Source organism: Rhipicephalus sanguineus, chromosome 10, assembly GCF_013339695.2.
Source record: "Rhipicephalus sanguineus isolate Rsan-2018 chromosome 10, BIME_Rsan_1.4, whole genome shotgun sequence".
Taxonomy (NCBI): Eukaryota; Metazoa; Arthropoda; class Arachnida; order Ixodida; family Ixodidae; genus Rhipicephalus; species Rhipicephalus sanguineus.
In genome coordinates, this window is record NC_051185.1 from 23,417,834 (window position 1) to 23,562,012 (window position 144,179).

At 46.9% G+C, this 144,179-nt stretch overlaps 3 protein-coding genes across 4 annotated transcripts; 1 reads left to right on the plus strand and 2 right to left on the minus strand.

Annotated features, from left to right (window-relative positions):
- Positions 1-1,368: 1,368 nt before the first annotated feature.
- On the minus strand, positions 1,369-68,753 carry LOC119407257 (complement C3-like). Its single transcript, XM_049420022.1, has 41 exons — positions 68,558-68,753; positions 67,399-67,562; positions 65,787-65,987; positions 63,969-64,039; positions 61,702-61,839; positions 60,707-60,749; positions 58,832-58,910; positions 57,757-57,859; positions 55,019-55,255; positions 53,576-53,752; positions 50,909-51,034; positions 49,596-49,661; positions 48,958-49,182; positions 47,995-48,144; positions 45,738-45,867; positions 42,982-43,035; positions 41,444-41,626; positions 37,068-37,212; positions 36,651-36,879; positions 33,869-34,078; positions 32,538-32,637; positions 32,206-32,307; positions 31,349-31,537; positions 29,579-29,654; positions 29,337-29,493; positions 27,682-27,768; positions 26,861-27,029; positions 26,318-26,484; positions 25,857-26,006; positions 21,710-21,820; positions 18,601-18,703; positions 17,702-17,746; positions 16,659-16,716; positions 16,353-16,440; positions 14,776-14,847; positions 13,194-13,326; positions 13,021-13,110; positions 10,204-10,332; positions 9,037-9,120; positions 7,107-7,248; positions 1,369-1,498 (listed from the first exon to the last, which is right to left on the minus strand). Exons 1-41 carry the CDS (start codon positions 68,632-68,634, stop codon positions 1,375-1,377), a joined length of 5,184 nt encoding a protein of 1,727 aa, XP_049275979.1. The 5' UTR covers positions 68,635-68,753; the 3' UTR covers positions 1,369-1,374.
- A 6,067-nt stretch (positions 68,754-74,820) lies between these two features.
- Positions 74,821-98,687, minus strand: LOC119407259 (uncharacterized). The gene is made up of 3 exons (XM_037674145.2): positions 98,359-98,687; positions 88,331-88,505; positions 74,821-75,067 (listed from the first exon to the last, which is right to left on the minus strand). Exons 1-3 carry the CDS (start codon positions 98,503-98,505, stop codon positions 74,940-74,942), a joined length of 450 nt encoding a protein of 149 aa, XP_037530073.1. The 5' UTR covers positions 98,506-98,687; the 3' UTR covers positions 74,821-74,939.
- Positions 98,688-117,122: 18,435 nt separating this feature from the next.
- On the plus strand, positions 117,123-131,571 carry LOC119407258 (uncharacterized). Of its 2 annotated transcripts, none has more exons than XM_037674142.2 (6): positions 117,123-117,208; positions 119,509-119,659; positions 120,938-121,184; positions 122,231-122,414; positions 125,584-125,701; positions 130,370-131,571. In XM_037674142.2, the coding sequence occupies exons 1-6, from the start codon at positions 117,161-117,163 to the stop codon at positions 130,756-130,758; spliced, it is 1,137 nt and encodes a 378-aa protein (XP_037530070.1). In that variant the 5' UTR covers positions 117,123-117,160; the 3' UTR covers positions 130,759-131,571. The 2 variants fall into 2 exon arrangements, with proteins under 2 accessions (XP_037530070.1, XP_037530071.1); XM_037674143.2 differs by having other exon boundaries at positions 117,133-117,369.
- Positions 131,572-144,179: the final 12,608 nt, after the last annotated feature.

Here is a 144,179-nt window from a genome sequence, read left to right on the forward strand (position 1 = left end):
ACTGAGACCGGCCTTCTTGGGAGGCATTTGCTGCTTCAGAGTACGTGCCACCACACATTGGTTCCGGGCTTAGTTGGCTCACTTCCATTTCGCCGATCCTACTCGCACAAGGTCACGACGACAAAATGAAGCGTCATCCACCTCAGTGGTGCAGCGGTTACGGTGCTCGGCTGCTGACCCGAAAGTCGCGGGTTCGATTCCGGCCGCGGCGGTCGCCTTTCGACGGAGGCGAAATTCTAGAGGCCCGTGTGCTGTGCGACGTCACTGCACGTTAAAGAACGCTATGTGGTCGAAATTTCCGGAGCCCTTCGCTGCGACGTGCCTCGTAAATATACCGTGGTTTTGGCCCGTAAGATACCGAAATCAATCCTTGTATATTATTCGGGCCAGCCAAAGATTGTAAAAATAGGGATAGAAGAAAAAACTGCTTGCGAGCTGCACTTGCTAAGTCGCGCGAGCACCTGGTGAGAGACAGTTTGCAACGCCAAGTTGAACTCCTGAAGTCTGCTGGTTTTCCTGAACTGACAAGTAAGTCCGTAATAGAAAGCCTGGTAAATGAGCTGAAGGCTGGCGGTCAAGCTGTCAGGCGAGACGAAAGTGAGCAACAGGCACCTCCTGTGCCTATCCCTTACGTGCACCAGCTCTCGCACCGCCTGGAAAAGGTCGCAGAAAAGTGTGGCGTACATGTTCTTTTCACGGCACGGACCAAGCCTCTACGAATGTGTGGCGCGATGAACGGGCTAAGGCATGTGAAGTCAGCCATGGCACGCGTTTTGTTTAGGCCAAAACCGCAATGGTGTACGTGATGCCATTGTCCTGTGGCTCTTGTCCGGACTCTTGAGAAAATTCCCGACTCTCATCGGAGGTAATCGGCCGCTTTTGCAACCGCTGTAAGAAAAGAAACTTTTCAAAACATTGCGGCACGCGCCATAGTATACAATTTTTAGAAGAATCAGGAATATGAGAAAGATACTGATTCTCATAAACGAATAGTGTTCGCACTGTTCATTATTAACAGATACTTCTGGTCCCATGTTTGATGTGTTTCATGACAGCTGTGTTTAAAGTGCGGTTAAGTTCCCAGTGACTGTTGTGTGACCACTTTCTGCAAAGAAAGCGCGAACGTTTTTTGAGTGTGAACATTGATGTTGACGCGTGACCGTCGCTTATGACGTGTGAACACTGCTTTTGTGAATGGACATTCTCGTGTGTGAATTTCGCATTACTTTATCTTCATTCATAACTTCATGATGCAAATTATAATGAAACAGAAGAGGAGTAGCCGGAGCCATACCTAGGCACCAACCTCTCCTTAAACACATTTAACAAAGAAAAAAATAACAGCGCCAAGAGCAAGGCAACGTTATGAAACGTTTATTCGTTGCAGCCATTCTCCCTGGGAAATCTGTCAGAGAGCCAGGTCAGCATTCTTTTAATGTGTCCACGCGCACTTGCCACGTCGTGGATGCGAACTCTGTGGTCCAACGGATACCGGATACTGAAAAGCAAGAAAGGAAAAACAAGTAAGGAGTCAAGGAAAGGAGATGAATCTTAAGGGCTCGTTTTCTTTGTTAGACACAATATTAATGAGAACTAACAGACAATAACGCCAAGGAAAGTATAGGGGGTGTTAGCTGTAGTATTTAGAATATAAATGTGAAGAAAGTAAAGTGGACGAAAAGATAACTTGCCGCCGGCAGGAACCGAACCTGCGACCTTCGAATAACGCGTCCGATGCTCTACCACTGAGCTACGGCGGCGGTCATGCTCCCGTCCACTTTATGGGGTATATATATGTGCATTTAAACCTTGGAGTGTTGGTCAGCGCCAATCGCAGCCATGGCGGCGAGTGTGGAACACTCTTTTTCTGCCTTTCTGGCGTCACGTAGCACGTGATCTTTTTTACGAGCTGGCAGCTGACCAATAATCCCTCGCATACTACCTGAAGGCATCATGTCTGCCAGAACGAGACCCTTGCTATGAATGAAGGAAAGGAGATGAATCTTAAGGGCTCGTTTTCTTTGTTAGACACAATATTAATGAGAACTAACAGACAATAACGCCAAGGAAAGTATAGGGGGTGTTAGCTGTAGTATTTAGAATATAAATGTGAAGAAAGTAAAGTGGACGAAAAGATAACTTGCCGCCGGCAGGGACCGAACCTGCGACCTTCGAATAACGCGTCCGATGCTCTACCACTGAGCTACGGCGGCGGTCATGCTCCCGTTCACTTTATGGGGTATATATATGTGCATTTAAACCTTGGAGTGTTGGTCAGCGCCAATCGCAGCCATGGCGGCGAGTGTGGAACACTCTTTTTCTGCCTTTCTGGCGTCACGTAGCACGCGATCTTTTTTACGAGCTGGCAGCTGACCAATAATCCCTCGCATACTACCTGAAGGCATCATGTCTGCCAGAACGAGACCCTTGCTATGAATGAAGGAAAGGAGATGAATCTTAAGGGCTCGTTTTCTTTGTTAGACACAATATTAATGAGAACTAACAGACAATAACGCCAAGGAAAGTATAGGGGGTGTTAGCTGTAGTATTTAGAATATAAATGTGAAGAAAGTAAAGTGGACGAAAAGATAACTTGCCGCCGGCAGGAACCGAACCTGCGACCTTCGAATAACGCTCCGATGCTTACCACTGAGCTACGGCGGCGGTCATGCTCCCGTCCACTTTATGGGGTATATATATGTGCATTTAAACCTTGGAGTGTTGGTCAGCGCCAATCGCAGCCATGGCGGCGAGTGTGGAACTCTTTTTCTGCCTTTCTGGCGTCACGTAGCACGTGATCTTTTTTACGAGCTGGCAGCTGACCAATAATCCCTCGCATACTACCTGAAGGCATCATGTCTGCCAGAACGAGACCCTTGCTATGAATGAAGGAAAGGAGATGAATCTTAAGGGCTCGTTTTCTTTGTTAGACACAATATTAATGAGAACTAACAGACAATAACGCCAAGGAAAGTATAGGGGGTGTTAGCTGTAGTATTTAGAATATAAATGTGAAGAAAGTAAAGTGGACGAAAAGATAACTTGCCGCCGGCAGGAACCGAACCTGCGACCTTCGAATAACGCTCCGATGCTTACCACTGAGCTACGGCGGCGGTCATGCTCCCGTCCACTTTATGGGGTATATATATGTGCATTTAAACCTTGGAGTGTTGGTCAGCGCCAATCGCAGCCATGGCGGCGAGTGTGGAACACTCTTTTTCTGCCTTTCTGGCGTCACGTAGCACGTGATCTTTTTTACGAGCTGGCAGCTGACCAATAATCCCTCGCATACTACCTGAAGGCATCATGTCTGCCAGAACGAGACCCTTGCTATGAATGAAGGAAAGGAGATTAATCTTAAGGGCTCGTTTTCTTTGTTAGATACAATATTAATCAGAACTAACAGACAATAACGCCAAGGAAAGTATAGGGGGTGTTAGCTGTAGTATTTAGATTATAAATGTGAAGAAAGTAAAGTGGACGAAAAGATAACTTGCTGCCGGCAGGGACCGAACCTGCGACCTTCGAATAACGCGTCCGATGCTCTACCACTGAGCTACGGCGGCGGTCATCCTCCCGTTCACTTTATGGGGTATATATATGTGCATTTAAACCTTGGAGTGTTGGTCAGCGCCAATCGCAGCCATGGCGGCGAGTGTGGAACACTCTTTTTCTGCCTTTCTGGCGTCACGTAGCACGTGATCTTTTTTACGAGCTGGCAGCTGACCAATAATCCCTCGCATACTACCTGAAGGCATCATGTCTGCCAGAACGAGACCCTTGCTATGAATGAAGGAAAGGAGATGAATCTTAAGGGCTCGTTTTCTTTGTTAGACACAATATTAATGAGAACTAACAGACAATAACGCCAAGGAAAGTATAGGGGGTGTTAGCTGTAGTATTTAGAATGTAAATGTGAAGAAAGTAATGTGGACGAAAAGATAACTTGCTGCCGGCAGGGACCGAACCTGCGACCTTCGAATAACGCGTCCGATGCTCTACCACTGAGCTACGGCGGCGGTCATCCTCCCGTCCACTTTATAGGGTACTTCCTTGGCGTTATTGTCTGTTAGTTGTCATTAAGTAAGGATTCAGTGACAACAACGTAACAATTCGCTTGTTTTTCATCGTGAGAGTGCAGAAAGATGAAGCTTGCAAACGAAAACAAAATATGGTACATCACTCAATTCTCTCAATGAGATCGAATGAACGTAATAGCGTTGTCATAACGTGGGATAACCAACGTTAACCATTATAGTGTAATCAAAGTTAGGCAACACTGATCGGTGCTGGAGAGTAAATAAACGGTAGCTTTCAAACAAACAAATTTTTTTTAACTGCGAAACTGTTTAAGGAACCACCCTGTCGTCGTCTGGTGTCTCACAACGTTGTCACGCTGCGTCTCGTGTAGATGTCACGCAGATCCCACGTTTGATACACATAAGCCGAGCACGCTGTACGTTTGGAACACCAGCGCTTGCTGGCACGTGAATGCCAGCGTCACCGAAGGCCTATAATTCATCTGTCCGAGCAAGCGAAGCGACAACCATGGCGACAACGAAACGCCGGCGTCGGGAGTTCGACGCAGATCTACGGAAGTGAGAAGCGGAGGCGAAACGCCAGCGCCGGGATTTAGACGCCCCGCGCTCGGAGCAGCACACAGTAGGAAACAGTAGCAAGGAGACCATAGAACAGATAATAGATAATCGCAAAACAAATGAAGTGTTCACAAGAAATGAACAGAAAGGTATAGAAAATATGATTTAATCACACGAAAAGAAGGGAAAAGAGAACGAAAGAGTAGAACAGAAGAAAAGAACGGAAGAGAACCAAGGAGAGAAGATGAACACAGCATAAACAGAAGAGAAACACAAGTGAATCAGTTCACTTGGGGTGGAAATTAAGATTTTTTTAGGTTGCGCTGCAACCACGCTCCCGTACCATATCGCACGGTGTTGCGGAGCAGAATGTGCAGTGGCTAAGAGCGTCTGTATATTTTCCTGGGAGGCTTTTGCGCGTGTCGCTTTCGGTAGCTTGCGGGATCACGGCACGCTACAGGGTACCGTCAGGGAATGGTCCTAAGTTCCCGGAAGAGCAATGTCTCTTCTATTGTGAGCTTGAGGTGCCGGGGCGGGTAAGTTCTTCTACCTTGTTTGTAGTGGCTAAGAGCGTCTGTATATTTTCCTGGGATGCTTTCGCGCGCGTCGCCCAGGGCTCGCGAACCTGGCGGCATAGCCCGTAGAATGTGACCTCGGGCAGTGGCTTGAGCCGCTAAAATACCCGCCAGACATTCGTGTCCAGGCGCCCAGACAGTGTACAAACCTTGAAGTTTTTCCTGCTTTTTTTAGAATATCCGGTGCTTGTTTAGCAATTCGACCCAATCGGTAATTTCTACATGCTATAGTTTCGAATCCGCGATTATGGTAACATATTACTCATTTCTCTTGCCCGTCGTGCCTCACAGGGCTAAGGAAAGGAAATATTCAGTGCCGTGGGTCTCGTCGGCCGCCGCGTACTGCCTACCAGTTCATTATCCATTCCTGGTCTGTATTCCTATTAGTTCGTCCTCTGTTTCTGTCAGCGTCCTGATGGGTACATGTTGCGTACTGTTGAATACATCCTACCGATGTCCCCAACAGGCATAAAGCATAAAGACTACGACATAAAGCATAAGATGCGAAATACATACAAAACGTAAAATGCGGAAAGGAGATCGTTTAAATTTTTCCTAATTATCTTGCTTGGTCTCTGCTCAGTCTGGGGTGTGGTTTATGCTAGCGTCTTCCAGTGGCGCAAATCACAGGGGGAGGGGTCTGGGGGTTCCTGAACCCCCTTGCACTCGGGCTGTGGGGAAGTGGGGGGTACGCCCCTTGCAAGTCTCCCCAGTTGATATTTGCCTTTGAAACAGCATATTTGAAATGCTTGAGAGTTAAGCATAGCGCACACTCCTTACAATCAACTCTGAAATATGAAGCCATTTTTAATAAGCGGAAACTATATACGAGAGCGAAAGCTGTTTTGGTTTCAAGAGGCATTGTAGAGTTCGTGCTTTATGAAATGCTACACGGGTGCCTTTGAATCGCAAAGTAAAGAATCCCCGATCATCTACCGTTATTTATTCACGTCGGCGATTTGGTGGAAGGCATTGATAATGAAGTATGGATGCGATTGCTCGAGTATAGTTGTTTCATTAAAAATGACTGGTGACACGATTTACAAGAAAGATTCCAGTGGTAGATCTTGGGGGGTTAGCAGCATACACGATGGAAGCTGAAGTTAAAGAAAAGTTGTTTCTTTACGTGGTTATAACAATAACAAAAATAAATAGCGCTCGCATTTTCATTTGACAGTTTAACCTGAATGTCATATTAGCTAAAAACATTCTAGAGCCTATACCTACGAGTTATATTTAGAAACTGACTTTGCCAACCATTGGCTGCACAGACACACTGTCGTTTTCGTTTCAATTTATTCGAAAGCACGACTTTAATTTTTAGATAATTAAAAGTAAAACATTTATGAAAATCAAAATGGCCGCCACGGCATGAAGATGTGTGTCCCCCATGAGATTTTTCTGGATTTATGCCACTGGCGTCTTCTGTTTGCTCGGTAGCGGTGTAAAACTATGTTGGAATATATTTAAGGACGGAAAGCTAAAGAAGGAAGAAGTCATGTGTGACTGCAGAAAAACAGCAATAGCGTACATTTCCGACACGAAACTCGCGAAAAAGAGACGATGACTATTTCAACATTAGGTATGTACGTAATACGCACAGACTTCAAAATAAACACTACGAAGTAGCAGGTTGAGGAAGCGTCTAGAGGTCTCCTGTATATGTGTTGTTAAGTATTTGAAGAAATGTTTAATGGTTAGTGGGTATGTATACATTTCATGACGGTCTCCGAGCTCCTGAAGGCCAAGTCCGGCGGAATGGCTCGAAAAGCGCCGACGCTGCGGTTCGCGTGGATATTTACTAAGGTCTAGGAGAACAGGTGATGCATTTGCGTCACGAGGTTTTGACAGCAGGTTGGACAGTATACAGGTTCTGTATGAGCAGTTGTTCGAATAACAACCACCTGCATGGAACAAAACAAGGAATGCCCACCTCGCGTCTCCATCGGTGATTTGTTGGTCGCTGTCCTTGCCGAATATTATGTACTGGCGTCCTACGCCGAGGTCTGTCGTGTTGCACAGCTGGCGACCGACGAGCACTCGCGTCTGGCCCTCTATAGTCTCGTTTTCTTCACCTACGATTTGAAATTCAAATACCGGTTATATACGAGGTAGCAACGCGACATAAGCCCAGAGGAAAAACTAAAGGTGATAGAGCACATAAAAAAAAGAATAAGTATCCTGAGGCTTTACGAGGCATACTGTAGCAAGGAACTAATATGAATTGATTTGGACGATCTAGAGCTGTGTAACGTGTACCTCTAAATTTTATGGCAAACGCCTTACATGCCTCGCTAAGGCCGAAAACTTACCGTCGTCGTCGTCGTCAACACGAGTGACGCGAACAGTCACTATCATGTGATTACCTCCCCCTATAACATCGCAGGTCGCCAGAATTTGTGGCGTGATCATAGCGTAACTGTGACGTTACATGATGACGTCATCAAATGACATCACCGCTTGGTCGAAGGTAGCCAAGTCCCCGACGCAGTGCAAAACCAAGTGAGGCGCAGAAATTTTCCAATGTCTCCGATCCCATAAGCAGGGCTTAAAGTCAGGAGGGAGGGGGGGGGGGGGGGCTTTGGGGGTCCGGCTCTCCCTTCCATTTCTTAAGGAGGGGCTGTATGTATGTGTGTATGCATGTATATAAGTCGCCGCCCTCTGAGGCCCCCCCCCCCTCCCCACCAATAAAGGGAGACTTTAAGCCCTGCCCATAAGCATTGCAAAACCTCGTTGAGTGCAGAAAGCTTTTGGAGGCGGGGGGGGGGGGGTATTATTACATTCGACTGATAAGCAAAAGAAGATGGGTTTCGCCTTCGAGTCGCCTTAGGCAAATGCGTAAGGGACCATGTGAGCTCTTTAGTTACACGGGTGTGTTTTTTTTGCACATCGGCACGATGCTCTAGTAGGCCACAGGCGCATGCCTCATCTGGCAGTAAAGCACACTGTTCAGGATTTCCAGCCTTGACCTCCGCGATCGTCTCCGAAAGTTTGTTGCAGCCGGAACTGATCGCGGAGGCCACGTTCTATCGTAAACTCAAATACTTGTACATGCGAGAGAGGCGGTAGTGCAAGCTGATGTGGTAAGTAAAGAGCGCGTCACTCGTAACCATTGTCAAAGGGCGCGGGCTTGCTCGGCCAGTGGAATCGCGAGTGAGTGATGGAATTGACCGCTTCATTGCCAGAATGGCCCGCGTGAGCAGGCACACGGATTATTTGTGTGGGGCGAGCGGGACCGGTGTCAGAACGCAAAATAGCGGTGGCCGGGGGTGCCACCCGTCGACGGCTTGTGGTCTGTCTCATCTCGCGCACCTAACGTCAAGGTGCGACGCCTGCACCACCACAGACGGCGCTGTTGGTTACTCCTTTAGGAGTTTCGCTCTTATAGTCTAGAGTTTTTGAACCCCGCCGCCCTCTCTCACCGTTCCCTACCCTCCGCCCACCCCCCTCTGGCCGTAATGCTAATTCGTTTCTCTCACACTTGTCACTAAATTCACACTAACAATTTTTATCTCAATCTAATTGGGCCAAACCATACCTAGAAATGTTGGGCATAGCACTACTATCGCCATTTGGTGAACATTGCCTCAGTACACCAGCGTTACCAGTTCACCGCAGTACACCAACGAACGTAACTCAACGGGAAACATTTTAGAAGAAAGAAGAAATAATTGATAAGTTGAGTTTATAAATGTTTCAGTCCCCAACGTCGAGAGAGTACTTTCCTCACGTGCTCATTTAGGGCGCTTAGTTGTAACTTCCCTTCGGGATAAAGCACTCGGCTGGATCTCACAAATACAAGGGTTGGAGCAAAGTGCTATAATATCCGAAATTTCCGACGTGATACAACGAAGTGTGCTTACCTTCTTTGATAACTCTTTTGATGTAGAAAGCAAGGTGCCTGTAACCTGCGATGACGTAGTTTGCAGAAACGTTTCCTTTCCACACTGCGGAAGGCGAAAGCAAAGTAAACGCTGAACAAACAGTCATGTCCAAAGCAGTGATCGTTAACACCCATCATGACCAACCACTTCTATAGACTACTGTCCTGTTCTGTTTTAAGTGGCTCGCTGTGGAGAAGTTGAGGTTTACACCCCTTCGGCTACTGCATTTCTATAAGTTCTGCAGAGCACAAAAAAAAAAAGGTTACCCAAATACAAAAACTAAGAGGTAAAATGGCGAAATGAAACAAATTGAGAGAATAACGTGGGAATGGACAGCTCACTTGCAGGAGTTCACTTTGCAATCGAACATTCACATGCGCACGCGCACATTTTTGTCCAAGTTCTAGCCACAGTATACGGTCTTAAACAACACTTCGTATATAGCTATATATAGCTGCTACTCGCAAGCGCTTAAATGTTGTCTTAAAAGTGAACTGAAGCTATAATACACGAGGAGTATTGTATAATCCGTACGGCATAATGCCTAAAATAGATGCAAGGCACATTGCATAGAAACAAGGGTGAGAAATATTGTACAGATATAGTGCTATGTTGCGTGAGAGATATAAGTATGAAAGCTTCTAAAGCGTGGTTCAAGGGTGCTTTATCATCTGGCTCTGACACTTTTGTGCTTATCATTATTGAAACGAATTCTGTGGTGAGTCTTGCTGGGGCGGCGCCAGGATTTTTTCCCTTGTGGAGGGGGGGGGGGGGGAGGCTGCCCACGACAAGTGAGCTCCTTCAGGGGGCCAGGAAGGCTGGTACCTTATGCGTTGTGTTTTGAATGTTTGCTCTTGAGGGGCAGAGGTGGGGAGGGAGGCAGGTAGAAATTGGGGAGGAGGGAAGCTGCCACCCCCGCGCCCCCGTTGGCGTCTTGCACGCGTATATCCAACGGAGATGGGAACATTCAACTTGTAATCGTCGAATGTTTTCTGTGGTTGTCACTTGTTTCTTGTCTTTCCTGTGCGCTAGACACTGAAATGGAATACCAACATGCCGAAACTTACGTGACGTCTTTGTCCTTATCTTTTTACTTCGCGGACCGTATTATTTGTTTCCGCGCGTACGCGGGGTAAATATACTGACCATAGTCGTGTTCGTCACATGCGATCTTTCGGAGGGCTTGCTGGTCCGACTTCGTGTCAGCACGCCTGTTGGAGGAACCTTTTGCAGTCTTGATGACGTCACTGAATGTTTCGTTGACGGGACACTCCGCTGTGAGGCAATCAAAGCATAAAGCTAAACGTCATGTCGATATCGAAGAAATTCGGAATTATACGAAAATGGATAGTTCTGTTAACCACGCCACAAAAGAGCACGCTTCCTCACCAAGGAAAGTGAGAGCATATGTCCATTAATTTCGCACAGTCAACTTTAGCCAAAATTAATAATTGTTCAGCCATTTTGAGCCAACATTGCCAGGAACCTACCAGCCAATTGGACATAATTTATCCAGCATCCGACAACCCTAGCCAGTAGTAGTCAGTGTTAGTGAGCGCTGGTGGTATGCGCACGAGTAAGTACGGAAGGTGAGGCCACGTGCCTTAATGAAACGCTCTGTCAGAATGCACCGTCTTCGAGATTAGCCAACATTCTACGTCAGAAATCTGACGGCATTGTACTTCATTACAAGTCGCGAGTGCAAGATATTAAGGCGAAAGCCTTAGACGGCTCATCAAATGTGAAAATTGACCGGCGCCGTCAACACGAGTGATAAAAAAGATCATCACGTGACGACGTCACTATATGACATCATAATGACGTCACAGATCGTAAACATCTGTGACGATCTGTGCCCGTTAAAGGTGGGCCGATCGCGGAGGCAGTGAAAAACAAAGTGAGTTGCAGAAGCATCAAAATGCCTCCGATCCTGGAGGCATTGCAAAACCATGCTAATTGCAGAAAGCTTGCGGAGGGCAGCACGGGAGGTTGAATACATCGACTTAGAAGAAAAAGAAGATGGCTTTCACCTTCGAGTCGGCTGAGGCGAATTCATGAGGGACCCTGATTTCTCTTTAAAAAATTCACCATCTCCCACTAAAGGGAACCATGTGGGGATACGAAGGAGCGCATGGGTCGACTTAAAGTTCCGTTCATCACGGGCACCTTGCCCGATGTTAACGCGTCCTTGCATGTGGAGCACATCATGAATTCACTGTAGTTAATGTCGCTGTTACTCGTCCCGAACTCTTGCTGGAGCACGCCACGCGGGTTCATCGCGCGTCTGCAGAATCTCGTTCCCCGACGCCATCACGTGATTGCTGAGAGAGTGTAAGGGGGAGAGGCCACAGCGTCTTAGCCAGCCCCTTACACAGGCCCGAACGCGCTAGCGCATGCCAGCACACGTGGTTTTGTCTGCGTTACGCTAAGCTAGGACAGCATACGGCAGCCCGGGCCCCTAAAGTGCTCTGCACGTATCATCATCAAGGCGGTCGAAGAACAAAAGGAAGAAGACTTCTCATTGGCGCGAGCGCGCGCTCAGATATGTTACGGATGGCTATGGTAGGTTTTATAAAGCGGACGGTCGCCAATGGAACTACGGACAAAGCCCAGCGCAAAAGCTGCTTCGCATTTAAAAACTCCCACACTAAGATGCTTCTCGTCTATCCATTTTAATAACACTAAGACGAGGCACATACGACTCATATTCAATACTATTGTATGAGCATACGAGAACTATCAAATTGGCTCACTATTCTTCTGAGCCGTGCGCAGCACGTCAGAATAATTTTTTCTATTCCGCCAAGCTGCGTAATTAATAAAGATTGCTTCATTAATTCTTTAAATAATAAATATAGCGAAAAATCTTCAATAAAGAAGTTGTCGCGCTTGTTCTGAAACGTCGGAATGTTTCATCTATGATAATATAACTGCCAATCCGCCAAGCTGGCTAATTAACAAATAGTGCTGAATTGAACTTCAATATAGCAACTCTAACAAAAAATATTCAATAGAAAAGTTGTAACGCTTCTTCAGCAGCGTTGGATCATTTCATCGCTGCTAAGATAACTACCCTGCTTAATTTTTTAGGTGTGTACGAATAGGGGAATCTAAAACTGAATCAAACACGAATCGAATACTATTTGGATAGTTGCCGAATAGTAAGGCAGCCATTTTCAAGACGGGCCTGGAATTCTACTTTATATTTCAAACAAACATTCACAAACGTTACCACAGTAAATTACCGTAACTGACAAAACACGCCGCCATTATGTAAACCGAGGCAAGCTCGTATACACTAGCGACTAGAGCCTTCGAGGGATTTTTAACTGTGGAATAAATACAGCTATTACTTCAGTATTCGGGGTGGCACTTTGTCAACAGGTTTTAAATAACACTAAGACTTAGAAGCTAAATAATGTTTAATGACTGAACATTATGGATCTCATGATAATGATAGTGGGTTGAGGACACATCCGCTTCGGCGGCACCGGAGTTTAAGGAAGAAACTCTTTCATACGGTGATGAGCAAAGCTCCGATAGTCCCGTAAAAGCTTGAAATGCGTGCATCTTGGCAATGCACTGATTAAAACAAGAAAAATTCATTCTTCGCTTTTCGAACATGTTGTTCCTTTGGGGTTTTCCCGTCGGTGCTGATTATTCGAAAAGTATTCGAAAAATATTCGAATAATGAGATATGTCCTATTCGATTCAAGTACCGAATCGAATAGAACGATATTCGATGCGTTATTCAATATCTTGGAATATTCGCACACCCATAAATGTTTTTCCAGCGTTTCTTTAGAGTGCGCGAAATTTAACATATATATATATATATATATATATATATATATATATATATATAGTTGGCGCAAGTTCGCTGAAACACCCTGTGTGTGTTCATACAAGATTGGATGAGTGGCATATGTGCCCTGTATGGCTCAATGTGTCATATTTTCTTACCTGTGGCGCACTTGCACATATTTCCATCGCAAAAAAGTTTCACGGAGGAGCTCTCTGCCTCCGGTCCATAGGACTTGCTGCAAGACGCGCCTGTGAAACAACATAGATTCAAATTTGTCAGCACGCGATATGCCAATGAAGCTTCACTGTTATACACGTATATGTAAACGTACCAACGTTGGGCTGTGAAGGAGACACACTGCCTTCGTAGTAATCGTACACGCTCACAGTGGAAGTCTGAAGATTTGTCACGTTAAATTCTCTGTCAATCCGAAACTTCAGGCAGGTCTCCGTCGCGGCTTTCACCTGAAAACAAAACAAAAAGAACATCATTTTATCAATTAGATGTTCGCGTTATAGTAGTTCCCTTAGGCAATATTCATAAATGTGATATCCGTGAGTGCCAGATAAAGTTTCTAAATATTAAAGAATATGTCAGTGCTAGAATTTTCCCACTGAGCAAGCACTATGTGAAATGCAATGACATTTATTTAACATTGAACAATGTAGCTTTTTAAAGGATACTTTTTCCAATAGCGCGTCATTGCACTCTAGCAAGTGCTCTTTGAGAGTAGCCATTTATTTTTTCGAGTCACATATTCTACCTGGTCATTTTATGAGTATTTTCACGTATTTGTCCTTGCAGAGCTCGTGAAGTCAATATTGTTCTGCAAGGTAAAATTGTCACATACTTTGCGCTCCATCATAGTATCTGCATTAACGCGACAGCGTTGAGGAGCTCGTTTCGCAGAAATTCCGCTGTCGGTGTCGGCGGTGGTGAACGAAAAATCAGCGTTGTTATTGAGCGAAAATTTGAGATTGATTGATTGATTGATTAATTGACTGATTAATTGATTGATTGATTGATTGATTGATTGATTGATTGATTGATTGATTGAAATAACTTTAATGAAATCAGATGCATATAAAGAAATAATGAAAAAGACTTTGGTTCGAGTGGCAATCGAGCCCATGGCTTCCCCTGGGTGGCAAGCAGATGTTCTACCACAGAACCACGCCCGTGCTCGAAATTAGTTCGGTGACAACACCATATGAATATTGTATAGTAGTGCGAGGAGCGTCATTAACATATGTAATATTGCGTCTCAGAAGCCTAGAATCACACCAGGCGTCAGAACATGTGATTCGCACAACGAGTGATTGGTTTAGAGGCCCACCAATTGCGAAGTACCCAGGCATAATTAATTATCATTATCAACAACAGTATCAGCAACGTGTGCAGGTGCGCGTTGGACCTTACGGACGCGTAGTGGGTACCTCGACAACTCGCAAAAGGAGGAGTTACGTCGTAGTGGGCACTTCGCAACTGTACATGCAATAGGCATTCTAGGATAGCTTTAAACGTCCATTGTAACTCGCACAGACGCCCCTTTTTTTGCGGCACGGCTGAGGTGTCCAATGAGAAGAGAAACGAGGCCAGCGATTGACAAGGCGAAGCTCAAACCTCCTCCAAGTTTTTCGCGCCTTCGCTTACTTCTACCCTTCCGTAGTAATTGTAACGCATCGCACGTATTTGATTGCTGCACATTTTTGAAATTTAATGCACGACGTCTGGATGTATATACCTGAATGTTTTATGTGTACTGAATTGATAATAGAAAACCGTTCATGAAGAGTGACTTTGAGACCTTCTTCTGCAATAACATACGTGCGAGCTGCATGCGCATATGAATCATTTAATAAACCTCAAGCTTAAAAATTAATACACCTGGGCAAACACTGCAGAGAACTTACCGTTTGTAGATAAAAGATGACGCGGTTCTCTCCTTCTTCGTATTTTCCAACTTCTGCATTATCGCTGACAACCTGCGGCAGAAGAGGAGAAGTTGTTCAGTCGAATAGAAAAATGCTTTGGAGGTAATGCTGGAAGACACTTATTTAGACTTCTCAATATTTCTTCAATTCTTTCACGACGTGGGTTCTACGAATTCATTTAAATGTCTATGAAAGCTGCAAGACAAGACGTTAAATTCTTTTTCTTTGAAGTGTTTGCCTTTGAACACAGTTTGCAGCCTCAAAACACGTGCGTCCATGAGCAATACGGGATATAGCGAGCCTTAGGAACAAGTATAAGTGTTTCGTTTCACATTGTCCGCATCATATGTATACGCTGGCACCGACATACGTGTGTGCGTACGTCTAAGCATGTGGACATCCATCTATGCATATTGTAAGCAGTGAACTCGACGGCAAGGTAACAATGTTTCGATTTCGGCGTTGTCTTGCCCGTCACGCATACGCTGCGGCAACTTTCAAACCAGCGTGATAGCGCCTTCGAAAATATCTAAAATCAGCTTTTTGATCCAAAATCCTTCAGGACTGAGTAGTGTGTAGAAAGGCGTACAATATGCTTGCGAAGTATTTACGAATTCTTGTGTCTCGCTCATATAAACATATGATATGCATGTTTCATTCGTGAGTGTTAGCCGGTAAAGAAAAAAAAATGCGCCACACTTCATTCAAATGCACTCAACGTGCCAATCGGCGCGTTGTGTGTGCAAATATTTGCAAATAAACATACAAATAAATCCTTTGAAACTTACGAATTTTTGTACTGCAGTAATAATATAGTTGAATTATGCTGACAATGAAATCAATACATTTCATGGAAATAAAAAAAAACTAAATATGTGAATGTTTTAATCCAATTCATCGGTTCAAAGATTTTTTGTTCTATCGAGCCTGCTCGATGAAATTTCAAGGCCAATTAGACACCGTTGCCCCAATTCAAGGAGCCCGCTTCCATGAGAAAAGTGTGGTGCACATTATTCGCCGCCATGTTCAAGCCACAAGCCATGGTGAAATTTCCCTAACCTCCCTGTCTTTCCGTTTTTCTTCTCCTCCTCCCATGCCGCTATTTTCAACCTGCGAGCTTGTACATTTCCTAGTAGTATTGGTTGGTTGGTTGTTACATAGGTCAAGCCCTCACTCAAGCAAGTAATTACGTTATATTATCTAAGATATATTTAAAACCTATGTATTTTTCGAATATTCATGTTTGGCAACATACCATTGTTTCCCTCCTCGAGCACATCTACTTCTGTGTGCCATGAAATTACACGCCCTTAAAAAAAAGTTCAAAAGACACAAATGTTCAGAAAGTCAATGCGTCAACTTAAAAGTTTATGATCCGCAGTGCAAAACGCCTGTATAAATCTCGCCAACAACGACACAAAATAGAAACACCTTAGCCGATGCTTCGTATATAGCGAGACCACCGAATATTTATAGGTTTCTTCTGAAATAAGCCATTTGGCTTCTAGGTACTTGGAAAATAGTCATCTCGCACAAAATAAGGAATTTTTCCTTACTTTCTTCAGATCATCTGTATTGGGCTTGAATCCGGTGAAAATACCAACATCCACGATAGCCATGTTCGATTCGTTCCCGCCCAAGTATCTGCAATCAAGAAATAAGGAAACATTTTTTTTCTCTCGCGGATAGCTTATGCGCGCAGCAGGGGCGGCGCCAGGAAGGAGGAAGGGGAGCGCGAGGGTTGGCGGCCTCACCCCCAAACTTTCTCCCCCCTCCCCTACCCCTTACCCCATGAGCAAACATAGTGAAAACACAACGCATAAGTTCTGCGCCTCCCTGACAAAAAAAAATGGAAAGATTACCTTGTGCACACTTTTATCTCATAGGTGTCCTTCTTTCCAGGATTGTTTGGTGGCCGTCCTGACAAAAAAAGAAGTAAAGAAGTACTAGCTGCTGTTAATTTTTAAATTATTACGCAAATAAAGAGAAACGGGAATTAGCTAGAATATTTCAAGCATAGCGCTCAAGAATTTTAGCTTAACCGAAGTGTTTCATGACGTCACTTTGGAGTACATACTGAACTACTGCTTACAAATGCAAAAGCACGACTTATACCGTGTTTCTTGGCAGATTTTGCGCCTATAAAACTAAAAAAACAAACTCATATTTTATAATGACAACAGTTTGTACAAATGCAAATACTGAGGATCATGAAAGAAAAATATCTGGGGTTTTACGTGCCAAAACCACGATATGATTATGAGGGACGCTGTAAGGGAGGGCTCCGGAAATTTCAACCACCTTGTGTTGTTTAACGTGCACTGACATCGCACTGTACACGCGCCTTTACCACTACGCCTCCACCGAAATGCAACCGCCGCGGCCGGGATCGAACCCGCGACCTTCGGGTCAGCAGCCGAGCACCGTAACCACTGATCCACCGTGGCGGACAATCGGAAAAGAATGGCTGAGACTTGAGGCGAAAGTATTTCATGCCTCATCAAACATAAAAGTGACCGTCGGCATCGGTATCGGCGGCGTCAACACGAGTGGCGCAAAAAAATCATCATCATGCGATGACGTCCTCACACGACAACGTCGCTTGGCAAAGGTGGACCGATCACGGAGGCGCTGCAATACTACGTGAGGTGCGGAAAGCATCCAATTCCATCGATCCCGGATGCAGTGCAAAACCACGTTGGGTGCGGGAAGCTTTGACGCGGGATCAATAAAATCGACGGTGAAGAAAATAAAAATGGCTCTCGCCTTCCAGTCGTCCTAGGCGATTGCATAAGGTTCGGTGTGACTTTTTGTTGATCGCTTAGTCTATAACTCCACTGGACATTTGTGAAGAACAGATGGTCATAGGAAGCGAACGTGATGGCAATGCGCGTATTTATCTCACCTGAGGCCGCTGCTCTTCCAACGCGGTGTCTGGACGCTCGTTGCGCTGCAACAATTTTAAAATGCGCATTAACGTGATAATCCAACGTCCAATGGCACCACAGCAGGATATGCAATTAAAACATTCTCGTAACGTGTTACAGGGTTCAGCACATATTTTTTACTGCGATAGCAATTATGTGGACACTCTCGGCGGGTTTCTGCCGTCGGCGTCGCCGTGTCTTTCTGTATTACAGGGAAAGCTGTTATCAGATCACAACAACAGCCGATTTTGGTGGCGTAGTTGTCCACTGCTGTCGCCGCGGGTGTTCGTAACCGCCATCGCGCGAAATCAGAAAAAATATATCCAGGATCAGATGGGATTTCAATCCGGGCCCTCTGCGTGGCAGTCGAGTATTCTACCGCGCCGGTGGTTCAAAATCCTTCGCAAAGTGACGCTATACAGGCGTCTTGTCGGGCAAGGAATCGCGTTAACGTATGTTATATAGCGTAGTACAATAGTAAAATAACAATGAGGCGCCACACAATGCGAATTGCGCAACGAGTGGGTCGTTTAAAGCATGCAACCCATTACAGAGGGCTCAGCCATAATTATTGATCATGGTCAGCTACAGCATCAACAAAGAGCACATAACCTTTAACAGAAGTGTTGCGGGTATCTTGCTTCTCCGCAGAATGGCGAATAATGGCATAGTAGGTGCTTCCCTACTTCATGAAAGTTACGATGATCTGTGGCGCAGTGGGTACCTTGCAAGTGTACTTGTATTAGTAGCCCCAAGAGATTTTACAACGGACACTAGAAAGGCCGCTCTTCCAGCTTTCGCTGTGACTGTGCTGCGTGTTCCGCGCATGCAGGCCTGGCGTTCTTTTATGTACATGCATGTATATATTCTTTCTTACGACAGTGCAGCAATCCCAGCCTTTTCATGGCGAGATCGCATATTCCTCCAAGACCCTGGTCGAGGAATTCGTTGTAGACTACAGCTGCCACAGAAATAGAAAACTGAAAAAAAGGGGAAAAAAAGAGAGAAGGAAGTTTGTCCACATTTATATGGTTTCTCAAGGTAACGATCAAGTTTTAAAAAATCATACAGAACTCAGGTTCCTGTAGCTTAATTGATACTGAATCGAGAAGCATCATTAGATTGATATTGAATGGAGACATGCAATATTTTTTATAACAGCAGCCTGAAGCATGAGGCATGCCAGATGGTGACGCATGCGTCTCTTCTCTAGCCAACCCCACCTGGAGGTGTACAGACCGTTGTTCCTCGCTGCAATGAACATAAAAGGCGATGCCCTATCATCTATGGCGCTTCCAAAGATTGAGCGAGCCAATTTCCTTACAAAAATGTCATGTATGGACCTATCTAAAAATTCCTATATATGGCAATATCAGGAATTGGGCATATCAGGCCATATATGAATGCTCCCCATATATGTGCCATATATGGCCTGATATACCCAATTCCTGATATACCCATATATGGATGAGGCCTATATGATCATTCGCTTCGTGTCACTGTCTACGCCGGCATCTCCGGATCTCCGCGAGCCTAAAGTTGTAACTCGAGTTATCTAAAGGAAGCCACAAGCGACTAAGTTCGTTTGCTCACTTCAGTTTGCGCTGTTTCTCACGACAGCAATGAAAATGTTGGCGTTTACGGTTATTGAGCGAGATGTGTTCGTGTTTGTCTGTCCACGTAAAGCTCGTTCATGTAATTAGTTTTACCGCGATATATACGGCCGACAAGATTACAAGCATTCTTATAGCTGTTATAGCCTCTTACATCTGTTGGGTTAAAGTTATCAACAATAATAGAGTAATACAAAAATCACAGTATAAATAGTTAGCTGTGACGTTTTCAGCCGACTGCTCGTGGAATGTTCATGTCGATTCAGTGGTTGCTAAGGCCGCCAACTCATTAAACTTTATACAGCGAAACCTGAGACATGAGCCGGCTTGCTTAAAATCAACGGCGTATTTAACATACGTTCGCCCTGTGCTCGAATACGCTTGTGCCATATGGGACCTGACAAATAACTCTAAGGGACAAACTTGAAAAAAAATACAGAACTGAGCAGCAAGGCTTCTTCAAAGTCGGTACTCGAGAGATGACAGTTGTGCCAAAATGAAAAATAAACTAGGATGGGAATTACTTTCATCCCGTCGAAGGAAACTGCGGTTACAGCTCTTATATCAAATATTTCATGGCAAAACAGGCATTCGAAATGAAATGAACCTACACTGTCCTCATTTTGTCTCTTCGCGCAATGTCGTTGTTTTAAGATTTTAGAATACCGCACCAGGTGTAATTTGTATGCTAATTCATTCTTTGTTCCTTACAGCAGCGAATCGAATCGCTTATCAAGTCAGCAAGTGTGCTGTACCAATGAAGATGTGTTTTTTCTCGAGATTGTAACCCCCCTGCCGCAGCGGCTTCGTGCTAAGCGGGGTAATGATTGAATAAAGAATAAACAATAAAGCATTGCTATCGCTATCAGTGCTTACTATTCAGGCGAAACTGTGGATTTTTTGTAGCGTTAGCTACAACGGGCCGAGTCGGAGCGGTTTCGCGTGCGCGTACAAGAGCCGTGCTTCGCATGCGCGAGGCGTAGTGATGTCACGCAGCTGGCGCATAGGAGCCGGCACCTCCCGCGCACTCCGCCGCCGCCGCGCGCGACTCGCCGGTCTGCGCATTCCAGAGGAGTGACGTCATAGCCGCGGCAGACGGCGCGCGCTCAGCTGTGCGCCTTCGCTGTGTAGTCGCCGTCTGACACTGCGCTGGAGCCGCTTGATAGCGCCTCTGGCTGGCGTTTGCCAGTGTGGTAAAGCCATGGAGAAGGAGAGCGCAAATGCTGCTCACCTCCGCAGAAGAGCGGAGAAGCTTAACTCATCGGATCCCGAAATAGTTGCCTGGCAATTAGCGGTTGAGCGTAGGAACAACGAACGGCACAAGGCTAAAAAACTAAGAATAATCAGCTGAACCTTAGCTAACGCTACGTATATCATGACATAGCCGAGCTAAGTCACTGCAAAAATTTTTTGTTTCCGAACTTATATGAACTTATTTCTGACACACAAAATCAATAAGTTTCTGCGCAGATGTGCACGACAGATTGTCACGTTTAAGAGTACTATAATTGTAGAGTTTCAAACTATAATATCTAGAGGGTTAGGGACACTGGTGCTGCAGTGGTTGAGACAGCGTGGGAATGATATGTAGTACAGTAGGATCTCGTTGATACGATTCTTCATAATGCGTTTTTTGGGTTAATACGTTTTTTTTTCTTTTTATGCCCTGTCAACGTTCCTTGGAAATAATGCATTTTCACGCGCTTAATACGATCATACTATTGCCCAAAATCGGATAATACGACCGCGAAAGTGGATCTTGACCGCTACATCTAGAAATCGTACGTTCATTGTTTGGTATACTAGCTCACTACTAGCTATTACTAGCTGGTACCTACTCGCTGCTAGTTGCGGACGATGATGACGACGACGACGATACATTAGAAGCCAGAGAGGCGTGGCGACCGGTGTTCAACAGCAAGCGACGCACTCGAACAGTTCGACGCACTTCGTAGTTTCGTCGCGAATGCAGAGCTGAGTGAGCGAACTGCAGCTTCTTTCTTTACTTTTCAGAAGGATTTACTCCTAGAAGTTGGAAAAGGAGAAAGTGCAGTGCCAATTTACCAGCTACTTCAATGTTGCTCAATAAAAGTTAGTTGCTTACGTTGTATGCATGTTTTCCTCCTTTTTCTAACCTCTTTGGTTAATACTATTTTCGCGTAATACGTTTTATTTTCCGGTCCCCGTGAAAAAAAAAAAACTATCGACTAGATTGCACTGTACATAGATTTGTTCCATCTGCGTGCTTAGGGCTTAAAACGTCGTTTTGGCTCTTCACAATACGATTAATTTGTTTTTATTGCCTAGGATTCCGAAGCCAATCATACTTTTGCTGTCGCGCCGTTCACTAAGAAATGAGAAAAGAAAGCCCACCTTGCATTCTTGTTGGGGTGTGGCCAGGACGTTGTACCTCAGCTTGACATTCAGCGCTGCTGTTCCCGTTCCCGAGGCGTTAACGACAATTTTTCCTCGGGCGTCGACAATCTGAGGAAACGGAAACGGGTGTCGATTTTTTGGTACAGTTCTTATTCGGTTTAAGCGAGGCAAGCACATCGGGAACTTGAATCAGTGTTCTCGATCAGTCCAGAGTCGGGAAACTTTCGATGTTTTTGTGACGTCACCTATCAACAGCGAGATCTTATATCAAGTGCTCATATGACACTCATGCATCGTACGGCTACGATATCATATGTATACTATGCAACCCTTAACTTGAAGCATTATCTCCTTTTTATATGAGTTACATTTCAGGCGACAGCCTGAGATGCCTCATCAAAAGCTAAAAGTGACCGGCGGCGTCAACATGTGTGATGCAAGAAAGATGGTTGATCCCTCTGTCATAGGAATCGGTATAACACGAAAGTGAAACGTGTCGTCACCGAAGTAGTTGATTTTACAGCGAAAGCTGTTATGAGATCATTTCACCGGCCGTTTTTGGCGCCGTAGTTGTCCGCCGCCGCCGCCGCCGCCGCCGGTGTCCGTAACCAGTATCGCTCGAAATAAGAAAAAAAAACGAAATAAGAAAAAAACTCCAGGATGGAACGAGGTTCGAACCTGGGCCGTCTGCGTGGGGGCCCAGTATTCAACCTCTGAGCCATGCCGGTTTTTTTTTTTTTTTGCTTTATTGCCTGCTTCCAGACATAAACCACATCACAAACACATAGAATAAATAACATCAAATGTTGTCCGTCCTACTGGACAGACATCAATTTTAAAATTCCTTGAGCACTGTCAAGGGTTCCACTCTCGATAACCACTCAGGTACAATCTCCTGCGTTTTCTGCAATTCAACAAATTTCGACATACACTCACGAAAGTACATTCTTGCGGGCCTTGCATCTGGATCGCGGTGAAATCCTGCCATACGCGCCCGCCATAGACAGTGGAGGCCGGTTAACATTATTAAGTCTAACGGCAATCCATTCTCATTATCTATTGGGAGAAACCTGATACCGTATTGATCTAACGGGAATTCCTTCTTGATTGTCCTCTGTAGTACATCCCAAAAGTACACGCCCTCCCAGCAATGTAAGAAAACATGGTCAATAGTTTCTGGCTTATTACAGATAAGGCAGTCTGAGCCCCAAGGTAAGAAAAAACCTCGCTCCTCAAGGAATACCTTGACATGCAATGTGCCTGTGTGAAGCTTAAAGAAGAAGGACTTCGTGGAAGGCGCCACTTGCATTCTTTTAACCCTTTTTAGCACGTCCTGCCCTTGGCCTCGACTGTGCATGGCTCTGTACAGAGGGACGGGTAAAATTGCATCACACACATCTTTGTACAGCTTTTTACGTGACACTGAGAACAGATACTCATTAGAAAATCTAACAGACAAAAAGCGAATACTTAGAATCACCTCCTTGAGATACCCGCAGACTGCGCCATTCATGTGATCTGTACCGACTACATATTCAGGTAGAGCCCTGATGAGCCTCAATTGGCACACCGTGCGCAGGAAAGGGTCACTCACATTACGGAAAAAGAAGAACCTGTTTATGATTTGCCGAATGAAAAGATGTGGCAGTCCCAGACCTCCTTTCTTTACTCGTCTAAACAGATTGGTTCGACTGCATCGTTCCCAACTAGAGGCCCACACGAAAATTGCGAAGACACGATGAAATTTCTGTATATTTGCCCGTGAACAATGCAATACCTGCATCACGTACCACAGTTTCGACGCGAAGAATAAATTGCAAACCGTAGCTCTTGAGAACATTGATAGGTGATTACCCTTCGACCTATTCGCTTTCAACTGAATCACTCTTGCCTGTTCTTGCCAATAGTTATCATTGTCTTTGTAGTATTCGAGCGGTACACCTAGATATTTGGCAGGTGTCGTCCCCCACTTAACATTGGCGAAAAATTCTGGTCTAGATGACCACACTCCGTGCCAAAAACCCAAGCACTTTCCCCAATTTACCAGACTACCAGTTGCATTGCCGAAATTCTTTACTACAGTGATAACCTGTGCAACACTTTCTTTGTCGGTGCAACAAACTGCGACATCGTCCGCGTATGCCAGAATTTTGACTTCTGATGCCTGCAACCTAAAGCCGTGAATGCTGCTGTTTTCACTTATTGCCAAGCACAGGGATTCTATGTAGATGCTGAACAGTAGAGGGCTAAGCGGACAGCCCTGACGGACGGATCGCTTTATATTAATGGGGGGACCCAATGACTTGTTAACCACTAAACGTGTCGTGCAGTTGCGGTATGCCAAAGCTACCCCATCTCTGAGTATGGAACCGACATTTACGTGGTCTAGTATGGCAAGTAACAGAACATGAGAAACGCAGTCAAACGCCTTTTCGAGATCGAGTTGCAGAATCGCTACACCGCCTTGACTGGCGTCGCAACACTCAAGCACACATCGCAATTTGTGTATATTAGTCACAATGGAACGTCCCTTGATGCCACATGTTTGGTGAGGCCCAACTAATTGTTTGATGACACCCTGGAGTCGCCGCGCTAGTACTTTCATGCCGGTGCTTGAAACTGCTTTGCAAAAAGGTCCTATACAGGCTTCATGTCGGAAAGGAACCACATTAGCATATGCAATATAGCGTGGTAGAAGAGTAAAATAAGCACCAAGCGTCGCACAACGCGAATTCTGTAACCAGGCGTTACACAATGCGAATTGCGCAACGAGTAGGTTGTTGAATGCTTCCAACCCATTACAAAGGACTCTGCCATAATTCTTCATCGCCATCAGGCACAGCATCAACAAAGTGCGCATAATGCCTTACATGCGTTTAGCAGGTACCAACGCTCTCCGTAGAATGACGAAAAATGGCACAATGCCTGCTGCCCTACTTCTCAAATATTACAATGATTTATAGCGTAGTGGGTTCCTCACAAGTGCACTTGTATTGGTTGCAAGGAAGCCCATAAGCGCATGATCCACTTCCTCGGGGTCTCAGTAAAATTACACTGATTTATAGCGTAGTGGGTTCCTCGCAAGTGCACTTGTATTGGTTGTCAAGGAAGCCCATAAGCGCATGATCCATTTCCTCGGGGTCTCAGTAAAGTTCTTCGCCCCCCCCCCCCCCCCGGTCTCTCTCCCACGTCAACGTATGTTATACAGCATGACGGGAGAGGGAAATAGTGACCGGGCGTCACCCAATGCAAATTACATAACTGGTGGGCCGTTTAAAGATTCCAACCCATTACAAAGGGCTGAGCCATAATTCTTCATCGTCATCAGTCGTCGCGTCAACAAAGTGCACATGATGCCTTACTGACGTGTAGCTGGTGCCTCGCTTCTCCGCAGAATTACGAATAATGGCTTAGTAGGTGCTTCCCAACTTCACAAAAATTGTGATTTATGGCGTAGTGGGTACCTTTCTAGTGTACTTGTTTTGTAGCCCCAAGAGAGCTTAACGGGCTCTAGAAACGCTGCTCTTCCAGCTTTCGCTGTGGCTGTGCTGCGGTTTCAGCGCAGGCCTGGCATTTTTTTATGGCTTTCATTTTGCTGACGTATTTCCGTGACGGAAATACGTCATGAAAATCTTGGTGGAAAACACTTTCGTGTTAAAAAATAATCATCGCGTGATCGCGTCACCATATGACGTCACAATGTCGTCCCTACGAGTCGCCAGAAAATTTCACGTCATCACGACGTCACGTGACGCCACACGATGACGTTATGACACGCATCTTCGCTCGTTCAAAGGTGGGCCGATCACGGGGGCACCGCAAAACCACGTAAGGTGAACAAAGCTTCCATTGCCTCCAATCCTGGGCGCAATGCAATATCACGTTGGGTGCAGAAAACATTCGGGGTGAGGGGGGGGGGGCAAAACAGTCGACTGAGCAGAAAAAGATGATGACTTTCGCATTCGAGTGGCAAATCCACTAGGGCCCGTGTGACATTTTATTGGGGTTTCATAGTATTCGAGCCAACGCTCAACATCCGGCTGGTTGGGGGAGAATTCCGGTGCGCTCATTGAAAAACTTCATGACTCACTTGCTTTCTCTAAGTGCTAGCGCCATAAAGAATTGCGGACCTTGTTGCACTTACCTGAAACTCCTGCAACAAAGCAGCGTTGTCCCGTTTAACGCGGAGCAGCTGCTTCGTATTATCGGCGAAGACCACACCAGAAATATCCGGAGCTGCAGTAGATGCTCGTATTGAGTACTCGGAGAGGGCTTGAAGTGCCACGACGGTGTCCTGAGAGAAGAACGGAGATACGAGTGAGTTGACGCTATGGGAAAATGCGCAAGAACGATGTCGACATAAACGGACGACAGGTAAAGGCGAACAACACGTAGCTGAGTTACGTTCTTAGTACCTTGCCACACGGTCCACTAAGGACGTGGAATCGTCGCGAAGAAGATAACCAAAATAGCAGAGTGAATTCTTGTAATGTTGTCTTTGAAAAAAATAACGTAGGAAGACAGGGTCTTGTCTTTGTAAAGATGACGAAACGAAACAAAGACTATAGGGTGTACCAAATGACATGACACGAAAAGTCAGCAAACCTGAGTTGAGACGAAAGACCCCGTAGCTGAGCGATGACGAAGAAGCCAGTTCACAAACTTCTTGCTCGAATCCATGTCATTGTGCTTGAGATGCGCCAGCAGCGCGTAGCTGGTGCCTTCCACGTCAACGCCAGTAGCCTCGTCACCAGTGCTGAGTGAGTTCATCTCTGAAAATTGAAACCCAGTGCAAAATTTATCAACCATGCTTTATGCGCAAATGTGAAACTTATCGGTAGTGAGAAGCGGGCCAACAGACCATACTTCTCGATTCGATAGGAAATAATAGAGAAATGAAGAAGGAAACCGAGGAGAACTGATCCAACGCATGCATAGCAGCGTTCACGGCGCATACTAAGAAAGTTTCAAACTGCGAAAGGTGACAGAGTACGGTTCGACTTCGATTGTCTCAGATGAAGTAGACTGCCATTCATGATGGTAATGAAGGCTTGCACGACTGGCTCCAATGTATCCAGGACTTGCAATGTACTTCGAGCCCCAAAAGGCTAACGGAGTTATCTATAAAGTGTTCGGTCCAGAAAGTACCAGTGTCTTCGAGCAGATGAGCTTTCAGGATCTCCATTGACTTTTGCCGGTCGGGTCCGGGAGCAAAGCTCAGAGCGTACGCCGTCAGAGCTGCAATGTACGGAACCTCGATGGCGTCCAATTTCTCCCGGATATAGAACTGAGCACGTGCGATCGTCGGGTTGATACCCTGCAGGAATTCATCATTATAACACATTCATAGGTCCACGTAGCCCTAAGTCACGTTTTAGGAAATTATTTGACTTTTTGAGCACATTCAGGCAACCTTAGAAACCTTTCTTGTTTGCTTGCTTGTTTTATTAAGGCGAAAGCCTTAGATACGTCATTAAACGCGAAAGATGACCGTCGGCGACCGCGGCGTCAACACAAGCAGCGCGAAAATCATCATATTGTGATGACGTCACCATATAACGCCATCATGACGCCGGGGGTTGGCAAAATTTGTGACGCCATCATGACATCACATCACGTGAAGTCACATGATGACGTCATCATTAGACATCGCCGCTTGGTCCAAGGTGGGCCGATCCCGGAGGCACCGTACTGCAAAACCACGTGACGTTCAGAATGCCTCTAACGCCTCTGATCCAGGAGGCAGTGCAAAAGCACATTGGGGGCAGAAAGCTTTCGGAAGGGGGGAGGGGGGCACGACAGTACATTCGACTGAGAAGAAAATGAATATGGCATTCGCCTTCGAGTCGTGTTAGGCAAATGCAGAAGGGATCGTGTAACTTATCTGATGTGCTGAATACCTACCAAATTCAAAACCCACATTTTATCCCTCGCGATTGTCCCGATTAACAACTTATTGTGTAGCTCACCTGAGCCACAGGAGCTGATGCAGCCGCGCATTCTTGAAACGTGAGCAGAACAAATGCAGTCATCGCCGTTGCTCCGTGAACGCTTCCCTGCGCATTGGTGAATCATGGAGAATAGCGATGGTTTGATCCAATAGACCAAGACTGAACTTGAATGAACACGCTGCTTTAGATGTACAGGAAAAAGGAGATAAAAGCTTTGTGCAGGTTCGCGGGGCGTTCCTTTATTAATGCGAAACATTCCGTGGGAAGCGCTCACAGGGTACCGCGAAACATTGTTAAGCGTCGCCTGTCTTGCTTGGTCCCGCTATGTGTATCTAAGTCTGGCCCAACTCCGGCCTGGTTACCGGTTCACCGTAAAAGATCCTAATAAATGTGACACTCAAATCGACGTATATATTGTCCCATCTGAGATACATCCAACATTCTAAAAAAGTATGAAAATGAAAAAAAAGATTACTTATTACTCGTTTTGTTGAGTACCGACTTGCCACATATATAACTATCTTTAAAGATACATGTTTTTTTAGAGAGTCGCACCTCCCACGACTCCACAAAGAGAGTACCATGATCTCCAAAAAGAGTCAATGCGAATCTTTAAACGGAGTTATACATGTGGCAAGTCAGGACCCATCAAGAAGAGCCACAGGCAACAAAAAATGTAAAGCCAGTTCCACGCAGTGCCAGCTGTCGAGACAGTTAAACACCCTCTGCCACTCACGACTTCTTCCGTACGAGTAGCGTTGCCCATATTCGGAAAAGGGCGTGGCGAACATAGACCCCCAACTCTCATACACATAGCCGCTCGCCTCGCCTCCAACGCGCCTCTCCCACTCGCGGCCAGCGCGGCCTAGCATTGGTTACCGCCTCTTCGGCGCGCCTCCCCGGCCAACGCCACCAAGAAATACCGCTCTGTCCGCGACCTAGAGTCACTGTAACTCTACCAATACAGTAAATCTACCGCGACCTAGAGTTACTGTATATGCTACCTTTAGGTAGCATATACAGTAACTCTAGTTACCTTTAGGTAGCAGAGTTACTGTATGCTACCAGAGTTACTGTATGCTAATATGCTACCTTTAGGTAGCAGAGTTGCGCATCTGTCTTCCAAACGCCGCTAGCAACCATGCATTGCGGAGAAGCTGGCGCTCGGGCCAATTTTTGTATTTTTGGACGCCGCCTCTGCAGCGAACTGCATTAACACTAGTCATCTATAATCAATGCTTATCGCCGGTCTTCGACACGCCGGACATGTTAAATGCCGACACAATAGGCATGTCGCCTACACAAACGGAGTGCTACTTCACCGCGTAGCTGTGGTTGCTAGCCGGACCTATGCGCAACTCTGCTACCTAAAGGTAGCATATACAGGAACTCTACCGCGACCGAGGCAGTTACGCCATCTATGAATGTATCCGGGAACCGGAGCGTGACACGACAGACACTCATCTGTCGTCAGGCCCAGCCCTAGAGCAGCTCCGCTGTTAAATGAGTTATTTTTATTAATTGTACACATATCGGAAGGTCGGCCACATTAGTACTATCCAAATACATACCTAAGAAGCTTCTACTGCCCGTTTCCGCACACATACACATTGCAGAAACAAGCAACACTAGGCGTAGTGGTAGTACATTGCGTAGTATATTGAAATACCTACCAGCATTTCTCGATGTAAAATGGGGTTGAGCTCTCGAAAACTGCCGTCGGGTTGCTGCTGCCCCGAAAGCCACGACAGTCCCTTCTCAATGACGTCAGGGCTTATGTCGATGACGTTTCGGGCCTCGCAGAAAACCTTGAGCACGAATGCGGTCAACCTGCCAAGACCAATGCATCCTAAGTAGTCACGTCCGTGCATGTGAAACGTAAGTGAAGAATTGGTCAGTGACGTAGTGGACTAACCATACATTCCCAGGCCTCTTCTCGAAAGCGGCGAACGATCCGTCTTCGTTTCGAAATTTCAGCTCGCGCCCGTATCCTGCGCGGAATCGATTTCAGGGACCACAACATGGCAAAATACCCTATACTTACTGTGCTGCTACTTTTATGCACCTGAAATTTTTTCTAAAGCCGAAAACAAAGCAGATCACGTAGGATTCTTTCATGAACTTAGGATAATCTGTGTGTTCCGTACTTCAGAGCTACGTTTGTTTCAAACAGCTCTACACATATTAGGAACAAGCGCAAAGGAAGGCTAACACAAGGGATAGACACATAGAGTGGAAGGGCGATAGTTGAACAGTCTACTTTCATACACCACATTTCTCTTGGTTTTGAAGCAGGTCGTTGAATATCCACGTGGCACCAAAAAAAAAAAGAATGATAGGCAAAAGTGCCACGCACAGAATTGATTGGCTAGGGCTTTCTTACATCAGAATGTACATTTAGATGCAACGTTTGTTGAAGTTGTTTCTTTACAGTTTGCACATGTCTTCCACGTTTTTTGTAGAGTAATGAGGATTGTGTATGGCAGGGGTCTCCAATTCACCTCAGCTACTAGGCTGCACTCACGAAATTTAGTCCGGGACAGTGAAGAAAGTTGGAGTGGGAATGGAGGGAGGGGGGGGGGGGGGAGAGAACAAAATGTCAGCAAACGTTGCCACTTGAAAAGAAGGTCTTTCCCGTATCTCATATATGGGCAATTTATGAAGGAGTATCGACGTCAAGTTTCGAGAAGCACATCGATACTGACCTCCAGAATGACTGAAACCTGGACCCCTACTCTGAAATATGGAGTTTTGTTCGACGGTTATGTTCTAACACATGGCGACCGCATAGGGTGCCGCACGAAACGAATTCTTGAGACAAGTCACGTCTGTGTAGTCCATGAACACATTTATTTGAAAAAAAAAAAAAAAGAAAAAGTACGGCAGTTTCGCACTAGTGGTTCCAAGTCTGAAGGGAGAGCGGAGCTGAATGGCCTTCCTTGTTTCTCTTTATTTTTTTCTTTCTTTCTCTCTCTTTGTTGTATGTTTCTGTCGATTTCTTTCTGTCTCTTTCTATCTATTTGTTTCTCTTTCTTGCTCTTTCTGTATTTATTTTTATTTCTTCCCTTTCTCTCTCTCTCTATGTATCGTTTCTTTTTTCTTTCTATCTCTCTCTCTCTCTCTCTGCTTTCTTCTATATATTTCTTTGTTTCTCTTTATTTCACTCTTTCTTTGTCTTACTTTCTTTCTCTTACTGTCCTTCTCTCTGTTTTTCTATCTTTTTTTCGTGTCTGTTTCTTTCCATCTCTTTCTACGTCTTTCTCTGTCTTTCTATCTTTCTATGCCCTTACTCCCTTTATTTCTCTCTATTTTTTTCTGTCTCTTTGTTTATATCGCTTTCTTTCACTCTCTCTCTCTTTTCCTCTCTCTCTATTCCCTTTTTCTATTTATTTCTCTCTCTCTCTCTCTCTTTCAAGTGTATCACGTGCTCCACTTCGCCGAGCTGAGTTTTCGTTTAACGCTCGCACCTTCTGTACTCGGTAGTGGGGCTTGCCCAATTCCTGTGGCGCATACCCCCCTGAGAAATTTGTGAACGACGGAGCACAAGTTATCGATACCGCAAATAGCTTCGCTGTTAAAAGGTATTGAAGAATTATGGGACGAAGACAGTCATGTGTGGGCCGGAACGCTAGCAAGAGGTCCTGGGGCCGCATGCGGCCCGCAGGACCCCTGATGTGTGGCTTACCTTCGAGCAGATATTTCAGAGCGTGGCCTCTGTCGGATTCGTTCAGCATGTTCTTCACCTTTAGATACTTGTGCGCGTAGAGTGCCGGTGCCATGATCATCATGGTCTGTTCTCCGCATCCCTTTGGCATCGATATCAGAGACTCGACGTTCGCGATAGACGCTCCTCCGACTGAAGCCGCTTCGCTGCCTGCGATATCACGTGAAGAAACAAAACAAAAACAAATGATTATCTCTCAGGTACCCTTACAAACAAAATCACATAGATCAAGTTTGGTTCCTGATTTAAAGAAAGCTACCCGTCACGGTGGTCTAGTGGTTACGGTGCTCGACCGCTGACCCGAAGGTCGCGCGATCGAATCTCGGCCGGGGCGGCCGCATTTCGATGGAGGCGAAATGCTAGAGGCCCGTGTAATTAGATTTCGGTGCACGTTAAAGAAGCCCAGGTGGTCGAAATTTCCTGAGCCCTCCACTAAGGTGTTCCTCATAATCATATCGTGGGTTTAGGACGTTAAACCCCCACAGTTATTATTACTAAAAAAAGTTGCGTAAATTTTCCTCTTACGCTTTACTTTTTTCTGCTGACATTGCAAATTGTATCGGTGTGAAGCTTTCTGGGAAATATCTAGCATCATCATCAAGCACAATGACAAAAAAATTGGTTTAAATAAGGCCTCCACTGATTTAACCTAAGACGCCCAATTAAGGGCATTATGTGGGGGGAACATTGTTTAAATTCAAGAAAAACAGCATTATCCCGAGTAAAACGGTAACAGCAAACGAAACAACGATCAGCCTAATCAATCAGTTATGTCAATAAATTTCGAGGTAGCAACGACGTAAGGCCCGCGCACTTACCTATGACCGAAACAGTGCACGATTCAGTGTCCGGTACCGTGTTATGAGGATAACGTGGGGTTATCGTTATCAGCTGTAGCTGGTCGTCTTGCTCCAAGACATCTGAAGACGGAAAATAAGCCCATCATTACGACCATAATATGAGATATTAATTTCACATGTGTGCGGGTGCATGTGTGCGGGGGCATGCGGCGGGTGCGTATATACAAAGTGATATGCATGTGCCCTTTAAAGGGTGCAAGAAATGAGCTTCTAGCACACGGCCCTATACTGGGCCCTCTTTCAAGCACCAGTGCACTCAACGATAAGAAAATGCACGCAGTACTACTGACCTCTGTACGCCCTTGTCACAACGGCTCTCTTTCGCCGACGTTGTTCGTTGCTTGGATCAACTGTGACGGAGAAGCTCTGCTCAACGGGTGTCCCTTCAGGCTGCAAAAAAAATTTGTTGATATTGCATTTCTTCTTTCCCCCCTGTAGCGGAACTGACTTCTTTATTGCGCTAGCAATTATATGGACTCTCTTAGCAGGTTTTTGCCGCGGTGCCGTTCCGTATATGTATAGGTATGTATATATGCATAAAACCCACAAAGAATAATAGTTCAGAAGAAAAATTTATTTTCCGAAGCGTGCGAACGGGGGATCGAACCTGCGACTCTCGCTCCGCGGCGCGATGCGCTAAGCCACTCGGCGACCACGCATACAACCTTCAGCATACTAACGGCAAGCTATTTGCATACACCGTTCACCGTTGGCGTTACGCACATCTCGGAGGCGCCTCAACGTCGCCGAGGCTCGTTTACTATCATCCGCAAAGAGCCAGATGGCGCGCCTTAAACGGTGCAGCCCCGCCGTCTTACGTCGGGCCGCACGGATATAGGAGCCGGAGGGCGTCCGTACTTTGACTTGCAGGGCACGGTCGCCTGTGCTCGCGCACTTATCTCTAGAGGGGGATTCAACAGATGGCTCATAGTTTTGCACGCGCTTTGCTCTCATCGTGACAGTTTGCGTTGAATCCACAGAACGCACGAAGGTCATTTCACTCGCTCCTGCGGCCGCGTTTCCTAAAGGACTAAACTGCTAGCCTTTATTCGTATAACATTTCAATTCGTTGTCATCACATTCATTCATTCATTCATCATTCATTCATTCATTCATTCATTCATTCATTCATTCATTCATTCATTCATTTCTACTACCCTTAGTGTATAATGCATGGAAGAGGAGGGGGGGGCAGGGTGGTTATACATAGCAAAAAAGCCTGAACAATAATACCAATAAAATGGAAGCATTATGCATAATAATTACCAAAATCTTCAAAAGGACATTAGCGAACATCTAGTGAAGTAAACTACAAGCATCTAGCAAAGTAAATTACGTGGAATAAACAAACGTAAAATCCTACAGTAGGCTTGATAGGGCATTTTTAAATGCAGTTGGATCAGCTACATCAGTTATTAGGGCAGGTAAGTGATTCCAATCTCTTGCTGTTCTGGGAATAATTGATTGCGAGCCTGCAGTAGACGAGAAATATGGTATGCTAACTATATGGTGACGATCAATCATCGAAGTAACGATAATTATTGCTTCGCCCTTGCGGTGAAACTGCATTTTTTTCCTATTCTCCGTACTTCGGAAAGAATTTGAGAAGGATTATGCTTACCACGACTGTGAGCGTCTTCTTGACATCTTCACTACTGCCACTACCTCGAAGGCGAATTGTGATGGGAAAGGTGCCCTGTCGCAAGGGGACCACGGGAAAGCTGACGCTGCCGGCGGAGTTTTTCTCCACTCGGAGGTTTTTCTTGTGCGGCAGACGAGGATGCTTCGACGCGATGCACAAGTCTGGAACTCCGTACAGGGAGATCTCGGCCTGTTGTCCGGATAGAAGAAAGACGTGACGAGTGTTTGGAACCGTTGCTACTCGACATTGATACATAAGCATTCGGGGATGCAAAGTAGAAAAAAAAATATGCATGCGAGTTCATGTGAGGATGACCGTCTGTGTTGCCCACCTAACGTATCAATTGAATGCTACAGACCATTAGGCCAAGGAAAGCATAAGAATCATTAGTTGCCTTTTTAACTGTATTGTAGTAATTATGACATAAATTGAAATAATTAAAGTTCTTATGATAAAATAAGATATTCTTGCTTCCGAAGAAAATAGTGCATCCAGAGGACCGTTGATGACATGATCCCATATTTGCCGAGTGTTCTAGGCTGCTTAAGAAAACCCGCAACCCAAAGACACTCGTGCGCTCTTTAAACCACCTGGTTGCGACCCGTCTTGTGGCGCCACAGCGGCAATAAGTTCAACGTGACAGCTCCCACTGTTTTCTGGGCACACAGCGGGCCGCACTTTTTTTTTTATCGGGCGTTTGTGGTACTACATACTCTAATACAGGAGAGCGGTATGCTGTCTTTGAAGTGTTTAGAAAAAGGTTATTTCATCGTAGGACGCTACGAACACATATGTACAGTGACTATGCAACAAGGACAATAGCATATATATAAGTGACTAAGCGCTTTATACATGAAGCATTTTTACCGTAATCTCCAGGTCCACAGAATGTTCCTAACAAATACTTATCGCAAGTTTTATTTCAGAAAATATACATGACTTCGCGTACATGTAAGTAGCAAGCTTTGCCAAAAGCAAGATTGCTTATTAGGGAACATTGAGCGCGCGAGATGTTCCGGGTGCCATTCTACACATCCCTCAGGAATGGAATAGTCACCCTTGTTGAACTTCTTAGCATCTTGCGTCTGACTGTTTCTCGATTTTGTTCTTATCAAATTATTGCCGGAGTGTTTTGACCGCTGCGTCTGACCTTTATCTGAGACTCTAAGCTTCCAGGTGGCAAGAAATCAAATTTAATATTCGGCGAACTCCACGCTCAGAATGTTTAAGGATACCAGGACACTGATGCGTATTTAACGGAAGGTTGTGTCACGGCCGCTTGATGAAAATTAAGTTGTGTACTCTAGAAATTTGTTGGTGCGTCAAAAACTAAACAATAGAACAATTTGGGCTGTCGTCTTCAGCTTTTGAAGAGCATTTGACTCCCTCCGCAGGAGGCATCATGCCGATGCGAGGCCTAGGACCTCTACTGAGAAAAGCGCACACATATGCACTGACACCCAACCAGAGTTAGCTGCTCATACGTACGGTTTCATCCGCACGTCATGCATGACTTCGGGTGAATGCTTCCGGCGACTGGAACTTCAATCACTGTCGGGAACGACCTCGTAGTTCTCGTCGCTCAGGTGTCGGATGACTCTGTATGACGAGACTCTGTATGGTCTCGGATGACGTGGCAATATGACGACGTAGCCACATGACGTCACACGATAATGTCATCATCGCTTGGTCAAAGGAGGGCTAACGTATGCGCCATGCAGGCTTTCGCCTTCAAGTGTTACAGAGTGTTAAATGCTGCAGAACTTTTTTTATCTCGAGTTCATTTTCATTTGAGAGAGAGAGAGAGGGCGGACACATATTTATTAAAAATCGAAGGATGTCTATGCCAAGACATTTTTGGAGATCGCTCGTTTGCCAATCTGTTGAACTTCAATGCAAATTCGTAGCGTAACTCAATGGGCTGCACATCCAAAGGAACACGAGATTTCGAAAGATTGGTAGAGTTTCAACGAATTTCAGTTGACACTGTCGAGAGGATTCTTTCTTTAGCTTCCAGTAGTTTACCCTTCCTTAGATAAACTATTTCCTTATCTTCCCACATCCAGTAGTTTGGCCTACCTTAACTAAACTATTTCCTTAGGTTTGCACTCTCCTATAGTTTAGCCTTCCTTGCTAAACAACTGGAAGTGCGCTGGGACCAGAAGTGGGTACCAGAAGTGAATTAGGAGACCGGAAGCTGAAGTGTGAAGCCAAATTAATGATCGGAAGTGCGGTGAAACCGGAAGTGAAAGCCGGATATGAACCGAATGAACCAGAAACAGAAACCCAAGGTAAAATGAATGACCGGAAGTGTATTTACTACCTTAGGTGTGCCGTGAGCGGAAGCGGAAAGCAGAAGTGAATTAAGTGACCGGAAGTGGATACGGCTGTTAGCAGCACCAGCAGGCTCAGCGAAACCGAGAGCGAAAGAGAGAATTTATTTATTGGAAGGCAGAGAAGTCGGCCTGAGCCTGTGCGCTCTAGCCTGCTACTCTGCACAGGGGAGAAGGAAGAGGGGAGAGAGAGAGAGTGACGAGAGGAAAGGAAGAAGTGGTGCGTATATACAATAACCACATAACATAGCGGTTTCGCCACAGTCTGGAGCCCAGTCTTGTGCTCTTAAGAAAATCTACAACTGTCCTTGTAGCAGTTGTTGACACTGTCTGATCGCAACATTGTTGACAAAATACCACTTTCCCTGTTCACAAAGGTAAGGCTTCGATTGAAAGCGCAATTAATTGCGCACGACGTCAACACTCACATTGTGCGATTTATCGTCGTAGTTGAACAGCGTCGCCACGATGTCGACCTGCTCGTTCCTGACGACCGTCGATGGAAAGGTGACTTGCAGGAACATCTTTTTGAAGGCCACAATCTCGATGGGTGTTGCGACGCAAACGCCCCCTCGAGGCGACACCGCCACTGCCTGAACAGACCACGTGGTGATGCTGTCCGGCAGAGTGAAAGATTGGTTGTACCAGCCGCTGTCCCTGCAAAGGATGGGGGAGACCACGTTGAGGCGCTGAGCGTATCGTCATCGTCATCTAATGAAACGATTACCTAATCGATTGCCCAACCATTCCTTCATCGAACATCATGCACGAAATGAGATCAAAGTTCATCTGGTTTCATTGACCAGCTCCCAGCATGCAAAGATTGTGGATCTGCGATCGATTACCCAATCGTTCCTTCGTCGAACACCCACGTCTCCCGGAATTCCTGTCTCAGCGCTACGCTGGCCGAAAGATCTTCCTTGTCGAAAACATCCGCTGAGTCGCCAATCCGAGCTCTTGAGTAGTCGGTGTTGTCCATGAACGAGGGTCCTGGAACAAAAATGACCAAATAAAGAAAATTTTATTGCAAAAGCAGTTATATGGACCATAGGCGTGCGCAGAGGGGGGCAGAGAGGCGGCTGCCCCCCTAGTCACCTAAGAAGAGGGGGGCGCAAAGTCTGCCCCATAAATTGACTTAATAGGGAGTGGGGGGGGGGGGCGCTCCCCTGAAGGGGAACCCTGCGCACGCCTATGATATGGACACTCTCGGCTGGTTCCGTGTATATATATATATATATATATATATATATATATATATATATATATATATATATATATATATATATATATATATATATATATATATATATATATATATGTGTGTCTCTGTGTGTGTGTGTGTGTGTGTGTGTGTGTGTGTGTGTGTGTGTGTGTGTGTGTGTGTGTGTGTGTGTGTGTGTGTGTGTGCGTTTTAGACAATACAGATTTGTTATAAAAATCCTATGACAGTAAGGCCCTTGCCGTTTTCGCACATGAACTCCACGTCGAGGCGGAAAAGCTCTGCCGCAGTTAAAATAACACTGTTACCACTATTTCTCGTTCATTAACTTCTTAATTATTGACTTGAGGGCAAGTGTTTATATTAGACAGTTGTAGTGTGTGCCAATTTACGGCACACCAATTTTTTAGAAATCACGAAAGTTGCGCGTAGTTCGAGACATGCACAATCGAATTTCAATGGCGAAATCGAAAATGATCGCGCCCGACGCGCACAAAGTGCGGCGCAACACCGCGACGACACGTGACAGGGAAGCGACGAAATTCGAAATGAACGCGCGCAGAAGCAGAATCTGGCCAGAAAAATCGGCAAGCATTCTGAAATACACAAGTAAGCAGCTTAATGTTCGTGTGCGATGGGTGGTGCTTATGTGTTCTTTTCTTAAACTATAAAGAGGCGAGAATAACTATTTCGCGCGTCTGCAAGAAGCGCCGAAGTGGCAGCCCCTGAGTTTTATGCTTGAAAGACAAAAAAAAAGGGCTGGTATCGCGGTTTTCTTGTACAAAGTTCGAAAGGAACAGATAAGCACAAACACCACGAGCGAAAAAATGGCGATGCGCGGGCACAAGCTTGATGACTTGCAGCTTTTCACGAAACTTTGCTGTGCCGCCTGTGGTTAGGAGTAGCTTTCACGAAGGCGTACTCTTTTCGCATAGGAATGGCAGACACCTCAAAATGTGACTCGTGCAATAGCAACGAAACGATAGAACATCTACTGTGTTTCTGTGGACGTTTTGTGAACGAACGAAACGTTCTGCGCGATGCGCTGAACAAGTTAGACGACAGACCGTTTTCCGAAGAGAAGATCCTCGGATCGTGGCCCTACGCATCGCAGGCCAGCAAAGCGACGCGAGCATTACTGCTGTTTTTAAAATCGACCGGCTTAAACGACCGGCATTCAATGGACAGGTGCATATGTACCCTGACAGTGCCTTCTTCCCTCTTCTTTCTTTCTTTTAATCCCTTCATCCCTTCCCCCCAGCGTAGGGTAGCAAACCGGACGCGCGTCTGGTTAACCTCCCTGCCTTTCCTTCATTTCCTTCCTCCTCCTTCACGAAAACATACGGCCGCGGCGCGCTTTCATTCAAATTTCGTCGCTCCCTTGTGACGGGTACTTCCAGTCTGACGTAACAGAACGGTCACGCTCCGTGGCCGCTTTGCGTGATCAGTTTCGATTTCACCCTGGACATTCGATGAAGAATATCTCCAACTACGGGCAACTTTTGTGATTTGTAAAAAATAGGTAGGCACTACAACTTCGTAATATAAACACCTGCCGTCAAGTCAATAATAAAAAAAGTTAATTCAAGAGTTCTTGTTAATTAGGGGCAACAGTGTCACTTTAACTGCGTCAATGTTCTTGCGCCTCGACGTGGAATGCGTGCGCGAAAACGACAAGAGCATTACTGTCATAGGCTTTTTATAAAAAAATCTGTCTTGTCTAAAAAAACAACTCATATATATATATATATATATATATATATATATATATATATATATATATATATATATATATATATATATATATATATATATATATATATATATATATATATTAGGCCACAAAGAAAAAGAGTTCAGAAGAAAATTTTCCCGCAGCGCACGACCAGGGATTCGAACCTGCGACCCATCGCTCCTCACCGGGACCCGTTCAACTACTCCGCCACACAGCATACTCCCTCCAGAAAGGGATCACCGCATATAGCAAAATTACCTCTTATTATAGAGAGAACTAAAAAAAAAAAACGTGGCTAATCCTTCCGTCTTAGGAATCGGTATAACCCGAAAGTGAAACGTGTCTTCACAGATGTAGTTGAGTGTTTGTTGTGCATCTTTTCGCCCCAAGGGCGAAGGATTGAATGCTATACCAACAAAATGTAATTTCACGCGAAGAACGGCAAGCAGGTCGAAACTTGCGACGCGCTGCTCAAGCAGAAAGGACGCACGGAACGAACATACACAGGATGAGCGCGAACTGTCACAGTTGTAACCTATTTTTGTGTGAGCAGCGCGCTCCTTTCGCAAAAGCGGCCGCTGCAGTGAGCGAAGTGACCTTCGTGCTCTCAGCGAAAACTTGCGGTGAGAGCACAAGACGTACACACCACCGCCATCACGAGACAAGCCCGCGCACGAGTGACCACGCCCTGTAGAGGCGCGCGCTCATTCGCGTGGGGCGACGAAATTTAAAGCGCGCTCTTCAAGCCCTTCGCGCCATCTCGCTAGTGATTACTAAAACACGCTGATGTACCGCCGATCTGATATACCACTGGTGTACCGCCACCGGCAAATGGTGTATATAAATAGCTCGCCGTTAGTATGGCGAAGAATGTGCCGTCTGTGGCCGAATCGTTTCGGGCCTCGCACTGCGGAGCGAGGGGTTGTAAGTTCGACTCCCGGTGACGGAACTTTTCCTTCTAGTTCTTTCTTTGCCATCTGTTAGCCTTTATATTTTACAACGTCATATCACTGACGGAAATACGTCAGTGCAGCCGTGGTGTACCCCGGCATAAAAACACTTTTGTGTAAAAAAGCCCGGTATGCAGACCTAGCAAGACAACAAGCTACGATTTGGAGGCAAGTCCAAACATATGTTTTTTTTTTTCCAGTCCTCATCGGCTGTCTAAAACTTACACAGAAGAAACTCAACCAAACTGCCGCCATTGCAACTACATGTAGGCTACCCAAAATCACATAGTTCGGGAATGTAAGGGGGGGGGGCGACCTCCAAAGACAATACTGCCAGCTTTGCTCCCTCGTGGCGTGGGAGTCCCTCCTGTCGGCAACTCACTACCGTATTCAGCCTGACACGATTAACTAGGCTGAAACGGTCGTGGCTAGCTACTGGCCACCACCCTTCCAACTACCGGCAACAGGGGCGTAGCCAGGGGGGGGGGGGGGTTGGGGGGGTTCAACCCCCCCCCCGAAATTTTTCAGTTTTGCTTGCGTATATAGGCACGCACACATACAAACGCACGCACGAACATACATAAAGTATGGTTGAACCCCCCCCCCCCCCCCCGAAAAAAATTTCTGGCTACGCCCCTCACCGGCAAGCTAAGTTCAACGACCTCGTTGTGCCGTGAATAAAGTTGTTTTGTAGCGGAGCTGTTAATATTTTCATTAGTCCGTTTCGTGCGAACAGAAAACTTAGCCTAGCTATGCCATTGCCGCGTGAAGCCATGTTAAGCTTAGTTTGGCCTAGTTGAGCCACGTTAAGCGTGGCCAAGCGTAATTAGGCCAGGCCTAGTTAAGTTAAGCATAATTAAACTAATGAATTAAGCCGAATCACGAAGCTATTCTGGATTACGGTAATCTTGATTAAGTCGGATTTGACTAGTCAGGTCAGGCGTTAAGCAAGGCCGGATTAATCTAATCAAACTTAATCCGAAAATTGAAACCCCGTGATCAAGGCAGTCGTATGTGTGGGGTATACTAATTTGGATTAGTTTAATCAATCCGGATTAAGCAGGATTAAGACAAATACAGCTCGAGTCGTGGTTGATTAGGCTCTTCTGGCGAGCTCTTGCCGGATTAAGCCAAGCTTTGTCAAATCATGCCGAATTAAGCTAATCCCAGCCGGGCCCCGACTGAGCCGGTACTGGCATGGCCACTAGCTCTGCTGATAGTCCAGCTTTGCACTACTAGTGCAAGCTTCCTAAATTTCGCTCTCTTTCTCTAATCAACGTGCACTTTATCTTGCTATATGTGGCCAATTTTACCTACTTTCATTGAACTGGAATGTGCGAGCGCAGCAGAGAGCGAAGGCGTCGGCGCATTGGTCGCCCTGAGGGCTGTTGTAGTGGCGTCGGATGATCTCCTCCCGGGTAGAGCAGTGTCTCCGTAGTCTGTCCGGCACGGTGCCCACGTCACAGCAGAGTCGCAGAAACGGATCGGACAACTGAAGTCCTGGTCGAAAGGAAAGTAAAACGGTGAACAGCGTCAAAGCGAAGGTAAACTATTTACTTCGCTGTAAACGGGGCTAGTGTGTCGGAAAAACATTGACGTGGTCCCCTATGCCTTTGCGTAAGACGGCCCGGCGGCGAGATGGGCCACTTGGTTGGCATTCATCTTGAACTTCGCTACAGCGCAACACTAGACACGGACAAAAGTAAGGAAAACGAACGACACGGCGCTGAATATCACTTAACATTTTATTAAGCCGAAAGCCTTAGATGCCTCATCAAACGCGAAAATTGACCGGCGTCCACACGAGTGTTGCAAAAATTCATCATCACGTGATGACGTCACCATACGACGTCACCATATGGCGTCATCATGACGTCACTGTAACGTCACATAGCGTGACGTCACATAGCGTGACGTCACATGGCGACGACGTCATCACATGACATCCTTGCTTGGACAAAGGGTCGATCACGGAGGCAGTGCTAAACCTCTGATCCTGGGGGCAGTACAAAATCAGCCGAGGTGCAGAAAGATCTCGGAGTGTGGCAAGGCAGTATGGGTACATCGACTGAGAATAAGCAGAAGATAGCTTTCCCTTTCTATTCGTTTTAGGTGAATTCATAAGGACCCCCCCCCCCTCCACCACCGGAAACCTTTCTGCACCTCCCGTGGTTTTCCACTGCCTCCGTGATCCTCCAACCTTTGAGCAAGCAAAGATGTGGTCTGATGGCGTCATCATGATGTCACGATGACGTCATAGTGACATCACGAAATATGGCGATCTGTGATGTTCTTGCGCGTACAAGGTCACCGGATTTAAGGAGAGTCTTTGCTACACCTTACGAGACCTTAAGGTCTCGTACAGTCTCGCACAAGTCTCGCGGATGGGATTGCCAACATAGCTACTTAAGGCTTGCGCCTCGAAAGGTATACACTTTTGACAGTTACTCAGGTGGAAGCTTTTAAATAAACGCGCTGGAGTATCTTAGCAGGAAAAGGTGTCGCACTGCTAAGCTCGAAGACGAGGGTTCTATTCCCAGCCACGGCGGCCGCATCTTTATGGGCGAGGGGGGGGGGGGGGGGGGAATCTGCATGCAATATTGCCCCTTTACTTAGATCTATACACACGTGGGAAAACCCTGGATAGTGGATAGTCAAAATTAATCCTAACTTCCCTACAACGGTGTGCTTCCTAATCATGTCGAGGGTGATGATTGTTCCCGTAATTTGATTTCACTTAAACATTTGTCCGGCGCTGAACCGTTCTTCCAACTAGGCCTGCAGAAGTAGCGTATTTTCCTCTCCTCAACCCCCTCCTCCTCTTTCTAAACATTTGTCGCATGCAGCACTCTTACTTGCGTCACGGACATCCCTCTTGCGGCGATGAGCCTTGGCAGCACAACTGTTTTCTGCAAGATGTGAAGAAAAGGCCCTTAGTGCAGTGTACTTACCGCATCGAGGGCCAGCAAAGGGCCTAAATATGTCATAATACACTGGGACAATTATTTGTCAAATACCGGCTGTACAACGCATTCGACGTAACGTAGAAACTATGCCATCTATCAGGTCAGCGTAATTTCATATCTTTAGCGCTATATAGCGATAGAATTTTCGTGCGTGAATTTTGCAACACTTTATTGCTGTTGATAACTTCATGACGCAAATTATTATGTAAGAGAAGAGCAGTAGCCGGAGCCATGTCTAGGCACCAATGTCTCCTTAAACACATTTAATAAAAAAATACGAGAAATGATTTTTATGTATGAGGTTTATGTGGTTCTAGTCAGCACGAAGCAAATTTCTGTTTTACCATAGTGGAAGTGTGCTGTATGCAACAGCGAAACGATGGCAGAATGCGCATTGTTAGCTCGTAAATTCACCATCCCGTGTAACTGAATCATTTGACGCGCGGATGAAGAATTTATAAATACTGTTTTTATCTAAACTGTGAATGGTAGCATGAAGGAAAGAAGACGACTTTTAAGGGCTCGTTTTTGTTTGTTAGACACAATATTATTGAGAACTAACAGACAAATAATGCCAAGGGAAGTATAGGGGGTGTTATTTGTAATAATTGGGATATAAGTGTGAAGAAAGTAAAGTGGACGAAACGATAACTTGCCGCCGGCGGGGACCGAGCCTGCTACCTTCGAATAACGCGTCCGATGCTCTACCACTGAGCTACGGCGGCGGTCATCCCCCCGTCCAGTTTATAGGGTATATATGTGGATTTAAACCTAGGAGTGTTAGTCAGCACCGATCGCAGCCATGGTGGCGAGTGCGGAACACTCTTTTTCTGCCTTTTGGCGTCACGTAGAACGTGATCTTTTTACGAGCTGGCAGCTGACCAATAATTCCTGGCATACTACCTGAAGGCATCAAGTCTGCCAGAACGAGACCCTCGCTATGAATGAAAGAAAGAACATTACTTTTAAGGGCTCGATTTTGTTTGTTAGACAACAAAAACAAAATGGTAGCATGGTCATTCATGAGTGACGTGAGACAGAGCTCTGACAAAACAGATGCACTTACACATTATCTACCGACGTAAACGATGGGCAGTGTGAATATTCAAGAAAATTAAGGCGGCTACGCGCCAGTGGTGCCAAGCCTGAAGGAAGTGCGGAGCTGGGCAGCCATCTTTGTTTCTCTTCGGTTTTCTCTTTCTTTTCTCTTCTCTTTCTTTCTTGTTCTCTTTTTCCGTTTTTTTTTTCTTTTTTCCTCTCTATTTATTCTATTTATTTCTATTTTTCTTCCTATTTCTTTCTCTTTCTCTTTCTCGCTTGCTTCCTCTTTTTCTATTTTTATACGTGGTTTTGCCTGCATTACGTCAAGCGACGACAGCGTATGACACGCAGGGTCCCTAAAGTGCTCCGCACTTAAAATATCGTATACAAGGAACATCTACACGGAATGTACAAGGCTATGAACAGCGACGCCAACTTTTTGTCTCAAAAGCCTACTGCTTTTGATAACAGCAGTCCTTGCGAAAAGGGAGATGCGGGAGGCGTTTATAGTTCAGGAATAAGCAGACTTTTTACCGAACGTGACAACAGTCGTTTATAACGGCGGTATAACGAATAGGCCTTCTCTCAAACGGCATCGTTACTACCACACACGAGAAAGCGAATATTCGTGAAAAGTCCTATGAAAGGATGGAGTTCCCGGTTGTGTGAAGCTACAGTACCACACCTCTTCGTTGAACCGCACGTGTACGATAAACACCATGCTCGGTTATTCTCGAGAGAAATAACTGTATTTTTATGGAATAAGACGGAAATACTGAAATTTAGTTATACAGTTTTCAGTACAAGGCAACCAGGCTCGCACCCTTCCATTCCCCAGTGTAGGTACACAGGCTCGCGACGGTTGATTACTCTACTCTGGGAAAGCAGAAAAGAAAAATATTTCCTAAGTTCTCTATAGGCCTGTATAGAACAGATACGTTGACGTTGCAACACTGCGTTACATTGTTCATGTGCCAAAGTATACACGAGGATGTCTCAGTAGAGTACTTATTTATTCAATACACTGACATACACTCTAAGAACAAAAAAAGGAGTATGTATTACTCTTTTCGGCGAGTCATGACTTGTCATTTATATGACTCCCTTTAAAGATCTCCAAAGAGGGTTCGCGTACCTCCTTAAAGAGAGTCATACACGTGTCAAGTCAGGACTCGCAAAAAAGAGTCAAAGAACTCTTTTTTTACACTCTAAGAAAAAAAAATCGGGTATTCGGGGAGTATTTCTGCCACACAGCTATAACCATCATCTGGCTTACTCGCGTTTCCTTTCTCGACAACCTGGCTCTCGCCGCTTTCTTATGAAGAATCATGTGTCAAGCTAAAAGCGCGCTCGCTGTTCGTGATATTTAAGTGCCGGGACCGCGGTGATAACGCAAGAAAAGTACGCGAGGTAGATGATTATAGTTGTGTCGCAGGAATACTCCCCAAACACTCGATCTTTTCCTAGAGTGTGTATAGTGTAGTATAGCAAAGGATTTTGAGCCTGATAAGCAGCACCTATAACACTCTGAATGGTGGCTGTTGCAGTCTCGTACTTTGGCCGAAAAATTCACGAAGCACATTTTTTCCCACTCCTTGTCTCACCTGAAGTGATGCTGTCGACGGAATCCTCAGCCGAGATGAGGACGATGCCAGCGTTGGCAAAAACCTCTTCCGCCGTGACACCTCCGCCTGGACCGCAACTCAGGTCGTGAGACCGGAGCGCACCAAATAGCTGTCAAACAGGAACACGTACGTAAACGTTAGCACACAGAGTTCTGCTGAAATCGTGTAAGTTGCAAACGGGGCAATATTCGCAAAATCATCTCATGCTTAAATGCTTCGAGAGGGGCACTTTCAGCCAATCCTGAGGACGGACATATATTGAGGAAAGCTGGCCGGCCCATGATGAAAATAGCAATACAAGGAACATTTAGGACTAAACACTGCAAGAGAAAGGAAGTAAACAAACAGAACCGGAAAAAATAAAACATTACAAAATAAAGATATAAAGGTTAAAAAATGAGCCTGGATAGATAGATAGATAGATAGATAGATAGATAGATAGATAGATAGATAGATAGATAGATAGATAGATAGATAGATAGATAGATAGATAGATAGATAGATAGATAGATAGATAGATAGATAGATAGATAGATAGATAGATAGATAGATAGATAGATAGATAGATAGATAGATAGATAGATAGATAGATAGATAGATAGATAGATAGATAGATAGATAGATAGATAGATAGATAGATAGATAGATAGATAGATAGATAGATAGATAGATAGATAGATAGATAGATAGATAGATAGATAGATAGATAGATAGATAGATAGAGTGAACTTATTAGAAGGCAGCGAGGTCGGCCTGAGCTTGAGCGCTCTGGCCTGCTGCTCTGCTCAGGGGAAAAGTGTAGCTTGCACTATAGTGGCGCAAGGCTAAATGGAGGCGATCGGCACTTAGCTGTTCCTGGTGTTTGGGAGATTATGCTAAATAATGCGAGGTTATGCCATGCGCAGTTAGTCGTGACGTGACGTGACTAGTGTCACGTGAGTAGACACGTGACACATTAGTGTCGCGTGAAACTAGTCATGTGGCCCTAGTCACATGAGCAGTCACGTCACGTTCTGTTGTCCGAACGCCTAGCTTACTGCTGTGAATGAAGTGATGCACAAAGCGGCGCAAACGATGAGGATTATACACACAACACACCCTAACCTTAAACAAACTAAAGTATATTGATGATACCAGCGTGTCTACGGAGGGATCCGGACACCGACCAAAATGATTTCAGAAACCCATGTACTAACGTATCGGCTCCCCACGAGAGCCATGTTCACTATGAAAAACCTTTCATTGTGAACATAGCTCCAGAGCGGACCCGAAACGTTAGTAAGCTTGTTTTTAAAATCATTTTAGCCGGTGCCCGGATCCCTTATTCAGGGGTAGGCAGAGCCTTGTAAGTGATGAAGAAATCGTGGAGCAGGGAATGCCGCTGGAGCCGACGTTTCGACAAGTGGACTCGTCTTCTTCAGGGCAATCTTCGTCCCTGAAGAAGACAAGTCCACTTGTCGAAACGTCGGCTGCAGCGGCATTCCCTGTTAAACGTTCTACTTAGGCAAGCGAACTGTCCATTGCAGTGTTATTTTCTTTCTTTGCTTCACTTTGCTGTATGTTTTCTTTTCTTTACTTGTTAATTTTTGTTATTGGGTTACCATTATTTATTTTTTAATTAATTAATTAATTATTAATTAATTAATTTATTTATTTATTGCGCAGCAGAACTTACAGAAGTGTAGTAGCCAAGGCGACATAAACCTCAATCTCTCCACATTAAGCCAGCTAGAACAGAACAAATTTTTTAATCAGTGCCTCTAAGACAGTTCAAAAGAGATTTCCTCGAGTGAAAGGCAGAGGAAGCGCCAGTCCATGCACCAAGAACGTCTTTTGGCTAGAGAGATGACTCTCCCTGGAACAAACGAGAATTATTGTGAATTCTGCCCCACACAGTAACAGGATCCGACCAGATGGAATCTGCATCATTCAGATTCCATTTAAATCTGCATGATATAGGGTCGATTTTTTTTTAACGACTTGCAATATTATCTCCAGTTTTACGTTCCGCAATCACGATACGATTATGAGGGACGCCGTAGTGGAAGTCTCCGGAAATTTAGACCATCTGCTGTTCCTTAACGTGCGCTGACATCACACAGAACGCGGACTTCTACCATTTCGCCTCCTTCGAACTGCAACCGCCGCGCAGGAATCGAACCCGTGACCTTCGGGTCAGCAGACGAGCACTGTAGCCATTGATCCACCATAATGGCCTTTATTTAAATCGACTTGCCTTCTTCCTGGTGAGCAGGCTGGCTTCACCAAGGAGGTAAGCGGCTTTATCGACGGCTAGTAGACCAACTCTCGTGTTTGGCTTTCCTTCGATACCAAACGATTCCTCGACGCCAGGCTCCCTGATGCCACCTTCGGTCACCACTTTAATCTGCACGGGTAAGGCGTTCGCAAGAAGGACCAGTTAGGACTGATACGTGCTCTGATAGCAAAACGAAGCATCTGTATGTAAACCTTGGGTACATAGGCGGGCGCAAGGGGGGAGGCAGGGGGAAAGGGGGGGCGGTGACCGCTCCACCCCCTAAGCACCTTAGGGGGAGGCGTGAAGTTTGCCTCATACTGTTACTCAGTAGAACCTGTCCCGCCATTTTAACGAACAGGGCTATGACCACGCAGGTTCTTGGCAATAATGGCGTCCAAAGACCCCTGATGTTGCATTCAAAGAACTGCTTGCCTGCCATCTTTACTCCCGGAAAGCCGGGGACCAGAGGCAGGCCATTGTGAGAAGCACTTCACTTCATTTTCGTGTTTCCATCCATTGTGAAGATGTTTTTTTTATTCACACATTTGATAGTTTTCTTACAGAAAACCAAAGGGGTCAGGGCTAAAGGCGCGAGTATGCGCCTGACTGAGGTCCTGTCTTTTGGTCTCGAATAACGGGGGCAGGGGGGTTCGCTGCGATGGAATTTTCTCCCCCCCCCCCCCTAAGTGGGAACCCTGCGCACGCCTATGCTTGGATGAAATAGGCAGCGCTGCGGAGTTCACAAAGACGGCAGACAAGAGCAACACAGACGTCTGATCGTTCTTGTCGGTGTTGTCGCCGTCGTCCTTGTCTACCGTCTTTGTGAACCTTGCAGTGCTGCCTATTTCATCCATCATGTTCCAACTAACCCTATACACAAGCTCTTCTGTACGTTTGGATATGCACGCATATGTAAAGACTTGGAAGGGCGTTGAGTTATCTAGGCGATAGCGCGTACGGACGTGGACTCGCCTCAGAAGAGGAGGAGCAGTCTTCACCAATCTCGAAGTCTTCCGAGTCGGCTACCACGTGACCCTGGTGGAATCCGAAGACCAGCAACCGGAACTTGGGTGCCATCTCCTCGGTGAGCTTAAAGCGCACCTCATGTCGGTTGTAGTCATCTCGATTGCTTCTATTGTGCAACACGATCTTGCCACGTGCCATGACCTGCGCATCCGAACAAAATGTAAGATAACCCTTTTCCGTTACAGGTGTCTCCATACGTAAACTCAACTTACCTTTGAAAATGTTCAGTGACAAGACGGCAAGAGAGCGCGTGCCGGTTCATGTGATGGTGACAATTTTATGTCTAACGACACACGGCAAACCTCGAGCGTAACAGCTCTGCTGTAAAATACTGCTTTATTAATATAAGTAGATGTTGAAGAAATAAGGCTCCGGGCATACATACTCTTTAGTTGGTCTTGTCCTTAATGTGCTACCGCGTACACGACAGTTTCATGAGATTGTATTGAACAAATTTCAATTACTTTCACAAGGATATCTTGCCTTACAGCCGAGTAGTATATGTCCCCTTCTAAACAGCTCCCTAAACTGTTATCTTGCAAGCAACGCCTTACCTGGTAAAACACCGTGGAGATATCCTCCGGATATGTAGTTATGAGCCTTGCGAAATTGTTTCCTACCTGAAATGAATGACATGGAGATAAGGGTTATCATGAGATAAATATAACAGGCTGGCCTAAACTTGCGGCATATTCAAATGGGCGCTTTTCAAACTGGCAGTTCTGCGAACCATTAAGCTCCACTTGAAGCTTAAGTGATCACAGTAACAAATTAATTAGACCACAGAATGAGGCAGGACCACACTGTCTACTATAAAGGACCATGTAAATGCTTCCTGTTGGGAACCCGGGAAGGCTAAATAATTTTACTCGGGAAATGCTGTGCCGAATGTTATCCTCTTCTCTAGCGGACAAATATGTAGGCAACAATAAGTGATGCAGTCTAAAAAAATCTTGCCTCACGTGGTTCCGCCAGTGAAAAAGAAAAAAAAAATTCGCGACAAAAATATCATTTTGAAAGCGTAAAATTTGGTGTCCGTAGAAGGGGGCTTTAGCAGCAAATATGGCGAAAACACTGACTTTTTTTTTTTCTTTTTTCGCTGCAGAGCTTTAGAAATGGGGTACCCGAGGTAATATAAACATCAACCTCTCCACAGCAAGTCAGTTAAAACAGAACAGAACAGAACTGACTATAAATGCCAATTCTGGATTTGAGTGCTTCAAATATTTTTTTAAATGATGCCCAAAGACTAATAGCATAACTTTCATTCATGCTACTTTGTATGCAAACAAAATGTTAATTGCAAAACATTAGGCATTTCGGCCTAAAAAGCAGCGCGCTGCGAGATCTGCCTACCACCGTTTTGTTTTGTTTGCACACCAGCCACTAATGTTAAATTTTTCTGCTCACACTTGGAGTATGGGTAAAAGACACCCTGAGCGACAACGGCGCGAGTTGTCGATGGCACTGGGCCGTTTTCTGTTGAAGGAAGGAAGGAAGAAACAAGCGGAAAGACAGGGAGGTTAGCCAGTTCTTAGACCGGCATGAAGGTCGCAGTTAGCGAAGCGATTATAAAACCAACTGTAGGTGGGACGTGTTTGGTGAAAGCGGTCGTTGCTTCACGAAAAAAGAAAAGATTGATAAATAAACAGTGACAGTCATGTCTACGACTCCGAAAAAAAATTGATTCTATAAACTACACCTATCTAGATATCTAATGCACACAAAATTGTTTAGTTATAAATTACTACGGGATGTGACATTAATTTATCAGTGGAAGCCCGTTCACTCTATCAGACGAGAAGCTCCATTTTGTAATAATCCAGCTCTGTTGCCGATCGAACGGAATAGCTGGCTTCCCACTCACCCAGAATTCGCCTTTGTTATATGGACTGTGTCGTATGGAGATGAAGGCGTTCGCCGGTGAAGTGTACTTGTAGAGCGTCGTAGAGGCATCGGCCTGGTGGTATTCTTCTTGCTTTGTAGTACGAACCTGTGAAGATAGAATCAAACAGTAAATGAATGAATTTATTTTCACCATACATAAATACATTCATGTAGATAAGTGACGGGGGTGGAAGGATAAAAGTTGCATATGGGCAGCTTGACTGGTCCCACATCTCCGTGAACAACAGGCAGCGACATGGCAAAATATTCATCACGCATACATACGAACAACCATTACACATTACACATATGAATAAAAATAAAAAATAAATACCTTATGGGGATTGAGGCTTGCCCGTTGCCATTGCGCGGGTTTTTCGCCTATTTCTGCCATCCTCATGTCCGATCATGCCGCTCAACTCCTCCGCCGTCCTACGGCGCTGGGCGAGCGGCGGTGGCGTTAACCCCCCCTCACCCCGGCGCCGGATCTCGACAGTGGCGCCGGGGTGAGGGGGGGTTAACGTTAACGTTAACGTTAACGCTCGCGAGACGTTTCGCGCGGCGGGGAGGGTGAGACTCTCTCTGGACCTCGTGGGGTAAGCACGTATTTTCTTTCCCGTCCGTCGGCTCCTTTGTTTTGGGCTCGCTCGGACGGAGTTCGCTAACGGTGCCTTGCGCCAGCGGCGAGCGCTTACCTTACGTTGTCCTTGCCGAACGCTAGGCTGAAGAGCGGTGCGGTGCATTCGCGCGTGGGCATACTACGCTGAAACCGTACCTGTCCAAGCCAACGCAAGCGGAGTTTTGCCCTTGCTCAAGCGATCGGGCCCTGTGGTCGCAGATCGTGAGAGTACGCAGCGTAGTCGCGAAGGACCGTTTCCCTCAGCGGCGTGTCGGCGTGAGCCCTTTTGCCCGCGGAGACGTGCTAGCGGCACCCTTTGTGTTGTACTTTCGCCCGTGGCGTGGTTAAGCCTGTTTTGCTTCTCCCGCCGCCTTTGGGAGCGGGCGTTGTACTGCGTTTTGTGGTGTTGCCGCAAGCAATAAAGCGTTGCGGATCTCGAGAGCAGTACTGTGTACTTGCCGCGCTGCGCTCGGCGCCTTTGCGCTGGAACGTGAGTGTGCAGCGGCGCGCTAGTTCACGCGCGGCGACGGCACACGCGGCCCTGTGGCTCGTCAAGTCCGAACCCACGCTAGTGGCCATACTCCTGTGAGATACGTGTTCACTACAACCTACAGAAGAACAGAAATGTGAATATTGAAATGGCAAAGAAATGCCTTTCGAAACATGCAAAATACATTCACAAAAATATCTGCAGTAATTCACCTTTAGATGCGAAGAGTATGTTTCCTTCACATTATTTGTCTAGAGGGAAGACAGTAGGCGAACGCTTGAAGGCCGTAATGAGTCCGTGGGCGCAGAACTTCCCTGTGTTAAGTGTATCGATTATTCTGTTTTAAGTTTCCAAATCTTCTTACAGAAGTAGTACCCTTAGCCATGTCACGTTTGAAAGAACACATAAGCTGAAATTCGCAAAGGTGGTTCACTAGTGAAATGCAAAATTTGAAAATTGTATTATTGCCCTAATGTAATTCACTAATCAACTTTTACTAATTATATAACTACTCGCATTATTTGATTTCATCATCCTCTCATAATTAAATATCATTAATTATGTACAACTAATCACCGATCCCTACATAACTGACAATGCACCTAATTTGATTTGAGCATCACATTTAAGCTCAGATATGCCTTCATTCGCTTTTGAATGGCTTTCGCTCCCCAGAAGTAACATGGTCTTTTGCTCTTAATAAACGCGAGTTATTACACAGCGATCGTCGCGTTACCTCTTCTCTGCGTTGCAATGTATTCGGCGCTGATTTCAAGTACGAATGCTCCTTTCAGCTAATTCATCTATCTACATTATTTAAAGGAGTCATGAACCGCCCCTCAGACTTGGTGAGAAAACACATCCTGCGGAAAGCAGGCACTGCTGTGAAGAGCTCAACCAAATCTTGCAGGTGTGCACGACAAGGAGAGTTTAGAAAAGGAGCGCAAAGTTACCATTTTCTCAAGCGCACTCTCCTCATACAGAGGTCCGTCATCACTCTCTTCGGTGGGCGGGGCGCCTGCTGTTTGACGTCGAACAACAGATAGCATGCTATTGGCCAACAGCCGACAGAAATCAAGAGCGGCGTTTGGATCAGATGCGCTTCTTGCCCCGGGGTGACGCCACGGGCCGGCGCAGCGCTCCATAGTCCGCTAATATTACGCAGTGAGCCACACTTGTGCACAGGAATCGCAATGGGAGAGAGCGATCGCGTTTCTTAACGCGCGCTGACGTAACTTCATTGCCCTTTGTCATTCCTCCCTGAGTAGCTTCCAGCGCGCTCGTCGGGACGAGAGAAAAGAGAAACAAATTACAGCGTGCGACAAATCTCTGCAACTCCGCTCGTACCTGACGGATTCGAGAAATTTTCGCGGCAATCGATTCGTGAGGCGATGAACTCCGATACTGAGGTCGTTCAATGATTATTCGGAAAAGTGGTTCAGCACTCCATTAAAGTGTTTGCGAAAACTCGTTTACCAGTGAATACACGACTATACCCGGTACTTCGAGGATAAGATAAGGATCGAGAGATAACTCACCTTGATGTTCAGTCGTTGTTGATCTTTAAGAGTTATGAAGTCGAAGAACAGCTTGCCCTCTTCGTTCGTTGTGCTCTTTTCCTTGTATTCTCTTATTTCGGTACCATTTTCATTCGTCACAGTCATTTCTGCTTCAACGCGATTGGCTGGTTCGCCGTTCGCATGACGGATGTCCGCCTGGTTGCGCATGAAAAATAAAGGAAAAAAAAACAGCCACATTACACTTGACGTAAGCACCGTAGGCTGTCGCTTTCACGCTAGGAACCCGCGCTTACTTCCATTACCGATGTGTGTGCAGAATCGTCAAAATCAGAGGTGAACACCTCATAAATGTTCGAGACCTCATAGAAGCTTATGTATAATCCATAATTCTGAAAATTATTATTTTGCTTATTTACACCACGTTCAGACGTCATATAACGGACATTTTCTTGGTGAAGTAGAATAAACGTTCTAGTTTTACGGGCTTGAATTCTAATGAGGCATTCACCTTTGATATGGTCGACTCTGTGCGCGTAGCCCACCAGCTTTCTCTTTCTCTTGGGCCTCTCATTCCCCTTCCCACGTGTAAGGGTAGCAAACTGTAGAAAGTCTTATTAACCATCCTGCCTTTCCTGTATTCTCTCTTTCTCTCTTTCTAGCCCAACAACCGTCAGTTGATTAAAAGTTATTAACGTCAGTGACGTGCTTGCCCTAAAATGGCGATCACTTGGTGTTTATCGCGCATTCTATGAAATATATAAGTTAATTGATAATAATATAATAACTGCGGTTTAACGTCCCAAAACGACGATATGATTATGAGAGACGCTATTTAAGTTAATTGAGATTAAGGAATTGTTACTAACAAGGGGTTTCAGAGTGACTTTTGCAACCTAAATATATCGCTATTGTTATTTTTTCCCCTTTTTCTAATGCGATTACCTACACGTCGATATGCTGTATCCGAGTACTATTGTAATTTACATGTGCAACAATGCATTTTAATTCTTGTAAACATAACTTTTTGCATTTTTCCTTTTGTCCGTTTTGCTTTTGCTACCTATCAGCTTTTTCTTTTGTCATATCACCAATCGTAGCACAATAACTACGTCAAATAAAAACTGTTGAAAGTTTTTGTGGACCTCATGGAGTGTGTGTGTGAAATATATAACAACCTTGTGTGTTTGGTTCACAACCAATGAACTGCCACTAAATCATGCAAAATGATTTTATAATACGTTGCGGGTGCAGCGGTGAATGTTAGGCATTGCTCGCTTTTTGCTCCTGTAAGTTTCTTGAAGTTGTGTTCAAGATAAAACATTCATTCATTAATGTCTCTGTGGAAGTCATGGACTGTGTGTGAAAGAGGGTTACAATGTATTATATTTTACACCGTCTGTTCCTCATTTTGCACTGTATATGCCCGATTCAACGCCCACTAAATTTGCTGTAAGCACTTACCACGACCGCGAGTACGGTGCCGGGCTTAAAGTCTCGTCGAGTGTTCTCCAGACTGACGGTGTAGGCCGAGTTGCTGAAGACGGCCGAGTCATCCTGCGCGGCCTCCTGCTTGCCCGTCGCTTCCTCAACGACCAGGGCTCGCACTAAAAGTCTGCTGCCATGGACCCAGTCCTTCCAGTCGCTGCCGTTCTTCAGTTCGTCAATGGGAACCGCGAAACGTGCCCTCCCTTCACTCAGCTGCAATGAGATTTGTTCGAAAAGAAGGATGAACTGAGGGAGGTGTGCATTTACTTGTGAAACCCTCAGGGTACGGTTTGTACATGGTAGAGGGAAGGGGCGGTAATACAATGTAAGATCAAAACAGCTGCAGGATTATTTGTGGCGAATTACAATTCATGAAGCAACATTACGTGATGGTAAATGAGAGAAGGGGAAATTGAGGGCTCATTTTTCTTTGTTAGACGCAGCCTTAACCCATATATGCCCAATGTCCTACATATAGGACGCTTCTTTGATGCACTCTAACATCGCTATTTCTTTAGCTGATGACTAGCGCACATCAAGCAGGTCTCATTGAGGCCTGCTTGATGTGCTGTACGTGGCGCTAGTCATCAGCTAAAGAAATAGCGATGTTAGAGTGCATCAAAGAAGCGTCCTATGTGTAGGACTCTGGGCATATATGGGTTAATGAGAACCAACACACAATCAAGCCAAGGAATGTTTGGGGGACGTTATTTGTAGTAATTATGACATAAACATGAAGAAATTAAACTGGAAGAAGAGGCTACGAGTGGTGCTGACTAACGCTCTGAAGTTTAAATGCACAGACATACCGGACAAAAGTGGCCGGGAGGACGATTGCCACCGTAACTCAGTCCGTAGAGTATCGGACGCGTTATTCGAAGGTCGCAGGTTCCGCGCCTGCCGGCGCCAAGTTGTCTTTTCGTGAACTTTATTTCCTCCCCCTTCACACCATAATTACTACCAATAAAGTGTCCCATACTTTCTTTGGCTTGATCGTCTGTTGGTTCTCATTACGTACGGGTAAGGTAACACACAGGGAGTTAAACAGACAATGTAGGCACTATGTAATAGTAATTAAGTACACAAACAGTACACTAAACAGGCAGTGTCCACTAATCAGCACGTAATTATAGCGGTTTGTATCATTCATTATTTAATGCTGATTAGTGGATTTTTAAAACAAGGGGGTTTGTTATGGCTACTAATGATGCTGGTAGATTATTCCAATCAATTGAGGTCCTAGCAAGGAATAATTGTGAACATGCTATGGTGTTATGACGAGGTACGGTGACTTTATGCACGTGATCCTGACGAGCAGAACAGGAAGGCGCAGGGTCGATCCAAAGAGAGTGAGCAGATGCGTTTTGGTAATAGGCTTTATTAAAAAATTTGCAGTGGCTTAGCTCGGCTATGCCAGGATATACGTAGCGTTAGCAAAGGTACAGCTGATTATTCTTAGCTTTCCAGATTGTCTATAGCCTACTCCTGTTCATTCTTCGTACGCTGAACCGCTAATTGCCAGGCAACTACTTCGGGATCCGATGAGATAAGCTTCTCGCCTCTTCTGCGCCGTTGAGCAGCATTTGCGCTCTCCTTCTCCATGGCGTTACCCACCTGCAAACGCCAGTCAGAGGCGCTATCACGCGGCTCCAGCGCTGTGTCAGACGGCGACTGCACAGCGAAGGCGAATAGCTGCGCGCGCTGGCGCCAGTGTGTCTACCATGGCTACGACGTCACTCCTCTCGAATACGCAGACCAGCAGCGGCGAGTCGCGCGCGGCGGTGGCGGAGAGCGCTTGAGATCGCGGTGGCGGAGAGAGCGCGGTGGCGGAGACGGTGAGCCAGCTGTGTGACATCACCGAACCTTGCGCATGCGCAGCATGGCTCATGATGATCCACGCGAAATTGGCTCCGGCTAGGCAAGTGTAGCTAACGCTACAAAAAGAAAATACGCGATTCATTTTTCGGCGAAGAAGTAAAACCGGTATCGGAAGGGCACTCTTCAGAGACCTTTATGTATATGAGCAGTTATGTATTGGCGGAGTGGTGTACTTGAGCAGAAATATCGGCGCGAAAATCGAGCACATCGACAGAAGGAGTGCAAGAAGTCCCTGTGGTTACGACTGCTAACTCGCTATGCGATAGCTTCTCGCTGATGTGGCAGTATGTCTTAAAGGGACACTAAAGGGAAACAATGAATCGGCCTAGATCGATAAATTGTGCTCTGAGAACTCTAATGTCGTTAATTTCGCCATCATAGGTTTATTAATAGAGGGGAAAATCAAGCTCAAAGTTTTGTTTTTAAATTTCGCGCCGAAATCTCCCCGCGTGACGTCACGGATTTCAAAGTGTATTTATCGTATTTTGGCTCTATTGGCTCAACAAAATTACCCAAACTCGGCATGTCAAGTCTGTGTTCCCCTCACAGGACAACGTACTTCATTTTTACCGATTAGGAACTACGTAGTCCCTAGTAGGCGCCGTCAAATAATGTGACACCACGGCGAATGGTGCGGAAATTTCAAGGTGGCGTCGCCACCCACATTTTGTTTTTGCGCGTTCTCTGGCTTACTAAGCGTCTTCTCGCAGCAAGCGTGTTGTTTTTGGTATCGTGAAGAGTACTTTACTAATATGAGAAAAATCGTTTTGCTCTTTAGTGTCCCTTTAACTGATTCAAATATTATACGCATTATTATACGGAAGAGCAGCACCTACCTTCCCAATAAGTCTGGTACCAAACTTGACGTCGCTGTTGACTTCGTTACGCACCGCAAACGTGACGACCGCGTTGCCTTTCACTGGCTTCCCGTAAACGTAGCTGAAACGTTGCAAGAGCGCTCGGTGAATTTTTTTCACTTATGAGCGACGTCGTATTCACGTTATCCCAGCTGTGCGCATAGACCGCGCAACTTTATCGAGGCGTTAAATCGACGAAAGCGACGCAAAATACGCGCGGCATTATTGCCGAGCGCATATACAGGGTGTTTCAGCTAACGTGCGCCTAGTATTACAATAACAAACACATACGCTTCGGTGTGTCAAGTCAGCTAAGTATTGCTCCGAGCCGTACGCAGAACATGATGACGTTTTTGCAACCCACAAAGCTGGGTAATTAACAAGGATTGCTTAATTACTTTTCAATTAGTAACACAAGTAAAACACCTTCAATGCAAAAGTTGTAGCCCTTGTTCTGAAACGTCGTAATATTTCATCCATGCTAAGACAACTGTCCATCCGATAAGCTGGGTAATAGAGAAACATTGCTTGATTAACCTTTAAAATAGTAGTTCTAACGAAAAATACTCAGTAGGAAAGTTGTACCCATGTTCAGCAACGTCGGATTATTTCATGTATGCTAAGATACCTGCCCTGTTTAATTTGCTTTTCCAGCTTCTGTTAGAGTGCGCGAAATTCAAAGGTATACTTGTAATTAAGAAGTATAACTCAAACACCCTGTATGCGAACAATTGGGTTGAGGAGCTTAACCGCCGTGTTCATAAACGAGCCTTAAGTTCAAATTGCCCTTATCCTTATTAGGATCAATACAATCAACTTCAAAACAAAAGAAAGGATAGATTTCGCCTTCGATCGAGTCGTCTTAGGCGAACGCAAACTGTGTGAGTACGTTTGTTTGTTTTCATGCTTACTTGGAACCTGCTTTGCAGAATACAATTTTCATATGCTACTTTTTACTCTGCGTCATCCGCGCAGATCTCTTCAAACGAGATTCCACCGTTGTGAGCTCTAGAACGGCAATGTTTTCGTGGGGAAGCATCGGCAGATGACTCACCTTGCGTTTACGAGAATCTCAGGGCGAGTTGGTGGAATCACTTTCTCCGTCCGAATAATAACCGAATACGTTGGCAGAACTGCGTTTGTCAAAGTGACGAGGATAGAGAGAGAAAAGCAGTTAAATATTATAGGGAAGCACGTAAGCAATTCCTATTTTTAGTAGTAGTAGTAGTAGTAGTAGTAGTAGTAGTAGTAGTAGTAGTAGTAGTAGTAGTAGTAGTAGTAGTAGTAGTAGTAGTAGTAGTAGTAGTAGTAGTACTTTATTTAAGTAAGCAGAAAACAGAGCTCACTGCAGGGGCAACGGCTCAAGGCAAACTACCTGACAAAGGCCCCTGTCCCTCCGCAGTTTGTCACAGTGCATAGGCTTCGACATGGGCACACTAAAAAAATATTTCAGTACATTGGTTTCAGAGAAATGGACAACAAGCAACTTACAAGCGTGGTTTACCCTCACAACCCGAGAATCTGACAAGATGGCGGACAAGCTTGCTTTGTTTGAGGATTTTCACGGTACGCGATCAACAAAGATTATTCCGTCCTCGGCGGGGGTTGCGAGCGGGTACAGCCCTCTCCCTAAAAGTTTCTTGAGGGGAATTGCTTTTCGCATTGTTCGTGTCTACCTGCCTCATAGAGCCGCAAACTGTTTTAAAGACGATATTCTTTCTTGGGATATTTGAACGCAGAAATTTTCGTCTTTCTGACTGTCTGTCTGCCACACGATTCAGCCACCCGGCCAAAGTTTAAACACTTGCTGAACACCCAGCCATCTTGAACTGGTAGCTGAGTTCATACTTGTGAACATTGTCGATCAAAAAGCAAATATTACGGATATCTGAGGCGCAACATCAATATGTCAGTATTAGGTGGTGTGTTCCTTTATTAGACAATACATAGATACGTTATTCTAAAGACCCTAGTGTTTCTGAGGCTGCGCTGAAAATGCGGCTGTGCTAAAAATGCGACGCTATGCACGAAAAAGCCCTCTGCCGACGAAAGCCCTCTGCACAAGTTCATGTTTCCCGACGTATTGCCAGATGGCGTCCATCATATATCACGCAGCATTTAACGCAGCGCCTCCTCTATCGTCTTTCGACGACATTTGCAGCGAAGCACGCAGATACGCGGCCATTTTTTTAAACAGAGGAGCTGCTTAAGCCGGGCTGCTGAATCCGAAGACTATCATCATCATGAACCGGCACGCGTTCTCTTCCAGAGCGAGGTAGGCGTTCCAGAGGCGAGCTAGTAAGAGACGGAGCGCTAGGACGCTCCCCAACGCGAGCCAAAGTGGAAGCTTAGTTTAGCTTGTGGATATACTTTGATAAACATGGGAAAATACTGGGATGAAGCTTGTATAAGGAGCGTGAATGAGGGATAAACATTGTCTAGCTTTATATAGCATAACCCCTGTAATATGAACGTTAAAGATTGACGTGACTTGGCGAAATTAGCAAAACTACAGCAAAACCTTAGTAATACCATCGAATAGCAGAAAATGTAGCTCCGCTGGGCCTTTAGCCTTGGAACAGCAACTCCATGCAAAGCTAGCCGCGTCATTTTTTCAGCGAACTTCGCCGGCTTCATAAGTCATTTACGCCAAGCTTCGCTTGAAAAAGTTCCCCCCCCCCCACGCACACACTCCCCCCTCGAACTCCACTCGGTCCCCCCCCCCCCCCCACACACACACTCCCCCCTCGAACTCCACGACCAGATGCATTCTCAGTATCACAACGAAACGCTTCAAGACCATTTCCCACGAATAGTTAAAGAAGGCCTGCTTGAAATAGGATGTAGCTGATCAGAACAGTGAACCCAAAGACTATTCGTCGGTTTAATAAAGAAAACAAATATAGAAGTTTAGTGTAAGCAGCCTTACCGTATTCCTTCACTTGAAACGAAACCTCGGCTTTTTTGTTTTTCTGCAAGTGAAAAAAAAATGTAAATTTCAGAACTTCATTTGAGACGGCTCTGAAGCACATTATTCTAAGTAAATACGTGAAAAAGTGAATATATATATGGGAAATATATAAACGGACGTATGTGGCTGTAAGTGACTTGGTAGAGTTATGATAATTAGTGAATTAGTGTTTCACAGAAGCTATGGAAGTAATTGGCATCAGGCTGAAACGTGGTCTCGCTAACTGGTGTCACCTATACAAGACAAAAGTACTGCTAAAATAAAGAAACAGTTAGTAATATAAACAGCGACACGGGCTATAAACAGCTCATTACGCACGTAACGTAGGAATACATAAGTAGTTTGAAGTTTGAAGTTTGAAGTTTATTTTGCTTCCATTACAGAAACAAGGAGCAGGAGGAAAAGGCCACAAAGGCCTGACAAAGGGCTCCCGCTCCTGTTGGCACTCAGCATCAGCGGTACAAATGATAATACAAAATACATCACCCTTGTTCATATCAAATTAACTGTCACATAAGCAGTATACAGATCACATGATGAATAACAGATGAAGAAAAAAAGAAGAACATGTAGCTTAAATCAAATTAATCCGGATAAGTAGCCCGGGATACAAAAGAAATATGCGCATTAAACAATAGTTAAATACAGATGATTAAAAATCTGTAGAATGAATTTCCTGTGACTTCAGTAAGTACATAGAAAGAAGCAAAATGCGCGGAAATCTCAATGTGCAGAGGTGAATGGGCGTAAATCTCAAGATTTGTGCAGAGGTGAATTTGAATCAATCAATCAATCAATCAATCAATCAATCAATCAATCAATCAATCAATCAATCAATCAATCAATCAATCAATCAATCAATCAATCAATCAATCAATAAAACATCCACGAAGCGCGTGCAGCCTGCGATCTATAGTCAAAGTGCAGTGTATAAGATAAGATAGTCTACTCACATGTCGTCCATGCGTTGCGATGACTTTCCACTTGCCGAACATAGGGTACTTCGGGAGTTGATACGTATGGCTGACGAGGCCAGTGTTTTGAGCGTCTGACGGAACGTCCCACGCGTAAGTGGCAACGTCTTGCGGATTCTGCGTTGATCGGAATAAAAAATCAGGAATCGAGCCTAGTCAATAATAACGTATAACCAGGTTCACCAGCCCCAGAAAGTCATACCGCGTTTTATGAAATAAATGAGAACTGACAGACTATAATACTAAGAAAAGTGTAGGGGATGTTATTTGCAGTAATATTCGTGTAATTCGAAGGTTGATGGTTCGGTCCCTACCGGCGGTAGGTTTTCTTTTCGTCTACTTTACTTCCTTATCATTTATATCATAATTATTACAAATAACATCCCCTATACTTTCCTTGGCATTATTGTCTGTCAGTTGTCATTAATATAATGTCTAACAAAGAAAAAAAACGAGCCCTTAAAATTCCCCTTCTTTCCTTCGCGTTTTGCAAAGTCACTTGAAGACGGCAGATTTAGGTGTTTAACTGTAGATTCGTTGCACCATGCTCGAGAAGGATCTTCACTGAAGTCTTCATTCTTTCTCTCTCTCTTACTCTCCCGTCACTCTCTACCGTGAAAGGTTGAAAGAGAGAGAGAGACAGAACGATAAATATAATAAGGAAAGGCAGGGATGTTAACCAGAAAATAAAGATCCGATTTTCTACCCAGAGAACACCACAAAGTCTATGTTAAGCTCGCTGCCCTTTTTTTTCTCTGTATCATTCCTTCTGCGACAAATCAGTCCCATGTTCCTTCTTGTCAAAGCAGATTGTTCAAGATGAACGCTCTTTTCCATCCTCACATGTTTTTTTCGCAGTGATTTTACAACATAAGCTCGTTTTGACCTTCTTGTGAACTGTTTGTCTATAGAAGCCGCTGAAAGACTACTTCTCGACATTCGAGAAAAAGCTATAGAAGAGCATTACGTACAATGACTCATGAAGGAATCGCTCATTATGCCTCGTCATTTTACATGACGCTTTTTGTAAATTTTCAGTTTTCTGCAATTCCTGCTTGTCCCATTCCGACACGGCGCAAACATACACATTGATGTTTCGTTTCTTTTAATACAATAAGCGTACGCTGTCTCGGGAGAGAAGATAGAAAACGCTGGAAGCGTACGCCTTTAAGAAAATAATGAACTTGAGCATGTGCTTGGAGTGTAAGTCATTGACCTAATTTCATTAAAAATAAAGTGTCTCGACTGACAGCACAGCCCGCGGCACGTTTCTCCGCTCTACTACAATGTAAATTCGGGCTAGTTCATCCAGTATAATAAGTGGAACATGGGTAAATAGGCGGAAATAACAAGCAATTGTAAATGCGATACGTCGGTGGTTTGGATGTAAGGCATCTCATTACGGCCAACTGAAAATCATAATAACGTCGATCACACTACATACTTTCAATGTCGTACAGTGCAGTCTCCTGCAGATTGGATTTAACATCACTGAATTTTTTACAAATTTGTATACACTCTATCATGATCCTTAGTGAAGAGGTTATACAACCACCGGCTTCTACGCCTGAGCCTCTGCATGCTAACGAACGTGTAGTGTTGTAATGAAGCACCTTCATAATTCAGAAGGGCGTGCCGATCAATATCCTAATAAATCAAATGTGTCATCCTTCATCCTTTTCTTGGCCACACCAGCTTACTTCAGCCAAATCAATCAATCGCGAACTTCGCGAATTTTTTCAAAATTATGGCACTTTTCACGACGCTTACGCTTCTAAAGCAGCTCGACGGCTATTGGGCTAACGCCTCCGTAACTGCGTAAAATATTTTAGAGCGGCAGTATTACTCCTCCCGGTAAAAACCCAGAAAATGATCCTGTGCATGCTTTTGACCGTGAAGCTCAGCCAACGCTGATTTCCTCCTCGAATGTGCGTCGTCATAGCAACGGTCATGCGCAGAGTCCGTTTGTTCCCATCTCCCGCGGACACCTCTCCTTCGGTCAGCGAGAGCCGCGAGCCGGCGCGCACGCCCCTGCAGACCTCAACTTCTGTCACGTGACTCCTACGCCGGCAATACGAAGAGAACTGCGGATAGTGTGCCGCTGCTTGCCGCGCGGGGGCGCCGACGCGCGGGACACAGTCGCGGCATGCTTTCCGCAGTGGTTGCTGCTATCGCTCAACAAGCTTGGTTTAACCGCGTTCAACCACAACATTTCTTCCTAAAAGAATGATGATCATTGCTCGTACCTTAATCTCAAGGTGAACGGTGTCGGCTGAAGGGAACAAGGCGTCATCCACGGCCACAGTTCGTATCCGAACTGAAAGAAAGATGTGCATGACGAACAAGAGATAGATAGATAGATAGATAGATAGATAGATAGATAGATAGATAGATAGATAGATAGATAGATAGATAGATAGATAGATAGATAGATAGATAGATAGATAGATAGATAGATAGATAGATAGATAGATAGATAGATAGATAGATAGATAGATAGATAGATAGATAGATAGATAGATAGATAGATAGATAGATAGATAGATAGATAGATATTGGATTGAAAGGCTAAGGAATGCACGTACAGTGGGAATGGAAAGAAACGCGAACATGTGGCATCTACATTCTCTGCTGTTTCGCGTTTATTTTCAAGCAGCTGTAGCCTCGATTGGGATACAAAACCACTAGAGTCATCCATAATACAATCAAGAACCATCTAGCACCTTTTTATTGCCATCAAGGTCAGACAGCGATGAAAACAGAGCGCCGCGCCGTTCGCGTTTCTTTCCATCCTCCCTGTACTTTCGTTTCCAGCGCGTACAGTTCATTTGATATCGGCGTAGTTTTGACTCGAAAACTTACGTCAGAGCCAACATTACCTTTAGCGACCAAATATGCAGCAACGTGACGTAGTTATCACGAGGAATTATTCATATCACTCGTTATATTTAAAAAAAAACGATGTCGCGTTTCAATCCATGAGCATTGTACGTCAAAACAAACATCTTAACGCTTCGGCTGGTCGTACAGCCTTCGTCAGAATCCATACTTGCGTACGAGCAACAACGGTATCTGTACCGCCAACTGTGAGTGGCACATTATCAGGGGGACGTGTTGGGTAGTTTGTTTGCATGTTCGTTAAAGTGCGCTACAGTTACAAGGTACACATAGTTTAGAGAACACGCACGGAACGAGCTCGACACCACAAGCGCACACTGTGGTGTCGTTCTCGAGTGGCACATTGCCAACGGGGAAGCATTGCACGTAAACGAGTATGTTCACTGATTCTTTAGCGGCTATTCAGGAACTCAAGGAAAGTTCATAAGGTGATGGAAATCTGCGAGGCGATACATAAGATGAACCGTAATACAGCCACTTGCATCAGGGTACACTGGATTTAAGGCCATGCTGCGAGCCCTCAGAATACTGCTGCTGACCAGGAGGCACGCTGCCCTCCTAATACAGAAATTACATCCATTCCCTTTCCACCTCAACCCTTCAATTCACTCCGAGCCCGTAAAGATTTTCTCTGAAAGTATACACGCGCTCTGATTCCACCATGTGTCTGCTTCCCCCCCCCCCCCCCCGTTCAACTAACTAGAGCAGAGGAAGTCATGCTTAGGAGGCTTCGGGCAGGGGTGGCCCTTACACCGGCTGTCATTTCAACGTGGAACTGGTCGCATTTACCGCTGGTTGCTACGTGTCCGTAACGAGGAGCTTTGGTCCGTATTCCGTACTGCCCTATCACAGTGGTGCAAGCAGATGCATACCATGCCAAGGATAACAGATGCATACCATGCCAAAGATACATGCCAAGGATAACAGTCGGAACGCTCCCGTCACCTCCTGCAAGCCGGGCTTTGCTACAGTGACTCGACCAGCTATGACCACTGAATACATTATAGGAGATTCCACAAAATTCTGCTTCACTTCATACACAACAGCGGTCTTACGGCACACATCTAAGGCACATATACGCACAAAATATTATGCCTTAATAGGCAAGCCTCTATCGCAATAAAAAAATAAAAGCATTGCACTTAAGCGAGTAGATGCGTAGTTACCGTGCTGCTCTTGGCTGTAGACGGGCTTGTCCGTCTGGACAAACAGGTACCCCGAACTCGGCTTCAGCAGCAAAACCGCCGTCTTGTTGAACTCGCCGCTGCAGTGGACTCTCAGGGAAACGAACATCGAGCGGTTCGATTGCAGGTCTTCGCTGGCGAACTTCGTCTCGTCCAGCTTCATGCGCACCAGCTTTTCCTCACCTGTTGCGTTGAAGAAGCAAGCATTGGCGTCTAAAGCTTGTTGATTATTATTGTATATGTTCACGCGAGAGCAATACTTGAACAAAGTGGAGGGCGACTTGCACGAAGACAGGAGACACAGACGAGAACCGTCTGTCCCCCTGGCCTCCGAGATTAGCTCCGGCAACGCGCCGTTGCTCAGGCCGTGGCCTCCGAGATGTCTATCTTGCTTCCACCTGCGGCCACGCGCTCCCACTATCGCGTTTCAATCTGTGAGTACAATACTTCTAAGACTGAGCAAGCTATATTCTAGCGTTGCTTGTCCCCGCACGAATACGCCAGCGAACGCTGCTCTTCGTTTCGATAAAACGGACGTCTGTGATGTAACGTGAGTGTCGTCGTTACGCCAGACAGTGAGCTATTTAGGCGCCATTTGTAGTCAACGTGCCTGGCAAGCCACCGATATGCACACAACTACTCAAATTACGCGAAGACGTAAATCCGCCTCGTGAGACTTCGCTCAAAGTGCGCCATAAGCCGCTACTCCACTACTCCTTCGCATGAAATAGACTCCCACAGGGCGTGGGATCTGCCGCAATTTTTTCGCGCGACTCGCAGTTTCTGATATTGCATTACGATCTTTTTGGTGAAGTATGACTGTTCAGCTTATTAAGTTTCTAAACTTTCTAATAAACCTTCAGTTGCCAGTCCAGTCCTGCGTTTTGTGCCACGTAATGCCTTCTGTAAAAACTGTGCGAAAAACGTGGACAAAGGGAGAAACGGTTTTTACAGAATGCATTACCAACTCGCCCAACAGTCTCTTCTTCTAAGTAATGCCTTCGTTTCCGTCCTAATAGTTGATGCTGCCGAATCAACCATGCGTCCCTGTTAAACATGGGACAGTTAGACATTATGAACTTTTGAGTGTGTGCAAGCTCGCACACTGCAAAGGAAAACACCTCATTAGCATTCGCGTGCACATAGAAGCATAAGTTTGGAAGGAAATGACGTAGACCAATGTCTGTTATTGTAGGAAACTCTATGAATGTCTGTATACACAAAATCGGATCTCGAAGGTTGTGCTCTCGCTTGCTGCATGTGCCGAAATCCATCCGTGAGCCGGGAAGGTGTCGCGGGCGCCATGTTTTTGACACCAACTATTTATTGCTCGTGCTACATAAATGCATATCAACCGCTGTTTTTCAAGAGTTCACGCTTACCCTTCACGCTTACTCTTCAGAACGCGTACACTTTAGAACACTCATGCTTCAAAACGCCTGCGTTTTACAACACTCATGCTTCAAAACGCCTACTTTACAGAACGGCTACGTTTCAGAGCTCCTATGTTTCAGAACGTTTACGCCTCAGAACGCCTGCGCATTAGAACGCTTACGCTTCACTCTTACGCTTCACGTTTACAGTTTACGCTTACCGCCTCCCAGAAGAAATGACTCCGCAAAGAGAAGGCGCGCTTCAGCGGGGTAGTCGGTGGCTCGCAGGGTGACATTCTTGGGTGCGTTTCCCCTGTTTCTGACCAGCACCGTTTCTTGGGCGCCCAGCCTGACGAGACTGGGAGCAGTAACAATGCACCCTTCACTGCAAAAATAAAATATTTGTTAGTGCGAACAACATTTGCTGGTACGGAAAACGTTCTCGGATCGTGGTACACTTAACACGGAGTGGTAATACTGCAGCGTAAACGGTAAGGTATGATTGTCACTGTTAAAGACGTTCCTATCCCTATCCCTATCCAAAAACGTTTCAGCTGCGATAGTTGTTCTACGCGTATACGGTTATAATAATAATAGTAAGTGCTGGGGTTTTACACCCCAAAACCACGATATGATTATGAGGGACATCGTAGTCGAGGGCTCTGGAAATTTCGACCGCCTGGGGTTCTTTAATGTGCACTTAAATCTGAGTACACGGGCCTCTAGCATCTTGGCCTCCACCGAAAATGCGGCCTGCATTATCCTGGTGAAATGAATACAGTGACTGATACAGATCTTGCAGACTAAGAAAGCTACGTGCCGACCACGACGGTACGGTACTTCCATACCGCAATTTAAACCGACACTGCTACAACACCATAATAGAGTGTTTCAGCAGTGCCGGTTTACCGCGCGGGTAAAGACAGGTATACCGTATCATTGTGACGGGCACGTAGCTTTCTTTGAAACGTTTTAGTCAAGCGAGAAGCTCATAGCATACAGTCACGTGGTGAGATAAAAAGAAGTGGCTCATGGAATTCTGGCAGACTAAGAAAGCTACATACCGATCACGACGGTACGGTATTTCCTCACTAACCGTTCTGTTAAACCGGCATTGTTAAGACACCCTAACAATATCGTAACGTAAACGGTACACGGTACCGGAGTGCTTTGGTTTGTGCAAGTTGGTGCGACATCTGCGAAGTTAAACAGCGCGGAAGATGAGGACACAAGGAAATACACACAGGACATGTGCACACAGGTCAGCACTGGTCCTCTGTGGGCGCGTTTTCTTGCGTCCTCGTCTTTCGTGCTGTTTAACTTTGCAGGTACGTCATTGTACTGTCACCGCATGTTCGAAGCAACGGAACGAGCACTCACGTAAGCCTGTCCAGTAAGTAGAAGAAGGCGCAGCAGAGCCACAGCGAAGCACCAAATCCACGCCACGTGGCAATCATCTTTCAGACCACGAATACCGGCTTTTCTTCTTGCGGTGCGAGACCAATAAGTCATGTGTGTAGTACGGCAGCTGTCGTCCGTGCAAGCCTCGCCTCTGTAGATTCTTCACGGCTCGCCCGCTGGCCGCTGTCTTTCGTTTGCTATCTCGCAGACGTCTTCATTTTGTTTTGTTTATATGTTTTTTTACCCGCTTAGTATATACTATCTGGCTGTCGCTTGCCGCCGTCTCCGTGCTCGTGTAAGCCGAGACAAGCTTGCGGCATCGTCTTTTGGGACACCATAAGTTCCGCCTTCGTTTCGAAGCCGACATAGCGACCATTTCGCTACCTCACGGTGAAAGAATGCGGTGCAAGCAGGGTGCAATTCCACTACGTGGATCGTTAAAGAAACGGCAGAGCATATGACTTCGCGACCGTGCTGCCGATATCACATTTCGCGCCGGCGAAATAAAAGTTTTGGCTGTCTCTGTTCTGGCATATATTTTCGCGCGGGAACGAATGTTATAGAAGTGGACGAGCTAATAGATATTATCGTTCAATATGTTAAACGGGATAGAAAAGCCTTCTGGAATCGCTCACTTTACTCGTTTTTCGTGTTCCCGCTTTTCGGTGGCTTTTGTGCGCTCGCTCGCGAGTGTTGTGTCCGTTTATATTGTGGGGTTTCGTGGCTGCGGCTGGCCCAGAAACCCCTCAGGGACGAGACCAAGACAGACCAGGAACCATCTTTAACTATTCCTAGCCTCGGCCGCAACTGCGCGCTGCCAGTGGCTGCTGACCCCGTGACGCGAGCGCACACGTGATCATCGTTCTCTTCTATGAGCGCTCGCAGCCGCCGAGCGCTCACATAGTGTGAAGCTGCAATTTGAAGCTCACCAGCTTAATTGACTCCTCCTCCTCCAGTTCTAAGGGGGTGGGGCGTCTGCAAGATTTGTGTACGGTATTGCAGACGAGCAAGGGAGCACGTAATATAATAACAATTGTCGGGGTCTTACGTCCCATAATAATAATATCTGGGGGTCTTACGTTCCAAAACCACGATATGATTATGAAAGACGCCGTAGTGCAGGTCTCCGGAAAATTCGGCCACCTGGGGTTTTTAAATGTACACCTAAATCTAAGTGCACGGGCCTCTAGCACTTAGCCTCCACCGAAATGCGACTGCCACGGCCGGGATCAAACGCGCGACCTTCGGGTCAGCAGCCGAGCCTTCATAGCCACTGCTCCACTGCGGCGGACGGTTTTACGTCTCAAAACTACGATATCGTTATGAAAGACGTCGTAGTGGTGGGCTCAGGAAATTTCGACCACCTGGGGATCTGTAACGTGCCCCCAAAATCTAAGCACACGGGTCTGTAGCCTCCATCGAAATGTGGCCGGGATTCGATCCCGCGGCCTTTGGGTCAGCGGTCAACCACCATAAAAGTAATGGAGCACAGGACAGCGCTCTGCGCTGTGCTCCCTCACTCGTCCTACGTTGCCCCGTTTTATATTGTTAAGGAAAGCAGTTACCTACATGGCGAAAACATGTCCTCTTGGTGAAACTTTGCGACCTCCTACATTCTTTGTTCGACAATGTCTCATCAATTCAAGGCCTCAATATACTGTGCGAACTTTTCTACTCTTTTATTTACCACACAAGGGAGCCACACAAGAGTCATTCTTTTTGACGTAAACAGAAGACAAGACTGTATCTTTACATTTAGCTTGCACATTTAATTGGGTTGCCTATGGATGCTTGTGCACTCTCGCCCAGATTATAGGTTCTGATGTGTGAAGTGTTCCTTGGCCTCAGGTACGACACTTTTTTTTGTTGTTCATATGCGGCCGCGTTCCCTAGCTTTTCATTACAAAAGCTCAAGCTATGTGCATGATGCTGGGATTAAGTCAGCGTACTCAGCTTGACCTCGGCTTGCGCAGGACAGGGTGTATTGGAAACCACTGGAAGAAGCCTTCGTCCTGCATTAGACGTAAGACAGGCTGATGATGGTGATGAGTGGGCAAACCTTAAAACTTGCTGCTCTATCTATTAGCACCAGGAAGCCTACTATGCCGCACAAGCTACAGACACGTGTATATAGCGCACGCTTCTCTTGTACCAGCGCCAACTACAAGCCGGTGACAGCCCCATAACTTTAATATGGACTTCTCCCATAGTCAGCGACAACTTAAAGACTACGGTGACATGGGTACCATTGTCCAGTTCGGATTGAACTTGCGTGGTTACGCCAGCCAATTACGTTCTCTCATTACTGTGAGGTCAAGAACATTTGCGTATCTGTATGGCGGGTACAACACACAGATCTATAGTTTAGTTTCGTCGCTGGTTTCGGGATGAAACTTGAACGTCGTTGCAAATCTCCATGACATCCCGGTATCGGTGTTCAATCAGAGATAATACCTTAGCTGACGCTTTGGAAAACTTGCTGTGAACCTGTACAGGATAACATTCAAGCCGTCTTCTCTATCTCCTTGCAACAGGCCTCAGCCTGGTTGACCACCCGACCTCGACCGCTGGATTCACGGACCGTTCCACCGTTCACTATTAGACTTCATACGTGAATCGAATTTGCATGCGTATTTTTGACACCGCGTATTACTATGCTTAGGGGCAGATTTCGAAATCAAAAACAAGAAAATTAAGGCAGCTTCGCGCTAGTGGTGCCAAGCCTGAAGGGAGTGCAGAACTGGGCAGCCTTCTTTGTTTCTCTTCGGTTTTGTTTTTCTTTCCTCCTCCCTTTCTTTCTTTTTCTCTTTTCCAGTTTTTTCTGTCTTTTTTTTCTCTCTCTATTTCTATTTATTTCTATTTGTCTTCCTATTTTTCCCTTTCTTTCTCTTTCTATTTCACGCTTGCTTCATCTTTTTTTCTATTTTTATACGTGGTTTTGCCTGCGTCACGCCAAGCGACGACAGCATACGACAGCATAGGACAGCCCGGGCCCCTAAAGTGCTCCGCACTCGATATCATCATCAAGGCGTTTGAAGAACAAGAGGAAGAAGTCTTCTTGGCGCAAGAGAAGACGTTCGGTACCACATTAATTTCATTATCCTAATTTCTAGTTAGGATGAGAAGTCTGGGCTGAATGTAGAAATAATTATTGCACTAGTTCTTTTTATGATTGCTTGTCTTTTGTGTTAACTCAGTAGTTATAACTTTAAATCTTCATATCTACAATTCTTGGCCAATCCCCCAGTGTGGGTATGAGCCATGTGTAGAGGATCATCATCATCATCATCATCATCATCAGCGAGCGCGCACTCAATATGCTACAGATGGCTATGCTATACGTGGTTCTGCCAGCGTTACGCCAAGCTACATGAGACGACGACAGCATACGACAGCATACGACAGCCCGGGCCCCTAAAGTGGTCCGCACTTAAAAGCTGACAGCGGACTAAACCTAGACGGCTCTTACAGATGTGAAGGGCAGGTTCACCGCTGTTGTTTGGATGGCACTGAATGCTGAGTTTATTATCAAGTGTCGTGTTTTGAGACGAATGTTTTGCACGCCACGTTCCACAGGATAAAGCGCGCGCACGCGCCGTTTTCTATTACAGGTCACAGCTGCGGAAATGGAACGCGCGAATGATTGCCAACCGTACTCACTCTCCTCAGAATACGTGAAGCCGCATTTCAGCAAGTTACTTATTCATAATTGAGAGCGCACCAGTTTTTCCCGCCTACGCCCGGATGCTTAAATCACGCAGAGACATTGCACCTCTTCGTAAGAGCGGACCCAGCGGAGTCTGCAGCCCACCCCAACGCCAGAAACATTAAGCTGCCATGTTTAGTCACAGCGTTCGTCACACCAAGTACAGCACGATCACGGAGGACGTGGCTTAGTTCAACGTAGCACAACACTCAGGGTGCTGTACAGCTAACTCGGCAGTGCACGTGCGCGACATTTCGTTATATAGTACAGCAGCCACTTCGTGGCCGTTACGTCTTGTAACGCCAACGTGTTATCAACCATAGCAGCTAAAGCGTTCCGTGCCCCGTTTTACCACCACGAAGGAGGACGTAACCAGATGGGAAAGGTAAGCGACATGCATTTGAAAAAAACTCACAGAGTCCCTTATGCATTTAAGACGACTCCAAGGCGAAATTCATCTTCTTCTCAATCGATGTACTCATCCTGCCCCGTGACCCTCCGAAAAGCTTTGCGCACCTAGAGTGGTTTTGCATTGCCTCCGTGATCTGCCCACTTTTGACCAAGCTACGATGTCATGTGATGACGGCATCATGTGACGATCGCGTCACGTCAAGTGAGGTCACGCCAAAATTTGTGACAGCATCATGACGTCACAAATTTTGATCTGTGACGTCATGAGACGTCATATCGTGACGTCTTCACATGATTTCATCATGTGATATGTGACGTCATGAGACGTCATATCGTGACGTCATCACATGATTTCATCGTCATGTCGTGACGTCATCACATTTTTTTTGCATCACGTCCCTGACGCCGCGGAACGCTGACGCCGACTGTCAAATTTCGCGTTTGATGAGGCATTGAAGGCTTTCGCCTTACAAAAAAAAAAAAGAGCACGTTATACACGTGGGCTCCATGTAGCAATGCTTTATTAGATCGATTGTACAAGTGCTGAGGAGATTCTAAAAGAAAAGATATGCTACTGTGTCTTCGGCACTTTCATCTGAGACACCGAAGCGAGTAGTGATGAGAGTTCTGGCATAGAACGTTGGGGGAGCCAACGTTTCTACAAGGCTAGATAGAAGGCAGTGAGATTACCAAGTACTTGAGGCCACCAGCTGCGCTGTGCTACGGAGCCAACGGGAATAAAATGTGATAATATGAGACACAAAGGAAAAAAGAAGGCTGTATGACATATGAACGTGGTACAGGGCACGACACTACCCAAACTTCGACTCTAAGTCCGTAAGAAGTGCGACAGCGCGCTCGCCTCCTACCCCACTGGTCCCGGACTGCGTACTTCAGCAACCATAAAAAGTGGCTGCACCTAGGCGTCTAGTGCATTGCTGTGACGACCCTTGCACAAACAAAGCTCCAAATTTTAATCGCAACAGCACCGCCAGATTTATTTTGTGTACCTCACTCTCAGTGCACCGGTATTCCGTTCACCCCTCTTCCCCCGCTTCCCCCTTTCCTACCCGCAAGAGATCATTACATAGGTTTATTGCTGTAACTTAAGTGGAGAATCATGACTGTGTGTTGATAAGGCGTGCAAGTTCGTTACGTTTTCAGGGAACACCGCGACAACATTACCGAACAAACTTCGGAGATGTGGCATAAATAATGAAGCCACAACACGTGATTCATTTTAATTACAAAAATTTATTACTGAACGGGACCCCCTACGAATACGTTGCATCATAAATAAAACCAAAATACTTGTCACAAATATATTCAACGTTAGACACCAATTGAAAGCAACCTACAGAGGGTTGCTTATCGTCAAACCTGACAGTGCAAGAAGCCCTCGAAAACAACTGTGCTGCACTGCTGTCTGCAAAGATAATGTTACTCATGAAATTGTTTTTGGCCGGCAAATGTTAACACAAAATGAACGGGTACAATGCGCTCCATGTTCAAGACTTTTACCTATGCGTCACTACTCAAAATACTTGAAAGGAAGCTTTGTTTTCATAATGAGAAGTAGTCATTGAAATGGGTAATTAAAGAACATCCGATGCATACAAAAATTTGATAGATCAATCATATGTCGTTCATAGAGTCAATGCACCGCCTACTTTAAGATGCGGTTCGCATTACGACAGATAGTTGTGTGTGGTTTTTTTTTGTTTTTTTTTTAGGACAACGTTCCTCCTGAGGCCTTCCTACTCACTTTCGGCAACGAAGTGTAGTTATGGCGATGAATTGCAATCGAATTAAGTTCCTCTTGAATGGAGATGAAGCCTTCCTTACAGCTAGCTAATCGTATTTACCCGAGTATAACAACCACTAGGTAATCTTGGCTAGCATGGTCTGATGTTGCCTAACTGTTGCCTAGTGCAGGCTTCCTGTTGTTGTAACATCAACAGTCCCTTCTTTCATTCTACATTCAATGTTTGACTCGTCTGCTGATTTTGTTTTTCGCTCTCACGCCGAAGCAGTAGTTGGAGAGTAATGAGCGAGTCTGTGGTGCACGGTGACATATGACACACATATTCATATTCGATTAATTTTTCTTTTCTTTTTTTTGTATAAAAATGCGAAGATAAGTTTAATTGAATATACGAAGCGGCAAAGAATTCCTACAAAGCACGTTCGAATAGCATTGGATGGGCCTCTGATGGATGCCTCTGATGGATGCCCCTGATGCCGCTAGGGCGTGGAGAACTGCTGCGTCTGCCGGGTCCCTGACGTCACCCGACGTTGACCTTGGGTCTCGGGTACGCATACGCCGTTGTCGCCGAAATTGTGACGTCGATCACGCCTCAGGGAGCAGATACCTGCGAGAAAAAAAAGAACATTTGAAGTGTATAATAATCACTTCATGCGTCCGGATGATTTGTTTCGCATTGCCTCCGTGATCCAACCCTTTTCGACCAAGAGACGATGTCGTGTGATGCCGTCATCACTCTTAAAAGGTCACGCGGATTTTTGTCCAGACCTTACGAGACATTCGCGTACTCCTGCAAGACCGTAAGGTCTCGCAAACTCTCGCGCAGGGCCCACAAACGGGAGCGCCAACATAGACACTTGAGGCTTTCACCTTAAAAATAGGATCGAAATTAAGGATTTCTTCACTCCACACCAATCCCTGCTTTCGAGGGAAGTGAGCCCAATGCGCTTCCAGTGAATCTTAATGTACGAGATTACGTTGATTTAGATACCATACATACACGTAGGCAAAAAGACGTTGCCACGAAGAAAGGATGCTGGCCTGTTATTTCAAGATGAAAAACTCAAAAAGCATATCGCCAGTCACACAGGATTACAAAGGTAATTACCAAAACCAGCCGTAAGCTGACGTGTACGAAACTACTTGATATACGAAATGTCACTAAACAGAAACAGGTCATAGAACTTCATGAGCTATTCAGCTACTTAAAAACACTAGATGTCACGCGTAACACTGCTCCGAAACAAGAGTGAAATGCTCTTACATTGAATAGAGCTTTGACGAAGCAACGTATACTTCGGAAATCGTGCTTTTCGAGGAGATTCGAAACGGACACATAATAAAGTTACAACCTGTACTTGCGGACTGCTTTTTACAAGGCGCTACCCTCGTTTCTTTGTGTTTTTTCACAGCGTGATTATTTCTTTACTCAGGAAGCCCACAGTCAAACTTTGACCTTTATGTCCCGCCATCAAACAGTCGACCCCACACACTAGAATCATGTCATGACGCCATGCACTTGTAATACTACTTACCCCGTATTTGTATACAGGGTAAGTACTAAGGTAAGCAAGGGGTAAGTACTGCCACGGCCGGGCTAGACCGCACGCGCGCTTCTTTTCTTACGGCCTTCTCACCCGCCGCGAAAGCAATGGGAGAGTTTCTCAGTATGTTTCGCCGCCCGTCGGCGGTAGGGGCGCTGCGACCCTGACCGTGCATCTCCTGCGCCGCGCACTCGGCACAAGAGCGTTGCTCGATGTGAAACCGCGGAAGGGGGGTTCTCGACGGAGAGGGGGGAGGGGGATTATTCAGGAAGTCGGGGGTAGAGGGAGGATCGTCTCTTTAAAAAAAAAAAAACTAATGTTATCAGACGGCTCGCCGCATAATGTAGGTATGCATGTGCCCGTGGAGAATACAAGCTTAAACTCAGTAAAACTGCGGAAGAATCGGCTAACGAGGCATAATGCAGGAGGGTAGCGAATTGGGCGAGTTGGAAAATGCTCATGATGGTTAGCGCAAACGCAACACGGACGAAAAGAAGAAAAAACGACGACACAAGCGCTATCTAACAACTGAATGTTTACTGGAAAAATCACAAATATATATATATATATATATATATAAAAGAAAGAGAAAAAACAACAAACCCGCACATGCGCCAAAGATAATTGACAGATAAAAACGTGTATGCTAACAAAACTGCCCTTTCCAGGAAAGACACTTCCTCATCAATCAACGCGATAGAAGGGCAGCTCACGCAGTTCTCTTTCTTAGACATGTATATTTGTGATTTTTCCAATAAATATTCGGTTGTTAGATAGCGCTTGTGTCGTCGTTTTTTCTTCTTTACGTCCGTGTTGCGTTTGCGCTAACCATCATGAGGCATAACGCAGGAGGCATGAAGCACTGGCAACGATCAGAGAGAGATATAAACAACGGTGCACCTGTTCTGCAAGCAGAGAGCATCAAATACCTTTGGCCCTTGGTCTCGTTGGACAACGAGGCCGCAATTAAGAGAGGTCGCTTACATAAATGACGAGCACGCCTTCCCCTTGCTAGCTATTTTCTATTTCTTTATTTTTCCAAATATATTTGGAGTGGTTTTCAGGGCTAAAAGCTGCAGTCTGCAGCTTGACAGCTCTTTGAAACACGTACGTGAGTTGTATCTCTAAGGGTTGAAAATAACTGCGTATAGGGAGAAAGAAAGTAAAAAAAACAAGAGAGTACTAGAGAGAGAAGGTGTCAACACCACCTGGAAACATTAATTGCGGGGACCCCGAGCTCTTTCGCGTTCCTTTTGTTAGCGTCAGGATGGCTGGGCCGTAAAATAAGACACAATAGAAAACGCAACGCACGACACACAGTTAAAAGGGAAAAAGAAGTTTACATTTAATTCTCAACAACTTGGTTACAACGGAAAACTCATAACACAAAGTCGCATACGCACAACCGCTCTCGCACCGCTCAAACGCACAACCGCTCAAATCGCTCGCACTTTTCAGACTCTCCTCGTCGCTTATTATTATTACAGACCTCGGATGTGACTCTTGCGCTGCGCTGCTGACGACCAACAACAGGCAGCATCAGCTGTACAAGCTACTGCGAGCACAAGACAGGAACGAACTACACTACCCGAGGCCTGAGTTTCTGGCTCTTTTGGTCAAGATAGTGGTCTTTTTTCGATAAGGCCTCCGAACACCTGCCACGCAGGAATGTGCTAGAAGTTTTGGAAACAGCAGTCAAGCCCTACTTGCAACGCGCTCCCACCTTAAGCTGCCCTGAAGGCATTGACGACAGCCACTCCCGACGATCCGCAGATCTCATAGCCGAAAAATTCCTAAGATTTTTCCTCGTCAATCACTTAAACCAACTGACTGACGCAAACGACAAGCCTTCTACCTACGCACACAAGCCGACTAGGTAGCATTTTAGGTTGTGAACGAGACATTTGTGAAGTCCGGAAAAGTTTTCACTTGAAAGGGTTCAACTATTTGCGAGTGCTTACGAGCAATAAATATTTATTTCTAAACCTCAGAATGTCTACACGTTTGATGGCGGAGAGCTGTACTCCCGGCTCTTGCATTTATACGTTCTTGGATAAGCTTAAGCTCGATGCACGTTGTGCATATAAGAAGTCAAAATAAACCATTTGTGCGTCTTCAACGATTAGGCAACTTGTTTTCCAACGCGCGGTGAGTGAAGAAGCGCGCCCGAGCTCATGTGCCGGCGTTGCGCGCGCTGCACGGAGCGGCGGAGGAGGGTCTAGAGTCACTAGAAAAATTTCAGAGTATCGCATCTGTTTTCCGCGCGCCGCCACCGACGCGATTGGCTTACTCGCATCACGAGACCTCTCGCCGCCATATCCCTTCCAAGCGCTTTGGGTGCAGGCGCGTTGAATGCAGAGCGCGGCCGGACATTTAGAAGTACCACGGTCCCTAGAAGCACTTCGTCGCTTTTTTAAACGCGTCATGCTGGTGCCAGAGTAGCTCACCAGTAACCGAACGTTGCTGGTGAGCTACTCCGGGAATTTCGTATATTTTTGAATTCCGTGTGGAAAACATTAACGTCAAAGAGCGTCGTACGTGGCTGCATAGTTGGCCGCGGAATGAATTCGCCCCCCTCGAAGAACACTCCTTTCTGCAGTGAACTACACAAACTGTGCTGGAAAAGATGTCATGCAACAGGATACTTCACCTTTACGGTTCGCTATGTTCAGCGATATTGAAAACTACATACTACATACCTTTCTATTTGCTCGGCTGTTTATATCTCGACCTGTTGAACAGATTGTGCATGCATTTCGAGTTATAATTGTGTCACGCACGAGAGCGAAATCGAAGACTTATTAAAATAATAAGTTTCCTGTATACCTTGAAGGCAATTGTCGCGTGATCATTTGCCACTGCGCAAAACTGAAGCGTGGAACTCTGTTGATAAACTTGATATAAGGCAATGTTATTAAGCGTATTTTATTTTATTTTTTTCCAAAAAAAATGTTGCTAATGCTGCATTGCGCCGAGCGCACCCTTACAATACTGTTTAGTGGGTGAGAAATGGTCACAGAAAAAAAAAACGGCTTATCCTCCCACGCATTGAGGGAATCGATTTCATGCGAGCTCTAGCTCGTATACACATACTGTGTTGCAGTAGCATGCGCATTAAAAATTTTCGGGGTGTGCTATTTCTGATCAAAATAACATAAAGCACTGCGCCGATGAAGTTTTAAGAAGAGTGCATTACAAAAAAAAAAGTTGAAATTAAAAGCACTGCAGAAACCGAACCCCAGCTGTTTACGGGCTGGCAACGCCAAAAAAAAAAAAAACTGTCGGAACACAGGAAAATATTTGCAAATGCACTGTAACGTTGGGAATATTAAGGAGACAAAAAATAGGAAATGAAACAACTGAGTAGTGACGTCAATCACTTTTGATGCTACGTATCTGTTAGGAAATGACAATGTATTCGCAAAATAAAATGCACCTTACCTACCGCACGCCGATTCGCCTGTGCGTTCGGCTACTGGCGTTCCGAACTGAGACAAATACTTCACGCACAACTTCCACTTACCGTACACACACCACTTCTATTACAGATAACACCCAGCTGAACAGCAAGCATGGTGCGCAAGTAAGGTATGCGTCAGCGATCAGTCGAAGGACGCAATGCTGAATGTTCTCGATGTTCGATAATGCTCTCGAATGCGCTATCAAGTGAACACCGACGGCAAAGCTAGCGCAAACAGTCAACGTTCACCAAGTGTCGAAATAAAGGGCATCTCGTACGGTTATTACGCTAATGCAACTATACAGCTCCGGACCTTGCGAACACACCCGGCCGTGAAACGAAAGGAGACCGATGAAGCCACGAAGAGAGTTCGCGAGCACATGGCAACATTCGCCGCACGTTTCATTAGCTACACCGCTTACCGCGCAGTCGATTCACGACTGTCGATGACTCGAAATCACTTCTGATATCCTTTTGAAGAAACACACACTGACATATTGCAGTTACGCCGAGCGTAACACGGCATTGAGGCGAAAAGATCGGTCACTTCTCAACACACGCTACCAACGCGCCGGACGGTCCGGAAGGGATATGGCCGCCGCCGCCCAATGTTGCCCGCGTGCAGCCTACCTTTGCGGTACTCTGAAATTTTCCAGTGACTCTAGGAGGGTCAGGGTCGCAGCGCCCCCCTCAAAGCAGCGGCGAGAGGCATGTACTACACCCGATGCGCAGGCCGGAAGAAGCGAGCGCGCGCGTGCAGTCTAGCCCGGCCGTGGGTCGGACACGGCCGGGCTAGACCGCACGCGCGCTTCTTAGCGAGCGCGCGCGTGCGGTCTAGCCCGGCCGTGGTACTGCTTGCGGGTACGGCAGGGTAGTCGGTTGGTTGAACAAGTGCACGTGTGTGTGTGTGTGTGTGTGTGTGTGTGTGTGTGTGTGTGTGTGTGTGTGTGTGTGTGTGTGTGTGTGTGTGTGTGTGTGTGTGTGTGTGTGTGTGTGTGTGTGTGTGTGTGTGTGTGTGTGTCTTTCAAATGTGGGTTTTTATGTGTGAAAGTAGAGACATGACAGTGAGGAAAGATGCGTCCCAGTGGCCTGGAAGACGAGGTATAGGCGTTGGTGGCGATTGTCTGTGTTCATGAGGGCGGAGCCCGTTCTGCCACTGCGGGAGCGGGGTAGCCGGCCACGTCGTTACTCGCTGAACCAAGCTGTCGTTCGAACAGGGACGCCGCGGAAAACCTTAGGCAACCTTGGGCAACCTGTTGCTTAATTGCGAACTGTATGTGTGCGAGCGTGTCTGTGCGCGCAGGTTTCATCACATGAAGTGATGACAATAACTGCGGTATTTGTTTTTTTATAAACGCCGCTTTTCAGCGACAACTAAATTGATGATGGTTGTGACGATGACATCTATCTGCTTCTCCTTTTAAATGGGTTGGTGATTAGCATTGACCCAGCCTGTCCGTTACCTTCATGTACAACTCTATCTATAACACTCCAGCGTGTCGGCTATATCTCTCTGTGTTTCTTTTCCATACAAGCTTCTGTTTTCTAATATAATAATACTTGTTTGGGTTTGACGTCCCAAAGCCACAATATGATCACGAGGGACACCGTAGTAGAGCAGCAAGGTCGACAGTTGGGCTAGTTGGTAAGGTTCCATAATATTTTAATAACTTCTGTATGTTTTCCTTTCCTTGGTTCTTCTAATAAATCTGCCAGTTGCGAGTAAGCGCTCGTCTGTGAACTTCTTGTCCTTTGTCCCGTCTTTTGCGCTGCTCTAAAATATTATGGAACCGTAGTAGAGGACTCAAGAAATTTCGACCACCCGTGGGGTTCTTCAACGTGCACCTAAATCTATAAGTAAACGGGCTTAAAGTATTTTCGCCTCCATCGCAAATGCGGCCGCCGCAGCCGGGATTCGATCCCGCGACCTTCGGGTCAGCACTCGAGCACCATAACCACTAGACAACCGTGGCGGGGAGCTTATGTTTTCGTAATGCACTGTTACCTAGGACGGGACAGAGCACACATGCTCAACGCTTGAATCAGGCCGAAAATGTGCACGAAGCTCTGTTCGTTCACGAAGCTCTGTGCAGCTAGCAGGTGCGATCGTATGGTGAGGTCATACATGTAACAGCAAAGCATATGCATGTGACCCTTTTGTCACAGCAGCGACTGCTTGTATGCACTCTTTTTGTCTCACTCCTATGTCTCTAGCCCCCGCGACCTATTTATTTCTGGGAGGGAAACCGAATCATTGTTTTAGTTAAGCGGTTCAGTAAAACTTGCTGCTGAGCGAGTCGGTTCATACTTGCAAGGAAAAAAATGGATGCGCGCAAACTACAGACAAGGACGCAGACACGGACGAGCGTCCGTGTCTTCTGCGTTCTTGTCTATAGTTCGCGCGCATCCATTTTTACAGCGAAAGCTGTTATGAGATCATTTCATCGGCCGTTTTTGGCGCCGTAGTTGTCCGCCGCCGCCGCCGCCGCCGGTGTCCGTAACCAGTATCGCTCGAAATAAGAAAAAAAAAACGAAATAAGAAAAAAAATGCCAGGATGGAACGAGGTTCGAACCAGGGCCCTCTGCGTGGGAGCCCAATATTCAACCTCTGAGCCATGCCGGTGCTTGAAACTGCTTTGCAAAAAGGTCCTATACAGGCTTCATGTCGGGAAGGAACCACATTAGCATATGCAGTATAGCGTGATAGAAGAGTAAAATAAGCACCAAGCGTCGCACAACGCGAATTCTGTAACAAGGCATCACACAATGCGAATTGCGCAACGAGTAGGTTGTTGAATGCTTCCAACCCATTACAAAGGGCTCTGCCATAATTCTTCATCGTCATCAGGCACAGCATCAACAAAGTGCGCAAAATGCCTCACATGGGTTTAGCAGGTACCAACGCTCTCCGTAGAATGACGAAAAATGGCACAGTGCCTGCTGCCCTACTTCTCAAAAACTACAATGATTTATAGCGTAGTGGGTTCCTCGCAAGTGCACTTGAATTGGTTGCCAAGGAAGCCCATAAGCGCATGATTCACTTCCTCGGGGTCTCAGTAAAATTACAATGATTTATAGCGTAGTTGGTTCCTCGCAAGTGCACTTGTATTGGTTGCCAAGGAAGCCCATAAGCGCATGATGCATTTCCTCGGGGTCTCAGTAAAGTTCTACGCCCCCCCCCCCCCCCCGTCTCTCTCCCACGTCAACGTATGTTATACAGCATGACGGGAGAGGGAAATAGCGATCGGGCGTCACCCAATGCAAATAACACAACTAGTGGGCCGTTTAAAGATTCCAACCCATTACAAAGTGCTGAGCTATAATTCTTCATCGTCATCAGTCGTCGCATCAACAAAGTGCACATAATGCCTTACAGACGTGTAGCTGGTGCCCCGCTTCTCCGCAAAATGACGAATAATAGCTTAGTAGGTGCTTCCTAACTTCACAAAAATTGTGATTTATGGCGTAGTGGGTACCTTTCTAGTGTACTTGTATTGTAGCCCCAAGAGAGCTTAAGGGGCTATAGAAACGCCGCTCTTCCAGCTTTCGCTGTGACTGTGCTGCGGTTTCAGCGCAGGCCTGGCATTTTTTTTCTTGTTAGTTAAGCGTCCTACCTACTCTTTCAATTCGATCTTACGTTCTCGTATGCGTGTGTGTTGTAAACTATTTTACAGAATAAACAAAAAATTCAGTCACCACTGCACCCTTAAAACCATCAGACAGCGAAGTAGTAAGCGAGCGAACGAGTGTATGTGCTTAGCGAGCGAGAGAACGTGCATCGTCACCGTCATCATTTTGTTTTGTTTATTTCCTTATTCACCCCCTCTGGTCACGTGACCTGCTTGACGCCTACTACTACTACTGCCAGTAGCGTAGCCAGTCATTTTTTTTTTTCGGGGTGGGGAGGCGGTAGAGGGGGGTTCAACCGTTCTTTATGCTCATGCGTGCGTTTGTATGTGTCTGCGTACATATCAGTGCCTCCTCTAGAGGAGGCGCTGGTACATATACACAGGCAAAATTGAAATTTTTTCAAAGGGGTTTGAACCACCTCCTCCTCTCTACGCCAGTGACAACTACTACTACTACTACTTACTACTACTACTACTACTACTACGACTACTACTACTACTACTACTACTACTACTACTACTACTACTACTACTACTATTACTACTGCTGCTGCTGCTGCTGCTGCTGCTGCTGCTACTACTACTACTACTACTACTACTACTACTACTACTACTACTACTACTACTACTACTATTACGACTACTAATACTATACGACGACGACGGCACAGGGTAGACTAAGACACCTCTCCTGTAAGAAAGGGTCTGTCTTTCGTCGCGATCCCAATGGTTAAAAGTTGGGAAAAATGCGACTTCGCGTCAGTCCTTCGCGCTATTGAGCGACCATTATGCGCGACATTTCGCGGTATATTCTCGTCCGCTTCCTCTCGACACCTGCGCTGGGCCACGATATAAGGTAGCCGCGCCGCCGACCACCACCATCGGAGCGGGTCGCCCCGTCGGAACAACAGGACCCGTCCACACTTCCATTCACAGAGATAAAAACGGAAATGAAGAAGATAATAGCGGAGCGACCGAACTAATTATGCGGCCAGCGAAGCGTGGAGCTGCCACTTGTGAGAGGGGACCCGCGTCGTCGGTTCTACGGAGGGGGCCTGCCCTCGCTTGGGCGGCACGCAGACTGCGTCGGTGTATAACGGGATTCTACAGTGGCCGCCGGGCGAGCAGTCCGCAACGCGGAAAGAGCTCGCCGTGCAAGTAATACTCGTGCCAGCATCGCAAGACCCGCCTTTTCGTGAGTCCCTGAACTTCACGCCTTCAGCCAGAACTTCACGTGTGATGCCGCGAGACTTACCACAGCGGCAGCTGGCAACGTTCCACGAGTGTTCAATCGAAACGACTGGCTTCTCGTACCCGAGGTGATCTGTAGTCCGCTTGAGTGCCAATTGTCGACGGGAAAATCATAAAAGGTGGACCGGCAGTTGATTTCGTCGACGTTCGAATCGTTAACAGAGTGTTGAGCAGTTTCGGCGTCACTCGACAAGCGATGATCTCCGATGCCGTCAGCCCCAATAAGGCAACGTTTCCATCACAATGCCTGCCGAATTGCCGTCGACGTAAATGAAACCGCTCCTTCGAATCTCACTAAGTGAAGAAATGGCCTCTAGATTCATTCTGACTTGAGCTAAATCTGCACGCGACAACGAAACGCAGACGTGCCAGCTGGGAGTGTCGTTGTATTTGACTCCTTGGTGATTCGAAAACAAGATTCCTGGTAGCAATTGAATACACCGGAAGTAGTTGAGAGAAGTTAAGAGGAGTTAAGTAGTTAATAGTCGTGTGGTTTCGCAAATGCGGATTCGTAGGTGCTCAACAGGCCTCGTACCTTGAGAGAAAGAGCGGCAGCCACGGAGTTCTGCAGCAAGAGACTGCGTTATTCGATCAACTGTCTACTGTAGCGAAAGTCTAAAAACTGACTTTTGATTTCATACAAGTCCGAGCGGGTCACTGACGGTGAATAAATGTGATACAAGCCTGCACGTGCCGCTGTGTGAGCTATCAGAAACCCGTAAAGATGCCGAGAAGCATTGCCGCTTGAGCCGCAACGTGGTGCACCGCCGCCTCCAGCTGACTGCGACCTCGTGAGTCCGGTTTTTTGAGTCGACGCATTTTAATACGCAGGCCGGCGCGTTGCTTTTTCATTCAGCGAGCGCGTGGCATGAAAAGCAGAAGAGGATCGAGGAAGGCAAACCGGACTTTTTCCCGCCAACGCCGTGAAAGTGGGTCGCCATACGCAAGGGCACAACGCCAACGAGTCGACAGTGCTCGGCGAAGCGGCGAGGTGGAGCCACTGCCGCTGTGTTTCGATGCTGCCTCTGGAGTCGTCTGCTTCGTGTAAACAACAGTCCACATGCCGCACGTGGTAAGCGAATTTATTCACTTTGCGTCTTTGTTGGCTTTTTTTTTAAACAGCCTAGCCGTTTAAGGGGACAGTAAAGAGCAAAACGATTTTAGTCATATTAGTAAAGTACTCTTTCACGATACCAAAAACACCACGCTTGCTGCGAGAAGACGCTTAGTAAGCGAGAAAACGCGCAAAAACAATATGTGGGTGGCGACGCCGCCTTGAAGTTTCCGCACCATTTGCCGTGACGTCACATGTTTTGACGGCGCCTACCAGGAACTACGTAATTCCTAATCGGTAAAAATGAAGTACATTGTCCTCTGAGGGGGCCATAGACTTGACACACCAAGTTTGGGGTAATTTTGCTCAGCCAATGGCGCCAAAATACGATATATACACTTTGAAATCCGTGACGTCACGCGGGGAGATTACGGCGCGAAATGTAAAAATGAAACTTTTAGCTTGATTTTCTCCTCTATTAATAAACCTGTGATGGCGAAATTAACGACATTAGAGTTCTTAAAGGACAATTTATCGATCTAAACCGATTAATTGTTTATCTTTAGTATCCCTTTAATGTACACTGACGTTTGGATGAATTGAGCCTGCTGCATAATTAATGCGCCTTCATTTGCCTTCATTTTGCAGTGCACACTTGCATATGATCGCCTTGCTGAAGGCACTACCATGCTCGACAAGTCCTTAGACGTGGAGCTTTCCGTGAGCCATATGTCAAAAGTATAATGTTTCTTTGCTGAAAATGAACACCAACTGAAAACGAAATTGCATTATGTTCTAGTCTGAGATTTGATTCTGCATATGCAAAAATAACACGAATGGCTTAAGGACAAGTAAATATTTCAAAACGGTTAATTAAGAATAGTTGCTATGATATACAAATTAACGTATTATGACACTGCATTTCTTGCAAGAGAATATCGAGTGCTATGAAATAATGGTATGTGAATTTGACGCATTTAGAGACAATTCTTCATAGGCCGCACCTGAAAGGAATAAAGGAGCACTGACACAAACCTTATAAAATTTTGTATCCTCGCTCTAAATAAAAACACTGGTGTCGAGAACCTTAAAAAGAGTATCGTGGAATATATTTTTTGGGACTGCTGCCTTTAAAAAAAAAGACTTTTGGTTTCGATATCGAGGGGGCTGTTTCACAGTGACGTGTCAACACAGTCTGACGTATGTCTAAGTCACGTGGGCACAGCAACTCGTGACGTACTAGCAGCAGCTTTACTGTCAGTCGCATGTTGTGCACGTAAACAACTATGAGTGAATTATCGTCCAGTAACTCCTACAGGTATTTTGGCCGCATGCAGCAAGCAGAGTTCGCAAACCCAGCAATCTTTGTTGACTCGTCATGATAATGTCCATTGCGGTGGTGCTGGCTTGCAGATGCCGGGCTACCAGAACTTTAAAATCGAACTAAATTATCTTATACATGTTTCCTGGCTCCGGTGTGTGGAGAGCGTTAATACTGCATGACAAGGAAGAGAAAAGAGAAAAACGTTCCTTGTTTGTTGCCTCAGAAACGTGTCAGTACTAATTTAACATGGTTGTCTAACTGTGCTTTTTATAGCTAATCGATCAGTTAGAGAGTTGAAGCCGTGCCACGCACGTGAAGTCAATGACAGGTAATGTGTATGCCGAGTTCTTGCAGACATGTATCCTTCTGAGCCGTTACTGCACAGCTTCTGCAATGGAATGCTATCTGACACAATTCTACTGCCATGTTTAACCGTATACTACCAGCAGTGGTTCGCCTTGGCTAACAGATGTGTAGCCAGAAATTTTTTTCGGGGGGGGGGGGGGGTTCAATCATACTTTATGTGTGTTCGTGCGCGCGTTTGTATGTGTGCGTGCCTATATACGCAAGCAAAACTGAAAATTTTCGGGGGGGGGTTGAACCCCCCCCCCGAAAATTGGCTAATGTTGGCAGATATTGGCTAAATGGTTACTAATGTCGGCTCCTGCTGGCTAATTAACGTTAGCTAAATAGTGGCCAACTTGTACCAAAAATGGCTAAGTTATTGCTAAGGGTGACTAGTGCAGCGCTGGCTACCTATTGCCGAATGTCGGCTAGCTTTGGCTAAAGGTTGATAAATCTTGGCTAGTGTTACCAATGTTGCTTATCCACTGTCATAACAGCAACATCGTCTCCACGAAATATCAATCCAGTGATTAGATTTCCCGTATAATTTTCGTAAAGCGCGCCAATATACATATGTCCAAATCGTCACCTTATCGCCTTATGTACGCCTCTACGCAGCTGCCTCACGACATTTCTTCATTGATTAGTCGGTAAGTCATACCATTGCCAAGTTTGTGAACTTATTGGCATTAAGTAATTAGGATCTCAAGTTCCTTATCACTATTATCACATTGCATGTTTTTGCTGCATGCTCCCATCTAATGACATGAAGCGCCGCAGTGACGATAGCTACAATGGGTGAGGAAAGTTTGTTTGTAAATCCCAATATCCAAAAAAATAATTAATTAATTAATTAAAATGTCACTCAGTCCCTCATGCAATCGCCTAAGACTACTGAAAGGCGAAAGCCGTCTTCTTTTTATTCCCCGTCGATTGTGTTGACCCCTCCCTAAAGCTTTCCTCACCAATCGTGGTTTTGCGGTGCCTCCGTGATCGGACCACCTTTCACCAAGCAACGATATGTCATGTGGTGACGTCAGCATGTGACGTGACGCGACGTGGCCCTACTGTGACGTCACTATGACGTGTGGTGTCGTCACTGTTTTTGTAACATGCAACGTCATGATGACGTCATCGCATGATGATGATTTCTTGCAACGCTCGTGTTCACGCCGCCGACGGTCACCTTTTCGCGTTTGATGAGGCATCTAAGGCTATCGCCTTTATAAATAAATAAATAAGTTAATAAATAAAGCGTACTACCTTGTAGGCAGGGGCAGTGGTCCGGGTAGGCGCCTCCCTTGACTTGGCCATCGGTGCACTTCTCGCCGATGCCTGACATGAGCTGGCACGTGCGCGTGCGGTTCCTGGCCAGGAGACAGCACATCCCTGGCCGGCAGTGGTTGCTGTTACGGCACGGCCCACCAACGTCGTTTCTCTGCACGCACCGAACACGGCGACACGCAGGTTTAGCGATAATGTACCGCCATGCGCAAGCTGCCGCAAAACGTGTTAAATGCGCGCAGCATTTCTTTAGCTAGCGCGGCGGGATTCAGATGCAGCGTCCGCAAAGTTCCTTTAAAAAGCGCGATAAGGACAGCGCGTTGATACGCTGATACATTCACTATCAGTGAGGTACAGGTGCTCACAAAATAATTCGGAGCGCTGGACCTGTGGCCGCTCGTCGGCGGCGCACATCTGAGGAAAAATACAGCCGCGGCCTGCGCGTGCGTGGCATACCTAGCAAGCAAGCCCCCCTCCCTAGTGTATCTAGATAGGCGCTGCCTTTCGTTAAAAAAAAAAGAAGAAAAAATCGGTTTGTCCCAGTCAGCGCTATGACAAAACAACCGGGGTGATTTGCGCCTGTAGGCTACAGCGTGCTCGCGCTCTGTGCAGCGTAACCCCTAAGCGCACGCGTACTCCTTGTGGCATGACCTTAACTGACTCAATTATGAACTCTTAGTTAATGAACTATTGCTGACTAATGAACTTAATGAACTCTTAATTATTCCTAATATGGTGGAATCAGTCTTATCACGGAGTCTCTGATTGATGTTAACTAGTCTCTGTGACTCTTCTATCCCTTAATTACTTTTAATTAATTGAAGAACGGCTATTTGGGCTAGTTAGTTAAGATGCATATTGAAAGGGTTCGGTAATTAATGGTAATTAATATTAATAGTAACTCAGCAATCTACATTAGCACGCTTTAATAAAGGTGATGTCCGTATTTTGGTTTTGTTAATTACCCTAATTATTTTTAATTTGTCTTTGCACTCTTCAGTTACTCATTGATATATACTTGGTGCTTAATTCACGTTTACATGCTTTATTCAACGGTAAAGGTGCAGTACGCCGCTTTCTGATTTTGCCACTGCAAGTGTTGTGGACGACGGGCGGCCGGACAATCACATGCCGCGACTAATGAGTCAGTTAGGCCTTTCGCTTTGAAAGGCGCCGGTGCCCATTAACGCGCATGCGCGCGCGCGTATGCTCCACCGCGCGCTCAAGCCCGCACAGAGCGTTTTAGATATCGCATTCGTGCAGCCCCCCCCCCCCCCCCCCCCCTGTGAAACTCTAAAAGGCGCCAACTCCATTCTTTTGGAGCAAAGCAACACCTCTTTATATAGATGCACTGGCGAGAGAGGCGAGCTAGCTAGAGATATCGCGCATGCGCAGATCCTGGCACTGCTTTCTTGCTGGCGCGCTCCGCCAACGAGCGGCCACTTATCCGACGCTCTGAATTATTTTGTGGGCACCTGTATACAAAGCAAATGTGTGAAAGGTTCACTCTAGCATTATAATACATGCCTAGAATGAAATGCAGGGGGTGGGGCCGCCCCCCCCCCCCAAAACCATCTAAGGGGGGCGCCAAGCTACCACTGAGCTACGGCGGACGCCTTAGATCGGCGTTACAGCAACGGACGCGTTATTCGAAGGTCGCAGGTTCGGTCCCTGCCGGCGGCAAGTTATCCTTCCCTCCACTTTACTTTCTTCACATTTACATCTTAATTGCTACAAATAACATCCCCTATACTTTCCTTTGTTTTCTTGTCTGTTAGTTATAATTATTTAAAGTCCAGTGGAGTAGCATCAGGTCCACCGGCTCCGCCAAGACAAGTTTTTCGGTAACAATGAAAACGGACGTACACTTCTTTTTAAATTTAAATAGACGGATTAAATACCCTTTCCCCTGCATTACGTACATCTTTAGCACACTCCTAGCCGCAAACAATTCCGCAGCTGCTCCGGAAAGATATAAAGTGCCGGAGATGTTGCTTACGACGGCCTGGCATCCCTGTGAGCCACAAGATTTCCATTAGCGGCGGTTTTGCTCTTTCATCTCGACATTTGTGTTTACATGTTTATATCACCGCGACGAGGCGCGCCCTTGAGCATACATGCACTGTGTAACTGAGCGTCTACGCAATATAGCGTCTGCTCTACGAGTAATATGAGCTGTATCACGTACGTGCGCCGCCGGCACATGGAAATGCTCGCCTACATCACGTTTCCACGTATAGACCAACGTCTGGGAATACGTCAGAAAGGGCGCGCGCACGCAAAGGGTGCCGCCGAGATGATACGTTAATTAAAGCGTATACACGCACTTCACACGCCCCGCTCGCGCTATTTTTGCATAATACGGCTCTAATTGGCGCGTTGTCCTTGGAAGAGGACACGCCTCGAAAGATCGACTGCCAGAAGGAAAGAGAACGCGCACACACAAAAAATGTGTTCACTGATGAAGTTCGACAATTACCCTAATAGGGTGTCTGCCGAACACCCTTGGCTATCGAACGCCTTTGGGCGTAGAACACCATTGGTCGTACGCCACCCTTGGCCATGAAACACACTTGAACGTAGAACACCCTTGGTTATTACCCTTGGCTGTCGATCGCCCTTGGGCGTGGAACACCCTTGGCAATCGAACACCCTGGGCTGTCGATCACCCTTGACTGTACGGATGCTGTTGAAAAACCTTTTTTGTCGATCACCCTTGGGCGTGGAACACCCTTGGCAATCGAACACCCTGGGCTGTCGATCACCCTTGACTGTACGGATACTGTTGAAAAACCTTTTTTGTCGACCACCCTTGGGCGTGGAACACCCTTGGCAATCGAACACCATGGGCTGTCAATCACCCTTGACTGTACGGATACTGTTGAAACACCTTTTTTGTCGATCACCCTTCGGCGTGGAACACCCTTGGAAATCGAACACCGTGGGCTGTCAATCACCCTTGACTGTACGGATGCTGTTGAAACACCTTTTTTGTCGATCACCCTTCGGCGTGGAACACCCTTGGCAATCGAACACCGTGGGCTGTCAATCACCCTTGACTGTACGGATTCTGTTGAAAAACCTTTTTTGTCGATCACCCTTCGGCGTGGAACACCCTTGGCAATCGAACAGCGTGGGCTGTCAATCACCCTTGACTGTACGGATGCTGTTGAAACACCTTTTTTGTCGATCACCCTTCGGCGTGGAACACCCTTGGCAATCGAACACCGTGGGCTGTCAATCACCCTTGACTGTACGGATGCTGTTGAAAAACCTTTTTTGTCGATCACCCTTCGGCGTGGAACACCCTTGGCAATCGAACACCTTGGGCTGTCAATCACCCTTGACTGTACGGATGCTGTTGAAAAACCTTTTTTGTCGATCACCCTTCGGCGTGGAACACCCTTGGCAATCGAACACCGTGGGCTGTCAATCACCCTTGACTGTACGGATGCTGTTGAAAAACCTTTTTTGTCGATCACCCTTCGGCGTGGAACACCCTTGGCAATCGAACACCGTGGGCTGTCAATCACCCTTGACTGTACGGATGCTGTTGAAAAACCTTGGTCGTAGAACAAACACCTTTGGGCGTAGAACACCCTTGGCTGTCGACCAAACTTGACTTCACGTATGCATTCGGACAAACGGCAACACGGATGCATTAGATGTTTCATGACGGTGTTACCGCGACGTTGCGACGTACACAACTGAGAAAATCATTTGTGTAAACGCTCAAGAAGGCGGCGCTCACAAATAAGAGTCAATAAGAGTCACACTGAAAATAGAGGTATGAAAAAATTGGCCGCGTATCTGCGTGCTTCGCTGAAAATGTCGTGTAAAGACGATAGAAGAGGCGCTGTGTGAGATATGGACGCCATCTGGCAATACGTCGGGAAACATGAGTGCTGTGTTGCGTGCTGGTAGTCCCGGCGCAGCAGCAGGCGAAGACCGGCGGTGACCAACGCGACCGGCGGGGACGCCAGCCAGCCCGAAAACGCGGTTTGGCGCGAAGCGCTGAAGCAGAGAAACGTCCGCACTCAACGAGTACTCTCCACACACTCTTTTATTTACACGTCGCCTGGGTAAAACAGGAACGCCAGAGCGGCGCCCACAACCGGCAGCCTGAAGGCCGCCCACAATGCTGGTTTTTCATTTTTTAAATATTTTTTTCACCTTCTTGGCCTTCTCAAAACTAAAGTTTTTCAACACCAACCCATGGCATTCGTACAGTGCAACAGAACCGAAACCGAAACACAACAATGAGCTCGTGCGAAGGGCACGGAGGAAGGCAAATTTCAGCGCAGTCGCATTTTCATCTTTGTTGAAACAGCGCTCACTAGACGACGACGAAGTAAAAGAAGGCACAGGACAGGCAGCGCCTGTCCTGTGCCTTCTTTTACTTCGTCGTCGTCTAGTGAGCGCTGTTTCAACAAAGATGAACGCATACCAACTCGCTCAAGCTTCCATTCTTATGCATTTTCAGCGCAGCTTAAGAAACTAGGGTCCTTAAAATTACGTATGTATGCATTTTCTATTAAAGGAACACGCCACCTAATACTTACCTAGTGATGTTGCACCTCAGATATGCATGATATTTACTTTTTGATCGACAACGTTCACAAGTATGAACAGCCGTACCAGTTCAAGACGGCTGGCCCTTGGGCAAGTGGTTCAACTTTGGCCGAGTGGCTGAATCGAGGGACGTGCCGACAAACAGAAAGACAGACAGACAGACCAAAATTTCGATCATTACGTTCCATCTAGCCCCTACACAAGCTCTTCCGAAAATAGAGGGAGTCTCAGCACTCCCTTTCGTCTTCGGTGTACTTCTAAACCGTGCATAGAGGCAGGTCAGCATGTAAATCCGCCATTGTCGTGTTTAAAATTGGAAGCAAATTTACGCATGGTTCATTCCAGCAGTATAAAACACACATCTACAACAAAATGCCGCTGGTGAATGGGCAGTGTTGCTTGTAGCAACGATATAACGTCCACTACAACTCTTGTAAAGGTGTTTGCGTGATCCCTGTTACGGGAGTACTAAAGGGAGTTGCCTCCGTTGCACTCATTCGTGTTAACATAAGAGAGAACGTCTTTTTTTAACCACCCCTCTTTCTTGACAGCCTATGCGAATATAGAAAAGAATCTTAAGGAAAACCAGGCATGTCAAAAGAAGGTGGTTGGTCTTTCAAATACGTGGCTATATTCGCCTCTATTAGATCTTGTAGGGCTTGTTTGCAACCGGCAAAAACATCCAGCAGCCATATTCCCACACATAGAGAAGTAAAACAGAAAAAAAGGGGGAAAAGAAGTCCCTTGAGTGAGATCCTTTCAAGCGGTCTACGTTCGGCCTCAGCTGGCCTTTCGAAATCCTTAACTGCATGTCAGACGTCGCTTTGGAAGTCTTAGCCACTCTGACGAGAGAAGAGCCGCCGCTCCACTAGCGCATTTTTGTCCGCGCTTTTCATGTAGCCGGTGATAAGCTACCCAGGCTGTGTGTCGTGCGTCAGGTCAACAACACTCGTATTTCGTAATACACTCGTAAGTATTTCAAGGCACGCGCGTTCTTCGCGGGCATGGCGTGCGACGCGCGAACGTTGTGGAAGATGACGTACTTGCTGAATGGATGACGACCAAAAATATGGCGCTGACTGCGTGTTTCCGGCTCCGCAAATGCTTTAGCCGCGTGCAGTTAGCAAAATATAATAATATCTGGGGTTTAACGTCCCAAAATCACGATATGAGTATGAGATACGCCGTAGTGGAGGGCTCCGGAAATTTCGACCACCTGCGGTTCTTTAACGTGCACCTAAATCTAAGTACGCGGGCCTCAAACATTTTCGCCTCCCCGAAAATGCAGCCGCCGCGGCCGGGATTCGATCTCGCGACCTTCGGGTTAGCAGTGGAGTGCCATAACCACCAGACCACCGTGGCGGGGCGCAGTTAGCTAAAGCACAACAGCCTTTCTAGGCCACCGTTCAACCTTGCAAGAATTAGGAAATCCTACGGAGCGGCTTAGGCCATAATACGAAAAAAATACTTCGAAATCCGTGACGTCACATGATACTCACGTCTTCGTCTTTCACTGGCGCTCCTGTCTGCGCCCTATTCATTCTACAAGGTGAACAAATTCTGGTGCAAAATTTAAAAAAATGAGACTTACCACAATATTCTCCTTTAATAATTAACATTTAATGGCGAAATTAACGACAATAGAGCTCTGATAGCATAATTTGAGACCAAACTTATTTACTGTTTAACTTGAGTGTCCCTTCAACATTTGCCTTAAGTGTGGCATAATAGCAATCAGCTTTCCTGACCATGGCTAGGAGCGGCTTTTACAATGTTTTTCTCACCGGAATGATTGACAGCCCCTTGAGCGGTGACTGGTCGGGAGGAACCCTTTCAATAAACGGCAAGGAAATCATGTGTCACCACATTATCTTTATTAATGTTAAGTAATAAGGTTAAGTGATGTTAATGATATATCTGAGCTTTATTACCGTTAATTATTAAAGTTTAGTAATTGCTATGAACCGTAGTTTTCAAAAGCATAATAGTAATGTTAGGAATGTGACGGCCGGTGGTTTCCTTGCCCTCCATCGCCAGAAATGCTGCTGCCAATCAAGATTTAAAAAAAAAAAAGCTTTATCTTGAACTAGTGCGAGATGACGCATTCGAATAGGGAAGCAAGAAACATAGCGTTTGGTCGCATGCGTCAGTAATCCAGCTGCACAGTTATCTCTTAAAAAAAAGTAATAATGGCTGTCTTACAGATTGCCATCTCTAACGCTCCTTGTCATTGCGTGAAGCATTCGCTAGACTTATAGCTAATGTGCATTGATGTAATATGCATGTCTCGTGGAAGACATGCATGTTATGCCGTTCACGTCATAACCTGTCGTTCACGTTTGTCACTAATGAAAATCATGCCGTGCACATCCTGGTATATACCGAGGTAAAGAAACGAACACCGCGGCATTACGGTGACATCTTGTCATTTATGTCATAATAATCATTGTAGGAGTTCACGTCCCAGAAGCACGATATGATTACTAAACACGCCGTAGCGAAGGGCTCCGGAAATTTTGACCATCTGATGGTTCTTAAAGGGTACCTACATGTAAGTAAGCACACGAGCCTCTATCATTTCACTGTCGATATGCGGCCGCCGCGGCCGGGATTCGATCCCGCGACCTTCGAGGTCAGCAGTCGAGCACCAATAATCAACAGGCCACCGCGGCGGGTCATTTATGTCATGACATACATGACATGCATATAATGCTATCTACGTCATGACCTGTCATTCATGTTCTTCGTTCATTCGTGTTTTGCCGTGCATATTCTGATATATATGCCAGATTAACCAAACGACTACGAAAGCACCAAGACGCAGAAGGATGGCTGGACGGATGGATGCGTGTGTGTATTGATGGATACGGCAGGCACAGTGCCTTTGGTTCGCCAAGAAATGCTTCGCATTTAAATAGTGTTTTTCGCAAACTCTTGCGAGGTTTCATGTGCACTATTGAGTGCCTGCTTGCAAGAAGACGACGTTAATATACGTCCGAATAAAAAGAATGATTTACCATCGTTCGTTTCCCTTGCGCTTGCAAAAGGACAACCCACTCCTATGTCCGCTTCGAGCTACGAACGCGATTGCGCGAGAACGTACGGGTACTTTGCGTGGCCCGTAATTACCTTTGGCTCTTGGCACACGTTTCGCAGTAAAGTATTGGGTGGGCCCGCGTTACGTAAATAACTATACGAGGAACGAACGTTAACCAGTGCAATCACCAGCCGCTATTTAAACTTGGACTGACGCTCGGTAATCTCGGAACAAGGTTACTGGAAATCTTCACTGCTTTCTGAGCAGCAAACGCACCGTAAAATAATGCATCTTGGTTTTGTTAATGCGCAGCGAATGCGCGGGTATACAACCGGCGTCAAAATTTTAGAGACCACTATGTCTGAGAAAACTTTGAATTTCTCAGCAATTTGTGACTGTATTCGGTCGAACTGCACAGTACGTGTGTTATTAGCGCGTTTTAGAACCGGCCGGAAATCCCAATTCATCGCTGCTGTGCAAGTCGTACGGAAAACCATTATGGGGATAGAGTGCTGCAAAAACATACGAGGGGCACCGGGCAGAACACGTGCAGAAAGCTTTTCCTCTATCGTGTTCCGTTTGTGCACCGTAAACGGTTACAGTGTTTGTATCCCCTATAATACCAAAGCACCATATCTAACACAATCACAACTATACTAATACTGCCGCTGTCAGTTAAGGCTGAAGTTCAGGGGAAGATCGAAGGCTTGAAGAGGTGAGAAATCTTTGAATACGGGGTGTCACTGGAGGCGACGTTTCGGCAAATGTCGTGTCTTCTTCAAGAGTTCGAGTGATCAAATGAAGTCTTCTTCAAGTGGTCTTGTCTTCTTCAAGACTTCAAGTGGTCAAGTGAAGTCCTCTTCGAGAGTCTTGTCGTCTTCCTTGAAGAAGGCAGGACTTCTGTCTTCCTCGCAAGGCTTCAAGTGGTCAAGTGAATTCTTCTAGTGGTGTTGTCTTCTTCCTTGAAGAAGCCAACGTCACTTGCCGAAGCGTAGGCTCAAGCGACACCCAATGCTCAAGGATTTCTCATCTCTTGCTGCTGCCAGTGCTTCTTACTACTTTATGCTACCGCTATAGCACACAGTGAACGGGACATTTGTCTACCCTATACCACCCTGCGCATGGGTTTTCTTCGTAGCTTTGTGCTACAGATTCCGTTTAATTGTCAATGTCTTTCCTTTACAGGAACCTCCACCTCTGGATCTTTCGCGCAACTGATTCTTAGACTATATTCTCGTCAAGCTTGTTGTTTAGTTCTTCTCCATTGCCTCTTTCATCATAATACGACAAAAATGAAGTCACTATGAAGAATATTTCTACCGCTACTGTTACTAATAATGTGACTGCGCTACTACTCACACCACCTCTACTATTACGACTAGTACAATTCTAACTATGTTTTTATAGTGCACTGTTAGCACCACTGCCACCACCGCTATTACTGCCCCTTCTACTATGAGTACACAACAAAGTCACCACTACCATTTTGATAACTAGGTAGGCTACTTTAACTGGGCAGTAATAATAATAATAATAATAATAATAATAATAATAATAATAATAATAATAATAATAATAATCAATCAAATAATAATAATAATATCTCAGATTTTACGTGTTAAAACCCCGACTTGTTTATGAGGCACGCTGTAGAGGGAGACTCCGAAAAATTTCAATCATCTGGTGTTCTTTAACGTGCGGTGTCATCGCACAGTAAACAGACCTCCAGCACTTCGCTTCCACCGAAATGCGACCGCCGGGCCGGCATTGAACCCGCGACCTTCGGGTCAGCGGTCGATCACCGTAACCACTAGACTAACCGTGGAGAGTTGTGAGCAAGCTACTAGAACCGCTACCGCTACCACTCTTACGACTAGTACAATGCTGACTATACTTTCATCGTGTACTACAACTACCACCACCACTACCATCTCTTCTGCTACCACTGCTATGCTAAATATACTTTTATAGTACACCAGGCCAGTAGTCAGAGAGGCGGGGAGGGGGCTTGGCTTTCCCCCCGGAATAGTCTTTATAAAAATACTATACTACTAGGAGGATTCATTTCAAAACTAGAAATATAAAACTATTAATAAAGTAGTATTTAAAAAGTCACATAATTTACACACCGCGATTTTTACCGGAAATAATTACCGCAAAATAGGTGCTTTCCTCAACTAGTCAAGGCCTTCAGCAAGTGCCCTCCCCCCCTCCCCCCCCACCCCTGAAAAAAAATGCCCGACTAGGCCTGTGGTACACTATTACCAGCATTACCACCACCTCTATTACTGCCCTTACTACTAGAGTACACAACAGTGTTACCGCTACCACTTCGATAGCAAGACAACTCTTCATTTGACTGAGTAAATCAATGCAGTATCCACGCATTAGTGCCCACCTGGTTCGGGTGCTGACGGAATAGCACATCGTGTTGCTCCACTCTTCCGGCGTCGGGTACAACTTCAAACTGCATCTCGGCCGCAAACGCAGCCGCCAACGCCGCGCAGGCAGAGATCAGTATCACAGACAACTGACAAGTTGCCATCGCCCAACTCAGCCGCTTCGGCAAGCACGCTACAGGGATTCTCAGAAGGCGACACAGGTCGGCTTGCCGACGTACCACGGCGACTTCTGACCGACGTCTACGGTTAGACGAGCTGGAGCGGACTTAGAAGCGACCGGCAAGCAGAGGACTGCACAACCACACACACCGGCACGACAGAATGATCGCACTTCGGTCGCTTACGCTCTCACGTGTAAGAACATCTGAGGAAGATGAGACAAAAACATGCGAGTCGAGAGCTGAGGCGAGGAGTTGACGGCGGCCAATAGAGGAGGGTAGACTTGGGCTGGCGACCGTGCACGCACACGCACGCTCTTTCTCGAGCAACCCGACGGCGCAACGCGAAACCACCTCGAAGTAATGAGTGAGGGAAAAGCCTTTGGGGCCACCGAGGCGTCACGCAACTGCTCAACCCTTCTCCATCTCTTTCCCACCCCACCTCCTATTAAAGAAAGGAAAGGAGGAGAATAGGAAGGGGAGGACAACGCGCTTGATATAAAACGACTTCCGGAGCAGCAGTTGGACGCTTTTTCACACTTTATCGGGCGTCCTCTAAGACTAAAGACGAAAGAAAAAAAATAATAAGAGAAACTGCTTTGATGGAAGTTGTGTGCCGCGAGTCTGGAGATTGCGCGCAGGATGTTGGTCTGTTTCTCGTAAGCAACATTATTTCGCAAGGCGGCCAGCTATCGGGAAGGGTGCGCTCCACTTGACAAATCGCGTTGCAGCGCTTGCACCACAAAAGGCAAGGGCCGCTGACATAACTCCACATGTAACTGGCAGCGTCAGTCTCCCGTACTTAATTGGTCGCACTCGTTAAGCACTCCAAGCATCTCACCCTGTTCTGAAACGAACTTAAATGTTTCCGGTGACCTTCTATGACGTCCTGTTTACATTCGTTTGAGGATCTAAAGAGTTATAGTAAAGATAATAGCAATCTTTCGTCTCGTCTGATTAGAGGGAACAGTTCATGGAAAAAGAACACCACCACAATAGAGCAATGAGAGGACAGCAGTCATCCTAACTGCATACACTTCAGGGTTAGTGTGATTGTTTATACGTGCGTTCACGTTTCATATCTAGTACGGGCGGCTGGCGGCTGCGTTTAATGGAGGTCGCGGGTTCGATTATAGAAATGCACGTGAAAATTGCACGCATCAGTAAAATTCTGGCTTTGCGAAAATTTGAAGCTAAACACGCGTTTCGCCCCGCGCTTTTTAGGGGCGGCTCAAGATGCTGACGAACGATAGAAACAAGACGGAATGCCGATGCCGTCCGAAAACAGTGTTTTAGGGAATGCCGCAGTTTACAATACAAATCTGCGCCTACGCGTCCCTTATACAACTCCCAAAGCAGATTATGCACCCTTCAGCTCCGCTGGTCACCAGCCTTCACCGAGTGGAATGGTCTCGAGTTTTTTTTTTTTTTCTAGGTTTCGCTGGAGGCAATACGTAAGATGCACTTATGTACGTGTTCCCGTACCGCATTTAGGTCGCTCAAGTCGTATTTGTGCGGCCTTAGTGGACGATTTGCAGACGAAACTCTTTCGGCTTTCACGTTCCCTTTTTATCACCCTTTGTGCAACTTTTAATTGCAGTCTTTTATCTTTGAAGCCAGAGAAGAGGTTATATATTGTTGGACATGTTTCTTATTCTACAATTTTATATAGTCTTTATATGAGAACAGGGGCGTAGCCAAGGGGGGGGTTGGGGGGGTTCAACCCCCCCCCCCCCCCCCGAAATTTTTCAGTTTTGCTTGCGTATATAGGCACGCACACATACAAACGCACGCACGAACATACATAAAGTATGGTTGAACCCCCCCGAAAAAAATTTCTGGCTACGCCCCTGTATGAGAACCGTGGTGGGTAAGGATAAACAGCGTGTTGCTGTGGGCCATTGTAGCGTTTACCTAATAACACAACCACACAACGCAGTCTTTAGTGAAAAGCTACTTGTGCATTACACAAACACAACGTGGCAAAGAGGGCCGGGCCCCACTAAGTTTAAAAGCACCCCATCTTTCTCACCCCCCTGTGCTTCAAGCCCTGATTTATACAAGTCGAGCTTAATGGATCAGCGTGATTGGCATCCTTGAGTTGTTGCCGACCATACAGCTGCACATGGACGTTCATGGCGTATCTGATCGCCTAAAAATGTTCAAACCAAGTTACCAACTCCATTTCGCCGCGCATGTTACGGGTACAATTTTAGATTCAGTAACCGGTACACCGCCCCTCCATACGTCAACATCGGCTTACAGCTCCAGCTGTCCGGTATGTGACTCGAAGAGTCAACAAACAAGCCATAACTCACCTAGCGGGAGTCAACGGGGAGAACCTCCTCCTCCCCACTAACTGCGTATATCTTTTGCGCCTCTGACGCCCGTCGCGTATCGAGCCACTGCATACCATGACCTGCGTGGCGTTGGCTGAAGGCAAAGCCGGCTGCTACGGCCGCATAGGCATGCAAGGACAAATACATAACAAACTTCAAACTGGTTTCTTGTACGAAACGTGATAGCTGCTCTACGGCTACCAGCGAAACACGATACTCCGTTATGCCGCGAAGTCAGACTCCCTGTTGCAATCATGCAGCGAGGTCTTCAGATCAAGTGAAAGATGTTGAATCCCATCCGGAAGTGAATCACGTAGAATGCTTAGTGGGGCGGGTTGGTTCATGGTCTTCAAATAAAAGCAGAGCGCAAGAAAGACAGGACTCCTCCCGTCTTCTCGTCTTTCTTGCCCTCTATTTTTTTTAACTTTGCTTTTATTTTAAGTGGTTTTCATTCGTAAAACGCTCGTTCGTTGCTATGCCGTCGATTTCATTGCTCTCTGCTTGTAAGTTCTTTCAACGGATGCATTGCGAGGTTAACGTTGCGGTTTTAAAAGAACCGGTCGATGGCCGTATGCAGTCTGGCGCATCCAGTACTTTGGCCATTTGGTTGGTTATCCGAATGCATTGGAAGTCGCACCTGCAACTGGTTCTTTCACGATTAAAGAAAAGTTGCGCGTAGTTTACAAAAAAAAAAAGGGGGGGGGGGTTAAGTACCACTCAATATGGCAGTTAACCGACTAGACAACGATGGTGACATTAAATTTGACTACCCAGGAAGGAAGCTCGCTGCTTTTGTGCGGCATGTCCTGAGGTGGTCTACATAGCAATACATGCACAATTCAGTACTAATCTGGAGAGAGAGAGAGAGAGAGAAAAGGAGAGAAATAAATTTCGCCATGACGCAGCCCCTAGTCCGCAACCTTTGGCCTTCTCAATGCCTATCAGGTCTCGTCGACTAACTAGTCGAAACAAGGCGAACTCGACCTATAACGTGTTCTGGATCGGGACCCTGACAACCGCTGCAACACGATAATTCAGGAAATGAGAAGACCGGTAGTTATCAAAAGCTACAGCAGCAAAACTGAACACGTGACGAAATGTTCATACTGCACACGAAAAAAAGTTCAAACGAAACTCTAGGAAGAGAACAGGCAGTTGCAGAAACAGAATTTAAAAGCATAGAAAACATTCGCGCGTATATAAACAATGGTATACAAAACACAATTCTCATTGATGTTGCAAGCTGATCAATCAGTCTCCCTAATGATTAGGAAGCGTACGACAATGGATTGCTCATTTATAATTGCCCATTTCGAAGAACACTTTGTCTCGACCCATGGCCAATGAACCGCAACATGCCTGTATAAGAATACGCTGCTGGAATGAAGTTTGCGTAAAGGAACTTCCAAATCTGGATCACAGCGATAACTAATTTATTTCGTATGCCACTCTCTATGCATGGTTATCTTCCTTCACCCTCTCCAACCTCAGGAAATTGGGAAGTGTATGCCAATGCATGTTTTAATTAGTAAATTGAAGCTCACGCCCAGGTAGAGCTTGGTCTTAGCACATGACATATAGAAGAACGAAAATAGAAACAGAAACGCACCTGCGCGCTTTCACTAAGAACAAAATCGAAACGACACATTCCAGTACGATTCATTGCTGCTCGTTTCTACGTGGAAGCTCGCAATGTCGTCCGATCGTTGCACATTGTCCTCACTGTTCGCGAATTCAACAACCGCTCAGACTTCCATTCAATGTCGTCAGCGCACGCCGCTCAGGTCTGACGTCAGAGAGCATAAAATATCGGAGGCGACGACGCAAGCTGCCATCTTATGTCCCAGTACACTGGACGTTTCACTAAACGCTTTCGAGATTCCCTAAGATATCGATGTCTTGCAGTGAGGTCGTTGAAGCCGCGTGAAAGTTGTCGATACATCGCACGCAGGTTCTATCGCAGATGAGGCTCACAGGCCAACAACGTTCCGTCCGCGTCGTTATGTCACATTGAAGCAGTTTAAGCGCAGCAATGAATCTGCTGCATTGACGTCATGATTGCCGCCATGTTGCGTAGTACCAGTACGTTAGGAAACTGCGTCTATGACGTCACGCACAAGCTACCAATTAAGGAGGTGAGATAATTAAAGTATTTCCTCTCGATCAACTTCAGGCAGTGCAGAAGGCTCACGATGCGACGGTGAGGCTCGGCCTTCCTGTCCCGACGTGGGATGACTTCTTCAGGGTCGCAATAAAGTTTACTACCTACCTACCTACCCATAGGCGTGCGCAGGGTTCCCCATCGGGGGGGGGGGGGGCGACGGTTCATTGCGGCGCCCCCCTACACCCTACTAAGTCAATATATGGGGCAGATTTTGCGCCCCCCCCCCCCTCTTAGGTGACTAGAAGGCAGAAGGGTCATTGACTAGAAGGGTCAATGTACGGGGCAGATTTTGCACCCCCCCCTTAGGTGATTGGGGGGGGGCCGCCCCTTTGCCCCCCCCCCCCCCCCGGTGCGCACGCCTATATACCTACCTAGATTGCAGTTTCAACAGGAGGCACATACTTTCAGACGGCTGAACAATATTATTTATGCGAGTGATCATGGAAAATAAATAAATCTCGTGTGATTTTAATACGACTTGATAGGTTTCGTCATAGTCCTTCAATAGTATTGAAGGACTATGGTTTCGTTAACATAACAGGGATACTCATTGTGGTATGCACCTTGTCACACGAAAACACCCTGGGCGCCGCCATAATCCTCTCTGGGCTGATTTTGCGTGGCCCCTCAAAAATGCACTGCTGAAGCTGTGACGTCAGCTTTCGCACTCCCGTACAGCAGTCAAGAAAGGAGGTGATCCTACTCTCGGTTGGAAAGGCCTATAAATTGACGCAACTTGGAAAGACAGATTTAGAAAAAAAAAGGTACAGAATCGAAAGGATCAAAACCAAATTTATTGAAGGTATGGGGCGCCAATTCTGCCGCATACCTTTTCTCAGTTGGATCTGTCCCGTAATGGTTCAATGCGCCATGCTGGTTTTCGGCAATAATGTCGTCCGAGGACGCCTGGTGTTGCATTGCAAGCATAGGCCGGCAAACTCACTCATGAGTCGACTCACTCAGAGTCAGATCGAGCCGTGAGTCTGAGTGAGTCCGAGTGATTAATATATTGGTGAGTTTGAGTCCCAGTGAGTCCAGCTGAGAAAAATTCTAGTGATTCTGAGTCTGAGTGAGTCCGGTTGAGGAAATTTTTTGGTGAGTCTGAGTCCGAGTGAGCCCTAAGACCAAATTATATTTCATGAGTGAGTTTGAGTGAGCTCCACATTTTTTGCCGACCTATGATTGCAAGAACTGTTTGCTTCCCATCTTTACCGCCAAAAAGCCGGAAACCAAGGCAGGCGTTTGTGAGAACAACGTGATCGCTTCATTTTCACTTTTGCATCCATTATTGCGAAGCTTGTTTCCTTTCGGACTCCTCGACTGCTGACCCGAAGGTCGCGGGATCGAGTCCTGGCCGCGGGGGCCGCATTTTCGATGGAGGCGAAAATGCTTGAGGCCCGTGTTCTTAGATTTAGGTGCCCGTTAATGGACCCCAGGTGGCCGAAATTTCCGGAGCCCTTCACTACGGTGCCTCTCATAATCATATCGTGGTTTTGGGACGTTAAACACGGAAAATTATTATAGTTATCCTTTCAGGGCTCGACCAACGGGAAGGGGAAGGGGGCGCTGCAGTAAAGCGTGCCCCCCCCCCCTCGCCCAATGGAGAACACTGCGAACACTTATGGGAAGATAACAGGCACAACATATTACAGCTCTGAATGTCACTGAGCGTGCGGGCCTGCCGTTTGCTCCGTCGACAAAGCAACCACAAAGAGAAAACACGCCTGCAAAACAGCTGGACGCTTGTCTGATCGAAGGACGCTACCCGTACATCTATAAGTACGTGCGCTATATATCAAGGCTGCCGAAGCTCACGGAGTGTTTGCGCGGTCTGTCTCGCAGCACGCAGTGCACGGCCCAATGTGGTACAAGTGCAGGTAGAAATCACGTGGTAGCAGTAGGTATCACGAAGATCACGTGACACCACCACGTTATGACGTTACGGATTTCCCTTCGGCTTGATACATCGACTCCTATGCTACTACTTGTGAAGTACGCGAATAGTAAAACTGCGAATCGTAAAAGAAAGAAGGGGACGGGCGGGGGAAGGACATCTAATGTCGAATGGAACATAGAATAATTTCGTATTGATGAAGCGACACGTCGAATGGCACACAAATAAACAATGTCCGATGGAACATAGGATAATTGGGGGGATTGTGGTGAAATTTGCCCCCCCCCCCCCCCTTATTGGAGAAGTCTGAGTACGCCTATGCATACAGTCTAGCTATATTAAATGTAGGATACTACAGTGAAACGCCGACACATCTCTGTAAACAGCGGCACCGAACACACTTTTTCTCGCTGACGAATGCGAAAGTCAGGAAGCCCGCATTAGCCGTGGACATCGTTCACGTCTGCGATGTTTACTTCTCTGACTGAGTCGCCGGTTCTCAGCAGCTGTGTTCCCTTCGAAACGCAATGAACAGTTGAGCGAGGTGGTCGCTAGATCCTCTCAACGTGACGGTGAAGTGTCTGTGTCGGTGTTTTGTGAGGAAGCGAGCAGAACTTGCGAAGAACAGCGTTTTCGTTGTCGTGTTGGCGATGCTTGAAAGTGAATAATTTAGAAGTGAGCGTCCTGCACCCGTTCGAATTATAGCTGTCATTTTTTTTTTCAATTTTCGCTCAACGTCGAGGTCCATGAAGTATAGCGCTGAGAATAGGAGAAGTCGGCTTCAGGTATGGTCATTTCTTTCTCAAGCGAAGCTTGTTGCAACACAAAGGTTTCTGTGTCGGCGTCATACACGTAAAGCCCTACGCGGACAAGCGTACATTTGAAAATGTATACTTGGGGACAACTTTCTGTGGCAAAGAAGGGGAAGCTACGGGGGCGGAGCGTCTGCACATGTACTGCTACGCGAAGTATAGTCCGGTTTGGCGCGCGTCTCGTAACGCCGCGGAAAGTGATGCCTAGCGTTGCATTTCGACGCAAACGCTGCTTAGCGTCTCAGGTTGCGGCTTTTTCAAGCACGCAAAAACGCAGTGACAACGTATAAAGCAAAAGAAATACAAATATCTCGCTTGTGTGCGCTGCGTTCCGTCTCAAGAAGCTACATGTAGAAAATGAAGGAGTATCTTATATATCTCAAGCAGAAAATACGGACGCAATTGCGGGACTACATTTACCAGCGGTAGGATACGCGCATTGTACCTCTGTAGCTTTTCTTCGTTGCCACAAAAGTTACACTAACGATGCCCCTCCTGAGTAAATGCGACCAGTCGGTGTCGTTACTTCCTAGTAGCGCACGTACTTCTACAAAACATTCGTGATCACTCAGGTTTCTTGCAAAATATTTGTCAAAATATACATCCCTACAAGTTTCAAACAAGAAAGTCCTGGAGAATTTTTTACGTACTCTACAACTGAAATTTGTCCTTTAGTTTGCTTTTGACGATAGTCACAAAATGACTCTATCGTTAAAGACTAAAGCAGAGTTTGTGGTGTGAGTAAATTCGCGACTGTTTTGAGTTACAGACTTTGGTAGCAGCGGCGGCATTGTACGCAGAAAAAAAACGGCGCCGGCGAACGTACAGAAATACTTTATAGAGTTACTGTATATGACAGTAACTCTAAGAGAGAGAGAGAGAGAGAATAAGAATAAAAGAAAGGCGGGGAGGTTAACCAGGGCTGAGCCCGGTAGGCTACCCTGCACTGGGGAAGGGGGGAGGGGGAAGGAAAGTTAGAGAGGAGGAGAGAAAAGTCACTCTTTCAGCCGACGTAAGAGTTCCGCGTGTGACATCACAAACGGCGAATCAGTCCGGTATCCTTGAGGAAACGCAACAGCGCTTTCGTTGCCTTTCGGAACTGTGATGCGCAGCCCCATGGTCCCAATATTTTCGCGACAGTGAAAGCGCTTCCGTCCATTTGATTTAGTGCAGTGCTGAGGTGAAGCCTCTCGTTTGCGTATGTCGGGCAGTAACACAGAAGGTGCTCAATAGTTTCCTCAACGGCACAGTCGTTGCACTCGGCGTTGTCGGCCATCTCTATCTTAAATGAGTAGGCGTTGGTGAACGCTACACCCAGACGCAGACGGCACAACACTCTATCTTCTTCCCGGGAAAGACCAGGTAGTAGCCGCCGTCGTAGAGATGGGTCGAGAGAATACAGTCGATGGTGTGTGAACTGTGATGTTTGCCACTTTTGCAGTGTCATGTTCTGCGCCAGCTTACTTAGGTATCGAGCCGCATCAATCCTAGATAACGGTATAGAAACAAGGTTCGTCTCTACATGTGCTTTTCTGGCAGCTTCATCGGCGAGGTCGTTGCCGGAGATACCGCAGTGACTTGGTATCCACTGAAACACAACGTTGTGTCCTCTTTCAATCGCATAGTGCAGCATTTCTCGTATCTCCCAAACAAGTTGTTCGTACGATCCGCGACGAAGTGCCGACGAAACACATTGTAGAGCCGCCTTTGAGTCGCAGAATATTGCCCATCGCTCAGCCGGTTGTTGCTTGATATAATCGACGGCACCTCGCAGGGCAACAAGCTCCGAACCAGTCGATGTGCTCACGTGACAAAGTTTGTAAGCGAGGTTGATGTGTCGTGATGGGATGACGGTGGCGCCGGTGGAGCTGGCCTGGGTGGTTGAGCCATCCGTGAATACGCGATTTCTATCAGCATAAAAGGTATGCAAACAGTCCAGAGCTGCTTGTTTCAAGGCCAAGGTAGAAAGGTCTTTCTTGTTTCTGATTCCTGGGACGGAAAGGCGCACTTCGGGTTGAAATAAGCGCCACAAGGCGGATGGCGAACGCGCCGAGGGTGTGAAACCCGATGGTAGCAAAGTGCGGTGAGAGCTGACGACGTTGGAGAACGACGCCTGTGGTCGTTGTTCTGGCAGGTACGGCAGATGGCTCGACACCATCCGTGAAATATGTCGAACATGCGCTCTCAGCGCGTCGGTTGTGACGTAGGTCGTAACCGGATGGTCCCGAGCCAATATAACTGTTCCGGCTGTTGAGGTGCTTCGTGGTAGACCGAGGCAAATACGTAGTGCCTGTGCTTGCACGCTCTGAAGTACTCGCATATTCGACACGGAAGTTTTAGCAAGCAGGGGAGAGCTATAGCGCAGTAGTCCAATAAAAAGTGCTTGGTATAGCTGTAGCATGGAACTCAGTGATGGACCCCATCTTTTTCCGTCGATGAATTTCAGGACGTGGACAATAGATACGAGTTTCGCTTTTAAGTACGAGACGTGAGGGCTCCAGGAGAGGTCTCGGTCAACAATGACACCCAAAAAACGGTGACTTCGCTTGTAGGAGATAGATTGGCCATTAATGCATATCGGGTAACTGGTCATCGCTTTTCGCGTGAAGGCCACCAGCGCACATTTCTCTGTTGAGATTGTTAAGCCTTGCGTGCGAAGGTAGTCAGATGCTTGTGACGCTGCCCTCTGTAGCCTTGCACGAACCTGCAGGCGTGTCACTGCTGATGCCCAGACGCAGATGTCATCAGCGTATAGCGAAACACTGACTGTTTCCGGGAGCGCCTCCGCCAGGCCAAGCAGCAAGGTTGAATAGCCGCGGCAGCGAACTGAATTAACATTGTCATCGACAGCCAATGTTTATCGCCGGTCTTCGACACGCCTGACATGTTAATCAGCGACACGGTAGTCATGTCGCCTGCAAAAACAAAGTGCGACTTCACCGTATAACTCTAAGAAATACTAGAGTTACTGTATATGCTGCCTTTAGGTAGCAGAGTTGCGCATAGGTCCGGCTAGCAACCACAGCTATACGGTGAAGTCGCACTTCGTTTTTTCAGGCGACATGACTACCGTGTCGCTGATTAACATGTCAGGCGTGTCGAAGACCGGCGATAAACATTGGCTGTCGATGACAAGTGTTAATTCAGTTCGCTGCCGCGGCGGCGCCGAGAAATACAAAAATTAGCCCGAGCGTCAGCTTCTCCGCAATGCATGGTTGCTAGCGGCGTTTGGAAGACAGATGCGCAACTCTGCAACCTAAAGGTAGCATATACAGTAGCTCTAAGAAATATGGCACTAGAACGCCCCCTGCCGGTTAGATGCGTATTTGCATGGCCGTTTTCCAATAATTGATACTCTCTGTAAATCTTGGGCTTGTCGGCGAACAGCCGTATCTGATACGACGATCTGATCTTTTATCGAGATGACTTGTCATTTCGCGTTGCTGCATTTCACTGTGCCCTAGACGGACGGACGGAAAAAACTTTATTAAGAAAAAAAAACACCTGCAAGGTTGCCGGCCCGGGCTCAGGCCACCCGGGCATTATGTGCGGTGAGGCATAGCCTTTCCACCGCTGCCCGGGCCCGCTGGATTGCCCACAGTTGTTCTTGTAGATCTGAGCTAGTCAGAGCGCTTAGCCATCACTCCTCGAGAAGGTCCGGTCCTATGTTGTCGTCTTTGTATATTGTCCTGATCCGTGTGCACTTCCATAAGATATGTGCCATATCTACGCGTTCGTGCTTGCAGAGCATACAGCTCGCTTCAGGGTATTGGTATGGAAAAACTTTATTTAGGTCCGTCGGGGCGTGAACTAGCACGTAGCGGGCCGCTCCCACGTCGGGACAGATAGGCCTAACCTGTCCGCCACGTCGTGGGCCCGTTGGACTGCCCATAGCTGCGTCCTGAAATCCGTACTGCGTAGCGCAGCATCCCACTTTGACGATGTAACGTTTTGAACCCGTAACGCAGGGCACCGCCAGAGCATATGATCTAAGCTGGCAAAGTCTGAGCAAAGCGCGCACGTGTTTGACGTCTGAATTTCTGGGTAAATTTTGTGCAAGAGTGCGGGACTGGGATATGCCCCGACCTGCAGGAGTCTGAGCGTCAATGCCTGAGGCCTGTTCAGTTTACTGTGCGGTGGCGGATACTTTCGCCTCCTCAGATAAAAGTTCTTGCAAAGTTCATTGTACGTCGTTGGGGGATCTTTGTTGTCAACAACCTCATCGTCATGCCGTTCAGTAGCTACGCGGTCGACGACTCCTCGCGCAGCTCTATGGGCATTCTCGTTGAGGTTGGACGGAGCGCCCTTGATCTGTCCCATGTGAGCTGGGAACCAGACGATTGTGTGTTGTTGTACCTCCTTATTTCGCAGGATCCGCAAGGCTGATTCTGAGATGGTGCCCCTACCGAATGCTCGAACTGCTGATCTCGAGTCACTGTATATTGTTGTTCTCCCGTCGTCTAGCAGGGCCAAGGCTATTGCGACCTGTTCGGCAACCTCAGCCGTTGTGGTCCGGACCGACGAGGAGTTTGTAATAATGCCATCTTGATCAACAGTGACTGCAACGAATGCTTTTCCGTTTGGGTACCGTGCAGCGTCAACGAAACAGCAACTCCGGGCATGTGCATGGGCACTCTCCAGGAGGGCTTTAGCCCTAGCCCGTCGTCTGCCTACATTGTATTCAGGGTGAACATTCCGAGGTATGGGTGCCACGGTAATACGCTCTCTTTGTTCTCGAGGAACGCTGCAGTAGCGGGTATCGATTTCTGTCGGGTGAACTCCAAGCTCTTTCAGGATGTTTCTCCCGGCACTGGTGGTAGAAAGTCTCGTGAACTGCGCCCTCTCTTGTGACTCAGCTATCTCTTCCAGCGTGTTGTGCACGCCGAGGTGAAGCAGCCTCTCCGAGACGTATACATGGGAAGCCCGAGGGCTCTCTTCACCGCTTTTCTTATCAACGTGTTCAATTTGTCCCGCTCCGACCTCTGCCAGTTGTGCATTGCCGCTACGTAGGTGACGTGACACATCACGAAAGCATGCACCAACCTGATGAGGTTGTCCTCGCATAGTCCTTGCTGCCGGTTAGCAACCCTTCTTATCAACCTCAGGGCGTTGTCTGTTTTCCTTGTAAGCTTCAGTACAGTCTGGTTATTTGAACCGTTTGACTCAATCATCATACCCAGAACGCGGAGGGTGTCCACCCTGGGAATGATACCACCCTCACTTGTCCTTAGAGTGATGTCGATGTCCTCTACAGGCCTCCAACCTTTCGGTTTGGGGCCCCTGCGCTTGGGGCTGTAAAGTAGCAGCTCTGATTTCCGCGGTGAGCATCGGAGTCCAGTAGGTCTGAGGTAGCTTTCTGTGACCTCGATGGCATCTTGAAGCGCAGTTTCCAAATGGCCATCGCTGCCCCCGGTGCACCATATGGTGACGTCGTCTGCATATATAGTATGATTAATGCCGTCGACCTCCGAGAGTTTTTTGGACAGACCAATCATGGCGAGGTTAAAGAGGGTCGGGGATATGACCGACCCCTGTGGCGTACCTTTAGAACCAAGTTTAACGGAGTCTGAAACGAGGTCTCCCACTTTGAGGGTGGCTTCTCTGCCCGCCAAAAAGGATCTCGTGTAGTCATAAAAGTTCTTGCCCAGACCAAGGCTCGAGATCGTTCCCAAAACATAGGAGTGTAGGATGTTGTCGAAAGCCTTCTCCAAGTCAAGGCCAAGAATGGCTCTCGTGTCCCTCGTGTTGCGATCAATGATCTGATTCTTGATTAGCTTCATGGCATCTTGAGTAGAAAGCCCAGGTCTGAAGCCTATCATGTGGTGGGGATAGACGTCATTGTCTTCCAAGTATCGGGAGAGCCTGTTCAGGATTGCGTGCTCGGCTACCTTGCCCACACACGAAGTGAGCGAGATGGGCCTAAGATTGTCGAGACTGGGTGGCTTTCCAGGCTTGGGAATAAGGATGACGGTGGCCTTCTTCCATAGTGCTGGAACATTTCCGTTGCTCCATGACATGTTGATGAACTCAGTGAGGTGCTCTATTGATTTGTCATCCAGGTTCCTTAGGGCCTTGTTAGTGATCTTGTCTGGACCGGGTGCCGATTTGCCATTTAGGTCGTGTAGGGCTTGCCTGACTTCTTCAACTCCAAACTCTGCGTCCAACTCTGGGTTCTCAACGCCCTCATAATCCTTGAGGGGACGATCATCCATCGGGCTGGAATCCACCTGTAGGTACTTGCTCACAAGCGTCTGTATAACTTCATCGTCCGTGGATTCCTGTCTGGCTGCGTGCAAAATGCGTCCAGCGTGCTTCGTTGATTCGACTTGGTATTTGTCTCATCTAGCAAGTGCTTGAGGAGGTTCCAGGGCCCGGCACGGCGCATTTGACCATCGATGGAATTACAGACATCGTCCCACTGCTGCCTGGAAAGGACCTTGCAATGCTCCTCTATTGTTTTGTTGACTTCGGCAATCTTCTTGCGAAGCCTTCTGTTGAGACGCTGCCCCTTCCATCTGGACAGGAGGGACCTCTTGGCCTCGATCAGATGTGCTAGTCTGCTATCCATCTTCTCGACCGGGAGGTCCATGCTAACTTCCTTGGTGGCAGCCTTGACATCTCGTGCAATCTGGTCGGTCCAGCGTTCGAGATCGGGCTTCTCCTCGTCTTCCACATAATCCTCCCTAATCTTGCGAAATTTGTCCCAATCGGTGACCATAAACTTGCGCAGTTTTCTCTGCTCTACCTGCAAGGTCGTGGCCAGGATGTAGTGGTCACTACCCAGGTCTATGTTGAGGTTGACCCACTTAGCTGCCGCCGCTCCTCTGACGAAGGTCAAGTCAGGAGTAGTGTCCCTGCTAGCCGACGTACCACATCTAGTGGGGAATGACGGGTCGGTGAGAAGCATCAGGTCCCGGTTGAGCGCCTCTCTCCAGAGATCCTCCCCCTTGTGTGTATCATATGGATAGCCCCAGGTGTGATAGGGAGCATTAAAGTCGCCAGCAATGACCAGCGGGGAGTCTCTGGCGAGCTGTGATGCCCTGGAGACGAGGGTCTTAAAGCGCTGCCTCAAGTCTTTTGGGCTGCTGTAGACATTCAAGATGAAGATGCTCCCCCTACTCACGGGTCCAGGAATGATTTCTATCATTATGTATTCGATTTTACTTGAAGCCACTTACAGGTCGTGGGTGATATGTGTCAGCCTCTTGCTTATCAAGACACCGACGCCTCTTCCTTCATCGTGCTTTGCAACAGATCGGTAGCCAGGTAGACCTACACTTTCGGTTAGTGTTTCTTGCAGGAGTACCACGTGTGGTTTCTCCTCTTGTGTGCGAATAAATTGCTGCAAGGGGGACCTCTTGTGGAGAAACCCCCTGCAGTTCCATTGCCATATTCTAAAACAATTAGTTTGCTTGGCCATCCTGTGGCTGTTGCTGAATTGGTTCACTGACCATCTCGAAAGCCCTCACGTTCTCACCGGCTGAGGCCATTGCCTGGAGTGGCCGCGGGCCCATTGCCACATTTTCTAGAAACGATTCTATTTTGCAAAAGCGCTGATGGTACCTCTCTTCCATGGTTAGCATGCTGCACTGGAGGTGGGAGACCGTTTTCATTCATCTGCTTCACGCTCTCGCTCAGAGAAGAGAGCATCTCGCGAATCTCTGACTTTGCTCTGCTCGCCATTGTCTCCTGCTCTCCACCAATGGCCCTCTTTTTGGCGGGCCTCTCCGCGTCACAGGCGGCCACCACGGGTATCTCCGTCGGTACCGACTCAGCTATTTGCTTGTCTGCCAAGCTAGAGAGCTCTCCCTTGCCTCTCCTAATCTCGGCCATTTCTGCCATGAGTTTTGCTATCGTATTCCTCATCATCTCGTTTTCGCGTTCTAATTGCGCCAAGCCTGTCGTTTTCATGCTCTGGCGGCAAACCCTGCGTTACCTGTTTTCCGGTGACGTCTCCACGGACACGATCAGCCCAAGTCGGCTGGAACTTGACGCGCCTCGGTGACATTGGTAGCTGGAACGCCCCCTGGCCGTGGACGAGGAACTGGAGCGCCCTGTGGACCGGGAGCGCCCTGTCGACCGAGAGCGCCCTGTCGACCGGGAACGCCGTCTGCACCTGGAGCGTCCTCTGTGCCCTTGTGTCGAAAGCTGCTGAGTCTGCTTGCTGTCACCGCTGCCAGATGGTGGGGTCGAGTCTCGGTTTCTGGAGGCTTCTGCCGTCCTTTCCCATCTTCTTCTCCTTACCACGTACGGGATCTGGTACCGGTGTCTGCACACTTTGGCTGCTGTCATGTGCGCACCATCGCACAGCTTGCACTTGGGAATACATTGATGCTGCTCGTCCGGGTTCGGGGCGCTGCATCCCCTACAAATAGTTTCATTCGGGGTGGGGCACACATCGGCCCGATGTCCCAATCTGCCACATGCATAGCAGTTGTCCACTTGTTTTCGATACAAACAGCACCTCACCAACACTGGTCCGTAGCGCACAAAGTTCGGAACTTTCCAGCCGTCGAATGCCACAATAACTGAGCCCGTGTTCTTGATCCTTTTCGCCGCCAGAGCCAGCGGATTTCTGGCATTGATGATGTTCCTCTCTAACTCCTCAGGGCTGTCGCTCAGGGTGATGCCTCTAATCACCCCCTTACAAGTACAGTGCGGCGCCGCTTCGTAGGCACTGACCTCGTGTTCTTTTCCCATCACCACGATCGACTTGATTCTAGTGTATCTTGCTGCATTGTCCCTGTCTGGCGTGCTAACCACGATTATGTTTTGCTGCAAATTCGGGCAGATGACATCTGCTCCAGCATGGGCTTCAGTGTCTGGAATTTACTCTGTTTAAGTGCACTGGATTTGGGAAAGTTCTGGTTTGCAATCTTCTCCAATCTGTTTCTTGAGATCTGTCTAGTTTGTGTGGTGGTGGGTATTCTTCTCGTTGCTGCTTATAGTGTGCCAGTATGTCGTGGTACGTGGTGAGTCTGTCTCTGTCGTCTTGAATCGCTACTTCGTCATTGTCCGGCTCCTCCATCTTCCCATGCCTCCACCGCCAGTCCGTACCCTTACGGGTGGATGAGATTGTGTTCCCCACGCCGTCAATGACCGAGCGCGGTGGGTTAGTCTCGCGCGCTTCGGTGGGCCTTCTCGTTGAGGTTGGGAGGGATGCTCGGATCTTGTGTTGACTTCCCCCATGTGTGCCGGGATCCATTTGAGGTATTTGGGAACCACGGTGCCCAGATATTAACGCATGACCGTCGTTTTTGCCTGTAGGATTTGAAGCGTTGTGCTGCTAGGCTCGTGGATGAGGGTGGAATTCCCGGCATGGAAGAAGGAAACGAAAAGAAAGAAAGAAAGAAAGAAAGAAAGAAAGAAAGAAAGAAAAAGAAAAGAAAGAAAAAGAAAAGAAGAAAAGAAAGAAAGAGAAAAGAGAAAGAAAGAAAGAAAAGAAAGGAAGAAAGAAAAAGGAAAGAAAAGGAAAAGAAAGAAAAGAAAAGGAAGAAAGAAAGAAAGAAAGAAAGAAAGAAAGAAAGAAAGAAAGAAAGAAAGAAAGAAAGAAAGGGACGCACACACGAAGCTGCCCTTTCCCCTTTTCGGAGGAGAAGCTTTTGGGTGCCTGGGAACGTTTAGACCACGCCCAACGCAATTTAAAGTGTCTGTTAAAGATTTCTAAGCGAGACAGGTTGAAATGATCCTCTTTAGAACATGTGCTATGGTATTAGAAACAATTCAACCAGCGCCGCCTCGCGGACACCGATGAAGCAGAGAAGCTTGTGGCCTTCCCTTCGTCAGGCTAACGCATTTCTATGTTTTGCAAGTCTTTCAGATATGGTATATCACTGATCTTTATTGAACACTCTTTGTTAAGCTTCGAGGTGGTATAGTATAGTTTTATTGCATCTTGACCATACCCCTCTTATACACAGGTTTACAAAGAAGCCTTCGCTTAAGATGCTCCGATATCCTGTATCTCTACTCTTTATTAAACACTCTTTGTTAAGCTTCGAGGTGGTAGTATAGCCGCCACCTTTTATAACCGCAAGGTATCACGTGACGGTGGAGTGACTATGGTAACGCGCACGGCATTTGTTAGGCTAACTGTTGCCTTCTTCCTTTTTAGTGGAAGTTGTGCGTAGTGCGATTTACCCCATTTATGTGGCGCATACGCGTTTACGATGATGATAGTTATCCGATAGGCCGCACAGATTTCTGTGGCACGTACCGGTTCGTTGGGCTAACTGTTGCCTTCATTTTTAGTGGACCAGTGGTGAGTAGTGAGATTTAGCCAATGTCTGTGGCGCATACCCGTTTATGATGCCCACAAGCGTTACCACGGATCCCGGACATGAAAGGCCGCTCGACCAAGAACAGCTTCGCTGTTTAAACTTTTGCGCGTAGTGTACGCGCTCGCGCAGGGCAGTGTGTGTACAGTGACTCACAGTACTATACCATAGTATACCTCCCTCTCTCTCTCTCCTTTACCCCCGTGAGAAGTAGCAGGCGCTTTCCAGGCCCACCTCTTCTCCTTTCTCTTCATTGAAAATGATCTCCTGTTCTTCCCTTGCCCTCATTTTCCCGGCAGGGCAAGTACTCGTGAGTTTTTACATGTATTTTTGTGTGAACGGCGTATAAAGTATTCATCAACGACTGACTGAGCAGCGGTATTTGATACAGAGCCGAGACTTCCGATACCTCGGCGTCTGCACACAGCGCACGTTGGCTTGAACTCTCTCTCTCTCTCGTGCTGTTCATCCTTCCCTCTCCTTCTCTACAGTGCAGAAAAGAAGGGATAATTGACAAACAGCTGTCTGTAACACGAAGCCACATGGAAATCCGTACGGATTTACAGAAAGGAAAGCATCTTAGCTGAAGAAGAATTCGTCCTAACCCGGGGATCGAACCCGGAACCAACTCCTTTCCGGGGCGCTCGCTCTACCAATTGAGCTAACTAGGTTCCTAGCAATTGGCAGGGCGAGGGCGAATTAGTCAACAGCTCGGAGCACACGGATACGGAATATCCCGAATGAGTCCTGCAGAATCCCGCAAGGTGACGGAACGGTTAGAAAAGTAAAGAGCATACGATCCCGCCACAACGAAATGAATGCGAAAAAAAAAGAAATTAAAGAACAGTTACAACCGACAAATCACGCGCTGCGCGACATTCGAGACAGAGAGCCCTAGTCGCAACAAGCATCGTATTCCGTTGTGATCAAATTCTTTTCGACAGGTGGCAGCAGCATCGTTTATCTTTCCGTTATTGCGTTATGTGGCGTCGCGTCGCGTCGCGTCGACGACGGGTTTAAAGATCATTACCAAAAAGATACAAAGCAAACACCAACAACAAACCGACAGTAACGGACAATGCCTCTGAGCTACAGTGCCGTAACAATGACTGTCAGCGCGCCGTCGCGACTGAAAAACCGAGTGTCAGCCATGCATGTGCGACCAGCGAACGCGAGCTGCCTCGCGCCTTCACAGTAGCAAGGTGAGCGGGACGAGACGCAACAGGAGTGTACGACGCGCACTGACGTCTTCTTCGAACGGCACGATGTCCCTCGAACTTAGCCTTCTGTAAGTGGCTCTACAAGGAATCAAAAGCGCCGATGCAGCTGGGATGACATGCAACAAGGAATCCACGCCAGAGAGGCAAGTTTTCCAATGGACGCAATCTTTCCTGTGCGTGTGCTGCATGGAATATCAGCTACGCTGTGAATCCACCTCTTTCATTTTCCTGTGCTGCCCTCTGCCGTTTTGGTAGGGTTTGGTAGGGGCCGGGACAACCGGTATGGCCAGAAGCAAAGCCTCCGAGATGAGGAGACGTTTCGCGACTTTTCCGCTAGGGGAGAGCGCATGCGCAGGGGCGTCGTGAGAAAGGCCAGAACCTTTTAATGCCGAGCGTTGTGTAGGAACAGCTATTTTGTTCTCATAAACCAATTAAGTATATCAGTGTTCGTGTGCTAAACGCGGTATTGTTTGCGAGAACTTTTAAGGCGAAAGCCTTAGATGCCTCATCAAACGGGAAAACTGACCGTCGGCGTCAACACGAGGCATGCAAAAAAAAAATCATAACGCGATGACGTCATCATCATGTCACAGATCGCCGATATATGTGACGTCATCATCACACCATCGTGACATCACTATGACGTCACATAACGTCCATAACGTAACATAGTGTCATGTGATGACGCCATCACAGGACATCGTCTCTTGGTCATAGGTTGGCTGATCACGGAGGCAGGGCAAAACCAGGCGAGGTGCAGAAAGCTTGCAACGCCTACGATCCTGGAGGGAGTGCGAAACCACGTTTGGTGCAGAAAGTTTTCGGAGGGGGGCAGGGGAGAACCAATACATCGACTGAGACAAAAAAAAAAAAAGACGGCTTTCGCCTTTGAGTCGTCTTAGGTGAATGAACAAGGGACCCTGTGAGTTTTTTATCGCTTTACGCCAGATTTCCCTCTAGTCTACTCGTAGCAGGCTAGTCGATGCGAGTCCCTTGCAGCGCACTCTTAGATATCGTGTGGTACCACGTTCATCGGTCTGCGGGGCGTCTTTATAGGCCCGGTAATAACCGCAATAGTGCGCCTAAGCCGCTTTGTAATGCTCTCGAAAGCGATCCGTGTGTTTTATAGTTTTCTTCAGCGCGTCGTTACATCGAAGCGTACGGCGCCCTTTGTATTGCGTCAGTTTTGCGGACTTCGTCTATATTTGATTCCAAGTAAAGAGTTGCAGATGTTTTATTGTTAGGAGCGTGCATAACCGTGAATAACGCCACGCCGTGTCTGCGCGCGCGTTGCAAATTGGAATGAGAAGAACGAAGTTGGATTCGCGTGAATGCTCTTTATGTTTATGAAACTCTGACTAAAGGATGTTGCACTCAATTGTACTTGATGCAGCTTTTCTCGTACGCGTATTTTCCTTTTACGTATACTTATAATCATTCTTTATCATAACTATAACCATTATTTTTAGCACTGCCACCTGAATTATGGCTTATAGTGGGTTCGTTTCTTCGAAAACAGGAAGAATTATCATCAATATCGTATTTCCGCTGCACGTTCTAACAGAGGAACGAGAGTGCTATTTTTAGTTTCAGCGCTTCATTGTCTACAACGAAATCGAATACAATTGTGCACGAAGTCTTCATGGAAGGCAAGGATAAGGTGAGCTGTTCCTTCTCATAGAGCGCACTTGTCGGCACGAAGGCTTTGCAAAATTATGCCCTGAGACGGTGGGTAGAGAGATGGCGGCCGGCGCGTAGCCAGGAATATTTTTCGGGGGAGGGGGGGGGGGGTGCTTAAAAGAACTAAAAGGAAACGTAAGACTGTCGCATGATACGGTGAGGAAGCAACAACAATAATGTCCGCCACGTGTGTTGAACCACACCATTAACCCTACTTATACCCAATCCAATTACGGTTGTTTCTTCCCGACCGTATCATGTGACAGTCTTACGCATCTTTTAAGTTCTTATCTATAGTATATATTTCCCGTTGCAATAAATTTGCGCACAGTTTTTTCTTCAGCGCTTGTGTGGTCTGCTTGTTGCCCTCCGTCCCGTTTTCCCGCTGGTTACAGCTCAGTAACATGTACCAAGATACCATTCTGTAAATAATGCGAGAAAAATTGTTTTTTCTCTTTAGTGTCCCATTAAGACCCTGGCACTTTTATCGCATCCTCACTCACTTGCACCCCCACCCCCTCGGTCTAGGGTAGCAGACCTGACACTTCCTTTCAGCTACAGTGTTGCCACTCCAGTTCTCTTATAAGCACTCTCACTCGCAGTCGCCGCAGGCGGAGACCGGCTCGCCGAAGTCGTCTCTGGAGCGCCGCGAGCAGACGTCACTGCCCGTCGTGCTGGTGCTGTTCGCGGCTTCGACGTTCACCGACGTCAGCAAGATGGTGTGCAGCTACTCGCTGCGCTACCATAACCACGGTAAGTCCCACGCGGTGGAGAACTTGAACGTCGACGTCCGGTGAACTGAATCCCCTTAATAGATCTGCTATATATATATGACTCCCTTTGGGACCCACATACAGCAACTATACACCTAGCAACTATATAAGCCTTTCCCCTAGGAATTTCTAACTGTTCTTATCACCGCAATGTTATCATTGTCTGGTAGTGCTTACTTTGGAAAACCGTGATTCGGCGAAGTAACCCCCCCCCCCCCCACTTTCTCCCCGCTCATTCTACCCTTTCGACAAGAAGCCTCCCCCCCCCCTGCAATTTTTTCTCTTTTGTTTACTGACTGCTTTCGCTTCCTTTTACTCATCCAATTCGGCTCGTCGGCCCCTCTTTCTCCCCAATCCCCACCCCTTGTTAGCAGTGTTAGCACTTGCCCTTTCCCTCTCTTTTGTTTCTGATGGGGAGAGGGTACAAGGTATACACATACACGCGATAAGGTTGCAGCCTTGAAGAAGACTAGTCTGCTTTTAAAAACGTTGGCTCTGCAGTAACACCCCGTGTTCAAGACTCTTTCATCTTCTTAAGCTTCCATCTTCTCGTGAACTTCTGACTCTTTTGAACAACACGCCTAAGTATTTTATCGGGACCTTTCACGGCCCTCGTAGAAGCGAATCTATGCAGACTTAACTTTACACAAAGACTTGTACACTGCTACGGAAACATATAGACTGGTCATAAAGTACAGTACGGTCCACTGTTAAAGGGAACACTCCAGTCAGCACCTTTCATTTTGCTGGCCCTCTAACAGCAAGCGGACAGGGAAACATTGTTCATGCACGGCACGAGTCTGTCAAAAAGAGGCAAAACTGTCAACCACCACTAGTTTTATGCAAATCTAAGCCACTATGTTTTTTGCAAGAGAGCGAAATCCAAACATGCCCTGCACGCAAGTGTTCCCTTTAACAGTGGATCCGTCTGTACACGTAGTGGCATGCAGAAAAAAAAAAGTTAAGAAACCTGTTTCGCCTGGGACGTTGTACTTAATACACTGCCATAGGCTCGACTAAAGAGCGAACTTGGACACAGGCACAAGAGACACATACAACAGACACACTGGCGCTGTCGTATGTGTTCTTTAATGTCTGTGTCTAGATCGCGCTTTCTTAGCCTTTCTTATCGCAATGAAGCTTCTGGGCTTTCAAGGGAATTGTCAGGCGGAACACCTAAACGGTTGCTCGGGAGAGAAGAAAAGCGTGAGGATGTGTATAAACTGGTTCCATTTGTATCTGCTTATTTGTGACGCAGGTTCGTACCCGATGAACCAGTCGCTGATGGTTGCGGTGACCGAGGTCCTCAAATGCGTTCTCGTGACCGTCGTGCACAGGGTCACGAGCGGGTCCCTGCACATGCGCCCTTCGTACAAGTTCCTGCTGCCCTCGGTCGTCTACATGCTCACGAACAACATATTCTTCTTCGCGCTCCACTACGTCACGCCCGCCGTCTGGCTCGTGTTCGCCCAGTGCAGGATCTTCCTCACGCTGTTGGTCTACAAGTGAGCCTGTTTATATGACGTCTTATAGCGTTACGTTTTTATTTGAGGGGTCTGAAGAAAAGAAAAACATATCGTTAGAACTTAGAACTACGTTTATACGACAGGTTAAAACATCCAAAATTACTTTCACGCTATGTTGTCACAACGCTGAAGCAACTTTCTCGATGGGGCGGCAACGTTGTGTCAACATTTGGTGCTACTAGGGCTAGGGTGACCTAACTTTTGGTGTTGTTTGTCGGCACAGTTGTGGGAAAGCTCGGTGAAGTCTGTAGCGCGACATATAATGCACAGCCGGCGTCAATAGTTTAGAGATCACGAAGTCTGAGAAAACTTTAAATTTCTCAGCAATTTGTGACCGTATTCGGTCGAACTGCACAGTACACGTTGGAAGCGCGTTTTGTAACAGGTCGGAAATATAAGTTCAAGGCTCCCTGCCGAAGTAGCGTAAATATTCAGCTTTTTCTTTTGTGTCGTGGTCCATAAACTTTTGACACTTACTGCACGTCTTCGTATGCCACACTAACTTAAGCTTCCGAAGTTCTTAAGCTGCGAGGCTGACGACATCGCTTTTTAAGACGCATCCTATATAAAATGTCGCAGTTTCGCCCGGAGGACAGAACACTGATGGTGATAACAATGCATTAAACAGCTTTGCAAAGTAATGGCCGCAGTTTTATATGCAAGACGCTGATCTTACGCTCTGATGGCTCCTTGAAATCTAACACTGCCGCAGTTGCATAGCAACAAGTTGCTTGTACAGTTTGAATCACACTTGTCAAGTCGGGTGCTACAGCTGCCCTCTTTTTTTTTTTTGCAAGACACTATGCGTATACCAACCTTCCAATGATATCAAACGTAGTCATACCACATGCTGGGTCCTTGCGCTATATTTCAAGCATGAACAGAACCTCGTAGCTAATGCGAGGCAGCAGCTGTAGACGACGACAGCTTCCAAAGCCACGCTCTGGACTGCTCTAGAACAAGTGTAATTAAGGCTGCACACGCAGTCGTTAAGTGCGCGTTTCTCGTCCACCGTGCCGTTCCAGGTACCCGTTCGGAAGACACGTGACCCGAGCGCAGTGGACCGCCGGTGCCCTCATCGCGGCTGCCGTGGTGGGCAGCCAGGCAGACGTCCTGGCCAGTCATGCACGCTCCTCGTCAGTGGCAACGGCCATGGCGCTGGCTCTGCTCTGCGGAACCCTCTCCACTATGGCGGCTGTTTACACAGAGGTACAGCTGAATTTTACAATACAACGTACAAAAAAATCGGGGCAGCTACACACAAGTGGTGCGAAGACTGGGGAGACAGCGCAGCTGGTGGCCTTCCACTTCTCCCCACCCTCACTTCCCTTTCACACCACCTTGCTATACTACACTATGAAGTTCAGCAGACCAGCAGCGGCGAGCCGCTGTTCACGGCTGTTTGGCCTAGAAGGAAACGGTTTGTCTTTTAAGAAGCGCAAAACGACACGGGAACGAAGCATAGACACACACAGGACAAACGTTTTTTTGTAGCGTTAGCTACACTGGCCTAGCCGGAGCCGATTTCGCGTGGATCCTCATGAGCCGTGCTGCGCATGCGCGAGGATAAGTGATGTCACACAGCTGGCTCATTGGAGCCGGCATCTCACGCGCTCTCCGCCACCGCCGCACGCGACTCGCCGCTGCTGGTCTGCGCGTTCGGGAGGAGTGGCGTCGTAGCAGCGGCAGACACACTGGCGCCGGCGCGCACGCAGACTCCGCCACCGCCGCGCGCAACTGGCCGCTGCTGGTCTGCGCATTCGAGAGGAGTGACGTCGTAGCCATGGCAGACACACTGGCGCCGGCGCGCGCGCAGCTATTCGCCTTCGCTGTGCAGTCGCCCTCTGACATTGGGCTGGAGCCGCTTGATAGCGCCTCTGACTGGCGTTTGCAAATGAGGAACGCCATGGAGAAGGAGAGCGCAAATGCTGCTCAACGGCGCAGAAGAGCCGAGAAGCTTATCTCATCGGATCCCGACGTAGTTGCCTGGCAATTAGCGGTTCAGCGTACGAAGAATGAACATAAGAAGGCTAATAATCCTAGACAATCTGGAAAGCTAAGAATAATCAGCTGAACCTTTTTTAACGCTACGTATATCCTGGCATAGCCGAGCTAAGCCACTGCAATTTTTTTCTTTTTTTTTCTCTAACAACTGAGTTTATTATCGAAACAACTCAGACTTTTAATTCACACGGAACTGCACAAATCACATCTTCTAATGCCTTAGCGCACATCGCTAAAACAACATAAAAAGACATTCACAAAAATGCAGAAAGCAGATGTATCTCTTTGTCTGATAGGGCTACTGAAGGATGACTAATGCATTCATCCTTGTGCTGAGAAATGAAAAAAGCTTCAGCAATTTCTCTATATGTCTGGTTCTGATGAGTAAACAGAGTGACGGTATTATCTATGCTGGGGTTGCACTCACATTTGTTACAGTGCAATGCTAGGTGTGTGTGTAGGGACGTCCTTTTAGGCTATTCATGTGTTCCCTTAATCTTGTGTTCACACATCTGCCGGTTTTGCCCACATAAACATGCCCGCACGTCATAGGTAATCTATATACGACCTTATTCGAGCAGTCAATAAACTTGTTCTTGTGCGTTATGTGCACACTTCACCGTTTTTTACGCTATCATATTTTCGATTCACTCAAGAGCCCACACTGCCAATTTTGTTTTTTGCCGAAAATATTACTTTAACACCATAATTATCAGCCACCTTTTTTAACCTATGAGACAGGCCGTGAACATAAGGAATCGTAGACACTTCTCAAAAACTAACATTTTGCCTGCCTATTTCGCTAGTAGACTGTTTATCATGGTTCAGCTTCTTCAGAAGCCTCCCGCACGAGGACTGCAACATAGAGTGGAGGTATCCAGCCTCCTTTAAGCGTTCAACTTGCGAAGCAAAGGCACAGTTCACAGAGTGAAAACAAGATTTCATTAAGGCAGACCGGAGGCAAGACACCGCAATAGCATTCTTCACGATCTTTGTATGACCAGAAGTATAGTTTAAAAGTGGTTTCCCGACACGAGGCGAATAAGACCAACAAATGTGGTTTGCCTGGAAATTAAAGTTGACACCCAGGTACTGCAGCTTATTTTTCAACCGGAATTTCCGAAGTGAACACCAGCCCTTTCCCCTTAGAGGTAAACATGTCTACAGTTCTCTTTCTGAAAACATCTTCTTCTACATTCGAAGCCAAAATTAAATAATCATCGGCAAATCGGAACACCTTGCTGACTGCACCAAGCGCTTGTCCTGTGTGGGTCTATGCTTCGTTCCCGTGTCATTTTGCGCTTCTTAAGAGATGAACTATACTATGCATAGCTATGCTATGCTTTACCATATCCTCTCCTTTCCCTCCTCCTCATCATCACTTCCCTTTCCCACCCCCTTGTTATACAATACTATACATGGCTATGCCATGTTTTACCCTCTCCCTCGTCCTTTCCATTCTCCTCACCCGCACATGCCTTCTCCTCAACCTCACTACCCTTTCCCACACCCTTGGTATACTATACTACGCATGGCTACGCTATGATAGGAGCTACTTGGCACATACTGTGGCGCACACCCGCCCAGTTTTTGCGGACGATCCCGGAGTTATGCCAAGCTTAAAGAGCTCCGCCGTTAAAAGTAGCTGTTAAAAGAAGCTTTATTCGGTTCACAGTGTACACTGCATACCGAAGAAAATTGGGCTAAAGGTGCTTCAATAAAACTGGCGAAGGCTCAACATTCCCTTGGGTAGTCCAGGTACATAGAGTTGCAGCATAAAATTCACACAATGAGTTATATTATACACGTTATAATTATTATTATATTATATTATATTATACAATGTGTTATACAATATGATGTACAATATGGTATACAATCTTGATATAGCTCTTGACACAAAAATACGGATATAACGGATTATCTCAAGTACCGGTGTAAATGAACTGCCATGTCACTTTTACAGTGCATCGTATATACGTTTATAAGGAATAGTGCATATAACGAAGCTGTTTGTCTGTTTGATGCTGCTTCGTTATAGCGAGATTTTACTGTATACTTACATCATACTTGTGCCTTGCTAAGTCTTGAGATGTACAGGAAAAAGTGTCACATTATTCAATTTTTTCCCCGAAACACGACGATATCTGTGCAATTGACTGCACCGGCAAGTACACCTCAGCTGCTCAGGAGTGTGGTTGGTGCAAAGCTTTCTAGGCGACCCCTCCCCAACATTCTGAAACCCGTTTTAAGCTACGGTAACCCATATCTGCACATTCTAATGACTGTTGGTTGAGCATTAGCTGCCATAACGTGTAGCTGTGCTTTTTTATATTTGGTGACGGCATGTCTTTCCCTGTGTGTTCAATCGCAGTACTACTTTAAGAACGACAGCCGCTCCATCTGGGAGCAGCAGTCCCAGATATACTTCGGCACGGCCGTCATCTCCAGCATTGCCCCGCTGTTCTCCGCGAAGGCACTCATCAACGCAGGTAACAGATCTGTCTGTCTGTCTGTCTGTCTGTCTGTCTGTCTGTCTGTCTGTCTGTCTGTCTGTCTGTCTGTCTGTCTGTCTGTCTGTCTGTCTGTCTGTCTGTCTGTCTGTCTATCCATCTATCTATCTAATCACATTAATGATATGAGGGATGGGAAATAAAAGCTCTAGTAAGCTTGACAATGCTTCCCAACCTATTGCAGTTCAGCAGCATGCAGTGGCGGTACGCATAGAATACAGTGTGAAGCAAACCTACGTTTCAATATGAGTTGCAATGCGAGTGAACTACTTGGCGCTTCCTTGCGTCCCCAACGTCGTCACAAAGCCGTGGAAGCGAAAGCGGCACGCAAATTGCGCAAACTAAAGAAACGTACCAACGACGATTGAACCACCGCCTTACCACCACCGCGACTACTCCATACAACGCCTCCTCCAGAAAGATGCCTGCCGCATGAGCCCAAAACCTCCTGCCCTACCCTTTCCCTCCTTCACTGCTTCTAATGAGGGCAGTAGCTAGCGATCCTTGCGGTGGCCGATTGCAACACACATTTGCGCATGCGCACATTACCCCCCTCGACGTCACGCCACGCCAGCCCCATTGAAAAGAATAGGGGAGAACGTGGCGCCATCTCTCGACAAGCGACCACAACTCAAGGCGGGACGGCTACAATGGGATAGCCAGCGACTCCGCAGGCATCTTTCTAGAGGAGGCGTTGCTCCATAGTTCAGCGCTCGAGCCACTACGCCACTGCTATTTCTTTTTCTTTACTACCAGTCGCTGCCCCACTTTTGCTTGAGCAGTAATTACCGCATTTACATTATTTACATCAGCAGCGAAAAGTACTTATGGTCACAATGGAAACCAGTGGCACGTGTCTCTTGCATAGATGGGTAGCAGGCGCGTTGTAGCTTTACAGCGGAAGCTGTTATGAGATCACAACAAGGGCCGTTTTTGGCGCCGTAGTTGTCCGCCGCCGCCGCCGGTGTCCGTAACCACTATCGCGCAAATTAGAAAAGAAAACTAAATAAGAAAAAAATATCCGGGATGGAACAAGGTTCCAACCTGGGCCCTCTGCGTGGGAGCCCAGTATTCTACCTCAGAGCCATGCCGGTGCTTGAAACTGCTTTGCAAAGATACCCTATACAGGTTTCTTGTCGGGAAGGAAGCATTAACATATGCAATGTAGTGTGGTAGAAGAGTAAAATAACAACCAGGTGTCACACAACGCGAATTCTGTAACAGGGCGTCACGCAATGCGAATTGCGCAACGAGTGAGTTGTTGAATGCTTCCAACCCATTACAAAGGGCTCTGCCATAATTCTTCATCGTCATCAGCCACATCATCAACAAAGTGCACATAATGCCATACAGGTGTTTAGCGGGTACCGCGGCTCTCCGTAGAATGACGAAATATTACATAGTGACTGCTTCCCTACTTCACAAAAACTATGATGATATTTAGCGTAGTGGGTTCCTCGCAAGTGCACTTCTATTGGTTGCCAAGGAAGCCCATAAGGCTCCCATGAACCATTTGCTCAGGGTCTCCATAAATTTAATTCCCTCTCTCTCTCTCTTTCACGTTAACGTATGTTATAAAGCGTGGTGGGAGAGTTAAATAACGACCGGGCATCACACAGTACGAGTTACATAACTAGTGGGTCGTTTAAAGCTTCCAACCCATTACAAAGGGCCCAGCCATAATTCTTCATCGTCATCAACCGTCGCATCAACAAAGTGCACAAAATTCCTTACAGATGGTACCTCGCTTCTTCGCAGACTGACGAATAAAGTCGTGGTGGGTGCTTCCCAACTTCACAAAAATTATCATTTGTGGCGTTGTGAGTACTTTGCTAGTGTACTTGCATTAGTAACCACAAGAGAGTTCATAACGGGCTCTAGAAATGCCGCTCTTCCAGCTTTCGCTGTGACTGTGCTGTGCTTTCCGCGCAGGCCTGGCGTTTTTTCAGGGCAGAGCTTTTATTTATTCTTAGGTGTAACGGACTATAGCTCAGTTGAATATGGACTCGTGCTTCTCACACTGAGTAACGAGGGTGAAGGACTAAAAGGACGGCGACGACTAGGGCGAATAAACGACAGGCGCTTACTTGCAACTGAGGTGTATTGCGGAAACAGATTCTCGCGTGAGCAAGCCCTCCGTGACCCTCAGTGCAAAAGAACGTTTCTTGGAAGGCGCCGCTCCGTGAATGCGGTAGACACCGTGATCTCACCTACTGCATTTAATCTTGCCTACTCCTGCTCTGGTAATCTCCGTTACTGAAGTTCTCACAAATTATGTCACCGCTGGTCATCGCACGTGTTCATCTTCGCCTTCGGCGCCACTGTTCTCTTCATGTATATATTTTTACAGCAGAACTGTCATGCCCGCCGTTTCTCCGGTTCGCGATGTCGACAAGAAATTATCATTCTGCCGGCGGGGCCATGTCATGCCAAGTTAAGCACAGCTGTGCCTAGTTAAGCCAAGTTAATCATGGCCAAGCCCATTTATAAGCCTAGTTGAGCGCGGTAATACCTCATTAGTACAGCATAATCGAGCTAATTAAGTCAGCATAATTAGTCGTAATTAAGCCGAGTTGAGATTCTGGTGTGCCCATCACGCCGAGCTCGGCAAGATGATCCGAGCTAAGCCTAATTAAGGCTAACTAAGACTCAGCCTAGTTAGTGTTGATTAGGCGATTTAGCTAATTAAGCGTAGGTTGACTTGGGATGCAAGCTAATCGACACCAAGCCTCGAATATGCAAATTAGGCCAACTGAGCTAAGTATCCTAATTATGCTAATAAGATACTTAAGGTAATTATGTGCTCTTTGGTGCAGTGATTTCCAAGCGATTCCTAGTAGAAACCGATCGACACCTAGCCAATACTCGTGATTGACGATGTGATCACGTGAGTACCTCGTGCATCGGCGAGTGAATGCACGTGTGCATTCACTCGCCTGGTGAAGCCAGGACCAGGCATGGGCGACAGCAGGGTGGTGCAAAAGGGGCACCCACCCCCAAATCACACCAGCGCTCGCCCACCTCTCCCATCGTGATGAAACACGGGTTGCACCCCCCCCCCCCCCAAGATAAATCCTGCCGACACCCATAGGACCAGCCCAGTGCCGACCAGCTTTGCTCTGCCCAAGCCTCGCGAGACTCAGCGCAAGCGGCGCATATTTTTAACGCGACAGCGTTAAAGAGCTCGTTTCGCAGAAATTCCGGTGTCGGCGGCGTCTTTGGTTGTGAGAGGAAAATCAGCTTTGTCCGTGAGCGAAAATTCGACGTAGATGCAAATAAATATATGAGCTTGAGGGCGCCCGCACTCTGGCTTTTCGCACGGTCTCTTCGCGTTTAGAGCACAGCACGTAGAAGGGTATACTGGGCGTCCGCTGATGCCTGCCGAGATAACGTGCGCGCCAGCGATCGCGATCGCGCCCTTGAAAAATCAAAGTCCACAGTTGCTGCTCGGTCCGATTACGCTATCGCGTTCTACTCGTGAATGCGAAGCTCAAACGTCCCCCAAGTTTTAAGTGCGAATGCACTTCTTAAGCGACCCCGAAAACTCCGCCGGCATCCGCGCTCCTCCTCCTCTCCTCTAGCAACGGCGCGAGGAGCGGCGAGGAGCGTCTGTAGCAACGGCGCAGCGACGTCACGCCCCACGTGACTGCGGGCGCTCCGCCCTCCGCTCCGTAGCTGCGCGCGCTCCGCGCCGGCTCCGCACCGCTCTCCGCGCCGTGACGTCACGGCGCGTTGTGCAGCTGGCGCCTCCGCGCCGTGGCTGCGCGCGCCGCGCCGGCTTCTCGATGACGTGTCTGTCTCTCGAGTTTCCGACCACGATCAACGGTGGCTTCATAGACTTAGCGTTCAGTAGGAACTGTACGGACCGCGCCGTCTTGCCGGATTCGCTCACCGTCCATTTCTCGGATCACAAAGCGCTGGTACTAACCGTGAGCTACAACGATAACACGAATAGGTGCTGATCTGTAGTGACGTGTGTGTGTGTGTGTGTGTGTGTGTGTGTGTGTGTGTGTGTGTGTGTGTGTGTGTGTGTGTGTTCGTGTGTGTGTGTGTGTGTGTGTGTGTGTGTGTGTGTGTGTGTGTGTGTGTGTGTGTGTGTGTGTGTGTGTGTGTGTGTGTGTGTGTGTGTGTGTGTGTGTGTGTGTGTGTGTGTGTGTGTGTGTGTGACGCACTCGCGAGGTGCATTAATGCATCATACGAAACGCGTGAAGTGTAAAATAAATAAATAATACTTCATATATAAATTTGTGTGTGTGTGTACAAATGCATCATGACAACAACACTTTAAATCATTAATTACACTTAATCATCATCATCAGTAAAAGTGCTTTGCACTTAAAAACGGCCAGACCTCCGTGGGTCGGCTGGCGCGTGCTCTCTCGCTGCCGTCTCCTTCGCTCGGCTCTGCAGTTTAGTCGCGCGCGCCCCCTCATAGCATCACCCCGTGCTTCGCACTTCCTCATACTCCCCTTCGGGGAAATGCGGGTTTTTTGTTCTGTTTTTTCGCAATAAATCTCAGTTGCAAGTAAGTGCGCGTCGTTTGGTCCACCCTATAGTCCTCGTCGTCCTTTTAGCGCTTCACCCTCGTTAATAATGCAACACCAACTAGCCCAAACTCTCACACTCACCTTCTTCACCCCTGCGCAGACCAGCTGACCGGCCGCGTGCTGCATTTCCTGGTCGCCACCATAGTGCTCAGCGCTGCCTACGGTCTCTGCGTGGCACTCGTCGTGACGCGGCTAGACAACGTGGTCAAGTACCACATGTCGGCCACTTCGAGCGTGCTCAACACGTTCGCCTCGGCCGCCCTGTTCCCGGACCAGTTTCGCATCACGCCGGCTTACGCCATCTCGCTGTTCGTGCTCATGGTGGCCATCTACCTTTACGAGAAGAAGAGCTTCGCGTTGCCAGACTTCTTGGTCCGCTGGTGTGACGACAGCGCGAAGTGTGAAGGCCAGATGCTAGTGTCGGTGACGACAGACGAGCCTGACGAAGGGGCCGTTGACGCTGACGATGAGAAGGAGCCGCTCCTTTAGTCGGGACGAGTTCAAAAGGGCATGCGCGAAGCGGTGCCTACGTATTGTCTATAGTGTTCTTGTGGGAATGGAAATGATGAACAATCCCGATTATTCGTGATGTCGTTGGTCTTTTGGTGCTGAACGATTGTTCACTGGTTGCCATTGCTTATACATTCCATCTTATTTAAGAACAAAGCGGTACAGTTACCGGTGGTTCGAGCAATTGTCGTAAATGGGCACAGCCATGATGTATATAAACAAAACAAGAAACACCAACATCGATAGAAGTCGAGTACACTTGCATAGAAATGCTGCTGGTCGGACAAGGCTGGGCTTTCTTTTAACACAATTAGTGACGCCAGAAGGGTCACTTGACGCCATTAGGGTACCCACTCTCGATTGGTACATATACGAGAAATATCAGTTGTGAATTGGTGTCCTACCGTTATTTGCCGTGCTGTCGCCCACCCGTTCTTTCTTGTCTCGCATGACTATCGTTCGTGATCAATTGATTTCACTTCGTTTTGTGCGTTTCCGAATGCACAAGCGGAGATAACTTTGTGCAGCCGACAAGCGCGAAATGCTGATAAGTACTCATCTTCGTGTTTGCCGAAATATGCAATACCTTCAAGGTGAGATCGTCAAGTTGGTAAGTGAGCCAGTCTGTGGTCATATTTTTTTACGCTTTCTAAAGCGCCCGTTTATTGAGCTTCGCGCTGAGTCGCATCGTTTTCCGAGTCCCGAGCACTTGAGCGCTGACCTTAGCTCCTTTTCTTACTCCTCTTTGCAGTGTCCGTCCCTTCCACAGTAGCCTAGAAAATAGGAGGGAAAAAATCATGTTAATTAGCGAGCAAATTCAGGCAGATCGACCTCGTTTTATCTATGGATGTGCGAGAGACCATGTACCCCGACGCACATTGCGACACGAAAGTTCACACATTTCTTTATACATCTGAACCTCGATATAGCCAACACGGCGGATATAGCGTATTGTTAGATATACCGACATAAAAAATTGTATCGCCGCTATTAGAATATATGAGACATACCATTATAATGAATAGTGCACATAACTAAACTATATCTCTGTCAGATGCTAGTTAATTATGACGAGATTCTGCTGTATTGATGCCGTTATTCAGCATGTACCTCAATTCCCGCGCATGCTCATTACGGCAAGGATTGCAATGGCGATGAATGCGCCGTACGCGAGAGTGATGCACAATTCGATGCGACAGAAGCTTCCTAATGTTATGTATACACAATTATGTGACCATCTATCGGCTTACAATAATGGTAAAGCCAGCTATTCGAAAACTGTTTGTTGGCTATTCAATACTCGATCCGATACGACATAAGCTTTGCTAGTGATCTGAATATACATGAATTCAAACATCTGTCGCCTTTAATTAATGGCATTCGATTAAACTTTTGATACGCTTCAATTCTGGTACAAAACAATTTCTTATCAATTCGGCCCCGAAAGCGTTTGCACACCCCCTGCCCGACTCACCGACGCGGCAGGGACATCCGTTGACGTAGATGCCACCCTTGATCTGCTCATCACTGCATGGTTCGCCGATCTCAGCGAAGCGGCGGCACTGCCTCGGACTACCTGCCTGGTCGCCTCTAGGGAACACCTTCGAGCAGCACTGGGATCGGCACTCCATGCTGAATCGGCAGGAGCCTCCATCCTCAATGTTCTGTTCGCGAAAATGCGAAGTGATGTAGATTATACCGTTACGCCTTCCGTGGACATAAGCAACGAAGGCGGTCATTTTGCGCCTAAATTAGTACCCAAGTCATGTGCACTTGGTAGTGGTGACGATAATGTTGCTACAAACGGAATTAGCCTGGCAGACCTCGCCGGCAATTGCTGCTTTCTACGTATGCACACACTATGAAAAATAAGAGTCATCTGACTCTTTCTTGTTACACATGTGACTCTCACATGAATAACTCTCTTTAGAGAGACACCTTGACTCTCTTTAGTCTCCGAAAGAGCATGTCTCTTTGAAGAAATTTATACATCCACGACTATCCACAAGGGAGTCAAAGCGTCTCTACAAAAAGATGGTCATGCACGTGCAAGTCACATTTAGTATGTAGCAAAAAAAGAGTCAAATGACTCTTTTTTTTTTTCTTTTAGAGTGCATACTCATGCGTGTAATCGGTCGACATTTCTGACTTTAAGTTCGATATTTCTTACTTTCCAAGAAGGTGGGTTCAAGTCCCGGCCACGGCGGCCGCGTTTCGATTGAAGCTAAGCGCAAGACAATCCGAGGTGGTCAAAATCCACCAAGGGACCCCGGTTCGATGAGCCTCGTGATCATGTCGTGCTCTTGGCATATAGAACCCCAGCAATTGTGAATCATTTCTGTCTTTCCTGTCAGAAACTTACTGTGCGCTAGCAAACCCTGTAGGGCTGTCAGAATACATCTCTGTCTATAGCGGCGCATGATCATAAGCCGAGTGTCTTTCGCGGTGGCAAGATCACGTCTCTCCGGGTGACGACTAAACTTCGAAATTTAAAGCAGCGCTAGAGACGGAAGACCGGCAAAATAATTAAAAGGACACAGCCACCAGTTGGCCGTGTCCTGTTACCGACCTCCCGTCTTCAGCTCTTTTCTTAAATTTCTAAGTATGTCGTGCGAAGTCGCCAAGGCAACGTCTTTAGCGGCGACTAAACTTCACTTGCCTTTGCAACCGGGCCCACAGGAACTTGTCCGATGTCGCCGCCGAATGCTAACGACACTGCGGCAACGGCGAGAAGCAGGAAAGCGACGGTCGTCAACTTGCTCATCTTTCTCGCCTGATATATATTTACGCGACTCCGAAAGCACTGGACCCTTGTTGATCGAACGCAAGTGCGACACTCTTCTTGGTCTGGTGTGTGCGTGGCGTCCCTTCGCACTTATATACGCCGTTCAATAACAAGGTCCACAGGAATGGCGTTATCTGCATTATCGCTGCATTATCCGCCCTTCACTATTGTGCGAAGCGTTGATAACAACTCATCGCACATCAGCTCGACCGGCTGCAATCCATTAGCGCTGCGGTATCATCGCGCGAGGCGATTAGGTGGTTCCTGTGCAAACTGCCCTCGATGACGTTAAAGAATGAACCAGTCGTCTAATCTTCTTCCGTTTCACAGGAATTACAGTGTCGGCGTCGGTGTCGGCGTCGTTGGTTGTGAGCGAAAAATCAGCGCTGTCCGTAAACGAAAAAAACGAGATAGATGCTAATAAATAAATAATAAGAAACTTCGGTTCGAGTGGGAATCGAACCCAGGCCTTCTGCTCAGCAAACAGGTGTTCTACCACACAGCCACGCCAGCGCTTGAAGCTGTTTCCGAAAATACTCTATACGAATTGCATGCAGTGCGAGAAGTATCCCTAAAGCATGTAACAGTGCGTGGCGGAAGCGTATGATTGCACCAAGCGTCAAAACATGTGAATTGCAAAATTAACGGTTGATTTAAAGGCCCACCCATAGAAGAAGTTCAGGCATATTTACTCCTCATCATAATCAACTACAGCATCGAAAACGTGTGCAGCTGTGAAGGTGCGCGTTTGCCTTATGGACGTGGGTAGTGGGTACTTGGCCAATTCGCAAAAGGAAGAATTATGGCGTAGTGGGCACTTCGCAACTGTACTTGGAGTAGGCATTCTAGGATAGTTAGAAACGGCCAATGTCGCGTGCACGGACGTTCTTTTCCTTGCGGCGCGGTTGAGGTGTCCACCAAGACGCGAAGCCAAGCTAATGATTGAGGAGATGCGAACGCGGCCCGACTGCGCTATCACGTCCTACTCTTGAAGGCAATGCTCAAGCGTTCTCCAGGTTTCTTTTTATTCGTCTTTCTTTTCTTTTTCGTTTTTCTTGCGGGTGTCGCTAAAGTAAAGTGGCAGAGCACCTTCAGCAGTAATTCAATACCTCCTGCTGAAAAAGCATTATTATTATTAAATATGCATTCACAAATACACAAACACACATAGGAAATATGGGGAGCGCAGGCTTACAACTGCCACCTAGAAGGGCACAGCGCCTGCTTACTCTTTCGGGAGGAGGGAAGAGATAGAGGAAAGAAAGATAGGAGGAGAGAAAGAGGAAAGAAAATAGGAAAGTAAGGAAAGAAATGACGAAGACTCGGACGAAAACAAATAAAAAAGTCTATAAACGGGCGGCCAGATCTGTCTGGCCCACAAAAGTCGGCATAGCTTGATGGGCTTGGCATGTCGAGCAGTCCACCCTATCGGAAAAAGGTAACCGTCAAGGGTCGCACACTTACATCCAATCAGTTTATATTCCGTAACCAGCAATGCCCGCTGCGTTACGAATGCGGGACGCTGTAGTATATTAAAGATGCTCGAGTGTTTCGCAGAAGCCATAAGATGTACACAACACGACTGTCCACACGTCCTTGACGGTTATAAGCGCTCGCGCACTAACACAGAGCTGGCAAAGGCCCGATTGCATCTAATAAATAAATTCAAAACACGTGCATACACGGGCTGACAAATAAAACTTCCGAGGCTTTTGTCTGCTTCAAGGTTGTCATTTTTTTGTGTGTGCGTTTGCGGCCCGCACGACTTCTTTTCCTGGAAGCTTTTATTTCGCATCGGATTGCAAAAGGAACGCGCAGGTGTTTGTGCGCACACAACTCAATCGGGTGATGATAACAGCTTATCGTCGTAATGTGTGCGCGAATGTTATCTCGTGGCATATAACCTTTTCTGGCCCGTTGTCTCAACACGGAGACCCAATTTGCTCCAGTACATTTCCAATCAATGGCGACATGACAGAATTTCGAACATGTCATTGAATAAAAGCGCCATTATTCCATAATCTAAAGACAATATGATACACTTAACTACGGACAACGTAATACAAAATAGTTGTAATTTTTCTTTAATCAGTTTTATCGAGAACTTCGTTCGTGTTACTCTGTATCGATCATTTCAGTTAATAAGTGTTCTTACTCTCTTCAGAAGACCCCCAACAGAGTAGTAACTACCGCATCAACGTACGATAGACATTTCAGTTCCCTTCGTGGTGTAATGGATAATATATAAGAAACAAATATAAGCAACCAATCATTTCTCGAACTACGAAGACTGGCTTGATGTTGGCTAGATATTGGTGCAACGGGTTCGATCGTTATAATGTGAAGTTTAAAATGTGTTTCCAGCCAGATATACAAATATGTATGCCATAAGAACACTTGATCAGTATCCGTGACTAAAGGGGATAAAGAGAAAACACGAATGCTGCGCCTTTTACATATCAAGAGGCGAAAGTTCAATGTGGTATCTTCTCGCATAATTACAGTTCCATATCCGCCGCGTTATCTGCGAATACTACGAACAAGGCAGGACGAAAGAATAAAAGATAAGAAGATAGACATAGCGGACAATTCGAGACCACTTGTCTGGGAGCCGGTGCAGAGTAGGCGTTTTCATAAGGAAAACAAGCAAAGTTGTCTTATGTAACTTGGCGAAGCCTCGTGGAGACGATTAGAACACGTACGCAAATACTGTGCCAATGCTGAAAGAAAGAAAGAAAGAAAGAAAGAAAGAAAGAAAGAAAGAAGGAAAGAAAGAAAGAAAGAAAGAAAGAAAGAAAGAAAGAAAAGAAAGAAGAAAGAAAGAAAGAAAGAAAGAAAGAAAGAAAGAAAGAAAGAAAGAAAGAAAGAAAGAAAGAAAGAAAGAAAGAAAGAAAGAAAGAAGCTTCGAACTCTGCATGGTTTGCTCTCTTTGTGCTGAGTCATAGAACATAATACGGAGAAAAAGCAGAAAAAAACCAATGAAGACGCAGAAGGGTACAAAGAAGACACACGCAGTCCAATGTGTTATAGCGCCTAGAATATACTTATATCTGTCTCTGTTCCTCTGTCGTTGTTCTTGTTCCAAACCAGTGGCTCATACAGCAACGGGGGATAGGCCAGAAAGCAGGCTGCTTTAGTCTTGCTGTCTTTAAGTTACTGATCATGATACAATCCTAATATGCTGTAGCGTAGTTCGAGAGAAAAATAAACTTAGACTACATGAAAGACGCAATGGATTTTAAAGGGGTCCTGCAACCTTTTTTGAACATGGACAGAAAACGCTGCGGATCGGCTGTCGAGGCTCTTGCGAACATTTAAGCCAAATATTACAACACTGCACGCGGCAGGGAACTTGCAATTACGTTTCAAAGACAGCTTGAAATTTCTCGCTCTTCTCTCGGCAAATCACGTCGACGGGCCCGACCACGTCATCGGAGAGAACGATACGGCCATTGGCTGATTTCATGATCGCGAGAACATGCTCAAGGACATGACGCATCCTGGCGTAGCTTCTTGCCCCTTTGTCCATCACCCCCCCCCCCCCCACACACCACACACACACACACTAAACCTGTGTAGCTTCCTGCGCACTCGGTGGGACGAAAGAATACAAAAAAAAAAAACCTCTTAAAGCGAGCGATGAACCTCTGTAACTGAGTTTGTACTTGACTGATCCAAGAAGGAAAAAAAAAACAAATTTGCCGCAATCGATTCGTGAGGAAATAAACTCCGATAGTGCGATAAATCGACGATTTCTTGAAAAAAATGCTTCAGGGGCCCTTTAAGGGGTATTCAGACGGGGGAGAAATGCTCGGGGGAGACGGGGGGGTTGCGGATCACGTGACCACGACGTCACGGATTAGCGAGTGGGCGTGACCCCCCCGCGCCTCCTCGGAGGAGACGGGGACGTTTTCCCCGAAAGGACAAACAATCCCCCGGCGGTGGGGGATGTGGCGGAATTTCTGGCTCTTGTTTGGCCACATTGTTGCACTTGCTCCTGCAGAGAGCGGCAGTGGGTGTCCAGTCTGCAGTTGGGGTCATCTGTAGCTGGGGTCATCGTCGTCGGCAGCTGGTGAAACGGGCGGTACAAGCCACAGGAGTAGTCTGGTAACACTGGTCTCCCCCTCCGTTCGCCCCGTCCGTGTGAGTGGGGGGCATTTGTGGCGACTTCTCCTCGCGAGTTGACGTCACTAGGCTCCGCCTTTACCCCCCGAGCATTTCTCCTCCGTCTGAATACCCCTTAAAGGGGTATTCAGACGGAGGAGGAATGCTCGGTGGAGACGGGGGGATTGCGTATCACGTGACCGCGACGTCACGGATTAGCGAGTGGGCGTGACCCCCCCGCGCCTCCTCGGAGGAGACGGGGACGTTTTCCACGAAAGGACAAACGATCCCCCTGCGGTGGGGGATGTGGCGGAATTTCGGGCTGTTGTTTGGCCACATTGTTGCACTTGCTCCTGCAGAGAGCGGCAGTGGGTGTCCAGTCTGCAGCTGGACGGTCGTCTGCAGCTCGTCGTCAGCAGCTCGTCAAACGGGTGGTGCAAGCCACCAGAGTAGTCTAGTAACACTGGTCTCCCCCGCCGTTTGCCTCGTCCGTGTGAGTGGGGGGCATTTGTGGAGACTTCTCCTCGCGAGCTGACGTCACTAGGCTCCGCCTTTACCCCCCGAGCATTTCTCCCCCGTCTGAATACCCCTTATTTTACGCTTATGAATACGCTTATTTTACCTTAAAGGGGTATTCAGACGGGGGAGAAATGCTCGGGGGGTAAAGGCGGAGCCTAGTGACGTCAACTCGCGAGGAGAAGTCTTCACAAATGCCCCCCACTCACACGGACGAGGCAAACGGAGGGGGAGACCAGTGTTACTAGACTACTCTGGTGGCTTGCACCACCCGTTTGACGAGGTGCAGACGACCATCCAGCTGCAGACTGGACACCCACTGCCGCTCTCTGCAGGAGCAAGTGCAACAATGTGGCCAAACAAGAGCCCGAAATTCCGCCATATCCCCCACCGCCGGGGTATTGTTTGTCCTTTCGGGGAAAACGTCCCCGTCTCTTCCGAGGAGGCGCGGGGGGGTCACGCCCACTCGCTAATCCGTGACGTCGCGGTCACGTGATCCGCAATCCCCCGTCTCCCCCGAGCATTTCTCCCCCGTCTGAATACCCCTTTAAGGTAAAATAAGCGTCTCCTTCGCACCTCTCGTCATCTTGATCGGTTTCACACTTTTCTCGAAATCGGTTTAAAAAAAAAAAGCTAAGCTCTTCCCTAGCATCAATGCATAAAAAATCTCCGCACTAATTTATTAATTTCTTTCACAAAGTGTCATTATAGTCCCCTTCCGTTCGTCGCCCTTCTATACAGTCGGCACAATTCGCGGCCAATGACACGCAGTTTATTGAGCCGCCCCACCCACAGCCGTACATGGCCCCACCAGGATACAACCTAGAGGCCATTGGCGTAACCATGAGGGGTGGTGTTCAAACCCTCCGAATTTTTTTCCATTTTTATATGTATGTATAGATTCACGCATACAAACGCATCACTAACTTGCACAAAGGGTGTTTTTCAAGGGCAGAGCTTGTATTTATTCTTAGGCTTGTGACCGGCTCAGTTCAATACAGCCTCGTGCTGCTCACACTGATTAACGAGGGTGAAGCTCTAAAAGGACGGCGAGGACTAGGACGAATAAACGACAGGCGCTTACTTGCAACTGAGGTGTATTGCGAAAACAGATTCTCGCGTGAGCAAGCCCTCCGTGACCCTCAGTGCGAAAGAATTAATGTTTTAAATTAAGCATTTCCTAGTGAACCCTAGGCACTTTGAGCGTTTCTATCTATCTATCTATCTATCTATCTATCTATCTATCTATCTATCTATCTATCTATCTATCTATCTATCTATCTATCTATCTATCTATCTATCTATCTATCTATCTATCTATCTATCTATCTATCTATCTATCTATCTATCTATCTATCTATCTATCTAGCCGCCTACGTCTGGGTGCTCTGGTGATCACCTCTTTAACTTGGTGTAGACTAAAATAGGTATGGGAGGGTAAGAGTGTTTGACGAATATGACTGTCTGGTCATGACGTGAATGACGTGAAAATCCTGTCGCGTACGTCGTCAAACCCTTTCCTCCGGACACGTGTGGCACATACCTGTATACCAAGAGCCGCGGTATACGGGTATGTGCCACAGGTGATTGGCAGTTTATAACCACCCAGGAACGGCGAGAACAGGCATTGGTAATTTAAATCCGAGAGCGTTAAGGAAGACCGGCAAGAAGGTTGTTCTGTGCATGGGTGCGGCCTCGCCAAAATAAATCTAGGGCCGTGGCTAGGACGCTTAGATGTTGTAACGCGATAGAATTAGAGCCAGAGCTCGAAGAAAAACCCGTCTCTGCCAAAATTAGAAGAAAATAACCGGTTTTTTGCTGAATTATTTCAGGAAGAACTTCGTTAAATCGGGTCTTGTAGCCAATTTAGTTGGTTCATTCGGGTTGATGACATCTAACCGCGCGGGTGCTTGCCGGGGAATGAGAATTTCTTCGCTATATCGGGAACTTCGTAAAATAAGGTTTCGTTAGATCGAGTTTTAGCCGTAGATCCAGAAGCAGCGAATACTCGACATCTTCGAACAGCATTCGCATCGGGATCGTGATTTCCCGTGTTCGCGTACTCCTAGCAGGAGGCAAGTCGTCGTCTTTTAGACATTCACCGACCGCCCGTGGGCCACGTCACTGCAACGAACGGCAGCGAACAGATTTTCTTGCTGACGCATGCGATTTTCCAAAAAAAGCCCGTATAATAACACAAACACACGTTTCACGCCTACTGCATCCTTCTACTTCTAGACGCCCGCATCCTTCTAGACGCCCGCTTTCACCAGCTGTGTTATTTTCTAAATCCGATTAGCATTTGTGCAAAGTGCAGATACTATCAACATGACAATCTCCAAGGAGCGTACGTGAGCGCTTCGAGAGAAAGCGAGCTGAACTTGTGTGGACCAGCGTTTTCCGTTGTCGTATTTGCGATGCCTAAAAGTGACTCATTTAAGAGTGTGCGCCCTCCACCCGTTCGTCGAGAGCTTCGCGATTATACCTGCCATTTCTTTTTTTTTTTTTTCAACTTTGACTGCACGTCGAACTCCACGCAGCACAGCGTTCGAAAAATGGAAAGTCGGCTTCAGGTATGACGTTTTTGTCTAAAATGTATTTTATTTATTTATTTATTTATTTATTTTTGCGAAGACCATATGTACAGGATACATAACGATTGACAGAGTCCTTTCGCCGCGGAGGAGTAGTGGTTATGATGCTCGGATGCTGATCCGAAGGTCGCGGGTTGGGTTCGATCCCGACCGCGGCGGTCGCATTTCGATGGAGGCGAATGCTAAAGGCGCGTGTTCCGTGCGATGTCAGAGCGCGTTATAGAACACCAGATGGTCGCAATTTCCGGAGCCCTCCACTACGGCGTCTCTGATAATCATATCGTGGTTTTGGGACGTAAAACTCCAGATATTACATCATTATTATGATTGACAGAGTCTTTGACAAAGATTTCAATTTCAGTACCCCGGCGTCGGCATGCAGGGCCTTGAACATTATCTCATTATGTTCATCCTTTCCTCCCTTAGAGGAAATGCTCCTTAGAGGGTGAGATGATCGACAGTCAAAGTTATAGGGGTTACTTTGTAACAAGCAGATCCGCGCGTGCGAAACTGCCCCGTCTTTGGATCACACAGCGCACTAGAGGAGTGTAGTTACTCGCTACTAGTGCTACGCAGCAGCCCTAACAGTCAGAGCTGTGACCCCCTATCCCGCGGTTCGCGTAAGTTGCGACCGCGGCGGGTTTCAGGCCAGTGGTAACAGAGACAAGTTCATTGCCTGACACAGTTTATTGTGTCAAAAGCGCCACCAACGCAACAAAATACAAGGTAAGAACGAAGCGGCGGAGTAAGTTCCGCACGACAACGTCAAAACAACAACAAAATGGGAAGCACACGAGATTGAGAGCGATAAGGTTCGACTCACCTCTCGTGGCTTCGCAGTCCGGCCCTGAGGCAGTGTTACCTCACAATAGACCGGGCGTTGCGCAGGGGGTGATGGCGTTTCGGTGGCTCCCGACTCGATCAAGCTGTGGTCGTCACCGCTGCTCGAGTCGAAAAGACAAGGCGGTCCCCAAGAAAGCCGCGCGCGTCTCTTGGGGTCTGGAGAGGAGTCTCTCCGGAAAAGGGCAAGGAGGGAAAACGGGGCATCTCGACTTCGGCCAGGGAGCAGGGCGCGAAGGGCTGCGGGAGCGGCACGTGCCCTCTCCCACGCAACAACCCTCGCCACTGCGCGTACAAACGTAGCGCGAAGCCGAGGTGCCGCCGCGTTGAAGACAATGGGTTGCGTGCGAAACCCCACAAAGTAGAACCGTACTCGGTGACAGATCGCAATTTGAAACATTCTGAGTATGCGCGGTGAACGCTGCTATGCATGCGTAGTATCAGTTCTCCTCTCTTTCCTTCTTTCTTTCTCTATTATTACCCTTCCCTTAGTTGCACCCGGTTAGCAAACCGGGTGCAACCTGGTTAACCTCCCTGCCTTTCCTTTGCATTTCTCTCCCTCCTTTCTTCGGTGCAGGGTAGTAGACCGCTCCGAGTCCTGTTAAACCTCTAGCCTGGCCGTTAATTCTCACAGGGCGAGCGGGGAAGGCGGTTGACAGGCGCGCGAGAGGGGGGCAGCGTATAAGAAGAGAAAGAGGGGGAGGGGACGCGCATGCGCTGACGCTCTTCGCGGCGTTGCGCAGGAGAGAATTTCGGCATGTCTAGCCCGCGTTTCAGAGCAAGAGTGGAGAGGGGGAAGTGGAGAGGGGAAAGGATGAGTGGAGTGGGGGAAAGGGGAAGTGGAGAGGAAGTTGTGAAGAGGGGGAGTGTAGAGGAGGTTGTGGAGAGGGTATGCGCATGCGCAGTAAGGGTGGTCACGCCGCACACCACCACCACCGGTTTGAACTCCGCTATAAGATGCTTCGCATCTAAAATGGCGACTTCGGAGTCACTCTTATGAAGCACTTGGTCAGTGATGGCAGTTGCTAACTTCTTTTGTTGTGTATTTATTACATCGAAATCGAAGCTAGGAGGTTAAAAATACTGGCGCTCCGCGAGTCCACAGTTACGGACATCACACAACATCTACCACTTGGCTGTAATTGAGAGCAATGCAAGCATACCCCACCTCGAAGGGTCTCCGCGCTTGCACAAACTTCCTTGTTCCGCTTTTGTCAGCATATATAGCTAAGAATTAAACCAGCCGCAGCATGAACCGTTACCCATAAAATCCTTTATATGTTCTTAATATCCTTTAAGGTAACGTCACCAAAGCCAAAGTTTGAAGCACGGATCTCTTAAATGTAGTGACATAGAAAAGAGCTACAACACAAGACACTTGGATAGATCTCAGCTCATGATAAACAGCCGGGCCGCACGTTTCAGCAGCGTTGGTTAAGGGGTATTCAGACGGGGGAGAAATGCTCGGGGGGTAAAGGCGGAGCCTAGTGACGTCAACTCGCGAGGAGAAGTCTCCACAAATGCCCCCCACTCACACGGACGAGGCAAACGGAGGGGGAGACCAGTGTTACTAGACTACTCTGGTGGCTTGCACCACCCGTTTGACGAGCTGCAGACGACCATCCAGCTGCAGACTGGACACCCACTGCCGCTCTCTGCAGGAGCAAGTGCAACAATGTGGCCAAACAAGAGCCCGAAATTCCGCCACATCCCCCACCGCAGGGGGATCGTTTGTCCTTTCGGGGAAAACGTCCCCGTCTCCTCCGAGGAGGCGCGGGGGGAGGTCACGCCCACTCGCTAATCCGTGACGTCGCGGTCACGTGATACGCCATCCCCCCGTCTCCCCCGAGCATTCCTCCCCCGTCTGAATACCCCTTTAGTCATCTGTACGGGGTACTTGGGCGGAGATTTATTTATTTATTTATTTATTTATTTATTTATTTATTTATTTATTTATTTATTAGCATGAATGTGAGTTTCGAAGCCAGCGGCTGCATTCCGTCAATTATAGTGTGTGTTCTGGTCCAATAAGTACAAAAGAAAATCCTGTGAATTAAATTACACAGTTGTTCATTTTGATTTCTCGTGCAGATATTGTGCGCTTCTGAGAATAATCTGGCTTAAGAAAAAGAATTCTGCTACTCAACGCAGGTGATCTTTAAAGCGGCCGTTAACACTTACGGAGAAAAAAAAAGAGTGGGAAAGAAGCGTGATTTACTATATATAGGTGACGAAAACAAAGGCACAAAAAAAAAAGAAATCCATAGCTTAGCGCGCTAAGACGAAATGAAAAGGTGCAGCGCACGACAGAGCTGCGCACTTTTCATCGACGAACAGCTGTCGTCACAAAACACACAAACCTATGTTGTGACAGACGCTCCGACATTTGCTGAGTGACGCACCCCTGTAACGTGAAATTGCACCTTATGCGACGCTTAATTTAAATGTTCATCAAGACAAAAAGAAGTCTCATAGTTTCACCGTAAAGGCGAAGCAATGAATGCGACAGCAACAAATTCGAACGTTATACGAAGTAAGGCTAGCAGCTAACTTCTTTAGGA

Coding starts and splice junctions, on each gene's coding strand:
- LOC119407259 (XM_037674145.2), bottom strand. CDS start 98,505: ATGGCAACTTGTCAGTTGTCTGTGATACTGATCTCTGCCTGCGCGGCG. Junction 88,506..98,358: donor TCCGTCAGCACCCGAACCAG/GTGGGCACTAAT, acceptor CGGTGCGTGCAG/AGAAACGACGTTGGTGGGCC. Junction 75,068..88,330: donor CCACTGCCCCTGCCTACAAG/GTAGTACGCTTT, acceptor TTTTTCTCGCAG/GTATCTGCTCCCTGAGGCGT.
- LOC119407257 (XM_049420022.1), bottom strand. CDS start 68,634: ATGATTGCCACGTGGCGTGGATTTGGTGCTTCGCTGTGGCTCTGCTGC. Junction 41,627..42,981: donor GAGGGATGTCCGTGACGCAA/GTAAGAGTGCTG, acceptor CCTTTCGACCAG/GACTTCAGTTGTCCGATCCG. Junction 13,111..13,193: donor TCCTTCACAGCCCAACGTTG/GTACGTTTACAT, acceptor GTTGTTTCACAG/GCGCGTCTTGCAGCAAGTCC.
- LOC119407258 (XM_037674142.2), top strand. CDS start 117,161: ATGTGCGACCAGCGAACGCGAGCTGCCTCGCGCCTTCACAGTAGCAAG. Junction 121,185..122,230: donor CTCACGCTGTTGGTCTACAA/GTGAGCCTGTTT, acceptor GTGCCGTTCCAG/GTACCCGTTCGGAAGACACG. Junction 125,702..130,369: donor GAAGGCACTCATCAACGCAG/GTAACAGATCTG, acceptor ACCCCTGCGCAG/ACCAGCTGACCGGCCGCGTG.